Genomic DNA, 144,179 nt, shown 5'->3' on the forward strand with positions numbered 1-144,179 from the left:
TCCTGAATCCCATCCTGAAGGATGAGGAGGGGTTTCCAGGCAAGGATGGGAGTGGGGCTGGCATTGATCTTGGCAGAGGAAGTAGCAAGATCAAAGGCTTGGGGAGGACAGAGAGTGTGGTCCTTCTAGGAACAGCAGGTCATTCCAAGTGACCAGTGAACAGAATTTGAAGGGAAAGTGATGAAAGATGAGGCTGCCTAGGAGAGTAGGGCCACCTGTTCTGAAAGTTTTAAGTGCATGAGTGACATGGTCAGCTTTCTTTATCAGAAATGTCATTCTGAAGGGTGACCTTGGGACAAAGAGACTAGTCAGGAGACTGCTGCATTACTCCAAGAGATGCTGGGGGGTCTACAACAGTGGTAATAGTAGGAAGAGAGGAGTATGTAACACTTTCAGGGTTATTTAAAAGGTAGAATTGACAGATCTTATTAACCTATTGGATATAAGGAGTAAGGGAGAGGGCAGAGTCAAGGGGGAGCTCAGGTTTATGTCCTGGCTAGCTGGATGTACTCCTAAGTGTGAGCCAATGGGAGGTTCAAGCAAGTGCTTTAGGAGCTCAGAGGATAGAGAGACCACTGTGGGAAGGGATGTGGGAAGTGTGATCGGTGAGGGCCTCTGACTTCAGAGAAAAGATTACATGAGTAGATTAAGAGAGAAAGGTGGGCCAGTAGAAGAACATGGGGCTTTGGAACCAGAGATACCTGGGTTCAGATCCCTGCTCTGTCACTAACTTTGCTGTGTGAATTGGACCAAGTTGTTACTCTCTGAACCTCAGTATCATCACATGTAAAAATGAATCTAAGGCTAATTTCTACCTCTACTGGGAAAACTTAATTTGTAAGAGTGTAAGCATTTGCTCATCCTTACCAAAGCTCTATGACATAGATATTATCATCCCTATTTTACAGGTGAGGAAAATGAATTCAAAGAGAGATAAAGAGCTTCATCTAAGGTCACAGTGCTAGTAAATGGTAGGGCTAGGATGAGAATGTGGATCTGACAAGGCTATGGTACTAGGTGCTGTGGAGATGGGAAGGAGACTATAGATGGTTCCATCAACTCCCATCCTAAGTTGAGGACTCAAAGGCCAAGAAGTGACATCTACTTTTGCATGAGTTGTTGCTCTTAGACGGTCAAATCCCTGCTGTCAGGGAGGCAGGATTGGGTCTAGTGCGCTCTACGGGCAAGAGCACCAGAAGAGTGGGGCCCTCTAACAGGAATCCTTGTCTTACTGGGTCTCCTGAAGCCAAGGAACTATTGGGCGGGAGCAATCATTCCTGACAGATTAGGGTCTGGTAAATTGATACTCACAACTCAACTACAACTATAGAACATGAAGTATGAACTGCTTCTAGTACTCATGCTTTTGACTTCTGCAGGCTGAGGTTAACCCTAGGAACTTCTGGTCTTTGTTGGAGACCTCAACCTGCTTCCCAGTACTCTGGCAATAATTATATACAATTATAATAAATAGTCTTCATTTATTAAGTACTTGACACTTTATAAATGTCATCTCATTTAATCATATAACCATCCAGCAGATTGCATAATCCTATTCCCATTTTACAGATGAGGAAATTAGGGCTCTAGGAGATATGTGATTTGAGAAAGTTCATACAACTAGTAAGAGTTCATAACAATAGCTAACGTATACTTACCATCTGCCAGATTCCAAGTTGCAGCAGACCATGTTGGTTACTCACCTGCAATCATCCCATCTTTATGATCCCAGAATCCTAATTCTATTCAGATATCCATCCCTCAGGAAAAGGGACTCTATCTCCAATATGACTGCCCAGGCCAATCATTGTGATCTATTCCCTTTTTTCTGTGATTGGATTAAATCCCTTGAGGCCCAACTCCCCCTCCTCCAAAATACGGGAGGGCCATCAGTGAGGAAGTAGCATATATAAGAACTTGGAAGGGAGAGACAGGGAAATGTTTTCTCACTCTTCAAAAATACGAAAGAGGTACACCTGGGTGGCTCAGTCGGTTAAATGACCAACTCTTGATCTCAGCTCAGGATTGTGAGTTCAAGCTCTAGTGTGGAGCCCACTTAAATATACAACACACACACACACACACACACACACACACACACAAGGAAGAAATGACTCTTTTCTGTTGCATATTGTAGTGTTTGGATGTGATGCCTGGAGCTGTGGCAGTCATCTTATGACCACAAGGAAAGCCAGCCCAGGAGAGTATCATTCTGGCTGGAGTATTTGGTGTTCATAGTAGGAGATGGGCCTAGAAAAAGCATCTGGGGGTCTTCCCGGGAAAGGCCCAAAATACTGGGGCAGGTGACTTGTTTTGTTTGTTTTTTAAGATTTTATTTATTTATTTGACAGAGAGAGATCATAAGTAGGCAGAGAGGCAGGCAGAGAGAGTGAGAGGGAAGCAGGCTCCCTGCTGAGCAGAGAGCCCGATGTGGGACTCGATCCCAGGACCCTGAGATCATGACCTGAGCCGAAGGCAGCGGCTTAAACCACTGAGCCACCCAGGCGCCCAGGTGACTTGGTTTTTGAATTTGGTGGAAAATGAGGTGCCAAAAGCTTTTCATCAGAAGTGTAGCATATTTAGCATTATGCTTTAATGTATGTTAATTCAGCAGGTATAAGCAGAACTGGTGTGGGAAAAGATGGGGAGTGGGGAGTTCAACTTAAAAACTTTGGGTGTCCCTTCCCCCGACCACGTCATGAAGGCAATACTTGCCGAATAGGAGAGTCCGAATGTCTGGCATACCACAGAAAGGCAGATTCAGTGGCTTGCAAAGAAACTCACACCTCTCTTTGAGGGTTCCTGCCTGGCTCAAGTCTCACACATGTCATGGTGCATACAGCAGAGGTGCTGACAGACCCGGAGGACCCGGATCAGTTACGCAGGGGCAGGAGGGAAGACTGCCAGAACGGAGCTGCGGAGAATCATCACTGAAAACAAGAGGACCCAAAGGAGCCCAAGGCAGTCTCTTCTCACTCAGCTGGCTGCAAGGAGCTCAGAGCTCGGAGCAGGAGTTCCGGGCTCTGGAAAGGTTGGAGGCCTTAGCTGCATGGGAGTGCGGTGTGCCTACGTAGGATGGGAGGACCAAGGGGGTTTCTAAAGTCATCCTCTGACTAAGAGGCCGGGCCAGTTCTGCATGATTATTGGGAGCACCTTAGTCTTCTGGCTGTGGATCTGAAATGAGGGTTACACTGCATTGTGACAGTGACATTGTTGTCACTGGCTGCGGAGAACTCCTGCCATTAGCTGCTTTGGGGCCACGGACAAGCCCTTTCTGAGTCCCATCAGTTTCTTCCTACTTGATTCACCACCTATTTGAGGCTCTGAAAGCCAGCACTGGCGTCTCTTTGACAAGCTCTAGGCAGACACATACATGTCTCCTACACCTTTTTTAAGATTAACACTCTTGGTGCATTCTTTTTTGATGGTCTGTGAACACTGCAAAGCTTTCTGACAAGTGTACCGGCCCTGTGAAGTTACCACTCTGGGTAATAAACCTTGCAGGTAATATAAATGGGGGAAGGGGATAGAGTTGAAATGAAAGTTGCAGTCCTCCAGTGGATGTATTTGTTTCTTCACTTCCAGAAGACACATGCTGTTCCCAGTTTTTGGAATGCCTGGCTCTTGTGTCTAAACTCCACTTCCCTACTTTTCACCGAAACCCAGGTATTGGGACGCCTGGGTGGCTCTGTCGGTTAAGCCACTGCCTTCGGCTCGGGTCGTGATCCCAGAATTCTGGGATCCAGCCCCACAACAGGCTCTCTGCTCAGCAGGGCGCCTGCTTCTGCCTCTCTCTCTGCCTGCCTCTCTGTCTACTTGTGATCTCTCTCTCTCTGTCAAATAAATAAATAAAATCTAAAAGAAAGAAAGAAAGAAAGAAACCCAGGTATTAGGAAATATTTCTCTCCTTAAAGAAAAACAAGAGTGCAAGTATGATGACCAAATAGTGGGGCAGAGACAAGCGAGTTACCAAGCACATACAGTGGGGTGCGGGTTGGCTGAGTTGGTAACATGTGTGACTCTTGATCTCAGGGTTGTGAGTTCATGCCCCACATTGGGCCTAGAGCTTACTTTAAAAATAAATAAATAAAGACCAAAAAAATCCACTTTTTAAAAAAGATTTTTTTTTTTTTTTAAGCAATCTCTATACCCAACGTGGGGCTCGAAACCTACAACCCCAAGGTCAAAAGTCATACATTCCACCAACGGAGCCAACCAGGTGCCCCTAAAAGATCCACTCTTTAAAAACAGCAACAACAAAAAACAAAAGCACATATGGCATCTAGCAAGGATGCGTAACTCAGCCCACATGAGGGTGAAAGCCCAGTATGGCCAGATCTGATTTTTCGACAGAAACCGGAGATCCAGAATTTCATGTGAAATCTCCCAATTTTACAATGTTGGCTCATTTCCCTCCACTTCCCAACTGGGCTTGCAGGCTCTTGCCACCATACCAGTGCACCCGCAGCGTCGTCGCAGCTCTATATTGCTGGGCTCTATCTGCAACACACATCCTCCCTTTCTCTGCCCGGGAATCTCTTAAGCAATTTCTCAAGACTCAGATCAATGTTTACTTTCTTCTTGTAAGATTAGGAGCTCTTCATTCTTTCTATGCTCCCACCGTACCCTGAACGTACCTCAGCAGACTTCATTCCACACGGTCCTGGAATTGCTGGTTTTCTTGTCTGTTTTTCACCAACCTGAGAACTCCCTGAGGGAAGGGACTTTCATGGTCTCTGACCTGAAAACTTCCGGTAGGACAGTGGGAAATACGCCAAGAAAAGGAAAATAGTATACTCAAAGGGGAAAAAGAAAAACTCAAACAAGTTAGAGAGCCAGGGGCTTGAACATTTAAAGTAATAGGTCCAAGAGGTGTAGCAGGTGCTAAACAGAAGACAAGCCCAAGAGCCAGGAATCGGGATAATTAAAACAGGTTGGGCACATCAGGCTCTCTGCTCAGCAGGGAGCTTGCTTCTCCCTCTCTCTCTCTCTGCCTGACTCTCTGCCTACTGTGATCTCTGTCTGTCAAATAAATAAATAAAATTAAAAAAAAAAAACAACAGGTTGGGAAGTGGGATGGTTTAAGATAGAAGCTGAGGTAAAGGGTCTGGAGCCTGTTTTTACAGAGTACTGAATGTGATAGGGACAGAGGTGGGTCTCATTGCCTTAATGTCTTAGTTTGGGCCTCCACTGTTATTAGCGTAATAGTCTGGTGAGTTTCTCTTCTCCATTCCAAGGATTCATCCTCAGCCAGCATTTACTGAGCATTTTATCCTGTGTCAGGCTCTGCAGAATTGGATCTGATCCCCGTGCTCAAGCTTGTGGTCTGGTGCAGGAAATGGACACATAAATAGATAATGACAAGAAAATGAAGTAAATGCTACAGCTGAGAGCACAGGGGGCTACAGTAGCACAGAGGAAGGATTCCCAATCCACTAAGGTCTGGAAATGGTAATTTACCTGAGGTCATATGGCTGGTTGGTGGGGGGTAGGGGCGGTGCAGACCAGGATTAGGTAGAAATTGGGAGAAGACAGAAATGACTTTATGGCATTGGGGGAAATTTATGTGTGCCGGCTTGGTTAAGTGGCAAACCCCATGGTTCTAAGTTAATGTTGGTTTAAAAAGACAGTTGTTTGAGGGGAACCTGGGTGGCTTGGTTGGTTAAGCAGCTGCCTTTGGCTCAGGTCATGATCTCAGGGTCCTGGGATTGAGCCCTGTGTCAGGCTCCTTGCTTGGTGGGGAGTCTGCTTCTCCCTCTCCCTCTGCCTCTCCCCACTGCTTGTGCTCTCTCTCTCTCTCTCTCTCGCTCGCTCCCTCTCTCTCAAATAAATACATAAAATCTTTTTTTAAAAAAGATAGTTGTTTGAGACTCAGGAAACAGAAGTGAATCAGCAGCCATTGGTCACTAAAGTCATGGACAGATGTGAAGATTCCAGAAGGTTCCAGCTCTTCACTCTCCTCCATTCTACACCCAGCTCTTCCTAACTGCTGACTCTGTTGGTCAATAGAAGCTCCAAGCCCACCATTAGACCCCTGACTGTGGACCCGCAGCCTTCTCCTATAGACTTCGCTATCAGCTCCCCCTTCGCAGCCCCCGTCACCTGGATGTGCTTGACTTCTGGGACTGACTGGTTGGTGACTCCGATGATCGCCCTCCTTTCAGAGGTACACTGCCCCAGCCCCTCCCATGATTGTTTAAGTTCTAATGTCTATAATAAATCCCTTATCCCACAACAGAGTGGTTCTACTTCCTTAGCTGAATGCTGACTGAAATACTGTGCTTTCCATGAAGATGAAAATAATTGAGCAGAAAGATGAAGACGAAGTTTAGAAGCCTAGCTTCACCAATATCTCCATAACTTCAATGCCCCTGCACTTCATAGTTCAGTATTTGTCGAATTGAATTTTATGTTGCTTCTGGTTCTTCACTGGTACAAATGTCATGGTGCAGAATAGTTTCTGGGGAAGAGATTTTGTTGTTGTTGTTTTTTCTTTTTTTAATTCCCTAAGATCAATGTGAAGTTTTGGAGTCATTTATGGCCCAGGCTCTGAAATTCTGACCCAGGACAGTATCTGTTGTATCGACTACATGTGTTCTTCATCTCCTGGGGTGCAATAGATTTTCCTCTGGCTTCAATTTCCCTCTCTCCCTCACCTTCTGTCCCTTGCAAAAACAGAGAAAAGCCTCACTCTTGTGTATTTTCTCCAAAGAAAGTATTTCACACTCTAATCAAATCAGCCAAAAAAGATATATTGGGTTACCCTTATGGGAATGCTCTTCTGGCCTGGCTGAGTTGGAAGTGGGAGAAACAAAGACATCTGGAAGTGGAAGACAGACAGCAATCAACTTTGAACCACTTAATTGCATGGGAATTTCCTCCTTGCTACTTAGACCATTCAGCACTTGTGAGAAGACATGTTACACACGCACTTTGCCTCCTGGAAAGCTGGGTTAAATGTTGTTTCAATTAGACAACCATTTATGGAATGTCTGTCCTAAACTAGTCCCTACACTAGTTGTTGGAGATACTGCTCTTAAGGTGTTTTCAGCCAGAGTGGGAGGGAAACACGGCGAGTTACATAGTTCAAGTCAGCCTATAATAAGTGCTAGAAGAGAGGCATAAGCCAAACAGAGGAGAGAGCAATTACATCTGAGGATATAATTGGCAGTGGGGAAGGGGAAAGAAGTGTTGAAGAATCATAGGCAAAGGGAGGCAACATTTTTTTAAAAGATTTTATTTATTTTAGAGAGAAAAAGAGGGAGTGAGAGAGCATGGAGAGGGGCAGAGGGCGAGGGAGAAGGTTAAGCAAACTCCATGCTCAGCACTCCCCACGTGGGGCTGGATCCCACAATCCTGAGATCATGACCTGAGCCAAACCCAGTAATCAGCCACCCAACCAACTGAACCACCCAGGTGCTCTGGGAGGCAGTATTTTTTAAGCACGGACCTGGGTTTCACGGAGGATGCTAAACAAGGGGAGAAGGCTAACAGTCACTGATTATCTACCCCATGCTGCTCGCTGAGCTAAGACTGTACTTACGCTATCACATTAACCTTTCCCAAAACCCATCTGGAGGAAAACTGAGGCACAAAGAGCAGAGGTAACTTGCTCAAGAACTTGAAAGAGGTAGAACTGGGATTCAAACCTGTTTCTGTTGGACTTCCAAGAACATTCCCTGCTTCCATTTGTGCATGGAGAATTATTTTCAAAAGCATTTGCGATGGACTATAAAGAATGAGATTTTTTTTTTAATTTTTTTTTTTTTATTTGCCAGAAAGAGAGATCACAAGTAGACAGAGAGGCAGGCAGAGAGGCAGGCAGAGAGAGAGAGAGGGAAACAGGCTCACCGCTGAGCAGAGAGCCCGATGTGGGGCTCGATCCCAGGACCCTGAGATCATGACCTGGGCCGAAGGCAGCGGCTTAACCCACTGAGCCACCCAGGCGCCCCAAGAATGAGATTTTAATAGGCTTCAAAAGGCCAGAGGGTGTAAGAGGGATGGCGTAAAAGCATTCCAGAGGAAGGATGGGAGGAGATCAGCCCCAGGGCATGACATGAAGGTGCAAGGTTTGTGTGGAGAAGCTCAGGCAGTCTGGAGTGACTGTGGGAAGACACTGCCACATGCCCCTACCACTGTCTTCTCGGGTTCCACATGTCATTCAGTAATTTACTCAACAGTGCTGGGCATTCAGAACCCAACTTCAGTTCTTGAAAGTCTGTAATCAGGGACACCTGGGCAGCTCAGTGAATTAAGTGTCTGCCTTCGGCTCAGGTCATGATCCCAGGGTCCTGGGATCGAGTCCCACGTTGAGTCCCACATCCCCCTGCTGAGCAGGGAGTCTGCTTCTCCCTCTGTCTGCTGCTCCCCCTGCTTATGTGCTCTCTTGCACTTTCTCTCTCTGGCAAATAAATAAAATAAAATCTTTTTAAAAAGTCTCTAATCAGTCTGGTGAGATTAACTGCTATCTCCACAGATTGTCTTTTACCCTCCAGCTCAGGTTATGTGTTTGCAGGGGTGGGGGGTGGGGTGGGGGGGTGGGCACATACTCATACAACCATTATTTGGACCATTTCCTTCCCACAATCATTCCTCAACAAATACATTCCCCAGGCCCTCCATAAGCATGCATTCCTTTATTACCTTTGCCTTTAGCAAGGCTTGGATTGAACTGCTGGCTTTGACGTGGTAAGTTTAAAGCTCATAGCATCTCAGCAAATGCCCTTTCAATCCAAGAGAGACCTGGTCTGGTCTTCCATGAGCTCACCTAGAAAATAATGATCAGTCCTAGGGTTGCAAGGAAAAGATCTTCATTGGAACTGACAAGAAAGCAGATACCTTGTACAGTTTCTCTGCAGACTTCACAAGTGCTCAACACTTCTTGAAAGAGAATATGGTTCCCGAGCCTTTTGCTCAGCTGGCTGGAGCTGTTTAAGAAAATGGATTTCATCTCTCGCAAATCACAGCAAAACGTCATTAACAGCTGGAAACTCTCTGAGGTGAAGACAAGTTGGACATTATGTTTGGAATTATAGCCCCCTCCCCCAAGATAGCTGACTTCCATTTCCGACAGGCTTATTATTTCCATCTTTATGAAATATCTTGGATCTCACCTTGGATAATTGCTGATTATCATCAGCTCCTCACCTGAGGCGCTTTAGCATTTGGGTGAACCTGAAAAAAAATTTTTTTTCAGGAATATGTACTAGGGAAAACTCAATGTGTGAGATTATGTCTTTATTTCTATTTTCATTTGCAATTCCCTTTGGTTTTCTAATGATCAAGTCATTAATCAGTGTCAAATCACCATCCAGAGCACGGACGGTATTTTTGCTACTTGGGTTCCAATGTGGATTAAATGGCAATAACTTGTGTTCTTCAGTCTGGTGCTCTCATTCCTGTGGTAATCGCAGACTCAAAAAACCTTGAGGGTATTCACGAGATCTCGGCTGCCATCTAAGGTTTTTAGCCAAAGGTGTACATTACAATCTTCTGAAATTTGATGGAGCTCCCTAAGTTAGTCCAATGAATTTTCCCAGTTAGGGATCTCTAAGAGTCCAGCATCCTTCATTTCACTCTTTGACGTTGCTGTTCTACGTGTCCTTTTATACTTCCAGCCTTTGCTCATTTCCTCCGCTGTGTTACCCTTGATACCCCCTCCCCCACTTTTCTGCCTGATAAAATCCTGTTCACTCAAGAGGCCCAACCCAAATACTACATCTGCTATGAAGCCTTCTGTGATGAAAATCTTTTTCTTTCTGATCCTATAGCACTTCTTAAACACCTTTATGAACATTCTGTGTTATCGTGTTCTCCTAGGGTATATAGAGCTATCTATATGTGTCTAACCTCCCCCACTCAACCATGAGCTTCAGAATAACGGTGATAACTTACTCATCTTCTTATCTCCAAGGCCTGGCATGGGGCCTAACATTCACTCAATGAATGAACAAGGAGGTTGATACCCAAAAGTAGACCGTACATTGGTCCATTTAAGTTAGTCAGATCTGAGCTTACTCGGTATTCCTTGACTGAGTGGCTTACAAAAAAAAGATATGCAAGGATGTGAGATAAGGAACTTTTAAAGGGGCATGATATTAGTTTTTAATAACCTTTTAAAAACAATACTTTCCCAACAAAAGTGATACTAGCTCCTTTAATTTGAATTAGTAATGAAAGGCTGGATATCAACAGGAACTTGAGGATTGTTTTCAGGAAAACAGACAATCTCACAAAAATCCAAATCTTAATTGGTTGGTTCAATCGATGTAGAAAATGTTAGCCTGAAAATCACAAGACCTGCCCTTTGTTCCTGTGTGACTTTGTGCAAGTTACTTCTCTCTGGGTCTCAGATACTTCTGTAAAATGGGGCATTACACTGAATATCTCCGAGGTTTCTGCTAACTCTAAGGTTCTGTTACCTTAACCAGGATCATTAGTAAACCGAGGTAGCAGTTTATTTTGGTTCTACTCCATAGTACTCATGAGACTGGAGTACTTATTGAGATGCTAAGGAGTGGAGCACCTGGGTGGCTCAGTGGTTAGGCATCTGCCTTCAGCTCAGGTCATGATCCCAGCATCTTAGAACTGAGTCCCATATTGGGCTCCCAGCTCAGCGGGGAGCCTGCTTCTCCCTCTCCAGCTCCCCTGTATTTGTGTTTCCTCTCTCGCTATCTCTCTGTCATAAATAAATAAAATCTTAAAAAAAAAAAAAAAGATGCTAAGGAGTTTTACAAAATCCATTATTAAATCAGAACAATAACATAAATACCTAAGAGGAAACTTGAAAAATAAAGGGAAAATAATCATCCATAGTGCTACCACTCTGATAAGTTATTGTTTGGGCATGTTTTCTTTCATTTTTCTCATATTTACACGTGTCCTTTTATATATGTATATACACGTAAGTACATGCTTTTCCCCTTATCTTAAGCATATTCCTTGATGTTAACTATTTGTAATTTTCATTTTAAATGACTACATACTGAGTAGATATGTGGGATATGCAAATACTCTTCTACTGTAAGATAATTATGTTGTCAATTTTTTGATAGCATTGAAACTAGAATCTCTGTAAATATAACTTTTTGGATTATTTTGGATAATCATAATAATCCATATTTTGGATTATTCTCACAAATGGGAATCCTGTATCAAAGGGTATGAACATTTTTGACTCACACAGTGTCCTGCCTTATTTTAATAAGCATCTGTGATTTTGCTGGGTAGTACCCTAATTTTCCTAAGGGAAGCCAAGCCCACCCCCACCCTACACCATGTACTTTGGAATAACTGACTTTGCCACTCAGCTTCCTCCTTTCCAGAGAGTAACATGTGGATAAGGCCTGACAAATCAGGGTATTACATTCCCCTGGCCAGTTTAGGGATAGGCATGTGACCCAGATGGTGCCAACAACAACAAAGGAAGACTTTTGATAAGACTGTTGGAAGGGATGGCATGTGCTTTTCTGCTGAGGCTATAAGCAGGGAGGATGACAGAAGCCTGGAACTGTGGGGAGTCAACATGTGGAACCTGAAATGAAGCCAACACAGCAGGACAAGGTGGGGGATGGGGATACTCTACATTCAGTAGATGCCTGTAGCCAGAACTATTCTAGGACTTACTTTTAAGTAAAGTGAACCAAAATTTTCATTGTCCCTTAAATCATTTCCTCCCTCCCTCCATCCATCCTTTTTTTCATTTGACACACAGAAATACTCCTAACTGGTACGAATAGGGCTTTTTAAAAGAAATCTTTTTTACTTATTTTTTTTTAAGTAATAAACTTTAGTTTTAGAGCACTTATATGTTCACAGTATAAAAAGTTCCCACAGGGGCACCTGGGTGGCTCAGTGGGTTAAAGCCTCTGCCTTCAGCTCAGGTCATGATCTCAGGGTCCTGGGATCCAGCCCCGCGTCGGGCTCTCTGCTTGTCAGGGAGCCTGCTTCCTCCTCCTCTCTCTCTGCCTGTCTCTCTGCCTACTTGTGGTCTTTGTCTGTCAAATAAATAAATAAAATCTTAAAAAAAAAAAAAGTTCCCACATACCTCCAGTCCTACCCAGCCCTTCCACCTGCCCCCCCACCACATATAATCTCCCTATTAACATCCCATGCCAGAGTAGTATGTTTGTTACAATTGATGAACCTACACCGAGGTATCATTACCACCCAAAGTCCATAGGTTACCTAAGTGTTCACTCCTGGTGGTGCACATTCTATAGGTTTTGACAGACGTGTAATGACATGTATCTACCATTACAGTGATTTTACTTCTTATTTAAGTATAAACTACATAAAGGATATAATCTTACATGTAGAACTTGATTCATATAACCCCTACCCAGATCAAGATCTAGATCATGGTTCCCACGTGCTCCATCCAAGTAGTTGCTCCTCTAAAGTTATTTACTATTCAGGCTTCTTTCACAAAAATTATTTTTGCTGCTTCTGAACTTTATATAAATGGAATCTCACAGTGTGACTGCAACCTCTTAGCCTCTTAACAGCCAATCCTGCCTTCACAACGAGAAAAGACTTGGGGGCTGGGGATGGGAGCGGTGGGGGAAGGAATGAGTATGTTTTGCATATGAGGGTATATTGTGAACAGAAGGTTGACTACAGCAGATGATGTTTCTCAAAAATGGCCACAGCAGTATTTCTGGTTCTGTGTGTTCTTTCAGAACTCTACCGCTCTTCCATTAGGAAATGGAGTCTATTTCCCTTCCCCTTGAACCTGGGTGGGCCTGACTGTTCCAACCAAGAGTATGGCATAAATGATAACATGACTTCCATTGTTTGATCATAAAAACTTCCATAGTTTTGTTTCTCTCTCTCTAGTCACTTCCCCTTGGAATTTCACCACGTGTTGCAAGAGAGCCTAGGCCACATGGAGATGCTACATATGGATGTCTCTGCTGATAATCCCAACATAGATTCCAGGCAACATCAATTGCTGGTCATGTGAATTAATGAGACCTCAGATGACTCTAGATCTTAGGTGCCAAGCTTCCCCAGTGGACCCCAGAGGAGGAGAGATGAACTGTCTCTACTAAGCCCTACCAAAATGAAGATTTGGGAGCAAAATAAATTGTTCAAGCTACAGCAATGGTTTGTTATGCAACCACAGATAACCAGGATTCTGTAATATCTGTGTCTTCTTGGGAAGAGTCTTTTGGTGATACCTGACATCGCACAAATTACTTTCCTCTCTTGGTCCTGGTTTCCTCAGCTATGAAATGGACAATGATTACTGTCATGGGAATATTGTGAGGTTTAAATGAAGTGATGTACACATGGTGCTCTTTTTATAATTGGACTTCAATAAATGCTACTTAACTTCCATAAAGTTGTTCTAGATTTGCTGCTTTGTACAAATTCCTAAAACCAGATTTTGTCCACACACAAATGGACAGGTACATTGCAACATTGTAGCTTCCACACTGCTCTAACCCCTCACTTGCTGTAGGGGGAGCCAGCCACCATGTTGTGAGGATGCTCAAGCAGCCTTACAGGGAGGTCAGAGTGAGATACAGATCTCTTCCCTGGCTAAAGTGCCAATCACCTGAAGAAACTACCTGGGGCGCTGATCTTTTAGCCCCAGTCAGTCTTCAGATGACAGCTGCCCCAGCGGATATCATGACTGCAACCACTTAGCGATTCCAAGCCAGAATCAGTCCGCTAATTTAATTCCCATAGAAACTGCAAAACCCGTATGAAATGAAAATCAACAACAACAACAAAAAAATACCAACTGAAAACCAAAATCTTATTTTTGTTTTAAATCAAGGTTTGGGATTACTTAGTATGCCCCAATAGTTAACTAATAGCTACATCAACATGGGAAGGGATGTAAGGGAGGAACTGATTGAAGGAGGACTGCTTTAGGGTTTATATGGAAGGACAGAAATGGCTGAATGAACTTGAAAGTGCCAATGAGACCAAGTTTGAAACAAATGATCCCAGGTCCCAGCTTAGAAAGGGAAGAAAGTAAAGTTGGAGGAGGGGAACAAACTTGGACCGGGTAGACTGTAAACTACAGATTTCAGTGAAGTTGAAGAACAGGTTTGGTGAGGGTAAAGGCGTATAAAAAGTCTGGATAAAAGAAGGTCTTGTTTAGAAGGCAGAATCCCTTGGTTACTGATTTCAGAGGTGGAAGAGTTCTGGAGAACAAAGTACAGGATATGATCAAAGAAATGGTGGTTGAAAGGCAGTGCTGGGGGAAGGTTTTTTGGTTTTTTTTTAAATCTTTCTGGTGAGGACAAGGGCAGAGGGGACAATGGGGCAACATAAACTAATGATAGCAGGCTGTTAAAAAGTTTCTAAGATCCTATCATCCCTTGAGAGATGGAATGCAGATGGAATGGAGTTTGCATGGCTTGATAGAAAAAGCCTCAGTGCAGGAGTAGCTGATCTAAAAATGTGGTTACAAGGTGAGGAGAATGCAAGCCTTTACTTCTGGTTCAAGATACTAAAGATGGGGACAGAATTCCATTTGAAAGGGCTTTAAGAGAAGCAGTTAACTTTAGGACAATATCAGATTTTAGGCAAGATAAAGAAGTGATGGCAGTGCTCTAGGAAAATGTTAGATATGCAAGGAAATTTCTTTGCACCGACATGAGTTTGCTTGTAAAAAAGCTGCAACTTTATTCTGTTGGCAACGGGAAACCACCGGAAAGTTTTACACAGATGGCTGACATAGTGAGCTTTGAATTTTAGAAAGGTCACCCTGACAGCTGTGGTGGTATGGTGGATGTACTGGGGAAGGAGTGTAGAGAGGTTCTTTTAGAGGAAAAGGGTTGGGAAAAAGGTCTACCCACACAGGTGATGAGGCCTCATTATCAGCTCACTGAAACACTGGGGCCAGCTATCTGCAAAGTACAGACTATAGAATTTAGTGGGCAGTAAGGGAGAGGAGTTAAGGCAGTTGACAAGACAGGGTCCAGATCTTTCACCTCGTTTCTGAAGCTGTTCTAGATTGTTCAGAGCATTTCTGATCTTCCAAGAAAGCCAGATATAGAATTGCCATCTCCCCTTATTTACTTTTTCTTTTCTGTCTCCCAAATCTACTTATCTTGATCTACTATTTTATATGCTACTAATATAGTTTATTACCAAGTTATTTTTAAATATTACTAATTTATTTTTTTGCTTTTGCTCTTCTCAATTTAGTATGCAATGGAAAGACAAGCAGCCTTAAGTCAAAAGGGTTGGTTTCCAGTCCCAGTCCTGCCATAAAGTTCCTGTATAACTCTGGTTAACTCATTTGAGGTTTTGGACCTTTTTTTTCATTTTGAAAATGAATCTCTAAAGTCTTATCCATTTCGACTTGCCTACCTGTATAATATCACAGGGAACTTAACAGATATTTTCATAATAATTGTGAAATCCAACTTCTCCAATATGGCACTACAAAATTAGAGTAGTGGATGGCAGGCTTCTTGAAAAAGTCTATTTCAAGAAACCTGCTTAACCTGGTTGGTCAACAGAGGAATAAAGTTTGAGGCAAATACTGTACTCCAACACATTTCCCAGCCTAGAGTTAGTTATACTCATGTCTAGTGGGACAATAAGTCTCGGCTTTTCTTTTTTGGAAGTGGAGAACAGATCATGTCTCCTGGACTTAATATGCCTTAACTTGAAATCATTGCTCTGCTACTTACTGGCTTGTTACCCTAGGTAAACTACCTAATCTATCTGTGCCTCAGTTTCTTCATCCATAAAATGGAACAGTATATCTCATAAGGCTATTGTGGAGATTAAACATGTTAATGTATAAAGCACCATCTGAAACAGAGAAAGCCCTAGGTAAGTATTAGCTATTATTTATATATGCTAGACACTGGAGTGCAAAGACCTCTCCTTAAAGAGCTCATTGTCAGGAAGATTTCTGAACAGATGACCGCAACTTAAATGTTCTGGATTCTGTAATAAGGTGTGTAGAAGCAGAGGCAGAAATGCCTGTCTTATCCTATAAGGAAAGTCAGGGGCAGGATAAGACTTTTTTTTTTTTTTTTAGATTTTATTTATTTATTTGACAGACGGAGATCACAAGTAGGCAGAGAAGCAGACAGAGAGAGAGGAGGAAGCAGGCTCCCTGCCGAGCAGAGAGCCCAATGTGAGGCTCGATCCCAGGACCCCGGAATCATGACCTGAGCTGAAGGCAGAGGCTTTAACCCACTGAGCCACCCAGGGACCCCAGGATACGTTTCTTGAGTAAAGTTGTTTGACTCTGAACCTTAAGGAAGAGAAGTTAATATTGGGAATATTTGGGAACATGGAGCAATCAGAGGCAGAATGGGGAAGGCAGATTCTGGCCACAAAGTACAAATATATATAGTTCGGAGGAAAGGAAGGATATATGATAGATTGAGACTGTTAGAAATATAGAATCCGGGGCGCCTGGATGGCTCAGTGGGTTAAAGCCTCTGCCTTTGGCTCAGGTCATGCAGGCTCAGGTCATGATCCCAAGGCCCTGAGATCCAGTCAGGAGATGGGCTCTGCTCGGCAGGGGGCCTGCTTCCCTTCCTCTCTCTCTGCCTACTTGTTATCTCTGTCAAATAAATAAAATCTTTTAAAAAAAGAAATATAGAATCTTAGGATGCTTGGGTGGCTCAGTTAAGCAGCTGCCTTCGGCTCAGGACATGATCCTGGAGTCCTGGAATCGAGTCCAGTATCAGGCTCCTAGCTCCACGGGGAATCTGATTTTCCCTTTGACCTTCTCCCCTCTTACACTCTCTCTCACTCTGTCTCTCTCTCTCAAATAAATAAATTAAAAAAAATTTTTTTTTAAAAGAAGAAACAAACATAGAATCTTAGGCCTTACCTAGACATAACTCAGTCAAATGGGAATTTTTGACAGGATCCTCAGGTAGTTCCTACTGAACATGCAAGTTCGAGAACCACTGGTCTAGAGCAGACAGGGGAGTCAAGCTGCTTAAGTCCTGGCTTTACCATTTACTTACAAATGTATGACTCTAGGCAAAATTATTTAATCCCCTTTCTGCGCCTCAGTTTTCTCATTTGTAATTAGAAATAATAGTTTCTACCTCATAAAATTTTAAGGACTAAATGATTTATATGTGAGATGCTTATAATAATACTTGGCACCAGGTAAGCACAAGGGTAAGCTATAATTCTTAATACGTAAGCTATACGTATTATAGTCAGAGTCAGTTTTATAAGCAGCTTGTCTTTCCATTTCTACTCCATTACTGTCACCTTGACATCTGATGTAGGGGAAGACACTTCGAAGTCAGAAAACATGGGGTTATAAAATCCACTTCATTTTAATTCCTAGCTTTGTGAAATTGGGTGAGTTCTTCAATTTCTGTGTTCTCCTCATTCAAAAGTGTTTGTGGGGGTGGAAGGACTATCTAAATTATACCTACCTCACTGAGATGCTGTGAGGCTCCAAGAATGTATGTTAAACTACAAAACTGAAGTTTCTTTTTTTTTCTTTTTTAAAAGATGTTATTTATTTATTTGACAGAGAGATCACAAGTAGGCAGAGCAGCAGGCAGACAGAGAGGAGGAAGCAGGTTCCCTGCTGAGCAGAGAGCCTGATGGGGGGCTAGATCCCAGGACCCTGAGATCACCAGCGGGGCTGAAGGCAGAGGCTTAACCCACTGAGCCACCCAGGTGCCCCAAAACTGAAGTTTCTTTTACCATCTTTCCAAAAGTTAAGTAACTGACCTGAAAATAGGTGGGAAATAGATGGAACAGAATGCATTTTAAGATCAAGGAGGGAGAGAAGGACCTGGGTATTATCTGTCCCAATTCATGACTTTCTGGAGGGGCAGGTTTGGGTTTCAACGATAACAATTTTCTGGGACCTCAGAGATTATTTTTAGCTAATGGGTAAATAGAAATAAGAAACTTAGATGCTATTTATTTTCTCTTTTTAAGCTATAGCTCCATTCAGAATATCACCAGTCTCAGAGGTTTGCACAGAGGTCCACAATTTACAAATAACTTTTTTCTATACTGTGTATCACCAACATCCCCATAGGGTACGATTAACCCCATTTTACACGAAAACTGTTAATATCAGAAAGCGTATTAAGAACCCCATTTGACTTGGGCATTTTAACGAGATCCTACATTTCCAATAGTACAAAATTTAAGAGGAAGGACAATCACAAAACTTGGGATTGAATCTTCTACAATACCAAGCATTGGCTTTGATTTTATGGCCTCGAGTAATACACACTGGGTCCCTTTTCTCATACGTAAAATATGGGCAACAATACCTTCTTCGCACAATTGTTCTGTGATTAAATTAGAACAAAGGCTAGAAGGGTGAACCTACCACGTCGTAGGGCCTCTAATAAATACCTTCTCCTTCTTCCCCTTGACAGCTAAAGCACGAGATATCACTATCATTCCCACTTCACACGTGGAGAAACCCGAAGTGGAGAACGCTCGGGTTCTCCTTATCCACTGGCAACTCCGCAACCCCCAGATTGGGTTTGGGCAATTGCGACGTCCGCTATGTCGGTTCCTGTAGCGTGGATTCTCTCCTTGAGTTGCGTCTGGTGGGGGCTGGAGGCCGCTGGTAATTGCTCCCATGACTCTGAGGAATCCGATCCTAATCCTCAACGGCGGTTCAGGAACAAAGCTGCTTTCCTACGGTCCCTAACCTCGCCTAGAGTAAAGGTCGCGGTAAACCCTCGGCTCCAGCTACCGACGCCATTTTGGCCTCTACGTGTGACGCCACACGTAGCAATGAACGCAGCTGATTGGTTGGGAGACAGCAGCTGGAGGAGAGGCGCGCGAAGCCAGAGAGGAGGGTATGGAGGAGAAGCCAAGGAAACTACAATCCCGGCCTTCCTTGCGCCTACGACCCCATACCGAGAGCGAAAGAGAAGGGAGCTTGGTTTCGGACCACAATTCCCAGAACCTCCCGCGATGTCTCCTCTTTCCTTTCAAAACGCGGAGGAAAAGAGGGACTGGGAGAACGAAGGCCTTCTGGAGTCTGTTCTCCGAAAGGCGGGAAAGGCGAACTACACCTCCCGACTGGCAGCGCGCGGCTGCGCTTGCGCCCTGATGCCTGTCGCCATCTTGCCCCTTCTGAGGCACCGCAAACAAACCCAATTCCTGGTGTTCCCTAGTCTTGGCGGAGGAGCCTTTTAGATGAGCCCCGAAAGGCCGGGCAGGTGGGTGACTCTCAGATAGGGTGCTGAGAAGAGCTGGCAGGTTAGCCAGGCTGGAGGAGCGCCGGGCCAGCCATTTGGTCCCCGGCTTGGGGCGCCCAGCCCCATCCTCCGTTGTCTCCTAACGGGATCGTGGGGCTCCCCGAGGTGGGCTGAGGGGGACTTTGGCAGGCCTGGTGCTGGGATCCTCGGGGTCCAGCTCTGGGAGCCTCCCGGTGAGTCTCGGTCGTCCGTCTGGTTGCCCTCTCTGCTGAGGAGGGAGCGAGGTGCTGATGCCGGCCGGCGCCCCTGACACCGGCTACTGGTCCTGAAGGGTTTGGGTAGTGGGCTTGACATTGGGGTTGGCGCTGAGCGGCACGGGTGAGGAGGGTGGGCGGGCTGCTCTTGTTGTGGTGCTGCGAGAGAGTGCGTGTTTGAGGAGGGGGCGGGGCGGGCTCGCCTCCTTGACACTTGAGTGGGAGAAGGATTACTCGAGATCCCGGCTCCGGAGCGGGCTCCCGCTGCTGCTGCCCAGATTTCCAGTGCGCTGCGGCCCCGCGGTGGGGTGCGCTGGCGGGGACGCGTCGGGATGCCGTGACGTGGTGCTTGATTCGGGCGGTCGCCGGCCGCCTCCAAGATCCTGTCTGGGGGCGGGGACTGGCCCGTGGAGGGAGCGGATTCCTTTGGCTCTGCCCCTTCTTCCTCCTCCCCACCCCTTTTCTTTATGTCATCCTCCCGGCTGGGGCGCGCAGTCCAGTTCTCCTTGCTCTGGCTTGGTTTGTAGCTGAGAGGACTATGGGAAGTCGGAGGAGCGGGGATCAACTCCGGGCGCAGAGCTGGAGTTAGGAGCCTCAGTGCCTGGAACGGGATGTAGCAGTTATTACGGTTTGGTGCCTGACTCCTCGACTAGACATTGAGCTGGCTCATTCACTCACTCACTCACTTACTCATTCATTTTACCCACTCTTCTCTATCTTCATTCATCTACTTAACAAATATTTACACTGGGTCTACCGTGTGCTAAGCAGGTATTGTGCAAGCGCCCAGCGCTGTTGTCTTTTTATCCTCTAGACCAGGCAATTCCCAGTATGAAGTAAGTTCCTGACATCTAAACTTTTGGTAAATGATTGTTTAATGACTCTAGAGTGTAAATTCATCGTTCATTGTTAAGACAATGAAAGAGAAGAAAGTTTTTAGTTAAGTTCCATTAACCCATGTAACATGCTAGGAGGTATATGTGTTTTATCTCTTGTACTCGCAAGTGAGAAACCAGACACAAATCAGGTAACTTGGGCAAGGTTACACGGGTAGTGGCACCTATTTATTAAACAATGTGCCAGCCACTATCATAAGAACTTCACATATTGTTCTTTAATCCTTAAACAGATTGGATGATAGTACTTCTGTTTTACACATGTGCAAAACTTTTTGATCAGATAGTCCACTTTACCAGGATCACTCAGCCAGTGAGCTGAAAGCTGGAACTAGAAACTAGAGATGTCTGACCCTAAAGCTTGTGCTCTTTCCACTGCCCTGTGCTGGAATAATAAGCTGCAGAATGGTTGTTCAGTTCTTTATTTATCAGAAGTTGAAAAGTGTGGTGGTGAAATAGGATTGTGAGATGTTCTTACTGGTTTTACTTCTTAGTGTGTGGATCTCCAGGTAAGTGGCCTTTGAAAGTACTTTGGTAATTTGATTTTTGTTTCATTTGTTTCGGTAGGGAAGACAAGCTCTTTGGGGCTACCAAAAAGAAGCAGCAATGCCTGTTGTGTGGCCAACCCTTTTGGATCTCAGCAGGGATGAATGCAAAAGAATTCTTAGAAAATTGGGTACGATTTTCATTTTTGATGTTTATACCTTTCTATGATACTTTTCCCTTTCTGTTTTTGTCATGGCCGTTTGCGTGGATGTCATATCTCATGCTGCATTAGAAATTCTTTAGAGGTGTACTTTTCATCTTCTCATTGTTATTTTCCCACTGCCTAGCGTAGTGCTTTTTTTATTTAGTAGAGGCATGGACCATAATAATAAAAATAGTAGCTCAGAGTTCTTGAGAGGTACTGGGCTATTCGGAGTTCTTTACATTCAATATCTTACTTAATCCTCAACTCAAATGGGAAAGGTGGGTATTTGTGTGTGTGTGTGTTTCCATATTACAGATGACAAAACTGGTTTAGAATTCAACGTGTGTGAATTATAAACTGTTTCTGAATTCTAAGTAAATGTTAACTATGCTGACTTTCCTAAATTATGTTTACAGTCAGTAATAAAACACGCTTTATGTTTATAATTCATTATTTTGAGCTTCTTTTCCTTGAGAGGAGCCTTTCTCAACTAGCATTTAGGGAGAGAATTAAGCACTAATGCCAAGCCTAATCCATTGTATGTAATGAACTAACTTCTTTTTATGCATTTAGAATGGTAATAGTTTTGTACTATTCTTGAGAAAATTGAGAAAGTTACTCAAGTCATTTTTTGTATTCTGTGGCTCAAATGAAGATCCTTGTTTGAGAAGGAATGTTTTAGACTCTAAGGTCTAAGAATGACCTTGTGTCTTCTTTACCACTATAATCCTAGGCTAGCACATAGTGAGTGCTCAGTAAATGAAAAAATAATTTGAAAAAGAACATTAAATGTTTTGGAAGTGGATATGAATTATTTGTTTATAATTTTAAAGGGGAAAGTGTGGGCCTTGAATTCAGAGGGACCTGGGGTCTTGGTCTTGTCACTAATGACCCACAGGATCAAGGACAGTTTATTTAATCTCCTTAAATGTGTTGACACTTTTGTAAAAGAAGCATAATATCTGCCTCATAAGTTTGTTATATGGATTAATTGTATATAAAAGGGTCCTACCATAGTGCTTAACATCTGAGGGTATAGTGTTTTAGAGCAGTTGCTTTCAGACATTTGCAGGAGAATCTTCAGAGGAAATCTTTGTTGGGAACTCTTTTGTGTAAATCTGAATCATAGCTGCCCTGGTGCTGTCTGCTAGTAACATTACCTTTTTTATTTCCCATCAGGCCACTGGGAGGATTTCTCTTATTTTAAACTATTTCTTGGCATTGTATTTTAGCATGTTTAGAGAGCTTTTTTGGGCAATCATCCATTATCATTTTTTTCCTTTAACCTTATATCCAGACTTTTAGTACTAATTCGAGGATGATTTTCTACACACTTGCATGCAATTGCTATAGCTTGTTATCTACCATTCATAGAGTTGGGACTGCTGTTTACTCCATAGCTAAAATAATTGCAGATGAACAGATCCCAACTACAGCAGATTGGATTAGAGTTTCTGGGCTTTTGGGGCTTTGAGTCAAGGGATTATATTTAAATATAAAAATGGTAACCTTTAAGTCTAAATTTATCCTTAACTTTAGCCAGAGCTGTGTGGGTAATATTGCAGGAGAGCTGTTTCTATACAAAAGAAAACAGCCTTCCCACAGGGTAATGTCATCTTCAATGACTCTTCCCTTTGGGAGGTGAGTCTTGATAGTGATTTGCAGAAAGACTTCCTCCCCACCCGTTGGTTCATTATCATAACAATGAAACTTTTGAATTGCCTTCAAACACTAGCTCTCAGTCCAAAGTTTAGAGAAAGTACTGTATTTAAGAATTAACTTAAAATATTTTAACAATTAAGTTTGTTCCTTTAAAAATAGTTATAAATAATTTAACATAAAATGCTAAACGTTTAAATTTTACTTAGATAAAAAACACTGAGATGGAGAATTTTTTAAGATTTTATTTATTTATTTGACAGAGAGATACAGGGAGAGAGGGAACACAGCAGGGGAAGTGGGAGAGGGAGAAGCAGGCTCCCTGCTCGGGCTTGATCCCACAGGACCTGAGCCGAAGGCAGATGCTTAATAAACTGAGCTACCCAGGTGCCCTAATAATTTTTTTAATACTATACTGAACATGCCAGTGATAGATGAATGCTTCCCTCTTTTTATCCTGCCTTTCCTATGCCTTATTTTAAAAAAAAAAACATTCCTCAGTTACAACACCAACCTGGGGCTTCATGGATTGTAGTATAATTGAATGGCTGATTTGTTTAAATGGAACGTTGAGTACTTTATAGAGTGATTTGGCAAATCTCTTTGTTTTCCGTGGTGTTTGCGTGTATCTCATATTTATGTGCCATTTGAGTTAATACTACAATAGAATGGCACCAGAAGTACGAGAAATTCAATTAAGTTTGATATTTGTCAGGATCTGAGGATACCCATCAAAATGGAAATCATATGCCAAGGAAGTTGGGAAGTCAGTAAAGGTTCTTTACAATGAGTGAATTTCTGGAGAATGGAGGAAGTGCCTCAGATTGTGTGACTATAACTGTGGTCTGAGTTCCAGTTTAGTGTGAGGTTACCACCTCTTAACTTTTTGTCCATGACTTTTTAGTTAGACTTGGAATGAGACTTGAAATGTCAAAAACCTTTGCTGCATTTCTTTGATTAATTTCACTCTTTTTGCAGTAGTATCTTGATCACCATAAATTGCATAGGCCAAAAGTGAACTTCTTTTTCTTTATCTCATACCATTTCCTTTCTCTGACCTCTCCATTTCTTTTTATGATATTGCCCTTCACCTAAATATCTTGCAGACTACAAAATCTGTTTCCTTTCCTTCTCCTGTTCCTTCCACATTCAATCAACTACTGGGTCAAATAAGAGTTTTTTAGCCTGGAACTAGAGGCTTAGTCTGGCCCCAAACTACTTTTCCATTTTTGTCCTTCTTTATTCCTATATACAGGTCTCTTCTTTGATTTTAATTACCTTGAGGATAGGGACTTTGTTTTATTCATGTAGATATTCTCCATGGTACCTTGTAGTAGTAGTAAGGTGCAGTTAAGTTTGGTTTGAGTTAGTGACTGTCCAAGTAGAGGCGTATTTTTACTTATCCTAAAGTAAAACTCCAAAAATATTCACTGACTGTTCCTGGAAGTTTGATGTCTGTATGAGACATTATTTGCTCTTTTAATGTATTCCTTCTGCATGTTTGCATTTTTTTCCTAATTGCTTAGAGCACACTTCTCTTTCTGATTAAAGCTTATGCTTCTAGACTGGGTGATGTGTTTCTTCCCTTTGCTTTTACCACTGTATTATAAACTGTATCATCATTGTCTGATGACTTGTTTCACTGTAGCTTTATTCTAGAGTTAACTCCTTGAAGGCAGGATTTAGCATACTATCTGGTATACATAAAAAGACTCAGTACTGATCTGTTGAGTAAAATATTCCATAAATGAGGTGTAAACTTTTAGTATAGTGATTTCTTAGTTGGTTATCCCCAGTGTCTTTCTGAACTTTACTTTGGGTCCTGATAAAAGCTGAAATAAATGTTTCTTGGTACTAAGTATTTCCTTCACTATTCTAAGAGCAGGAACGCTTTGTCCTTCCAGAGATACCCCATGAAACATCTACATAGTATTCAGCATAGATTGAATATACAAAATGTTTACACATGGGATAATTCAGTTGGATCAGACATTTCTTTCCAGTGGGGAGGAGGAGCAGAGGGAGAGGGATAAGCAAGACTCCCTATTGCTCAGGGAACCTGATGTGGGGCCTCAATCCCCGGAACCTGGGATCATGACCTGAGCCGAAGGCAGACACCCAACTGACTGAGCCACCCAGACACCCCATGGATCGACATTTCTGTTTAATATAGTCAGCTCACTCTTTTTTGGCTCTCAGAACTGTGAATAACATGAACTAAACAAGGCTACTTGTTTATTATTGGTGCAGTACCTAGGATGTACATATGTATACCTTCATTATTTGTGTGTCAGGCCTTGGAAAATACCAAATACTAGTAGCAGCTTGAATTGACTAAGAAGATAACTGTAGTTTGGACACTTATTCCCATCATTCTAGTTTGCTTAGATTTGCCTGTCTCATAGTGTTAGTGGCTTAAAATGACTATTTTATTATTTCTTTTGATTCTGTGGTTGCTGGTTTTGCTCGAGCTCTCTCACGTGGCATATTCAGCTAGTGCGTTAGCTAGTTTGCTGGGCTCAGCTCAGATGGCTGGGCCTCTCTCCATGTGGCCTTTATCCTGGGCTTCTTCGCAGCTTGGTTATCTCAAGAGAGATGTAAAGAGAGAGAGCAAGGCCTGCAGGCAAATGTTAGTGAGCTTCATACATAATGCTTACATTATGTATGCTGATGTTCCACTGGCCAGGGCAAGTCACATGCCAAGTCCAGAGTCAGTGTGGGAAGGGAGTTTTCAAAAGCAGTACAGTTCTCGCAAGGAGTGTGCTGGGAGGAAGGCATGGTTTATTGGGAGCCAGTGAGGACTTTTTGCTTTTATATTTTAACCAGTATTGGAGACTGGCAGTTTCATTTCATAATGGTTGTTGCTGTGGAAAGAGTGAAATGAAACTATCTGGCATTAGGGTTCAGTATATTATACGCTGGTTGCTATAAGAGCAACTCATGTTTCCTAACCGGTCTTAGTCATTTGGATGGTAGATGCAGAGGATCTTAGATCTGGAAGATACCTTCGATGTCTCTTGTAGATAAAGCAGTTGAGGTTCAGGAGTGAGAAGGAACTTGCTCAAGGTCACACAACTAGTAAGTGGGAGTGCTGGAGCCAGAATCTGGTCATTTGACTCTTGTTCTAGGAGTTTTCTACTGTGTAGTACTCATGGTATTCTCAACCCCAGGGGGAAGGTAGAATGTAGTTTGAATTTCTAGGCAGGGCTAAGGAATTATTTCAAGGATTGGTCATTGTAGGTAACCTGTCAGTAAAGCTAAAAATTTCTCTTATCAGCCTTGTATCACTTGGAGCCTGTTCCCAGTTGTTGGTAGCATCAGAATTACATGTTCTTCAGTGATAATGTATGAGATAAAATACTTAACATTAGATTTTTCTACCTAAACATTTTGTACACATCTGTGAGAATAAAAAAAGATATATAATTATAAAAGCCACATTTTAATCAGTGCTCTTAGATAACATTTTTGAGAGGAACTTAAAAAATTTTGTGTGTTGATGTTTTTATTGATTTCTAGGTTTTTTTGCCCTGAAGTTCACTTTATGTAGCCACAGTATTAAAATATTGAAGGCCTATCTTGATAAAATAATTTTCTTCTTCTAGAATTGGAGGCATATGCTGGAGTTATCAGTGCACTTCGGGCACAGGGGGATCTCACCAAGGAAAAGAAAGATCTTCTTGGAGAACTCTCAAAAGTTCTTAGGTAAATTATCATAAAAGTTTGTGAGATGTGACTCTAGAAATTTCATTTTGAGGAGTTTTAAGACTTTTCATTCTCAAGTTGAAGACAGAGGTGTTCAGGTTATTGGTACTTAGTTCATCCTAGTTGTGTGCTTTTTACAGAAAGTTATGTAATTTATCATTTATTCTGTAACCAGAAAGGGTTTAAGGCAGGTTATTTTAGGTTTCGGTCACCTGGGAAGGGGAGGTATTTTTAACATGGGTGAAGGGAAATAGACCTCGTGGCAACAAGATCTGAAGACTTGGAGTGGCCCAGTGGCATTTGTTGGGAGGGAAGAAGGAGGTACTATAAAGTTATTAGCTTAGTTTATAGAAATGGGTGGTTTTGATATAGTCAAGCCCTGTAGATAGTTTATACCCCCGTTTTCCTGCTAGAGTGGCACTTGAATCCATTAAAAAATTCTAGTGAGTGGAATTCTTTGATACCTTGTCTTGATCCATTCTAACATCTTGAGCTTTCTCAGAAAATACTGTTTTAACTGAAGTTTCCTTTCTACATTTAAAACCATTTTGTCCTGTTCTTTTTTTTTAAATGAAAATAGAGAAGTCTTTTCCTGCCTATGGTTGACATTAATATAGGGCTATTACTAAGTCAAATCCTTAATCTTACTGTCTTCATATTTAATAGTTTATATATTTTTTGTTTGTTGTTTCTGGTTCCCCATAAATCTGCTTTCCAGCCCCTTTCCTATTTTATATTTTAGTCCATGATATAGATTTAGCTTAAGCAGTAAAGATTACAATTTGAAGAGTGGTTATTCATTTTACTGAATATTTACTAATGGAATGGGTGTAGCCTTTTTTCACTTGTTTAGTATTAACTTTACGTGTATTTAGTCAGGATCAATATCTGCACATTTTGACTGGAATGGTAACAGTGTAATGTAGAAGACATACAGCTTAAGTGTTGAGTAGTAGGGGAGTAATGTCCTGGTGTCAAATTTCATAGCATATAGCCACAGGAAACAGATTATCTTGCCACTTCTGTTTCTTTATTATTTTCACTGAACATAAAATTATAGATTCTTAAGCTTTAGAAAGAATTTTAGAAGACTTTCTTCTAAGTGCCAAAATCTCAGTAACCACAATTACAGGTCATTCAGTGGCTGTTTGCATATTTAGATAACAGGAACCTCTGCTAATCTTGAACAGGGTCTGACATTTCTGCTGCGTTTTGGAAGTAATGACTTGCTACCAAGCTGATTTGTCTTCCTGTGATTTCTAATTTGCAACTAATTCTTTCTGCAGTTACACAGAATCACTTTGAACCCTTTCCTATGATTTTAATTAAAGCATCTGAAGATATATATTAGGCCCCGTCTATATCTTTTCACAAATCAATCTTGTCTCCCCTCTTCCCCAAGCAAAATGTTGACTTAAACAGTAATAAAAATATAGAAAAGAGCTGCCTGCTTGGCAGAGTTCTATAATGGCTATTTTTTTTCATAGCATCTCAACAGAACGCCACCGTGCTGAAGTTCGGAGAGCAGTAAACGATGAACGGTTAACAACAATTGCACATAAGTAAGCCATTAGTCATACAACCCCTGATTTTTATGACGTAGTATAACATAGTTTTGAAACAGTCTTCCTGTTGTATAGCAGATTCCTGAGTCTTTTATCTTAATAGTAATACTTCTTTACTCAGGGATCCTGACCATAGAGGTGTTAACTGTTTATTCAGTTGGTTATGTTTTTGCATTTGTTAGGCAAGCTTTAAGTACTCAGGTCAAATCCAGTTACAATGTGATCTCTGGATAAAAGGCCACCACAGTTTAGCAGATGATTTGCTTACTTAAAGCAAAGTTCAGTAATAAAGTAGTGTGCTCCCCTCATTTGACAGCCCCTAGAGCTTCTTTGTAATGGTATGTGATATACATATTGTTTTATAAATAGGCATTATATATTTTCTTTATAACTAATATTTCATGTATTTTGAGAGTCAGAAAAAAGATTGTAAGAATATATGTTCTACTTTTAAGAAATATGAATATATCTTAATTTACTTTAAAAAAGCCAACAAAATAAAATTATAAAGAATTCTTACCAAATGATTTTCATATCATAACTATGTGACAGATGAGGGGGTAGGGGGGTGGAGGACTATGGGCAAGGATCAAACATTGTATGGAGATAGTGCCTCCTAAAGAGTAGAAAGAAACAGAAATTATCCTTAAATGTTAATGCAAGATGACAGGAACATTTCATTAAAAATAAGATATATTACAGTATAATTCATTTATTTTTTTTTATTTTTATGTTTTAATGTGAAATAAAACTAAAGGAAAAAATTCAGTGCATTTCCATAATGTGATAAATAGTGTGTTTAAACCAGTTGGCAGTATTTCAGTTGACACTGCAGATTCATTAGCTTCATGTTGTGCTTCATTGTTCCTCATTTTACTTAACTTATAAAATGGGGTGCTACCTTTTTAACTGTATAGTTTGAAAGCTTAAGTATCTGGATTTTGAGGTTTTTCAGTGGTGGGTATGTATGCACTGTAGAAGTTTGGAATTTTTCCACTAGAGACATTAAGTATTTAGTTGTCAGGCCAACATGGTCGAACCATTCAAATATTAATGTGTTCCTTCTTTAATTTGCTCTAAACTTTTGAATTGGGTTGCTCTAAAAATAATGACTGAACCTAGATTCTAATTTGAGATGGTAATAGGAAACTTATGTGCTAGATAATAAGTAGTAAACAATAGCTTATGTTCAGAGGCACTTAGAGACAAAGTTAGTACCTTAAAAGCATTGGAAAAGTATTGTGGGGCAATTAGTTGTAAGTTGATGCATCAGTTTCATACTTAAAGGATAACATTTATTTAGTCTCCTTTTCCTTTTTTCCCCTTTAAAGAATGAATTTATCCTTATATTTGGGTGAAAGACCAAGTTACAGGTATGCAAATAGGTTATTATTATTTCAGGCTTTTTCTTGTATTATTTCAAAATTGAAGCTCTCAATTATTCAGGGGCACATATTCCCATTTACGAATTAACCGTGCCCTCTGCTTTTCCTTCTCTTCCCCTCCTCCCCCTCCTAATACTGCCCACCCTTTAGCCATTTTGCTGCTTGGGAGTACCTCTAGTCAGAGGGTGGGAAGGGAGAGGAGGTGAAAATTTTAATTAGTCATTTTACTACTTGTTAGTTGACCTGGAAATGGCTTGGTGGAAGAATTTACAAGTATTTACCAAAGTATTTTTGGATAATATGTGGATTTCTTTAATCTGTTTGACCTCTCCCTTTCCCTCCTCTCTCTATTAGCATGGATAATTGAGAGTTGGCTTTTATCTGCCTGTGTTTCTTTTTTTCTCTCCTTTCTGATTTCTTTATACATGAATTTAATTTTCTGAAGAGTTTACTTCAGCGTATAATTTTAAAAGCTTCTTAGGTCTTTCTGTACTCCTGTTTTAATATTTTATGCTGTGGTTTTAGTTTGACTAGGTGTCGTATTTTACTTGTTGAGCCCAGGGGTCGGTGAGTGTGGAGTGGTGAGGAAAGCATAGATCCCTTATTCTCTACACCTCCTCTGCCCTCTTTCCTTCAGAAGTAGTAACAGAACCTAAATCCAAAGATTATCTATAGGTTGGCCTCATACTCTGAGCCGGAAAAAAGCAACTGGAGCCAAGGGGAATGCATCTGAGCTGACTACATTCCCTTCCTCTCTCCCTTCCCTCCCCCACTCAAAATCGCAGCTTAGGCCAGAAGGAATGTGGTTGAAAGGTGAAGAGAAAGCCAAGAAGATTGAGCACAAAGGAGGTGGAAACAAAAGGAGCTGGGTTTCTGGGATCAAAGAAAAGCCCTGCTTATGGCGGATAGCAAAACACGTTTTACTATTTGGCACCAGACCATTTTTTAAGTTTGATACTCGAATTCAGTTTGAAACGTCAGAATATTATAATATTAAAGCCTGGAATGTCAAGGGGTTTCAGAGTTTTTAATTGTGCCCCCGCCCCCGCCAGTATTGTCTCTAACGTTCAAAGAGAGTGGCTATCTGAAATTACTGTTTTTTTAAATTCCTTCCCCATAAGCCGGACATTCATAGGCTACTGTGTGTGAGTTTCTGTGTGAGGGTAAAGATTTTTTTTTTTGCTGGTGCCCTGCATACCAAAGGATGTGAGGGCCAAGGTAGTTTCATTAGTATCATGTTAGATTTCTCAGAAAAGGGTCTGGAGCAAGGTTTCTACCCTCCCTTGCTATTCTTAATCTAAATAGAGAAGTGATCCTTATATTGAAACTTAGGGGCTCCAGGGAAGCCCCGGAATAAGATGTAAAATTCAGTTTAGGTGATTTGTGCAACTAATGCATATTTACACCCTCATTACTAAGCAAATAGGAGTTTCTTAATCTAATTCTAACATAATTTTTCACTCACTTAAAAAAAGTTTGAGCATGTTTGCATGAGTAGAAATTTGGAAGATTTACAGATTTTTTAAAAAGTTGCAGTTCTGTCTTTTGCACTGCAAATTCTGTCTTTTCAATAGCAAATATTCATGTGTTTCAAATTACTAATCTTCCATAATTTCTGCTACCATTTAAACAATGCACCAGGTAAGTGCAGTAAAGTGTAGACATCACTTTATTTGTGTGTAAGCAATCACCTAGCAAATTTACTAGTGATGTTCTAATAAAATGATAGCAAAATAGGAGTCAGTCAGGAAAATGCTAAATAGCTTTTAGAATTTTTTCCTTTGATGGTTAGCTGTAGCCCGTTTCTGTTTCTCTTATTTATACCATTCTCTATTTCATAACTAGTGTCAAATTGGAGATTATGTGATAACAAATTTATGGAGTTAATTGGGGTTTAGGAACTCTTCTTTCCCTTGTTTTAGGTAGGACTGTTTAAATAGTTTGCAGATTTCTTATAGTAACCCAACTAGATTCATCAACTAGAAATTCCTTTCTGACCTGAAAGTAAATCTTAAGTTGTAAAGTAATTTATTTGTTCCATTCAGCAAAAGTGTATGAACTTAGGAAGTTATTTAACCTTCCAGTGACTCAGTTTTTCCATCCACAAAATGGAGATAATAATATTACCAATTTCATAGGATTATTGAGAGAATTATGAGTTAATATGTAGAAAATGTTTAAAATAGTGCCTGCCATAGAAAAAGTGCTTAGTTGATGTTAACCACCATCATCATCATCATCATCATTATCATTATTCCATTATCCACTAACAAGGGCTTTTGTGTATGCTCTCTAAATATGAAGAATCAGTGGACATTTCAGGTCTTAAGCCTTAGACTGGGTTGTAGAATCTTTGGTTTGGAAAAGGTACAGAAATATTTCTGATTTAGTAAAGAGATTGATTAACTGATTCTGGGTATATTTTAAACCTTGACACACTAGTCATTAGGAGAAGTGATGCAACTGCCTTTTGTGAAGCCAAATCAAGAGAAGTGACACAATTGTCTTTTCATATTTCAACCATATTTCAGTTGGATTCCCGGGATAAAATTCACTCAAGTTTTTATAGTAGAGAAACAGAATAGTGTCTACTTAGGGGGATAGTTCAGTGGCTTCAAATATTTCTTAGAGTCAAGAGTGGTATAAGTAAAATTAAAGTAGTGGCAGGTTTCTTCCAGTGACCTCAGATCTAGTTTATTTTTTAACAGGAAGGATACTAACACAACACACCATCAGTGACACATGCAGTGATATATACAACCCTCTTCTCTCCCTCCATACTTGGTCTCCCTCGTTTACTGCCTCAGTTTCCCATGTTTGAAAGCCTTAGAACCTCTGGCCATGCAGGCAGTTAAATCATTTTTGCAAAGATTCAGTGAATTCTATCCTCAGTTATTAAAATTTAATCTTAAAAATTATAAGTACTTTTTACCTTTTTAGTTGAATTATAAAATTAAGTCTAAAAGTAGTAGATGTACTAGTTTTCATTAGCAATGCCAGATTTAAAGTAATGAAAATAAGTTCAGTATTTAGAAGGCATAAAAAATTTTTTTGTAGTTTCAGTTGTGTTAAGATTTTGATTCTAGAATAAAATATGTAAGAACTTTGTGTGTGAAATCCTTTGAATTCTGATAATTATTCATAATTTTGATTTTGCTTGCTTAAAGTCAAGTCTCTCCTATTCACTCAGGATACTTTTTATAATTTAAAAAGTTATATTTGCTTGAGAAAATAGTTGATTCATTTTTTAGTGATTGAGAACCCTTGTAGCAGCATTTTCTTTTTTGTTTAGTATGTCTGGACCTAATAGCTCTTCAGAATGGTCCATTGAGGGTCGTCGCTTGGTTCCACTGATGCCCCGGTTGGTTCCTCAAACCGCCTTCACTGTAACAGCTAATGCTGTTGCCAATGCAGCTATCCAGCACAATGCATCTCTTCCAGTGCCTGCAGAAACCGGAAGCAAGGAAGGTGAGTAGAAAACTATACTTCTGTGTATAGAGATGACTTTTCTCAGATTCTTCAAGGAAAGGTATCCTGTTTTTCATCTGTTTTTAAATCCCAGTGTATGAAGGTTACAAAAACACAGTAAGCAGCTCTTACTCTGAAACTAGAAACTGCCAAGTTTTTAGTCTCAGCCAAAACGAAATCTCCCTTTTATTCAAAGTGTGAATTCTATTAATCAGAAAATTGCAAAAGCCTTCTTGGAGAGAATTTTTGATATCAGTGTATTTTGTGAGAAATGCACAAAAGGCCTTAATGGGTGACATAGAAAAAAAAGGATGGAAGTCATTTACCTGCTGGGGAAAGATGCCTAACTGATTACTTAGACAATAAAACTCTGTTTTATCTTCTGGAGTCAGTGGTATATGGTGTTTCTCTGTTCTAGTCAGTGTTCTGAATCTATTAGGGATTACCTGGCAGAGGAGAAGTCTTTTTTATTGTTATTTAATCTAAAAATTGATATGTGCTTTACTTGAATTCTCTTGAGGTCGCCAAGACTAATATTAAATTCAAGAGCTCATATTCGGATTGATTCTAGTAGCTTAGTTTGGTATTGCTTGAAAGTAACCTTGAAAATAATGAAGTTGTCAGATTACTTTAGGGAATTGTCGTTTCTTGACTAGCAGTGGATTGTGGAGCAAAATGAGACATTTCATGCATGCCAGGTTCTGTTTTCAACTACAGGAAGCTATATTTAGAGAGAGACAGGTACCAATATGCAAAATTCTGTTTTCTTTGTTGTAGGAGAGTTATCTTTCTCTCTTCCTACTTTTACCTTTTCTATCCACCAGCTGTCTGGTAAAGTGAAAAGAATATAGGATTTCCAGTAGTCACATCTGCCTTCGAGTCCTAGTTAGCGATTTCTTAGTTATATAACCTCCAGCAACTTAAGTTTCTGTGAACCCTAGGTTCCTCATCTTTAAAATAAGGATGTGGTGGTGTGAGAATTCGTGCTAATATATGGAGAAGGATTTAGTGTAATGTATGCTATCAGTAAATGGTGTCTTATGAACTATGAACTTATGAACTTCTTGTTGTTATTCAAGAAATTAACATATGATGCTGTCATTTAGTTGAGTTATTGTTGCACTGCTTGGATGGCAAGTGACTGTAAGTTGTTTTATAATAAAGTAACCTTGCTATGGTTCCCCCCAGTTGCCAAGTTGGAAATTGCCATGGTTAGGGAAAAATTATGCATCACTCCATCATTGGTGCTGCTGTCAGTATTGAAAAGGAAATACAAGTACATGCCTTTTAACTCTTGCCGTGAATGAAAAAAAATTTTTTTTTCCTCAGTATAGTTTTAAACTTGATTTCTTTATAATTGTGCTCTTTTCCATTGGCAATGTCACCTGTAGACCAGCTATTAAATACTTGAGTAAAACCCAGTGAAGTGATGATTTTCAGGAAGGGTTATTAATACCTTTTAACTTAGTGGACCTAATACCTCGTAATGGCCTCTAACTTCTGATCACATGAAAATGTTAAAATTGGCCTGCAGTAAAAAAAAAAAAATTACTTTTCTGTATATGCGTGGACAGTTTTGGTGAAAGTTAACAGCAAACTTTTTTATCGTTCCTTCAGTAGTGGTTTGCTATTCCTACACAAGTACCACGTCAACCCCAACCTCTACCCCTGTTCCAAGTGGCAGCATAGCAACGGTTAAGTCTCCAAGACCTGCCAGTCCTGCCTCCAATGTAGTTGTCTTGCCAAGTGGAAGTACTGTTTATGTCAAAAGTAAGTGATATTCTCAGTGTTATCAGGGCCATCTTGGCTAAATGCTGCAACATAGGCTCTGATTAGAATTGCCTTCCTGGATTAAATCATCGGTCCACTGGCTATTAGCAGTGGTTAGTTTTTGAAGGTTGTAAATTCCTTTCTTTACATGTGACTAGGTATATATTGCTTTTTAATCAGTTCTGGGGGTTGAGAAATGACTTTTTTTGTTCTCTGTGGGAAATCTGCCTTGAACAGTGCTATCTTCCAAGTATTCACTGATTTTCATTGTCATGGAATAGAAATGTGAATGGAAACTGAAGAAATGTGCTTATATGATTTATTCAGCATTTACTCCTATAATTGCAATCTCTGTATTGTTCTTTAAAAAATTATTTATATAGCATATCATGCAACTGTTACATTCAGTGCTACGTTCTAGAGAGTCCATCTTTTATATGTCTAGTTGACTGTAAGCTTTTGAAGTTTATTTACAGTTTTTAACTCCTTGATTCTCTCCTGTGAAACAGTTTAAAGACCAGGTCATGTTTTGATTTTAGTGTCTGTTATGTCAGTATTGTTTTACTTTTGTTATCAGCTGGAGATTACTAATATTTGAGTTTCATTTTTCTCAATATGGCGATAAACCTGATTTCTTTGTAACTTTTAGAGGTAGAGTTGCTGTTTTAGGAATGATTTTAGGTCATTGTCAGCCTTATTTAAATTAAAGTCTAAAAATGAAGGTATAAGTGTATAAGGAGTTATATTTTATTAACAATTCCGTAAGTCATGCTATATACTTATTTTTGTCTGCTCTGTAGAAGTTTCCTGTTTATGTTGCAAGGTTTTATGTTTCTCACTTGATTTTTTTTTTTTTTTTAAGTCTGCAAAAATAGTTGAGGCTTCAGTTCATAAAGAAGAAAACTAAGAATCTGGAACTGTTAAGTTTCTATCTGATTTCTGTAGATTTAGCCAAGGTGACTGTAAGAGATCTGGTTTTTTGTTTGTTTGTTTGTTTTTGGTAATCTCTATACCCAACATGGGGCTTGAACTCACAACCCTGAGATCATTGTATGCTCTTCTGACTGAGCCAGTCAGGCACCCCACAATCTACTTTTTTTTTTCTTTTTAATCATTTTTTAAAACATTGAGAGTGAATCCCAAACCCAAGGAAACCTTTTAAACATAAAATGTTGTTTAAAGTAATGGGAAGTTTATTGCTTTATTCTCAGAAGTCACACAGGCAACATTAGTTGGAGATATAATCATTCATTAATCTAGCTTCGTATGTACAAAAAACTTGCCAGGGAAACAAACCAATGAGTCTTAGTCATTGCCATCTGGGAGCCCCTTAATAATAGGAGATATGCAGACCAGCAGCTACAGTGCCATGGGGTAAGTGATACAGAAGAGAATATACAAAGTGCTTAAGCTCAGAGGAGATGTGGATTAGTTTTGCTTAGAGGAGTAAGGGAGAACGTCACTGAGGAGTTGATTTGCAGGATGATGAAGAGTTCATTGTTGGTAGGTAGTATTCCCCAAAGAACAATAGTGTTTGCAGAGTCTGGTTGGGTAGAATGTGGTAAGGTGGCTTACCTTGTGGTTAGGGAATCGTGAGCAGTTCAGTGTATCAGGATTATAGGGGTGCACAGGGTTGGGTAGAATAGGGTATAGTTGGCCCTAGAGCAATGTGGGACTAAGGGACGCTGACTCCCTGTACAGTCAAAAATCTGCATATAACTTGACTCCACAAAAACTTAACTACTAATAGTCAACAGTGGGCCAGAAGTCTTACTGGTAACATAAACAGTTAACTAGTATGTATTTCGTAAATGTGTTATATACTGTATTCTTACAGTAAAGTAAGCTAGAGAAAAGAAAATGTTACTAAGAAAATCATAAGAGGAAAGAGAAACATTTACAGTAATGTACTATATTTCTCAAAAAAAAAAAGCACATATTAGTGGACTTCTGCAGTTAAGACTTGTGTTTGTATTCTTGGAAAGCTGTAGAACCTTGAATGATGTAGTAATGATTTAAGTGCCTCTTCTTGTAGGCAGATAAAAAACTACTTAAGGATTTAAGGCAAAGCACTGACACCATTAGATATAAGATTCTGTAACTGACAGCAGGATGGAGGGTTGAATTGGAGTGGTTGGAAGCATGGACACCTTTTCGGAGGTTGCTAAAATACAGGCTGGGGATAAGAAGGCCTGACATAGCCAAAGTGTTAGAGAAGGAAGGAAAGGCATTCAGAGAAAACTTCTGAGGGAGGATTGATAGGACTTACTGTTTGATTGGGCTTGAGGCAAAGGGAGAGAGGTCAAGGACCCCTGATGACACAAAGACTTAAAATGAAGTATAAAATGCAGGGTTAGATTGTGATAAGTACAACAAAACTGTCATTGCCTTTCAGGTGTTAGCTGTTCAGATGAAGATGAAAAACCCAGAAAACGAAGGCGAACAAATTCTTCTAGCTCCTCCCCCGTTGTCCTAAAGGAAGTTCCAAAAGCTGTTGTTCCGGTCTCAAAGACGATCACTGTGCCTGTGAGTGGCAGTCCCAAGATGAGCAACATCATGCAGAGCATTGCCAACTCCTTACCACCCCACATGTCTCCTGTGAAAATAACCTTCACCAAACCATCAACACAGACGACAAACACAACAACACAGAAGGTATGTGAAGGAGGGAGTCTCTGTCTGCCAATTGCTGTTTCCATCTCTTTCAGTCAGTATGATTCAGATTTAACAAACATGCACTGAGTGCTTACTATGTGCTTGGCATTATGCTGGGAACGATCAGGTTTCTTTAATTCTCCACAGAAAGCTTTGGGATAGATATTACTAATTCACTTTTTGTAAACAAGGCTCAGAGATGACAAATGACTTGTCTAATGTCACACAGCCAGCAGATGTTATACTTCTAAGACTTGTTCTGTTTTATTACTGTAATGCCATTTGGGAAAAAAATGAAAATGTAGATTTTTTTAACCTGTATATGGATAACTTTACCTTTAGGAACTCAGTTTTTACTTTGCCAGAGTAACAAAGTTGTCAGAAGTGTGTTTTGTAGAAGAAAGGAAGGATATGATTAAGTGAATAATTATTGTTGCCTTTTTTTTTTTTAATTCTTTGTATGGTATCCTTAGTTCTTTTCCTAAACTCTTCTTAGTATGTTCAAATCGTCAGTATTCTGTCAGTTGTACGTTATTAGAACACTCTAACTTTCCACACTAATCTAGATGCTGATGGCACCCTAGGCTTGTTGCACACCTGTATTTCTTGAGTCTCCCTTCACTCGCATGCTGATACCCCTCTTTCGTTTATTTACTCATTTGCTAGAGCATCCTCTGGTAGCTTCTTGGTGTATGGGTGGATGGAAGGTAAAGTTTTGGAGACCTTGTATGGTGGACTGAAAATGTCTTTATTTTAGTCTCCCACTTTCTTGATGGTTTAGGTAGAGTATTTTTTAGGTTGGAGGTAATTTTCCCTGAGAACTTTGAAGATACTGCTCCATTGGCTGTTGCCTTCAGTATTGCTTTTGAGAAGCCCAATGCCATTTTAATTTCCTCTTTTTCTCTTCAGAACTCTAAAAGTTCTGAAATTTCAAGGTAATTTTTCTTGGTGTGGATCTTTATTTTATCCATTGGTGCATAAGTCAGTGGTCCCTTTCACTTTAGACACTTGTATCCTTCAGTTCGGGGAAATTTCTTGAATTATTTCCTAGGTCTTTCTCTGTTCTCTCTTTTTGGATCAGCTATTTAGGATGTTGAACTGCCTGGATTGATCCTTTTGCTTTTCTTTTCTCATTCCCATTTTCTATTTGTTTGCCTTTTCTTTCTACTATAATAGTGGTTAAAAGCCTGGATTTTTGGAACTAGAGTTCTGAATTTGAATCTGTTTTTGCCACTTAACTAGTTTTGTGACTGTGGGGAAACTAAATTCTGGATTAAGTTTTCTCATTTGAAAACAAGGAAAACAACCTGTAAGATTTTGGGGGTGTAAATAAATGAGATAATAAATATAAAACTGTTAGAATAGAGCCTAGCACATAGTAAATGCTCTTTAAGTATTATTTTCTTTATCCTTTAATGTTGTTCTTCACTACTTTTCTGGATTTGTCCTTTTAGCTATCATACTTTAAACTTCTGGTAACTCTTTCTTGATCTCTAAAAGTTCCTTTTTTAAAAAACAACATCCTGTTCTTTAGTAAAATCGCTGTATCCTGATGATATCCGTGATTTTTTTTTTTGATGTTTTATTCTTTTATGTTTTCTCTCTTACCTGTAAGTTCCTTGTATCTATTTGTTTTGATCTCTGTTTCATTTTAGAGTTTTCTTAAATGCTGGCTAGCTGTCCATTATATATGAATATGGGCACTAAAAGCTGACAGAAAGTTTTATGTATAGGGTGGCATGTTGGCTGGTGACTTTCATTGTAGACCTACCTAGGCTGTTCTGTTGAGAAAAACCTACTACCCCTGTACCTCTACCAGTCTCATTATGGCTTTATTATGGACTGGTCAGATTTTCCCAGAGAATTTTCCAGTCTCCTGCTTAGAATAGTTAGCCAGTCTGCTAGTATTTGGGGAGTAAATGGAGGGAATGGGCTGGGTAGTCTGACCATTCAGTATATAGACTTCACTTAACCTCTCTGTAGCACAGTACTCAGCTCTCTTGGCCCAGTGTTAGCAAATTCCCTTGGACTTGATCTCTCCCTCAAGAGACTAAATTCCTAATCTTCCTTTAGGGTGGGGGAGGATAGCTGTAGATATATATGCTGCTTAAATAGATTTTCAACTAATTTTCTTCTCTCTAGTGCCACTTTTACTCCCACTTAAGACATATCTCCTGCTCTCAAGTCCTGAGTTTTTCTGGGGTTCTTTGTTTCCACTTTGAGGTTATGCTTGATTGATTACTACTTATCTGTTGTCTACTTTACAAAACTTCACAGCTGTTATCTTCTTTCCATTTTGACCTTAGGGGTTTACATGCCTCTTCCCCTTTAAAAAAAAATCCCTTCATACCATTTTAGAGGGATTTGGGGGAAGGAAGGGAGAGGTACATTCTTATCTTCAGCAGATGATCTTTCTCACCTTTGAACCCTCAGACACACAATAACTTTCATTTAAAGACCTCCTTGAGTTTCCTGGAAAGATATCATTACATAATACATGAGAAATTATTTTCTTAGTAAACTGTAAGTGATAATGAGCTGATCTGTGGAATGTAATTCTGTTTTCAGTTTCAGGATGAGGCTTTATGGTAAAGTTAAAAGTGTTTAAACGTTTAAAGTGTTAAAATCAAGCAAGAATTTTTGTAGTCAAAGAGGCCCGAGTTGGAACCCCAGCTCTTCTAGTATGACCTGAGATAAATTAGGTCTTTCTGAATCTGTTTTCCCATTAGTGAGATGAGAATAATGCCAATCTTAAAAAGTTACTGCGAGGATTAAATGAGATTGGGTATTTTAAAGTACAACAATAGCTATACACCCCCAAAAATGTTAGCTCGCTTTCCTTGCCGGTATTTTTTGTAAGGCAGCGTTTTATTTATTTGCACTATTGAGAATGAGCTCTTCCAAAATGAATTCATCAATTAATTGAGGCTTACCCGTTAATATGTAGAAATTGACTATTTTTGATAACTTTTTAAATGTTAAACTGAACATGATTTTTGCATTTGTTTTTGATGACTCCAAGGTAATCCTTCTGAATATCACTTTTCATAATATAATACAGTTAATGCTTTCTGGACTAGCCCTATATTAACTTTTATCAGCCTCCTCTATGAGTTTTTAAGTCTGCTTACTGTAATTTTTTACTGCCCCCCCCCCCCCCCGCTTTTTTTTTTGCTGGGACTTACTTGTCTGTAATTCTTCTATCTTCCCCCTTCTTAGCTACTCTTTTAATTTGGTATTTAAGAAATAGTGTAGCAAAGTTTTGTTTGTTTTTTTTTAAGATTTTATTTATTTATTTCACAGACAGAGATCACAAGTAGGCAGAGAGGCAGGCAGAGAGAGCCGAGGAAACAGGCCCCCTGCTGAGCAGAGAGCCCAATGCGGGGCCTGAGCCGAAGACAGATGCATAACCAACTGAGCCACCCAGGCATCGCAGTGTAGCAAAGTTATATCTGAAAGAGCACCCATCTCCCATCATGTCTTTCTGTTTCCTTACTCATTTTATTTTTATTTATTATACTTACAACCGGTTAGTATCATATTATATTTTTATTCATTTCCTGTTTCTCCCATAGAGCATATGTTGCTGAGGGTAGAAACTTTATCTTATTCATCACTGTATTCCCTAGTATTTAGAATAGCTCGTGACACACAGAAGGTGTTTATTAATGTTTGTTGAATGAATGAATGAGAAAATGAATAAATAGATCTGATTCCTAGTTCTGATTCTGCCAGCTCTCTTGAACCTCAGTTTCTGTTTAAAACAAAGATCATAGTACTTACTTCCTAGAGTTACCAGGAAAATTACATGAGATGATTCATGGAGAGTACTTAACATAGCACATATGATGAATGCTTAGTAAATGTCACCTTAACATTATTAACTCTCGACTCTTCTTTGGAAGATAGACACAGATAAAAATACTTGTAAAAGATGGAAGATTCACCTGTAAGTGAAGTTGGTGTTTTTTGTTTTGTTTTGATTCAATGACTTTATCATATCTTTATTTTTTCTTTTTCTTCAGAATTGCCAATTGAGAATGGGTAGTCGAGGTTGTAGACATATGATGCTTATAAGCATATTTATCTCCGTTGGTCGTATGAACCATGCCAGGAGATTCCAAGCCCAGAACCTTAGATTTGTCCTACTGTACTTAAAAAATAAACATTTAAAACAAATTAAATTAAAAATAAGACTCATTCATCCACAAATATTTACTGAGAATCTAGTATGTTCCAGAGGCAAAACTATACTCTTTTTTTCATGTGTACCCAGTGCCATTGCTTTTGTTATGCTTGGACAGGCTGAATATGGTAGCACTAATAGATATTCTTTGGGATTTTTATTTATTTTTTGTTTTCCTTCTGCTGGGTAATTGGACGTTCTTGAAATCTCTGTAAGGCTGTTTTCATTATTGCATTCACCTTTGATTTCTCACAAATCCTATGTAAGTCAAGTTAGGAATTATTTTAGGTAAAGTGACTTTACATTAAGTATAATTATTTATGAATTGGTGGACTTGATTCAAATTCAAATAGGTCATATATTTTCAGGGTAGACAAATTTCCACCTATGTTAATATGGTGCCTTCATTTTAAGTATAACATTGGTACAGCACTTATATGAAAAAAGCAACAAAATATAGCTTTATGCTTTCATGTGCTTGATTGATATTTTTCATTTTATCCTTAGGGTGCAAGTCCCAGCACTCTTAAGGAGTTTTTGTGAGTGCTAGAAGGTCAGTAATTTGAATTATGGCCTGAATAAACACTGTTTGGTTCACTTGGTTTCAAAATCCCTTTATTTCCCCTGTTGTAATTCATAACTTTAAAGTACAAGTGCATTTTCTTTAAGGTGGATCTCTAATTTTGGATAACCCCTTTTCAGATCAGAAATCAACATGCAGACTGAAATCTTAAAATATATTTTATCACTTGTATCTATAGCCTAAAAAATGCTCTTAAGGACTTCTACATTTATTTTGCTGAAATTTTGTCTTAATGTTAGAAGCCTACATGGATACTCTAGTTTTAACATTGGAATTATTTGACACAAGTGTGAATGCTTCCCCTTCCTTGCCCATGACAGACATTGTTAATTGACTGTGGCATACTTTCCTGCCAAGCCTTGGTGAATCCTTACCTGTGTCACAGAGTCCTTATAAACGCTGCTCCAGGAAGCTACTACTATGAGTTCAGAGTTGGCAAATGTGAAGATGTGAAACCTAATTACCATTACCACTATAATTGGTTTGACTGTGGTAGTAGCTATGAGTTCTTTGGATTCTCAGGGGTATCAGAATTTGGGAAAAAGATATATAACATTTTTTAATGGAACAAAAAGAGAATACATACAATATATTTCCAGATTGAATTGATCCATAACACCTTTACTGAATAGTAGCAGTACTCTAATAACTACTGTTCGTTGACTGCCAAATATTGACCACCTGCTATGTGCCTAGCACTATGTTAGATGCTTCACATCATTATCTCATTCAGTCCTTGTAATGATTTGCAAGGTAGGTATTATTATCCCTATTTTATAGATGAAAATTGGAGTCCAGAGATTTTAACCTGTCTGGGGGCCTGCCATTTGTCAGTGGCCGAAGCAGAATTAAGCTCAGGTTCATTTGACTCTTAAACTTCTGGTCTTTTTACCATTTTGGTCTATTTCTTCTCAGTTTATAAGATAGCTTTTGATTGTTTTTGTGATAATGCTGTACAGATATTTGCTGACTGAGTCTATCTGGAAGTGTGCTGGTCAACTCTATATAGATGTTTGCTGGTCAAGACTTAGATATCCGTCTAGACTCATCAAATAGTTAACAAACTGCTTAAAGTAGTGGATATGTAGTTACGTCTTATAATTCTCCATGACACTGCAAATGTATAATAATGATGGTATAGTCAAAATAGTGATGATATAGTCATCTTTGAGATGTCAGTATTGAGTGCAGACGTACTCAGTAAATTTTGACCAACTGATGTAATATCAGGCCTTTTATAGGACTAATGTGAAAATGAAAGAGAATTTCTCCCTTAACTTCTTTGGATTTTTCAAAACAATTTTCTGCCCTAGATAGGTAGAGGGAATTTTGGTGAAAGAAGAAAAAGAAACTCTGCTCTGTTTTAGGTATCACCATACCACAATTATGCCCACCCAGAATAAAACTGTGATACTATAGGTTTGTAAATGATTTTTGTGTTCTCAGCTGTAAAATGGGGATAATAATAGTGTCTGTGTTACAGAATTTTGGGGAGATTGAAATTTAGGTAATGCACATTAGCTCTAGGAGTTCATCTTGATTATGTTATTTTCCTTAGGCCTACAATTTCTCTACATCAACAAGTCCTATTGACTCTACCTCTTAAAAGAATCTGCATGTGATCACTTCTCTTTATTTCCACTATTAGTACCCTAGTCCAAGCAGCCTCTATCATTTCCTGCCTGCTCTATTGCAACAGTTTATTTACTCGTCTCACTGCTTCCATTTTTGGCACTCACCACATAGCAGCTAGAATCATCTTTTAAAATATAAATCAAATTTTGCTGTTTCCTCACTTAAAAATTCCCCTATGGCGGGGCGCCTGGGTGGCTCAGTGGGTTAAAACCTCTGCCTTCGGCTCAGGTCATGATCCCAGGGTCCTGGGATCGAGCCCTGCATCGGGCTCTCTGCTCAGCAGGGAGCTTGCTTCCTCCTCTCTCTCTGCCTGCCTCTCTGCCTACTTGTAATCTCTGTCTGTCAAATAAATAAATAAAATCTTTAAAAAAAAAAAAAATTCCCCTATGGCTTCCTGTTGTACTTAGTATAAAATTTAAATCCTTTACTCCAGCTTATAAGTATAACCTGGCCTCTCCTTACTTTGCCAACCTCTCCTTGCTCTATATGGTTTTTGCCACACCGACTTTCTTTCTGTTTTTAAATACATCAAGCTGATTCCAACTGTAGGTCCTTTGCTCTGTTGTGTTTTTTTCATCTGAAATCTTTGCCTCCCTATGTCTTCTACACTTTTCGAGCCATACAGGCTAACTTTGCAGTCTCTTTGCTGCTGCTTTTTTCCCCTCCATTCCCTGTATCAAGCTGTGAGCAAATCCTGTTGGTTTTATCTTTAAGTATATTCAGAATCTGTTTACTTTTCATCACTTCTGCTATAAACACTTTGGTCACGATCATCTCTGCTTGCTTTATTCCAGGAGCATCCTAATTGTCTCCCTCTTTCTACTACCTCTGCCCTACTGTACTCATCATCTAGCAGACAGTAATGTTTTTTAAAAAATATTTTTTGGAATAGTTTTAGATTTACAGAAAAATTGAGGAGATAGTGCAGAGGGTTCTCATATGCCCTATACTCAGTTTCCACTGTTCTTAATATTTTATATTACTGTGGTACTTTGTTGTAATTAATGAACTAGTATTGATGCATTAAGATTAACCAAAGTCCATGGTTTATTCAGATTTCTCTCTTAAAGGATACCACATTACATTTACATGTCTTCTTAGGTTCCTCTTGGCTGTGAAAGTTTCTCAAGACTTCATTTGTCTGTGACAGCTTCTCAAGACTTCGTTTGACTAGTATTTTAAAGAATACTGGTCAGATATTTTGTAGGAGGCTCCACTATTGGAATTTGTCTGATGTTTTCTCATCATTAGACTAGGACTTGGGGTTTTTGGAAGGAAGACCACATTGATAAAGTGCCATTTTCATTTATCATATCAAGGGAATATAGCATCAACATGATTTTATATCATCTAGTCTCCCATTACATCCCTGATTCTGTCTCCTGCTACTCTCTGTGTCCTAAATTCTGGTCCCATTCATTAAGTCCTTGAAGTTTGTTGAAGATACCAAGCTTGCTTCTGCCTCAGGGCCTTTTTATTTACTGTTTTCTATGCCATTGGAGCACTTCTTCAAGGTGGCAACGTGGTTCACACCTCTGCTCTGCTTCTAGCCTCTGCTCAAATGTTACCTTATCAGAGAGATTTTCATGGACTCCTGTATAAACAATAATACAGTACTCCCAGTATTCTTTGTTTCCTACCCTACTTAGTGTCTGTTCCATTTATCTCTATATGACATATATGTGACATATATTTTCTAATTTGTTTATTGTTTTCCTCCCCACCTATAAGAATTTAGCTCCATGAAAGTATGAACTTTGTCTGCTTTGTTCATTCCACTATCCCCAGCATCTAGAACCATGCCTGGCACATAGTAGATGCTCAACAAATATTTATAAATGAATGATTATCCAAATTACTTTCTAGAAAGATTGTGCCATTATACTCCCTAAGCAGTATATTGAAATGCTTATTTCACGGTATCTTATACAGCATTGAACATTATTTTAAAAAATACTTGGTTGGTAAAAATTGTTTCTTTTAAACATATTTTGATGGTTTCCTAGTAAAGGAAAGCTTACACATATTTTTAGTTATGTATCTCTCTTTGGTGATTGTTTCTTCATGTTTCATAAGCTGTTTTTGGATTATATGTAACTATGAGTCTAGATACATTAGTAGTATAGTGGGTTCATAAAAATAACTTATTTTTCCTTCCTTAGGTTATTATAGTGACCACATCACCAAGTTCAACCTTCGTGCCCAACATTCTCTCCAAATCCCATAACTATGCAGCAGTCACTAAGCTTGTACCAACATCAGTCATTGCTTCCACAACCCAGAAGCCACCAGTGGTTATAACTGCTTCACAGTCCTCCCTGGTCAGTAGTAGCAGCAGTGGCAGCAGCAGTTCTACACCATCACCTATTCCTAACACAGTTGCAGTGACAGCTGTGGTATCTTCCACACCATCCGTGGTCATGTCAACAGTAGCACAAGGTGAGTGGTGACCTGCCGTGTAATTCTGTACCTGTGGTGTATGGGGGTTTTGAAGACAACGAGCTGGGTATATTTTTCTGCTTTGGGTATGAGGATCCCTGCTTTTTATATCAGCAATTCTTAAATGAGGAACTTGAAATTACAATTGACTTTTGAGCAACACAGGGGTTAGAGCACTGACCCCTGGCACAGTTGAAAATCCACATATAACTTTGACTCCCCCAGAATTTAACTACTAATAGCCTACTTTGACCAGAACCCTTACTGATTAACAATCGATATATTTCATATGTTGTAGCCATCAAATACTGTATTCTTACAGTCAAGTAAGCTAGAGAAAGGAAAATGTTACTAAAATCATAAGGAAGAGAAAATGCATTTCTAATACTGTACTGTATTTATTGAATAAATCTGAGTATGAGTGGACCCATACAGTTCAAACCTGTGTTCTTCGAGTGAGTCTTACTCAAGATTCTCAGGCGGGGGTGCCTGGCTCAGTGGGTTAAAACCTCTGCCTTCTGCCCAGGTCATGATATCAGGGTGCTGGGATCGAGCCCTGCATCGGACTCTCTGCTCAGCAGAGAGCCTGCTTCCCGCTCCCCCTCTCTCTGCCCGCCTTTCTGCCTACTTGTGATCTCTGTCTGCCAAATTAAAAAAAAAAAAAAAAAAAAAAAGATTCTTAGGGGAAACAGTAAGTATCCAACCTCTTCAGAAGAAGTAACCCAATGATAAGAAGCAGGAGGAAGAGGATGAGTTCAAGGACATGTCATTCACCTTTTCTTCAGTCTTCCTAAGTTTTTCTGTATGGTGGATGATGGGAGATAGTAAGAGGAGCTAAGGCTGAACTGAACAACAATTGCTTCTTAGTAATTCCAGAGGAAAGGAAATGTAGAAATCTTAGTTCCATATTAGCCTAAATAAGTTTAGCTCTCTTCCATATCCTTGTCTTCCTCCCTGTGAAAGCCAGATAGCACACTTTCTTTTTTTTTTTTTTTTTTAAAGATTTATTTATTTGACAGATAGAGATCACAAGTAGGCAGAGAGGCAGGCAGAGAGAGAGAGAGGAGGAAGCAGGCTCCCAGCCAAGCAGAGAGCCCGATGCGGGGCTCGATCCCAACACCCTGGGATCATGACCCGAGCCGAAGGCAGAGGCTTTAACCCGCTGAGCCACCCAGGCGCCCCAAGATAGCACACTTTCAGAAATCTTTTTCTTAGTGCTGGTCTTAAGATGGGGATGGGGAGAGAAGCATGTACTGTACAGAAATCACACTCATGGTTGTGGTCTATCAAAGGGACCATAGAGGCAATATAGAATACAACTTAGTTTTAGTTTTCATTGAATTTTACTTGAACAGTACATAGCTAAAGATAGAGTGGGACTTGAAAGTGCCCTAGTTTATGAACTAGTAGTGAATGCAAGCACTAGCATGGGAAAACAGAAGTATTTTTCATCATTGTTTTAGAAATGTTTAGTGTGTTCTCTGAAGCTGCGTAGGCAAGGAAGAAGCTATATAGATGCGACGCCATCAGTATTCCTTTACTTTATAGTTCTAGTGCTAGGATGTGAAAGCAGCTGTCATTATTTCCTGGCTCTTATACCTATTTAATGTCCCAATCAAGGACGGGAAAATAGCAGTCTTGAAGTTTTCTTTTATTTGTTACTTTAAGTAATTAAAAAAAAAATCCAACTTTTCTATTTGCATAGCAGTAAACTATAATAATTTTTATACAGAAAGTTTGTTGGAAATGTTGATTACAAACATGATCCAAATTCATCATTTTAAAATTCGAAGGTGAGAGAAGGGAAGGCCATCTCTGTCCTTACTGATAATTATTTTCTCCTTCTAATACTCATCACACAGTTTGTTGAAGTTTTATTGAACTATTAGAAGAATTACTGTTCTTCCAAAGGAAGATGTTATTACTTGAGATAAAGGGGGTTTCTCTTGGCCACTAATGAAATATCTTTTTTTTTTTTTAAAGATTTTATTTATTTATTAGAGAGAGAGAACGCCCTAGCAGAGGGAGGGGCAAATGGAGAAGCAGACCACCCCCCTGCCCCAGGACCCTGGGATCATGACCTGAGCCAAAGGCAGACACTTATAGACTGAGTCACCCAGGAGCCCCACTACTAATGAAGTATCATTAGGCAAAATGAATATTCCATTCTTCTGTTTCTCACACTGTTTTTTCTAGGTATCCTCTGAAGCTCTTGGGAATTTAGGACTTCCCTGTTTTCTCCTTTGCTTCTTATAGTATCCTATATCTTTTTGAGCTTCAGGTAGTTATTGGGGAATTGAACAGAGTATCTCAGAGATTTCTTGGAAATTCACTGAAAGGTAGTTATTGGGGGAATTGAACAGAGTATCTCAGAGATTTCTTGGAAATTGACTGAAATTCAGTAGAACATGAGAGCTATAAAAATAAACTCATGAATGCAGATACTCAGGGAAACTATGATTCTTTTGAGTCTTTGAGATATTTAATTTAGCTATTATTAGTGCCAAAAAAATTAAAGCAGTTCCTTTTAAAAAAGGTAAACGTTAGTGAAAGTGGTAATATATAGACCAGAGCTGTCATTCTGACTGTAGGGCTTCTGTAGCAGCTTCTGTGTGGCTAACTGAGGGACAAGGGCATTCAGTATCTACTTTTGTGGGGGATTGGAGACAGGCTGTTTCAGGGTTGATGTATCTGTCTCTGGTTATTCTTGTAAGGGCAGCTGGTGGTAAAGGGGGGAAGAGTCTTAATGGCAGCAACTTGGTAGGTGATTCCATGTTTAAAAGTGTAGAGATGGTTCTAAAGGTAGGGGGTGTGTTCTTATGGTTGGTTTATGCCAAGGGGAAGGAAAGGAACCCCCTTAATATTTCAAATATGGGGATTCTTAAAATTTTGCCAATCAGAGTGGTTATTTGGGATTGGTCATCTGAAAGTTTAAAGGATGATTTAGGAGCGCCTGGGTGGCTCAGTCAGTTAAACGGCTGCCTCTGGCTCAAGTTGTGATCTCAGGGTCCTGGGATCAAGCCCCATATCAGGCTCCCTGCTCAGCGGGGAGTTTCCTTCTCCCTCTCCTCTGCTGCTTCCCCTGCTTGTGCTCTCTTGGTTGTGCTCTCTCTCTCTTTCTCAAATAAATGAATAAAATCTTTAAAAAAAAATAAAACTTTGAAGGATGACTTAAAAACATTTTTTATTATGGAAAATTCCAATCACATGTAAGTAGAGAGACCAGTAGAATGAACCCCCCATGAGCCCATTGCCCAGCTTCGGAGATGGGCAGTATATGGTCAGTCTTATTTCATCTATACCTGCTATTTCCCTTCACACACAATTGACCTGAGATGTTTGGAAGCAGATCCCAGATATTATATAATTTCAACTATAAATACTTCAGTATGTATCCCTGAAAAAAAGATCACAACTCACAATGTCACTATCACCTAGGATTTTTAACAATAATTTCTTGATATAATAAAATATTCAGTTCCTATCCAAGTTTTCTTGATCATGCATAAAAAAAATTTTTTTTAATTGGGATCCAAAGTCCACACATTGATTGATATGGTTTTGTCTTTTTAAACTTTTTAAGTCTCTCTTCCTTTTTTTTTCCCCCTTTGCAGTTTATTTGTTGAAGAAATCTGTCATTTTTCATAAGAGTTTCCTATAGTCTAGATTTTATTGATTTTTATCCCCATGGTGTGGTTTAACAAGTGCTCCTGTTCCATGTATTTCCTTCCATAAAACTGGTAGTTAAATCAAGAAGCTTGATCAGATTTAAATCTGATTGTTTTGGAGAGATGTGGGATTGAACATTTTTTTTTAAAAGATTTATTTGGGAGAGAGAGAGAACACGAGTGGGGGAAAGGGGCAGAGAAAGGGAGAGGGACAAACAGACTGTCCCCTAAGTGGGGACAGCTCAGGACCCTGAGATCATGACCTGAGCTGAAGTCCAACACTTAACTGATTGAGCCACCCAGGGCTCAAATGAGATTGAACATTTTTAATAACCTCTTTTTCCCTTTAATTAGTTTTTTATTTGTTTTTATGTTTTTTAAATATGTAAGCACATATGTATATAATTATATTTTCTCTTTCTGTTTAATGGAAAGTAACATACACATATACACTGTGCACTTTGGTGTTGAAAGAGATAATTTTTAATTTGGTGGTTTTAAGTCTGGTGCTGGTAATACAAAATGATGGTGATAAGTTGAAATGTGCTTTATGTGCATAGAAGGAAGTTTATTAGATGACTGCTTCATATTTGATTCCTCCCCTTTTTTCCCCTGTAGATTGCATAGACTTTTCTGTTATATCTTGAATCTGTGTGACTCTTCTTGTTCCTCATAAGCCACACAGGTTGATTACCGTGACCTTTCTACTTTTTATTCTACCTGTTTGTCAGGATTTATCTGTTGCCATTGTCTTTTCTCATATTTTGGTGAGAGAAATTTTCTTTCATGTCATTCTTCAACTTGTATTCTTTTGTGGACTTCATGAATTATTTACCCAATACTGAATCTGTCTTCCACTGACCTTTTATTTTATGTCCTTGACCCCACTTCAACCTGAGTAACATTGCTTTTAATTGTTTCCACTAAAAACTCCTGTTTTCTTCACTATATTGATTTTCCTTAGGGTCTCCCTGAATGGAGTTCCTGTTTCTGTTTCATGAAATCCTTTCCTTACGAAATCCCCCAACCCTGTCAATTCAAAATGACCCTCATTTAGCACCTAAATTTTTTAAAACCTTAAAGTATTAATGGATTAAATAATTTCAGAGAACAAAAGCCCATAAGTAATCCTACCACTGTATCACAATAGAACTTTCCATTTTATGTATTAGTGCTTTTATACCTATGTGAATAAATTATTTATTTAGAATAAAAAACTCATATTCCCTTTGGTATCATACTTTCTTCAAAACATTCTTCTACTTTTCTAAATTACCCTAATTATTTCAGTGCTATTTAATATTTCTATTGTAGTTTATTAAATCTCTCAATGTTGGGTATTTAGAGTATTTCTAGATTTTGATATAGATTTACCTATAGCAAATACCTCTGTGAATTTAATTGAGCCCTCTCTTAGAACCAGTTTTCAGGAGCAGGATTACCAAATCAGAGGGTTGGACTGTTTTTTTTATAACTACTGTATGAGTTTTTCTTTTTTTATAAGATTTTATTTATTTATTTGACAGAGAGAGCGCAAAGGGAGAATGAGAGGGAGAAGCAGACTCCCCACTGGGCAGGGAACGCCACTCGGGGTTTGATCCCAGACCTGTGGGATCGTGACCTGAGCCAGAGTCAGACACTTAACCAGCTGAGCCACCCAAGCTCCCTGAGGGATGGAATTTTTTGGGAGAGGTTGCTAAATATTTTAGTTCCCTGAACTATATCATCTTAGAATATTTTGCTAGTAACGTTTCCACTATTAAGTCTTTGTTTCTCCTATTCACAAAAGTTGGGGGGAAGGAGTATAATTTCTAGGATTAAAAAAAATTTTGAATGGCATACTGTTCAGTCAGTCAGTTGTTTAATACTAGGTTTTTTCCTTTAAAACACAGGTAGTATTTTTAAAGCTATATACCTTCTTTCCCCTTCACTTAAATGACTTTTTTTTTTTTTTTTTTAGTGTGTTTTTGGCTTCATTCTTCCCTTGGGGCTCATGTTAAAACTCCACAAGCAGTTCGTGTTTATTCAGATACCTCTGTAGCCTGAACTGTATTTAATGTCTCCAAATAATGGCCTATCATGTTTACTTCAGTGCTGTTCACTGTTGTCTGTATTCTTTTGGCATTCAGATGTTTGTTTGTTTTGGAGCCCTGGGTTACTAATACATAACCTGAATTGCAAAATTTGATAAGTAATTGAATGACTTCATATAAATCTGACTGAGCAATTTTTTTTTTTTTTTAAAGATTTTGTTTATTTATTTGACAGAGAAATAGAGAGCATGAGTAGGCAGAGCGGCAGGCAGAGGGAGAGAGAGAAGCAGGCTCCCCACTGAGCAGGGAGCCCAATGCGGGACTCGATCCCAGGAGCTTGGGATCATGACCTGAGCCAAAGGCAGCTGCTTGACTGACTAAGCCACCCAGGCACCCCAGCAATTGGTTTTTAATAAGAAAATTTATTATCTCATAAAACCAAAAGTCCAGAAGCAGAAAAGTTCCAATTAAGTTATTTTTTTTTTAAAAGATTTTATTTATTTATTTGAGAGAGAGAGAGAGAGTGAGCATGAGAGGGGAGAGGATCAGAGGGAGAAGCAGACTCCCCATGGAGCTGAGAGCCGGATACAGGAGTCAGTGCTGGGACTCCAGGATCATGACCTGAGCCGAAGGTAGTTGCCACCCAGGTGCCCCCAGTTAAGTTAAATAGTAGCTCACTGAAGCCATTAAGAAGTTTTTTCTAGGTTTTCCTTGTATGTCAGCTTTTTTGTCAGGTAGCTCACATCATGGTTGCAGAATGAGTGCAGCAATTTCATGTATCGCATCCAGATATGACAGCAGGCACAGGAAGAAGAGACAATCAGTCAGTCCCCTTTTGTGAATCTGTCTTAGGAAAGAGAATACCTTTCCCAGAAGTTCCCAGGAGAAGGAACTTAAATCTTGTTGGCCACAACTGTGTCATACACCCTAACCTAAATTAGTTCCTGGCAAGAGTAATGGAGTCATCATGACTGGCTTAGATCAGTTAGAAATTGCCCTCTAGGGCTGGTTTGGGGTCCTCCATAAAATAAGTGCCAGGGGCACCTGGGTGGCTCAGTGGGTTAAGCCTCTGCCTTTGGCTGAGGTCATGGTCTCAGGGTCCTGGGATCAAGCCCTGCATCGGGCTCTCTGCTCAGCAGGGAGCCTGTTTCCCCCTCTCTCTGCTTGCCTCTCTGCCTACTTGTGATCTCTCGCTCTCTGTCAAATAAATAAAATATTTAAAAATAAATAAATAAATGCCAGTACTCAGGAAGGTGGATCCTTTTGAGGAGAGAAAATGGGTTTTTGTTAGAAAGGACAAAAGGCAGAAGAGAAAGAAAATTAACCGGGCAACTGGAGGTATATACTGCATTAGATTATTTAGTAAATGGTTTTAGACGAATTGACGTTTTATTTGGTCTTTTACATGTCAATGAGGTTAAATTGGTTAATAGAATTGTTCATATATGCTTTTTTTAATCTTTTTTTTTGTCTACTTGTAATATCAGTTACTAAGAGAGAAGTGTAAATAACTTCAGCTTTAACTGTGGCCTTGTGCATTTCTCTTTACAGCACTATCAGTTTCATCTCATGTATTTTGATCTCTTTTATTAGGTGCATGTACATTTAGGATTGCTCCCTTTTTATTAGTGAAGTGTATTTGACTTGTTTCTTGATGAAATTACCTCCTTTTTATAAAGCATTGCTTTTTTCCTCTGATAATATTTCTTGTTTTAATGTCTACCTTTCTTGATATTATTGTAGCCATGCAACTTTCTTATAAGTAGTGTTTGCATGACATATTTTTTTTCACCCTTTTACTTTGAACCCATCTGTCCTTTGTGTTTAAGATGCATCTCTTGGGGTGCCTGGCTGGCTCAGTCAGAGCATGCGACTCTTGATCTTGGAGTTATAAGTTTGAGCCCTACCCTGGGTATAGAGGTTACTTAAAAGTAAAATCTTTTTAAAAATTAAGTAAATAAATAAAATGTATCTCTTATGAACATTATATAGCTAAGGCTTAGTTTTTTAAATCCATGACCACCTCTGCCTTTTAATTGAATTACTGAGTCTATTTATATTTAATGTAATTTTCAGTATGATTGAGTTCAAGTTCTGCTGTTTTGATAATTGTTTTTTATTCATCCTTTCTGTTCTTTGTTTCCTTTTCCTGCTTTTCTCATCTTTTGGATTTATTGATTTTTTTTTTTTAAAGATTTCATTTTATCTCTTCCATTGGTTTCTTAGCTCTGTGTGTGTGTGTGTGTGTGTGTGTGTGTGTGTGTACTTTTTTTATACATACTTTTTAAATAGTAGTAGAGTTGGGTCTCAGCTGTGATATATGGACATTTTGGGCTGGATAATTCCTTACTATGAGGGGCTAACCTGTGTATTATGGGATGTTTTATAGCATTTCTGACCTCTGCCTACTAAATACCAGTAGTCGTAGCCCGTCATGACAATGAAAAAAGTCTCCAGTGATTGCCACCTGTGGAAGTAGGAGGAGGCAAGCTGCCCTTAGTTGAGAACTCAGCTCTAGAGCTTACATTATGCATTTTTAATTTGTAACAGTCTGTCTTGAAGTAATAGGTCACCTCCCACATTGTGTTAAAATCTTAGTACACTTCTGTTTTCTCGCTCTCATCCTGTGCTATGGTTGTCCTGCATTTTAATTCTCTACATTACAAACCCCACATTGCAGTGTTATTATTTTTGTTTTAGACAGTTTTCTGTTAAAGATATAACAAAAGAGGAGTAAAAAGTCTTATATTTACCAAGCTCATTTTGTACTTTTCCTCCTCTAGCCCTAGGTCAGCCGTTTTTTCCAAGGAACCCTGATTCCATTAGTGGAAAGTAATAATTAACTAGAATCTGAGTACTAGATATGCTACTGCTATATTATGTGTGTGCATTTATATGTACACATATTTATATCTATGTTTATTTCTATATATTGAAAACTGTGGGTTCATACTGATAAATCTAATTTCAATCAAACAGCTCTGGTTTTTTCCTTTCCCTTCTTTGATAGTGAAAAACCTGACTTCCATTATCTTTCATATATTGACTTATTTTGTCAGTTCCCAGTATGCAACCAGTCTGTTGTTGCTGTTGCCCCCACCACCATGCAGTACCTGTCACTCCACCCAGGCTCTGACATCCTGTAGACTCCTGCACCTGTTTCTGTGTAGACTCCTGCACCTGTAGACTCCACCTGTTTCTGACACTCTCCCCACATCACCCTTTTGCATGGATGCCAGTCTCATTCTTCTCAACTCTAGTACCTATGACAGGCTGCCCTCCCACCCAGAAGGCCTTTTCATTTCGTTTGGATTCTGATACTACCTTAGCCACCCCTTCCAGTGGACATTCTGCTAAAGCTTTGAGTCTCTTTGTTAGGTGGCTCACACTCACTTGCTTGGGCTCTAGCTCTACATGTGTGCTGCCTCCTGAGCTTCCCCAGCATGGACACCCTCCTCATTCTCTCCTGATTCCCATGCTAGCCCTGTTTCTGCAGTGAGCTCTGACATTTCATGCTAAGCTACTCTTCTCTTTAGTTGCCTAGTTGTTCATCTTGCTTTGCACCAGCCGATAGCTTTAGTGCTGAATTGTTTGGGAAACAAAGGGCAAAAGGAAGAGGACCTTTCACTTATTTAAAACAAAAATGGTCTTCATTACAGTTTATGGTAATTGATTTGTGTAGTCATTTGATTATCTTCTCTTGTAACCTTTCTGAAGGTAAGGACTGTTTCATGAATACAATATAGTCCCAAGGAACTAGCAGGAAGTATGTGCTTAGTAAATTTTTACTGAATGAACATTCTCAGATTAAGTACTTCAGTCAGGTCATACAGCTGTTAATGTGTTTATGTGTTGAAGGCACGATTTGGACATAGTTCTCTGATTCTAAAGTTATCCTGACTGCTTTTACATCACATACTTACACTATACAAAAACTATTTGGAGAACAGAGGGAGTTTCCCATGTACACAATTTATCTCAAAATAAGAGTTCATTATAGATTCAATATAAAGGTTAGAGCTTTTAAATAGTTTAGAAATAATATCATTCACTAATATAAAACTTTATATTCATTGAGTCATAAAATGTTGGTGCTGAATGGGGCTCCAGAGATAATCTTGTTCAGCACAACTAAGCAATATAACACAAACTTGTCAAATACAAGTATTTGGGGAGGGATGGGTTTGGGTGAGGTGGGAGAATGTGTCGGTAATGTGGATAAGCCCTCCAGGTGATTCTGATTACACTCTTAATCTCTTAAAATAGTCCTTAGTCTGTGATTTCACCTGATCCACACAGCAACCCTTAGAGACTTGTAAGGCAAGGAAAATTTAACAGATGCAGGAGCTGAGGCCCCAGGAATCAGAATGACTTTCCAAGGTTTCTTTTCCATCTTTATCATTCTCCAGAAACATTTTATATAGGAATGTGATAGTATTTAACATTTTTTCTATAATGCAATGTAATTGTCATAATGGGAGGTATGGGAGAAGGTGTGAAATAGCTCAAGAATTTGGCAATTGGGCTAATTAATTTATGAGTTTCATTTCATTTCAACAGTGCTCAAAAAGTTGATGAGTTATATTCCAGGTTGTTAAGAAGATTAAATCATTTACAGATAATCATCCCGTTGTGTAGTTGAAGAATTTTAAGAAAATTACTGAAGAAGTATCAGGGAGAGGGAAGAATTTCTCTCAGATTCGTACATCTTTAGTGGACATTACTGGTACTTCTTATCGATGCATGCTACTAATATTAGCATTGCACTGAGAAGCAATGTCTTAATACCTTACATCATCAGAATTATTTTGCTATGGATGTATTGAGTATGCCCGCTTGTAATTTTTTACAGATTACTTAATGACCCAGTTAGAGTTCTCAGGCAATGACTTTAATTTATAGATCATCAGAAATGAGAGATAGGAAAACTCCTTTGCCATGCTGAGTAGTTCAAAAGATGAATGTTTCAGTGTGAAATATTTTCTCTGGCCTTGTTTAAATTGACTTACTGGAACCTGAAAAGTAGTATTTTAAAAATGTATCACAAATAAGATTCAGAACTTAGTTTGCTGTGTTCTTAAATTATTCACACGAAGAACCTGTGTTTTTCAAAGGAAAATTTATTGAGAGACATGTGAGTATTCTTCCTGTTATTTTCTCTCTTTTACTCTAACTGTTCACCAAGGGAACATCAGTTTTTTCGAGTGTGAGAGCAATGACACCTTCCTTGCCAAGTTTGAGGACTGTGTATCAAATATGTAAAACGCCACATTTATGTTTGACACTTAACAGGTGCTTGATCATTGTCTTTTTTTTTTTTTTAAAGATTTTATTTATTTATTTGACAGAGAGAGATCACAAGTAGATAGAGAGGCAGGCAGAGAGAGAGAGAGGGAAGCAGGCTCCCCGCTGAGCAGAGAGCCCGATGTGGGACTCGATCCCAGGACCCTGAGATCATGACCTGAGCCGAAGGCAGCGGCTTAACCCACTGAGCCACCCAGGCGCCCTGATCATTGTCTTTATTGATTTACCTAGTCTTTATCATCTACTACAAGAAGTAGCTTTAAGTATGCTTTGCTATTAAATACATTCTTTGCCCCCTACTCTTCTGCAGGTGTATCTACATCAGCGATCAAAATGGCATCAACCAGGCTTCCTTCCCCCAAAAGTTTAGTGGGCGCCCCAACTCAGATTCTCGCACAGTTTCCTAAACAGCATCAACAGTCTCCTAAGCAGCAGTTACATCAAGTGCAGCAGCAGACCCAGCAACATGTGGCCCAGCCTGCGCCAATATCTCATCAGCAGCAACCTCAGCAGTCTCCTTTGCCACCTGGTATCAAGCCAACCATTCAAATCAAACAGGAGTCAGGTAACTGGAAAATGTTTGTAAGATATAATTCTTCCCCAGTCACTGCTTCTCTGAAGACTGTGAGTATATATGGATATACAGTTTCCTCAAGCACCAGAATTTTAATTCCAAAATATGTTTTGAGAGCCTCCTGTTGGAAATATTTATATAAAGAACTAGAGTTTGGGCATAGAAATGAGAAAAAAAGCAATTTGCTCAGCAGGAACAGTTATTTTCTTTTTTTTTTTTAAAGATTTATTTATTTGACAAGTAGGCAGAGAGACAGGCAGAGAGAGAGAGAGAGGAGGAAGCAGGCTCCCAGCCAAGCAGAGAGCCCGATGCGGGGCTCGATCCCAGGACCCTGGGATCATGACCTGAGCTGAAGGCAGAGGCTTTAACCCGCCGAGCCACCCAGGCGCCCCAGGAACAGTTATTTTCAATGAACTCTCCAGGGAGGTAAGGAAGCTGAGGAAGCAAACCCAGATTTTAGAATTATATTCTGGATGCATTGGGGTTATAGAAAGTAGGCAGTTGAAAAATTAATCTGGAGTTTTGTGTTAGAATTCTGTATTATGAATTTAGCATAAAATGGTATGAGCAGAAGTGCTAAGATTATAAGACACGGTGTATGATAAAGTTTGTGAAATAATAATTTGGGAGTTTATTGAAAGCATCTCTAGGCCAGTGGGAACTCAGGAGTAAGAGTCAGTTTAAGTTATTGGATCATAAAGTATTGAATAGAGATGAACTGGGTGGCTCAGTTGTTAAGTGTTTTGCCTTCAGCTCAGGTCATGATCTCAAGGTCTTGGGATCGAGCCGTGTCAGGCTCTTTGCTCAGCAGGAAGCCTGCTTCACCCTCTCCCACTCCCCGTTTGTGTTCCCTCTCTCGCTGTGTCTTTCTCTCTCTGTCAAATAAATAAATAAAAATCTTTTAAAAAATTGAATAGAAAAGCAGGTAGGATGGGGGTTCAAACACAGGGAAATTAGAAAGACTCTTAATATACTTTATATCTTTAAGAAATAAAAATGGCTTTTTTTCTTCTTCCAATGAATCTGGACTTTATTTGGTAGTAAAAGAAGTGTTTGAAGATGCTAACATTTTCAGTTTTGTTTGTTTTATTTTTTGATAGGAACATTTTTTTTTTTAAGATTTTTATTTATTTGACAGACAGAGATCACAAGTAGGCGGAGAGGCAGGCAGAGAGAGAGAGAAGGAAACAGGCTCCCTGGCGAGCAGAGAGCCTGATATGGGACTCAATCCCAGGACCCTGGGACCACGACCTGAAGCCGAAGGCAGAGGCTTTAACCCATTGAGCCACCCAGGCTCACCCAGGCGCCCATGATAGGAACATTTTGTTACTAGTTTTTGAGATATGACTGACATATCTCAAACATTGTATTATAGGTATACAACGTAGTGATCTATGTATATATTTCAAAATGATTACAGCAGGTTTAGTCAACATCCATTATTATACATAATCACATTTTTTTTTCTTGTGATGAGAACTTTTAAGATTTATTCTCTAAGCAACTTTCCAATATAGTACAGTATTGTTAACTATAGCCACCATACTATAAGTTACATGCTTAGGATTTATTTATCTTATAACTGGAAGTTTGTACCTTCTGACCACCTTTACCTATTTTAGCCAGCCCTCCATCCCCTGCCCCTGGCAACCACCAATATTCTTTGTATCTGTGAGTCTTTTTCTGTTTGTTTTTTTAAGATTCTACATGTAAGTGAGATCGTTCAGTATGTGTCTTTCTCTGTCTGTCTTATTTCACTTAACATAATGCCCTCAAGCCCATCCACTTTGTTACAAATGGCAGGATTTCTTTCTTTCTTTCTTAGTTTTTATTTTAACTCTTTAGTTAACATACAGTGTATTAGTTTCAAGTGTACAATATAGTGGTTTTACAATTCTGTATATCACCCGGTGCTCATCACAAGTGCACTCCTTAATCCCCATCACCTATTTCACTCATTCCCCCACTCACCTCCCCTCTGGCAACCATCAGTTCTCTGTAGTTAAGAGTCTGTTTCTTGGGGCGCCTGGGTGGCTCAGTGGGTTAAAGCCTCTGCCTTCAGCTCAGGTCATGATCCCAGGGTCCTGGGATCGAGCCCCACATCAGGCTCTCTGCCCCGCAGGGAGCCTGCTTCCTCCTCTCTCTCTGCCTGCTTTTCTGCCTAGTTGTGATTTCTCTCTGTCAAATAAATTAAATATTAAAAAAAAAAAAGAGTCTGTTTCTTAGTTTCTTTCTCTCCCTCTGCTTCTCTCTCTTTCCTTTTGCTCATTTGCTTTGTTTCTTAAATTCCACATTTCAGAGAAATCCTGCAGTATTTGTCTTTGTCCAACTGATTGACTTTGTTTAGCATTATGTTCTGTAGCTCCATTCATGTTGTTGTAAATGGCCAGATTTCATTCTTCTTCTTTATGGCTGAATAATATTCCGTCGCACACAAACACACGTATACACACACACACATAATGTCTTCCTTCTCCATTCATCTATCAGTGGATACTTTGGCTGCTTCCCTAGTTTAGCTATTGAAAATAATGCTGCTGTAAACACAGGGGTATATGTATCCCTTCAAATCAGTGTTTTTGTATTCTTTGGGTAAATACCCAATAGTGCGATTGTTACATCATAAGGTAGTTCTATTTTTAACTTTTTTTTTTTTTTTTTTTTTAACTTTTTGAGAAACCTCCATACTGTTTTCCACAGTGGTTGCATCAGTTTGCATTCCCAACAAGAGTGCACAAGGGTTTCTTTTTCTTCACATCCTTGCCAACATTTGTTGTTTCTTGTATTTGTGATGTTAGCCATTTTGGTGGGTGTGAGGTGTTATCCCATTGTAGTTTGGATTTGCATTTCCCTGAGGATAAGTGATGATGAGCATCTTTTCATGTGTCTTTTGGCCATCTGGTTGTCTTTTTTGGAGAAATGTCTGTTTGTGTCTTCTGTCCATTTTTTAATGGAATTATTTGTTTTTTAGTTGTTGAGTTTTATAAGCTCTTTATATATTTTGGCTATTAACCCTTTATCAGATGTCATTATATCTTCTCCAGTTCCATAGGTTTTAGTTTTGTTGATGTTTCCTTCACTGTCACTATACAGAAGCTTGCTATTTTGATGAAGTCCCCAAGTTATTTTTGCTTTTGTTTCCCTTGCCTTAGGAGACATATCTAGAAAAAAATTGCTACAGCCAATATCAGAGAAGTTACTACCTATGTTCCCTTCTAGGATTTTTATGGTTTCAGGTCTCACATTTAGGTTTGTAATCCATTTTAATTTATTTTTGTGTATGGTGTAAGAATGTGGTCCAGTTTCTTTTTCTTTCTTTCTTATTTTTTTAAAAAGATTTTATTTATTTATTTGAGATAGAGAGCAGGAGAGAGAGAAAGAGAAAGCAAGCACCAGTGGGGGAACAGAGGGAGAAGCAGGCTCCCACTGAGCAGGGAGCCTGATGTAGGGATCAATCCCAGGACCCAGAATCATGACCTGAGCCCAAGGCAAACACTTAACCAACTGAGCCACCCAGGTGCCCCAAAAGTGGTCCAGTTTCATTCTTTTGTGTGTTGCTGCCCAGTTTTCCCGATACCATTTGTTCAAGATACTGTCTTTTTCTCATTGGATGTTCTTTGCTGCTTTGTCAAAGATTGATAGACCATATGTTTATGGGTTTATTTCTGGGTTTTCTGTTCTGTTCCAGTGATCTTTGTGTCTGTTTTTTGTTTGTTTGTTTTTTTAATATTTTATTTATTTATTTGACAGACAGATATCACAAGTAGGCAGAGAGGCAGGCAGAGAGAAAGGGGAACAGGCTCTCTGCTGTTCCCGATGCGGGGCTTGATCCTAGGACCCTGGGACCATGACCCGAGCCGAAGGCAGAGGCCACCCAGGCGCCCCTATGTGTCTGTTTTTGTGCCAGTACCACACTGCTTTGATGACTACAGCTTTGTAATATAACTTGAAATCTGGAATTGTGATGCCTCCAGCTTTGCTTTTCTTTTTCAAGATTGCTCTGGCTATTTGGGGATTTTGTGGTTCCATACAAATTTTAGGATTGTTATAGCTCTATGAAAAATGCTGGTGGTATTTTGGTAGGATTGCATTAAAGGTGTTGCTTTGTGTAGTATAGACATTTTAACAATATTTGGGCTCTCAGTCCATGAACATAGAAATATCTTTCCATTTCTTTGTGTCATCTTCAATTTCTTTCATCAGTGTTTTACATTTTTAGAGTATAACTCTTTTGCCTCTTTTGGTTATTTTAATTCGTAGGTATTTGATTGTTTTTGGTGCATTTACAAATGGGATTGTTTCTTACTTTCTTTTTTGCAGCTTCATTATTGCCATATAGGAATGCAGCAGATTTCCGTACATTGATTTTGTATCCTGTGAATTTTCTAACTTCATGTATTAGTTCTAGCAGGGGTTTTTTTTTTTGGAGTCTTTTAGGTTTTCTATGCAGAGTATCATGTCATCTGCAAATAAATAGTGAAAGTTTGACTTTTTCCTTACCGAATTAGATGCCTTTTCTTTTTGTTGTCTGATTGCTGTGGCTAGGATTTCCAGTTCTATGTTGAATAAAAGTGGTGAGAGTAGACAACATTGTCTTGTTCCTGACCTTAGGGGGAAAGCTTTCAGTTTTTCCCCATTGAGTGTGATTTTTGCTGTGGGTTTTTCATAGATGGTCTTTATAATGTTGAACTTCCCTCTAAACCTACTTTGTTGAAGACTTTTACCATGAATGGATGTTATACTTTGTCAAGTGCTCTTTCTTTGTCTACTGAAATGATTATATGGTTCTTATCCTTTCTTTTATTGATGTGATGTATCATGTTGATTGATTTGCGAATATTGAATCGCCCTTGCAAACCAAGGATAAATCCCACTTGATGGTGGCGAATGATTTTTTTTAATGTATTGTTGGATTTAGTTTGCTAGTATTTTGTTGATGATTTTTGTGTCTTTGTTCATCAGACATATTGGCCTATAGTTCTTTTTTTTTTTTTTCCTGTTGTCTTTTTCTGGTTTTGGTGTCAAGGTGATGCTTGTCTTATTCCAAAAATTAATTTTTAATTATCTCTTTTGAATAGCAGGGGTAGGAGATGCTAAAAAATTTCTAGTGAGCAAGATGTAGTTAATCACACAAAAGTCTAGTATAGCTAATAAAAGCCATATGATATTATATACTTATTATGTTGTCTGGATTTACTTTTACTCTGTGTGAAAATGCTTATAAAAGCTTTTCTAGACCGACCCAAAAATCTGTCTGCTAACCCTATTTTCCCCATATGCTTTAAGCCTCAATTGTGGAGTCTTATACCATGACTTCTTTAAGAAGTCTAACCATCATAGGTATACAAGGAATATGTTATTAGCTCTGAGTTGTTCACTCATACTAGATTTTGATTCAGTCTGGTTTGTCAGTTTTTCCTTTTTCTTTCTTTCTTTACTTATTTATTTATTTGACAGAGAGAGAGATCACAAGAGAGGCAGGCAGAGAAAGAGGAGGAAGCAGGCTCCCCGCGGAGCAGAGAGCCTGATGCAGGGCTCGATCCCAGGACCCTGAGATCATGACCCGAGCCGAAGGCAGCGGCTTAATCCACTGAGCTACCCAGGCGCCCCGGGTTCAGTTTTTCCTTTTATGGATCATGTCTTGGGTATCAACTCAAAATACTTTGCATAGCTCTAGGTTTTAGCATTTTTCTCTTAAAGTTTTATAAATTTTTTAATTAATTATTTTTATTAACATAATATATTATTTGCCCCAGGGGTACAGGTCTGTGAATCATCAGGCTTACACATTTCACAGCACTAACCATAGCACATACCCTCCCCAGTGTCCATAACCCATCAACCTTATCCCTACCCCTACCCCCCGGAAACCCTCAGTTTGTTTTGTGAGATTGAGAGTCTCTTATGGTTTGTTATAGTTTTTTTTTTTTTTTAGTATCTAAGCCATAATTAATTTGAGTTAATTTTCTTTTTTTTTTTTAAGATTTTATTCATTCATTTGACAGAGAGGCAGGGAAGCAGGCTCCCTGCCGAGCAGAGAACCCGATGCGGGGCTTGATCCCAGGACCCTGGGATCACGACCTGAGCCGAAGGCTGAGGCTTTAACCCACTGAGCCACCCAGGCGCCCCTTAAGTTAATTTTCATATAAAGTATGTGAGGTTTAAGTCAGGGTTAGTTTTTTTGCCTGTGGATATAGTTGCTTCTGTGCCCGTTGTTGAAAAGGCTATCATACTCTATTGAATTGCTTTGGCACCTTTGTCAGAAATCAGTTGGGCATATTTGTGTGGGTTTATTTCTAGGTACTCCATTTGTTTCATTGATCTTTGTATCTCTCTCTTTGTTAGGATCATACTGTCTTGATTACTATAGCTATATAGTAAGCTTTAATGTAGATATAGTGATTCCTTCCACTTTATTTTTCTATTTCAAAATTATTTTAGCTATTCTAGTTTTGTTGCCTTTCTAATTTAAGCTTAAATGTATCTGCGTGTAGTAAAACTTTACTGGGATTTCCTAGGAATTGCATTAAACTTCTGGATGAGTTTAGGAAGAATTGACATCGTGTTGAGTTATCCAGTTCAGGAACAGAGCGCGGCATTCCATTTCTTTAGGTCTTCTTTCACTTCATTCATCAGTGTTTCACAGTATGCAAATCCTGTACAAGTTTTGTTACATTTATATTTAACATATTTCATTTTCTCTGTGTTGTTTTATTTTCATTTCTCATATTGAGAGTGAGTTTGAACAACTCTTTATGTTTGAGAGCCCTTTGTATTTCATTTTTTTGTGTACAGTTTGTATTCATTGTCCATACTTCTGCTGTGGTATTTTTCTTATCAATTTCTGGGAATTTTATTATATCAGGATAATTGTGTGTGTTTCATGATTTGCAGAGATTTTCCTCCCAGTTTGCTTATCTGTTGTTAACTTTATTTATGAGGACTTCTGCTGTATAGATCTTTTTTTGTTTTTATATAGTTGAATTTATCAGTGTAGTCTTTAATGCTTCTAGAATTTTAGTTATAATTCACATTTTCTACATTTAAATATTTTTCCAATTTATCCCAGTATTAGGAATTGATTATGTATTGCAGTCTTGGGAAGTTGGTCTGTAGTTTTCTTTTGGTGTACAGTCTTTGTTAGGCTTTAGTTTAATATTATGTGCTTTTGAGAAAGAATTGCAATGTTTGCTTTCTTAAAAATGCTTGGAATTAAAAAAAAGCTTACTGAGTTTTAATTTATATACCATTCAAATAACCGTTCAAATGTACAGTTTAGTAGTAGTTAGTATATTCATAGATATGTGTGACCATCACCACAGTTAATTTTAGAACATTTTCATCACTTCAGAAAGAAACCCTGTAACCTTTAGTTATCATTTTCTGCTCCCTATGACAGCCTCTCCAGCCCTAAGCAGCCACTAATCTACTTTCTGTCTCTGGATTTTTATATGAATGGTCTCATGTAATATGTGGTCTTTTGTGACCAGTTTCTTTCACTTACCAATGTTTTCAAGGTTCATACATGTATTGGTATTTCATTTGTTTTTGTGGCCAAATAATATTTCACATTTTGGATTAAGCCGCTGCCTTCGGCTCAGGTCGTGATCTCAGGGTCCTGGGATCGAGCCCCGCATCGGGCTCTCTGCTCCGCGGGGAGCCTGCTTCCTCCTCTCTCTCTGCCTGCCTCTCTGCCTACTTGTGATCTCTCTCTCTGTCAAATAAATAAATAAAATCTTTAAAAAAAAAAAAAAAAAAAAATATCCATTTGTCCATTGATAATACATTTGGATTTTTTCCACCTGTTGGCTGTTATGAGTATATTCTTTGGAAAGTATTCATGTATAAGTTTTGGGTATTCAGTTCTCTTGTGTATATATTTTGGAGTGGATGTGCTTAGTTTATGGTAACTCTATAATTGTTTGAGAAACTACTAGACTGTTTTCCATAATGACTGTATCATTTTACATCTGCATTTGTGTATGAGGGTTCCAGTTTCTCTGCCTCCTTTCCAACACTTGCTATTCTCTGACTTTTTGATTCTAGCCCTCCTAGTTTGTGTGAAGTGGTATTTCATTGTAGTTTTGATTTATATTTCTCTGATGACTAATGATATCAAACATCTTTTCCTCTGCTTATTGGCCCTTTTTATATCCTCCTTGGAGAAATATTTATTTATATCCTTTGTCCACTTTTAAATTGGGTTGTCTTTTTATCAGTGAGTTGTAAGGGTTTGTTTGTTGTTGTTTTTCAGTTTATATATTTTTTATATTAAACCCTTGTTATTAGATACATGATTTACAAATATTTCCTGCCATTCTGTTGGTTTTCTTTTCACTTTCTTGGTGATGTCCTATTACAGAAGTTTTTAATTTTGGTGATGTCCAGTTTATTTTTTCTAATGTTGCTTATGCTTTTGGTATCATGTTTAAGAATCTTTTACCAAATTCCTGATCATAAAGATTTATTCTGTCTTTTTCTAAGTGTTTGGTTGTTTTACCTCTTAAATTTAGGTCTCTGATCCATTTTGAGTTAATTTTGTTATGATGTGAAGTAAGCCTCCCATTTCATTTTTTTGCATATAGCTATCCATTTGTTCTAGTACCATTTATTATTTTATTTTATTAAGATTTTATTTATTTATTTGACAGAGATCACAAGTAGGCAGAGAGGCAGGCAGAGAGAGAGAGAGAGGAGGAAGCAGGCTCCCTGCTAAGTAGCGAGCCCGATGTGGGGCTCAATCCCAGGACCCTGGGATCATGACCTGAGCCGAAGGCAGAGGCTTTAACTCACTGAGCCACCCAGGCACCCCTCTAGTACCATTTATAAAAAGACTATCCCACCCCACCCCGCTGCCTGCACCGTTGAATGGTCTTGGCATCTTGTTGAAAAATCAGTCGGTTTGTTTCTGTGCTCTGAATTCTATTCCATTAATTTGTATGTGTATCCATATGCCAGTGCCACATTTTTTTTGGTTACCATTGATTTGTAATATGTTTTGAAACCAGGAAATGTAATTACTATTATCTTACTCTATTTTTAAAGATTGTTTTGACTGTTTGGGTCCCTTGAAATTCCATATGAATTTTGGAATCAGCTTATTAGTTTCTGTAAAGAAGTTAACTGAGATTCTGATAGGGATTGCATTGCATCTGTAGGTCAGTTTAGGATATTATCTTAATAATGTTAAATTTTTTGACCCATGAACATGAGATGTTTTCCCATTTATTTAGATCTTCTTTAATTTATTTCAAAAATGTTGTGTAGTGTCTAGAGTATAAGTTTTACACTTATTTTGTCACATTTATTCCTAAGTATTTTTTGAAGCTATCATGAATGAAATTGTTAATTTCATATTTTGGATTGTTCATTGCTGATTTATACAAATACAACTGATTTTTGTGTTGTTTGATACCCTGTACCTTTGCTGAAGTCATTTTTAGTTCTAATAGTTTTAGGTGAATTTCTTAGGATTTCCTATGTCAAAGATCACGTGATCTACAAATAGAGATGATTTCTGCTGTTATAGTCTGGGTGCCTTGTTTTTTGTTTTTTTTTGGTTTTTTGGGGGGAGGGGTTGTTGTTGTTGTTATTTTGCTTAATTTCCCTGACAAGAATCTCTAGTAAAATGTTGAGTATAACTTTCAAGAGTGTGCATCATTGTTTTGTTCCTTGTTCCTTCTTTTCATAGAACTTCTTTTAACGTCTTTTGTAAGGCAGCACATTGTTACTAGCAACAAACACCATTTTTGTTTACCTGGTAAAGCCTTCATCTTCCCTGTATTTCTGAAAGATAGCTTTGCTGGATATTGGATTCTGGGTTGGCAGTTTCTTTCTTTGAATACTTGGAATAGTTATCTCTTAACAACTGCTGAGAGGTCAGTTATTAACCTTAATGCAGTTCCTTTATAAGTGATGTTGGTTTTTTTCTTGTTATTTTCAAGATTGTCTGTTGCTTTTGACTTTTACCATTTTTAGTATGATGTGTCTTTTTGTAGATCTCTTTGTGTTTATTCTGTTTGGCGTTTGAAGAGCTTCCTCAATGTGTAAGTTACTGCTTTTCAATAAATTTAGGGCATTTCCTGCAATTTCTTTGAATATTTCTTCTCTTTTCTTGCTGTTTTTTTCTTTTGGTTGTTCTCTTACTGTATGTTTGAGCACTTGTTGGTGTTCTACATTTCTCTGAGGTTCTGTTCATTTTTCTTCATTCTTTTTTCTTTGACATTTTTCAGCTTTCATCATCTCAGTTGCTCTTTTCACATTTGCTTTTTTTTTTCTTTAAGATTTTTTTATTTGTTAGAGAGAATGAGAGAGAGAGAGAGCATGAGAAGGGGGAGGGTCAGAGGGAGAAGCAGACTCCCTGCCAAGCAGGGATCCAGGGAGTCCAGGATCATGACCTGAACTGAAGGCAGTTGCTAAACCAACTGAGTCACCCAGGCGCCCCACATTTGCTCTTTTATTTTTTTCCTGGCAGTTCAGATTTACTCTTGAGCCCCTCTAGTGAATTTTTTATTTCCATTATTATACTTTTTAACCCCAAATTTTCCCTTTGGTTCTTTTTGTAATTTCTTTTGCTTTATTAATACTCTCTGTTTGATGCAACTTTGTTGTCATACCATCTTTTACTGTTCTATAATCATGCTTTCCTATACTTCTGTGAACATGTTTATAACGGCTACTTTCAAGTCTTGTTGTTGTTAAATCTGACATATGTTTGCTCTCATAGCGAATATCTGTTGTCTGCTTTTTTCCCCAGTGTATGGGTCATATTTTCCTGTTTCTTTGTACGTCTCCTTGTAGTTTGTTGGAACTGGACATTTTAGGTATTTATTGATAATTTAATTTATTTTACTTACTTAATTATTTTTTTAAAAAGTAGATTCCTTGCCCAACATGGGGCTTGAACTTAGCCTGAGATTGACAGTCACATGTTCTACCAAACTAAGCCAGCCAACCACCCCTTGATATTTTAGATATTAGACATTATATTTTGTAGATATAGACTTTATATATTGTAGCTAGATACTGGTCTTGTACCTTCTCAATCTGTAATTTTGTTGTTGTTGTTATTTACTTCATTAAATGTTGTTTAGTAACTAGGTCAATTATTTTGGTGAAGTAAGCTTCTGATGCTGTTGCTCAGGGAATCACAGCTCTCGGTATGCCCACAGTTGTTCTGAGATGACAGTGATTCTCTCCTGCTCTTTCTCTGACCACACCCAACTGTCAAACTACATTAACTGCTCTATTGTTTTCAAAAGTGTCTTGGAGTCTTAAGTTGCTTTACGAACTAGTCTAAACTGTGGCTTTGAAGGAATAGTTTCAGAGGTGTATTTGTTCCGACCACAGGAAGGTTCCTCCCAGCATCATTATACCTCAGTTCTCTCCTGCAAGCTATTTGGCCTATTGTCTTAAATGTTGGTTGTTTTATTTTTTATTTTTTTAAGACTTTATTTATTTGAGAGAGAGAGCAGAATGAGAGAGGACACGAGCAGGGGTGAAGGGCAGAGGGAGAGGGACAAGTAGACTCCCCTCTCAGCAGGGAGCCCTACTCGGGGATCAATTCCAGGGCCCTGAGATCATGATCTGAGTGAAAGGCAGATGCTTTTCTTGAGAGCTTGAACTTCTCCATGTGGTATTACAAATGAAGTCAGTTCCTTTGGGAAGAGATTACAGACTACCCGTTTTATTATCTATTTCTACTCTCAGGCAGCTCTGAAACTCTCTCTGAATGACAACTGCTGCTCTAGAAGCTTGAGCATTCAGTGAAGGCAAGGGTGGGAGTGTGGGCAGCAACCTAATATCCTCTTGGCTTGCTTCTCTAGAGGCACCACCTCACAAGCCAGGGCAGTGGTGATTAGGATTCCAGTTTCTCAGTAGAGTTGTGCCCAAAGTATAGCCTTTGTTCCATAAGTTGGTGGCTTGGCCAAAGAAGGGAATGCTCACTTCTTGACATCACTTGCCGGGGGCTTAGCAGTACCTACCTGGGGGCAGGATAAGGTAAACTGAAGTCTTGGGGCTCCTCAGAAGAAAACCTTCCAACAGGGAGCTCAATAAGAGGAAACCTTGTGTTCTTGACTACAGCAGTCTGGAGAGGAGTCTGCCTCAATGCGTAGTGGGTAGGGAGGGACAGGTCTTAGTTTAAATACCACAGATCTCTCCTTTCTTTTTTTTTCTTTTTTTAAAAGATTTTATTTATTTGACAGTCAGAGATCACAAGTAGGCAGAGAGGAAGACAGAGAGAGACAGGGGGAAGCAGGCTCCCTGCTGAGCAGAGAGCTTGATGAGGGACTCCATCCCAGGACCTTGGGATCATGACCTGAGCCAAAGGCAGAGGCTTAACCCACTGAGCCACCCAGGTGCCCAGATCTCTCCTTTCTTACTGAATTTTTTACATATTCTTGAATAAATTTTTCCTCATTTGTCCTTGGGACTATTTCCTGAGCTTCCCATTGGTATCATTTTACTAGTTCCATTGGGTTAGCAGATTAGCAGAGTTCCTCATGCTCTCTTGTCAGAAACTGATCTCTGAATGGTTTTTGTTTTTAATTGAGATATAATTGGCATATAACACTGTATTAGTTTTCGGTGATAACATAATGATTTGATTGATACATATATGTATTATTAAATAATCACCCCAATAAATTTTTAACATTTATCACTGCACAGTTAGAAATTTTCTTTTTTTGATGATGGGAACTTTAAAGAGGAATGGTTTTAAATACATTGTAATTATCTTTTTTTTACAGGGCTGTGAAATTGTTCTGTGAAACTATCTGGGCCTGCTATTTATTGGTGAAGGGGGAGGAGTTCCTTAAAATTTATTTTAAAGAAATTTGTCTATTTAGATCCCTGTCTTTTCTGAAGTCCATTTTGATAACTAATATTTTTCTAGATAATTATCCATTTGATCTAAATTTTCAACCTATTTGCATAGGACAGAGCAAAGTAATCTCTTATGATTCCATTAAGTTTTTTCTGACTGTGGTTATTGGGGGGGTGGATGTACTTCTTTTTATATGTCTTAAGCATTATTATAATTCACTAATGAGGTAATACTGGAAAAAAAATTTTCCCTACAACTTGACTGGTTATGATTTATTATAATCAGGGTTTCTTTATTTCTGCAATAATAGTGCTTTATTGCATTCTTGCTGTGTATTAGGCACTTTACAGTTTTGATTAAATAAATCTTTATAACAACCCAAGAATGTATATACTGATAGTATCTTTATTTTATGGATGAGAAAGATGAGCTATAGAGAAAATAATTTGTCCAGTTATGCCTAGGTGATGATCATAGTTTTAACTTCTTAGTTGGCCTACAGAAATTTAAAATTATTTAAGGTTGTTAAATAAATAGATGTATTTACTTCCTAATGTCTCAACCTAAATCACTATCCAAAAAGTAATATAATTTTTAGTTGTCTGTGACAATATACTCCATCCCATTGATTTTTTTCAATGAATTTAGTGGGGTGAAAGGGTTACCAAATTTTCCTTCCTCAGTTAACAATTAGTACTTAAATTTGTAGTTAGCATGAGGGATTTGTTTTATTTTTTATTTTACTTTTTTTGAGAGCTTTCTTTTAAATGGATATTTTACATTTGGAGAGTCAGTGTAACAATTAAAACATTTAAATAAAAATTTTGAAAAATGTAAAAAAAATCCACATCGTTACACTAATTTGGTTTGAAAGCTCTTATTTGACATGATCATATACAAAAAAAATTTTTTTAAATAATTGTTAATAGTTTCTGTAATATCTTAATTATATTCTTGAATGAGAGAAGTTAGGAAAGATAGGAATTTAAGGAATAAAAATTGAAAGTGAGAGTGTCATCATTTTGAAAAAAAAAAAAACTTCCTGTTTAGGCAAGACTGAGTAAATATGTGTAACTACTGCCCCCTTGGGTTGGTATAAGGAACATGTTTTTCAAAATAATCTGTATTGAGATTTCTCTTTTTTCTTTTAAAGGTGTTAAAATCATCACACAGCAAGTTCAACCAAGTAAAATCTTACCCAAACCAGTGACAGCAACTCTGCCCACCAGTAGCAATTCCCCTATTATGGTGGTTAGCAGTAATGGTGCAATTATGACAACTAAACTGGTAACCACTCCTACTGGTAAGTTTTCTTGAGCGTCATTCCATTCATTCATCATTTATTCATTGAGTAGTTTCTTCGTATCAACATAGTTCTTGACACTGGGAATGTAGGGATTAATGAGACAATTCTTTAAGAGGCTTTCCCTCCAACTAAAATTAGCTTTCTTCTATTATTGTCATGGTCTTCTGTTTTTTTACTTTATAGCACGTACTACAGTTTCTCATTTCTTTGATTATTTGTTGATTTACTGTAGTTCACCTTGTTAGACCATAAGCTCCGTGATAACAGACCGTCTTTGTTTTATTCACCATATATATGTTGAGCTGGTCTGAAAGTAGGTGTTTAGTCAGGATTTGCTGAGGGACCGAAAACGTACTCTCTCAGCCCAGAAGGATTGTACTCTTAGGAGGTTGAAAGTCTATATTACATTGTGGTGTAGTAAGCATTACTCTGACTGAGAGAAGCACAGGATGACTTTTTGCCCAGGTAGGAGAGCACCCAGGCTATGTCCAAGGAAGTGACAGTGTAGAACATTTTAAATAGTACCACCCTTTGTATCCTTGAGCAGTTTACTAATCCCTCTAAGTCTTTTCTCTTGTCTATTTAAATGAGATAACAATACCTGTACCATAAGGTTATTGTAACTATTAGAGGAAATCAGATATGTAAAGTCCTCAGCAGAGTAATAGCTGTTATTATTAATTAATGTAAGAATTAGCTATTACTATTATTTTAAATTTGTATAACTTACCAGATTTTTTGAGAAGGGCCAATACGTAGATGATAGAATCTAAATAATGTAAAATGATACCCATCTCAAGTTTATAAAGCTATCATTTATTGGCCAGGATATAAAGGTCTATGCAAACATTACACTTAATCTCTCTTAGGCTGATATCTCCACTTTTAGTGGCAAAACAGAGACTGATATAAAGCAACTTGTCCAGAGTCATGCAGCCAATAAAAGGAAGATCTGGGATTTGAACCCCAATCTGTTTGACTCCCTTTTTTTCTTTTAAATTGTGACAAAAATAGAACATGAAATTTACCATTTTAAGGGTATAGTTCATTGACATTCAGTGTCATTCATATTATTTTATACCTATCAATCACCATCAGGCTTCAGAACCTTTTCATCTTCCCAAACTGAAACTCTACACATTGAACAGTAACTCTCCATTACCACCTTCCCCTAGTCCCTGCCAGCCAGCATTCTAGTTGCTGTCTCTGCAAAGCCTGTGCTTTAAAAACATGGTATTCTTGCATTAAATTTATCATACTCCACCCTCCTCGCCCCCCGCCCCAAACTTTTTTCCATTTGGTACAAAGATAATAGTGTTATCTATATATGATTCTTTATCTTAGGGAAAGGTAGTAAAAATAATAATGTGCCTGTGCCTTTGTATCTATGTTAGAAATGGTGTTTCTATTTTTAAAACAAAAGCTTAAGTGGAAAATGTTTTGTTAAAATTCAGCTGATTCACATTATGTTTGTAGCATGTTTACTTTGCACTAGATTTTTTTGAGGGGGATTCAGATGTATGTTTGTAACCAGTTTAAATTAATTCTACCTAATGTTCTTCTTTGTTTGGGTTGTGATTGTATTAAAAAATTTTTAAATATCTTGCTAAAAGCATTTTTGCAGGATAACCATTGAAAACGGTTATCACGATGACCATGAGAAAGCATGAAAAAATGCTTTCCTGTCAAAGAAGGTATTATCTTAATCATCTTCATTCTTCCCCAGACTAATAGTTCTTAGTGCAAGAATAGTATTTCTGAGTTACTGGACTTGTAGGAAACTATGACAGGCTCATCTGATTAGTTTTTAATTCCTGTTTGGGAAAAGAAAAAAGTCCTTAGGATAGTGGGCAGGAGTGCAAAATCCTTTGAGAGACATGAAGAAAAATATTCTAACAGGTCAGTTAAAGTTGAGGAAATATGTAAATAGTGAACTTTTTTGGCTAGAAGAAATATTTCTGGCAACTCTTGGCAGTTTCAACTTTAATCTCTAGTAAAATGATGGAATAATTCTTTAAAAGATGGAAATATATTTAGAGAGTAGCAGAGTACAAAATAGTAAAAGTTTATAAAATTTTAAGCAAACAATACTGCCTTATTTGCTGAGTGCTGACATTGGGTTTGGCACTGAGACAGCATAAAACAGATGCAGAGACCTTAAAATCTATAACAGAAATATCTAAAATGTTCTGGCAGGGAAGATGATTAAATTTGAGTTTCTTTTGGCATAGAACTAGTGGACGAAGGGTAGTGGAAGAAAGGAACATAGTTACTTGTACTTTTTCTTGAGGTTAGTAATTTGATGCAACACATCACAAAATTTTATGTGTAAAATTAATTCAAATTGACTTGGCCTTAGTTCTTGCTATGTGCATTGAAAACTGGCTATAAATTGTTACTTAATGTCTTGACATGATACCTTGAAATTCCATTTTCAAGTTAAAGCAATGTAGATTACATTGAATTAAAGCTGAACTGTATAAATTGTCATTCTTCTATAAGTAATGACAAGTTTTTCTTTTGGCTTTTCCCTTTTTATAGGCACACAGGCAACCTATACCCGGCCAACAGTGAGCCCGTCCATAGGTCGGATGGCTGCAACCCCTGGAGCTGCAACTTACGTAAAAACTACCAGTGGTAGCATCATTACAGTTGTACCCAAGTCATTAGCCACCTTGGGGGGCAAGATAATTAGCAGTAATATAGTTTCTGGTAGGTATATCTGAAGCATGTTAAAGCTATAGGTAACTTGTAAGAGGAAAAAGCTTTTCACTGTTGAAGGATTCTTTTTGATATGTTTTCTGCTTACAATTCTGGAGCTTTATTTTTAGTCCTGATGTCTAGTGGTTTTAAGTCTAGTTTTTTATTTCTAGTATTGTTTTCACACATTAAGGTTTTGATTTTAAAATAGAACATTTAGTTGTTTTTCATCAGAATGGAAATACTGTGATTTACATTTATATGGAGATTTTTCATTTACTAAGTATTCTCCCATTTGTCAGTCCTTTCAGAACTGATAAATCCAAATAGTTGGCATCACCCCCAGTTGACAGGTACAGACAGATTTAAGTTTAGAGATTTAAGTTTAGAGAGATGAGATTGACCTGTCCAAGACCACACAAGCTAGATAGAGGAAGACCCTTTTTTTCATAGAATAATCTTATTTTCCTATTCTTTTAAATGTATCTTGAGAACTCCTCTGCCCCCACTTAATGGCTATTCTTCTAAATAGTTTGAAGGACTATATCTTATAATTTCATTTACTAATGTCACTTTAGCTTATTAAAATAAAAATATTTGAATATCTTTTTATTTTCTTTTCATCATTATATTGATTGTTTACTTTTAAGAAATATTTTACTCAGGTAGTGAAAGCTAATACTTATTGGTATTTTGGGACTTTACCTGGTTTTTATCAGATCATTAATTCCTGCAGTATTGGACTATGGACTCTGAAGTGGAATGTTAACATAGCATCTATTTTCTTTATTAGTTTTTAATTAAAATTATGTAAATAATCTCTCATCAAGCAAGCCCTTTGGACTTTAACTGTCTACCATTTTTGTGGACTAGCCATATTTTTTATGCCCCTGGTGAGTTGTTCTGTGAAGGGATTGAAGTACCTGGTAATATATGATGTTGCTGATAACTCAAGGACTGAAAGAAAAAAAAACCAACAAAGCAGGGCATGATATTGGCATAAAGCACAGTATTTAAAACTAATATTGGCTCTATTTTTAAGTGTGAGAAAATCTGATGTTTGCCAAACTGAGGAGGGTGAAACCAGTAGGGAAAGAATCATCATACTCCAGCTTTAAGAGGATTTTTTTAAATAACACAATGAAAACTCAAATTATGATTTATTACCTGACAGTATCTTAATGGTATAGAGCACATTCTAAAACATTTTTCAAAAAGTGATCATTCTTCATTGGTATGTAGCTTTTTATCACTATAATGGTTTTTCTTTACTTACATATGAATTCATAATAACCTTACAGCTTGAAGGAATGTCTAGATGTCATGAGGCCATTGTTGTCAGACCTTCTTATGATTTAGCTGCTTTGTACCAGGTTAGAGTGGTACAGTAAGCAAGCATATTTTCCTGGAAGCCAGAGATCTGTATCCTATACATGTAAACATTTTATCCACCTTTGTATGTAAATATAAAACAACTCATGCTATTTCAAGTACATTTGGTATACATGAGAAGAGTTCTTAAACTTTTCTAGCAATAGGATGTACTTGGCAAAAAGTTGAAACAATGCTGTTCGTTGTGTGGAGCTCGTTTTCTGTCTACTTCCACCTCACTGACACTTTTATTTTAAGGAATCTCTCATTTCTGACTGCTCTAAACTGATCCTTGTTGCATATCAATATTCTTTATAAAGACAGTTCTCTTATTTTGTAATGTTTTTGTTACTTCGTGATAGTGGGATTACAGTTTAGTTTATTAGCAGTTTTCAGACTGTGGTTATCTATTCACATAGAACTGATAAGCCTAGTTGGATGAATTTGGGTAATCCATAATTAGATGCTGGATTCTAGAGTTTTTGCCTACCCTACTCCCTTATCCCCAAACAAAAATGAAACGCTTTTCTTAAAGGACACCCAGACATCTGGGGTGCCTGGGTGGCTCAATCGGTTAAGCAGCTGCCTTTGGCTCAGGTCATAATCTCAGGGTCCTGGGATCAAGCCCAACATTGGGCTCCCAGCTCAGTGGGGACTCCGCTTCTCCCTCTCCCTCTCCCTCTCTTCCTTCTGCTCATGCTTTCTCTCTTACTGTCTCGTTCAAATAAATAAATAAAATCTTCAAAAAAAAAGATACCCAGACAGCTAGCTGTAAGAATAGAAGGCTTTAAAAAAGGAAAATGATACTTTCCCCCTTATCATGGGTAATTTGGAAAATACAGAAAGATACAACAAAAATTAAAAACATATGATTTTTACCATCCAGAGAACTATGTTAAAATTCAAGTGTATAACCCAGCGATCACACTACTGGGTATTTACCCTAAAGATACAAATGTAGTGATCTGAAGGGGCGGATGCACCCAAATGTTTATAACAGCAATGTCCTAATAGCCAAACTATGAAAAGAAACTAGATGCCCATCAACAGATGACAGGATAAAGAAGATGTGGTTTATATATACAATGGAATTCTATGCAGCTATCAAAAGAAATTAAATCTTCCCATTTGCAATGACGTGGATGGAACTAGAGGGTATTATGCTGAGTGAAATTAGTTAATCAGAGAAAGTTAATTATCATATGATCTCTCTGATATGAAGAATTTGAAAGGCAGGGCAGGGGGTTTGGAGGGTATAGAAGGAATAAATGAAACAAGATGGGATTGGGAAAGAGACAAACTATAAGAGACTCTTAATCTCATAAAACAAACTGAGGGTTGCTGGGGGGTAGGGGAATAGGGATAGGGTGGTTAGATTATGGACATTGGGGAGGGTCTGTGCCATGGTGAGTGCTGTGAAATGTGTAAGCCTGATGATCACAAACCTGTACTCCTGGGGCAAATAATACATTATATGTTAATAAAAATAATTAAAAAGAAAGGAAAAAAAATTCAAGTGTATATATTTCTGTTGATTCCTTCTTCTGTTCTTTTTTTTTTTTTTGGTTATAAGTGAATGTATGTGTATTTTTAAAATTACATTGAAATCTATTATAATCAGCTTTTATCCTTTTTTCATAGAATAATCTTATTTTCCTGTTCTTTTAAATGTATCTTTTTTTAAGATTTTATTTATTTATTTGACAGACAGAGATCACAAGCAGAGAGAGAGGGGTAAGCAGGCTCCCCTGCTGAGCAGAGAGCCAGATGCTGGGCTCGATCCCAGGACCCTGGGATCATAACCTGAGCTGAAGGCAGAGGCTCTTTTAAATGTATCTTGAGAACTCCTCTGCCCCCACTTGATGGCTACACAATGTTTCCTTATATGATGCACCGTAGTTTAGCCATTTTCTCATTATTGAATGTTTTAGGTTGCTTCCAGTTTTTTTGATCATTATAAATAATCCTGTGATAAACATACATAAATTATGTGATGTTCTTACTTCCTTTTCTCTAGAAAGCAAGGTCATGCTTCCAAAGTGCTTTCTAGAAAGGTCAGGTTTTTCTTTTCATTAGAATAAACAACTAAATGGAAGGCATGACTATTTTTATAGTTATTTAACTCCTCAGAATCAGATATTTACTTCTATGTGTATATGTAGAGAGGCCTATCAGATATGTAAGTTTTTTGGTGAACTTTGTTGAGGGTTGGTTAAGAAACCATAGCTATTTTATGCAGAAGATTGTTGTATCCTTCAGAGATGAACTCATCTTCACTTGAAGGACATTATGAGAACCTGTGACACTGGCAAGACTTGATTTTGATTTTCATGATCCTTAGTACAATGTTCAGGCAAGGGCCTAGTGTTTATCTGTCTTTCCATTTGTTCGTTCATTTGCTCATTCTTTGAGCAAAGCAACATAAAATATTACCCAAGAGACCAGATTGTTAGAGTGATGTAAAAAATCTCTGAATAGTAAAATCTGGGCCAATAAATTAGTTTCTTTAAACCGTCCTACCATAATGCTCACATTTTTACAGGAATCTTAACTTTTAAATAGAAATCCCTGGAATGCATCCAATATCATAGGCCATGATCCAAATGTGAGTTATAGTTAATTTGCACAGTAGGTGCAATTTATAACTAAAGACCATATATATAGTGGGTCCTCTGATTCTACTATATGAGCCAGATCTTTGGCTGGGTGCTGTGATACATAGGGATGTACATGGATGCCTTCTCTGCCCTAAAGAATGCTAAACAAATGAACTTTTATAAGCTCTGTTGTTGCATGAGAACTGTAGACTGATTACAGTGAAAGTGTAGAGGAAGACCTTTATTTTAATTTTTTTAAATTCATTTATTTTAGAGAGAGTGGTTGCGTGTACAAGTGGGCGGAGGAGCAGAAGCAGAGGGAGGGAGAGAGAATCTCCAGCAGACACCCCATAGAATGCAGAGCTCAATGAGGTGGGGCTCAAAAGGAGGCTTGATCTCACCACTCTGAGATCATGATCTAACCAAAACCAATAGTCTGATGCTCTGAAACCAAGTAGTAGTCTGATGCTCAAACGACTGAGCCACCTAGGCACCTCTAGAGGAAGATCTTTTTAAAAAAAAAAGAATAACCCTTGTGTCATCAATACAACATAGTTATCAACTGAAAGATAGAAACATGCTCTGGAATTTTGCACTTTAATAACTTGATAATTCTAGTCATAAACTATTCTGTTTTAATATGACACTGTACTTTTCCTTATGTTATGCCTTTTTATTCTGTTTTCTACCTTCTCCCCCCTACCCTTCATTTTGTCAAGCTGGTGAACTTAATTTGCAACTGTTCAATAAATTGACAAATCCCTGTAATGGAAAGTTTTAGACAGTGACTTAGATACAAATATAAGGCACTTTTTAAGCAAGCTTTCAAAAAAATGGTCCTTTTACTTTGGTGAAAGCTTAGTTTACATTTCCTTGAGATAATTTTTAATGCTTACTTTCTAAAAAAAATTTTTATTAACCAAATATTTAGTGAGGCTGTATTATTGAAGAAGTCATAGTAATCAGTCATGTATGAGGGATTGATGTTTATTAAGAGTTGAAGTTGATACATATGAATAATGGGCAGTGTGGTCTTTGTGACTCTTAACAACTTACTATTCAAAAACTAAAGATAGAGGGAAAATCATTTGTGAAGCTGGTGTTTGGATAAAAGTGTGTTTTTATGTAACCTGACAGTGTTATCTTGGACAGACAAGACATTAGATGATGGCAAGTATATTATAAAGATATATAAAGTAATAAGATTGCCAAGAACTGACTAGAATATTCTTATTTTTAGTGTAACCTTATTTCTAAAACTCTTGTCAGGAATGCTATTTTTCTTGTAGAAAAGAATAAAATTTTGTTTAATTTTTCTTCTTGGGAACGTATTAATCCATCATGTTTTTAAATGGTACCTGTTCTGTGCTTAGTCATTTGATAAATGATATGCAAGCCTTGAAAAGAAAAGTATGACTTGTCTGTTTTCATGGGTAGAGGAAATCATAGGCATAGAAGTAGCATTATAACATATGCTCGAGGACCAATGTGGAAAACAACACACTGAAGGAGATATATCTATCTATCTATCTATATCTTTCTAGATATATACCTATATCTATCTCTATCTAAATATATATCTAGATCTAGAGATATTATCTATCTAGATCTAGATATATAGAGATCTATCTATATATAGATATATATATATATCTAGATATATAGAGATATATCTAGATAGAGATAGATATAGGTATATATGATAATCTGAAATTTAAAGTCTGGCAAAACCTGGAAACCTAAGAGGAATTTGGGCTCTATGTGACAGGTAATAGGAAACCATAGTGAAGAAGTTACTTATTAGACTAGAGTTTGTGGTGTATATTATGAAATAGGAAAAAATAAGATCAAATAGTTAGATTAAGTATCGGGTCATATATAGGATTGTGAAATCTAAGAGGGATAGTTAGAACTAGATAAAATAGGGATTAGGAAAGTTTGTTTTGTTTTGTTTTAAAGTAAGCTCTATCCAGAATAGGGCTCAAATTTACAACCCCAAGAGTCATATGCTATACTGACTGAGTCAACCAGTTGCCCTGGGCAGGTGTTTGACCAGTTTCACATTGGGTTCTTGACATGACCAAACTGGTTTTTTAAAAAGAATGATATAGCAGGAGCATGAGAGCTATTTGTATGATAAAGAAACTTGAAATAGGGAGAAAATATGGGAAGCCAAAAGAGAATAGGGTCTGTCTGTTGACATTGATAACATGTTGAAAGAAGACATAAGTTGATGATAAATCGAGTTTGTTCACATATTCACGGAACAACTGTTACTGAGTAATTGCCATACAGTGTGTGATAAGCCCTGAGGAATTAGGAATGCAAAAAGATAGAGTTTGGAGCTCCAGGGGCTTTCAAAAAGCAAGATTTGCACCAGGATTTCTAACTGTGACAATCAGAAGAATATAGGGTACAAATTTGATAGGTATAAGAGAAGTAGGTTGTGGAAGGATGTAAGGAAGAGAGCACAGTAATATGTTTGGATCAGTAGATGTAGATCTTCTGAATAGATCTTAATTGTTGAAAATACAAATCCATTTATATAAATACATAAATTGGAGTTTCATCCTCATACTCTTCAGAGTGCTACAGATTACAAGAGCATGTGTTTGATCTGTGCCTTGGTCTATGAGTGTTTGGTTTTTTTTAATCACATAAGCATAAATGGCTTATTTTCATAAATTTTTGTACAGTCTAGAGTTTTGTGGATTTTGTTAAGTATTTACCTTTTTTTAATGTTCTTTTTTGAAGAGTTTTCTCATCACACCAGTCAAATAAATATAATACTGGGTTTGGGGAAACCTTTGACGTGGAAGGCAGATTTTTATTTGTTTCAATTAACTAGTCAGGGGAGGAATATTAATGGGGAAACTGATACTGATGTTTTAGATTTTGAATTTGGTGTACAGGTTTTCAAATTCCAAAAAGATGACTGCTGTAAAAGTTAATTCTTAATATTCTCTCATTCTAGGATAACTTCTATTTACTGTACCAAGCCTTCATTTTCATCCTCATGACAACTTTTGTGTCATCTGAGAATGACATTAACTACATGTATTAATTATATACAGCATAAACAGAAATAACCAAATATCTCTAGTCATTAACTCGGGCCTCCTTTTCTCCCTCCTTCTCTAAGGAACGACTACCAAAATTACTACAATCCCAATGACTTCCAAGCCTAATGTGATTGTTGTGCAAAAGACTACAGGGAAAGGAACGACTATTCAAGGCCTCCCGGGCAAAAACGTTGTCACAACCTTGCTAAATGCTGGAGTAAGTAAGAGCTTGTACTGCAGACTCAGCGAATCTACTGAGGATTTTAAAGACCAGCTATATAAATATTTGCCTAAGGACTTCAGAACCCCACAATGGCCTGTATGGTTTGATTTACCACTACTGTGATGTAATAACTGTTAAAACACCACCAACTGATGCCATTTTTCACAGTAATTTCTAAAACATGTTGCTCATAGCTGCATTGCTTATGACCATGATTTAGATGCTTAGCTTAGTCCACATGGAGGATTCCACTGGCTTAACTATAGGGAGACCTCTGTTAGAGGACAGTTTTATTCCTGCCTCTGGCCAGTAGACACAAGCCTAATATTTGGCCCAGGCTGGGCAAAGTGAAATATTTGGAATGAAGAAAATTAATTGATAGGAATTTACTTTCATAATTAACTGCTTCATTTGTAGTTGTGAAGGCAGTTTTGTGCAGAGGTTTCAAGTTAGACAAACCTGGGCTTTATCTCTTAGTATCGTAGTTGTTTTGACCTTGGCAAATTTACTCGACTTCTGTCATCCTTAATTTCCTCATTTATAAGTTGGGGATGATGATCTTTACCACTTAGTTTGTTCAGTAACTGGTAGCTGTTTTGAAAATGCTTAGAACAGTGCCTCCTGTGTAGGAAGTCCTGAATAAGTAGTTTTTTTCTTACTATCGTTACTCTTGGTACTTAACTATTTAGGCTTGGTAATGTCCTGACTTTGCTAGGAAAAAAAAAATGCTGTACTTCATTTTAGTAGATCTTGAGTAGCTTCCTAGGCATCACTATCTTCATAATGTTGGCATTAGATCTTTTCATCATGTGGGAAAACATAGCCTGAGTTTACATGGTAAGCCAAAATAAAGCCTGGATTCGAATTCCTATTTTCAGAACCCTTTTATAGTCTGGTTTACAGTTTTATAGAATTTGATATGTAAGAGGGGATGCCATGTACCCAAAGTCCTGTGGTCACATACATCGAAGAGTCGTGTGTGAATCCTAGCTGCTAGGTATATCTAACAGCAGGAGTTTGACTCAGGAAATACTAGTAAAATAGAGCAGAGCATAAGACTACACATATGTATATGCATCTGTACTCAACAGCTTCCTTACCTGGGCATGTCTACACACATCAGAAGAGCTTCTTCAAAAGGTTGCCTGCTAGTTGGTTTTGATAGGCTTTGAATGAGTCATTATACTTGGACAGGGCCCATTAAGCTATTTAATAGGTAGGCATGCCCACTTGCAAACCAGCGGCTCTTGGCAAATGAACTAGAGCTCCTTCCAAAGCTGCTGCTGTGAAGGGTGTGTTTGTATTAAAATAAGTAATAACAGGAGTGATAGACACTTCATATCTCCCTGAGATAACTTTCTCCCTTACAGCAAATAGTTAAACTTGTGATTTTTATAATCCTATTTAGCTCTAAATTCAGAGAGATTACCTTCTGCCAGCTCACCTGGGTACTTTGTTCTTACTGGCTGCTAAGTTTAGATGGCCACACATTTAGATGATGATGACTAAAAGTTAAAAACCAATAAGGTAAAAATTTTTCTTTTCAGTTTTATGGATTTTTAACCTTTAAGAATGAATTATTTAGTAAAATCATCGTTTTTGAATTAAAACTCAAGTGTTGACTCTATAAATGACAGAAGGTACTTAAGAATAGAGCAGACAAAAGTGAAAAAATGGTGAAAAGTTAATGGGCTTAAGCTATCTAGTTAATAGACTAAAGTGATATTAGTAACATAATAAAACGTGGGAAATGCCCTAAGTTTGTTTTTTGTATTTTCCCATATAACCTCAGAACATTTGTTAATATCTGCTGATTTCATCTCTTGCCCATGCTTTTTTGCATAGAGATTGCTGTGTGTCCTTATAATTTCGTATTTGGGGAGCTTATTTTATTTGTAGGTACACATTTAGCTATTGGTATAATGCACAGTAATTTCTTATTACATTAATGTCTATTTTGGTTAAATTCAAAAATAAAGGTAATGTTTATTTTACCCAAAATAAAATTTGGTAAATAGAAAATAAAGGGGGAGACTTACAATCCCAACTCTTAGAGGTAGCTATTGTTAACATTTTAGTATATATTCTTATATAATTTCCTGACTCTTTTAATGTACGAATTTTATGAATGTGACATGGTAGTAAATATTCTTATGTGAGATTATTTTTTAAATTCACTTGTCAAGAAATAAGTAATGCTTTCTTTAGACCAAAAGTTGGGCAGATGACTTTTAGGACTGTCTCAACTATGTCTAGGATTTTGGGTCACCTGAAAACATGGTACTTTGCTATTTAATTTACAGTCCTTTCCCCATCATCCTGGTAAACCCTTGCTGTGTGATTTTCCAATAAAAGGATTTTTTAGTTTTTGGCATTTAAATACATAGAAATCTCATATATTCACTGACTTTAATTTAGGGAGAAAAGACTATTCAGACGGTGCCAACAGGAGCAAAGCCAGCTATTATCACTGCTACAAGACCCATCACCAAAATGATTGTAACTCAACCAAAAGGAATAGGTTCCACAGTTCAACCAGCAGCTAAAATCATCCCGACAAAAATTGTTTATGGGCAGCAAGGGAAAACACAGGTATGCTATAATATACGGTGGCTTTTGGGGCCCCTGGGTGGCTCAGTAGGTTAAAGCTTCTGCCTTTGGCTTAGGTCATGATCCCAGGGTCCTGGAATCGAGCCCCACATCGGGCTCTCTGCTCATAGGGAGCCTGCTTCCCATCCCCCCACCCCTCCCCCCACTCTCTGCCCACTTGTGATCTCTGTCTGTCAAATAAATAAATAAAATCTTAAAAAAAAAAAAAAAAGATATGGTGGTTTTTCTTGGCTCTGGCATATTTCAAATTCCTAAAATTCCACGCTAGAAATTTGAATGAGATGATCAATAATCTTTTAAAAGATCCGATTGTTAAATTATGACCAAACGTGCATAATCATCTGTTTTCAAAACCTGTGTTTCTCTCTTCAGTACTTTTTGGCCGGGGGGGGGGGGGCGCGGGGGGGTTATCTAAATATTTGTGCCATGTCATGAGCAAAGTTTGGGGAAATGAACACCCTTGGAATAAAATTTGCTGAAGGGATATATTGTTATTTAAGAAGTAGATGCTTGAGGGAGAGTGGTAGTTATTTGGAATCTCTCAGAAACAAGTATTTTTTATAAGCTGGTATGGCCTTTGAAAGCACTTTAAATACTTACAAAATTTGTTTTGCTTGAAACCTAAGTGATAGAGTAGCTAGAGATCTGTTCATTTTTCAAGCAATAGAAGATAAGGGAATTTTTCTGGAAATTTGCCTAGAAAATTGAGGCTAAGGATTTAATCTTATGTTGCTAGACTACTATTTATTTTATAAAGTTCCTACTTTAAATGCCTTATGAGAACAGCAAAGGAAGTAATGTCAGCTTTGGTTGAGAAATGTTATCCTAGAATTCTTGTAAAAGGTTTTATTTTACCTTTAGTAATTTGCCTTTAGGATCAATTCCCTTAGAATCATAGTGATACACATCTAAACAAACAAGTTTTGTGATTAGAGATAAGTCCAAATTGCCTTTAAGTTTTAACTGGTAACAATTTTCGTTTGCTCCATCATTTGCATCATAGTATAACCCGTGTTTTCATTCTTGAATTCTTGGAAATGGGTGAAATAGTGGAGTCTGAAAAGATTTCGAATCTTACATATTGGAGAAATAAAAACTAAATGTTCTCAGTTAACATTTTTATTCTAGGCACCCAATTGAAGTCAGCTCCTAGAGTTCAGATTTTGAAGTGGAATGGTTCAGTTTGAAATCTTCTCCCATTTCACTTATTTTAATGTCTGTGGTTTTGACCTTTGCCAGGAATTGATCTACCACGTGTTTCATATTGCTTCTAATAACAGTTGTCTAAGTCAGTGTTGTTCTGGGAATCTTTTTGAAGATGACTTGGGTCCCACCATTTTGTGCAGGTGTCTCAATTAGGAATTTCATTTGGCTGTTAATGAAAAATCTGAAGAACAGTGGCTTATACAAATAAGGGTTTAATTTTATTATGTTAATAATAATGTGTTAATTATTTTATGATGTTAATAAATGTTCAGAGGGAGGAAATTCTAGACCATTCTGGTGGCATTGGGAATCCAGGCTCTTTGTGTCTTTCTCTTCTGCTGTCCATAGTATGTGGCTGTCTTTCTACTATATAGCCCACAGATTGTAAAATGACTTCTGAAGTCATCATAGGCAAGAAAAAGCAGGGGAGAGCCTCTTGCCAAAATTGTAGCTGTTGCAGTCTGGCATATACCACTTAAAGTTTTGTATGTGGCTTGACTCTAATTTGGTCATAGATTGAATTAGTCTTTGATGAACAATGTTGTGCCCAAAGCATAATAAATATATAGAATGTAGCTTCCCATGTCAGGAAAATATTAATTCATGACTTGAAGTTTAGCATTTTAAATAGTGCTCTAAAATTTAAGCTGGGTGTATTTCTGATTTTCTTCTAGGTTCTAATTAAACCCAAACCAGTGACATTTCAAGCCACAGTTGTTAGTGAACAGACAAGGCAGCTGGTCACAGAAACATTACAGCAAGCATCTAGGGTGGCAGAAGCTGGTAATTCATCTATTCAAGAGGGAAAAGAAGACCCACAGAGTTATACAGATAGTAGTTCCTCTTCTACAGAGTCCTCCCAAAGTTCCCAAGGTAAGATCCATTTTACTTCTGATTTATGTAATTGCTTCTGACATAGTGCCCTAGTTCCAAAATAGTTGAATCTAGGGGTTTCAAACAAACATGTATGGTTTGCTTTGTTGATTCTTTTGATTTTATTTTCCTTTATTTGATATGTAATCAGTGAGCTGAAGTTTTGTTTTTGGTAAGATTTTACCATTCTTTCCTGCATAGCTTATGTTCATCAAATAATTGGTAAACTTTTTAGATGGTGATTTTGGCAGGTAGGTGTTAACCAAACTTGAATAGTGCTGTGGTTCTTCTTGTTTCCTTTTGGGTAGTAGAAGTAAGTGGGCAAGAAAGCAAATGTATCTTTCGAATGGTTACTGTTGAACCTTGAAAAAGAATCAGGATGGCCAGAGGTGGGCCATAACTGAGCTATAAGTAGAGTGACCATACATTGCAGTTTGCAGAGGACAAGTTCTGGTTTATATCTGTTCCAGCATAACTATTAATAGCATTCCTTTTCACTCTCAAAGGTATCCCAATTTAGATGATACTGTATGGTTGTCCTAATTATAAGGAAGGAACTATGAAGCCAGACTCTATAGTAGGGAAGCTCTTTATCCTCAGTGTTGTTTTAATTATGTAGTTTGTCTAGGACATCTCTTGAAATAAATTCTTGATCATAAGCTCTGAGACCTACAAATCTAGTACTATTGTCTGTCAGTTACCTTGACCGCCCTTATTGTCAGATGGTAGGTATATTTATGCCTATGCTTGCTTATATGCTCCAATGCATCTACTAAGCAAAGCTGTTTATCTTCCCTTGATCATTCCTCACTCACTCCATTCCCTCTCCTCACCCCCCTATTATTTTTTCTGGAGTACTTTCTGAACATCTTCACTTTTCTAATGCAGATTCTTCATCTAATGCACTTCTATTATTCTAATTGTTTAGCAGAGTCTTTCCAGATTAATGGGAAGTTCAGATTGCTTACAGGGTTCAAATTCCTGATTAGTCCATTAATTGAATTTGACATTTATATATATTTTTTATACTATATATTAAGTATTGTGCTAGGCCCTATAAATGTTGAGTAAAATATAATTCTTGTTAAAATCTAGAATAGGAGAATAAAAAAATACACGTACAACTTCAGTATGAGTATAATAAGTTTATTAGTAACAAACAAAAATGCCAAAGGGTAAAAATTCACTCTCCAATGAGGAGAGAATAAGAAAGCTTCATGAAGGAGATAGCATTTGAAGTGGTCTTTGAAAACTCCTCAATTAAAAATAAATAAAACTGTTGATTTTAACAATATGACACTCATTTTAGAGAGTGGATAGTTTTCTTCAGCATATTATCCATGTTAGTAATATTTTGTGGATCTGTTTACTGAGAAGAGTCAATTTACATTTTATATTGATGATGAATCAGTCTTTTTACAAGTTACAATGGAGTGATGCCTGTTCTCTATTTCATTTGATCTTTATTTCATAATGATTTTCTTTCTTTTTTTTTTTTTTTAAAGATTTTATTTATTTATTTGGAAGACAGAGATCAGAAGTAGGCAGAGAGGCAGGCAGAGAGAGAGAAGGAAGCAGCCTCCCAGCTGAGCAGAGAGCCCGATGTGGGGCTCTATCCCAGGACCCTGGGATCATGACCTGAGCCGAAGGCAGAGGCTTTAACCCACTGAGCCACCCAGGTGCCCCCATAATGATTTTCTATTTAAAGTTTCCATTCTTACTTCCACACATCGGCTATATTTTCCTCTTTTACTGTGAAGTCTCTGGTTCCTTGAATAATACATGTCATTTTTTTCCTTGAGAAATATTTTTATAGAGGAGAGGTAAAATGTTTAGCTTATGAGTTGGTCCTAAAAGGGGGGCATGAACACTAGATGTTTTTATATCCATAATCTCGGGTTATCTTGTGATATTTCAAGTCTTTTCCTAAGGGAGCTGTAAGCCAGTCATTACTTCCCAAACATGCTATTTCATTAGGCAGTCTTAAGTGTTCATTCTAAGAATGGGACAGAAGTTTGACTATTTTTGGAAGTGATTGAGTGGAAGGTTTTCTGCTTTTTAATCTCTTACTATACATGGCTTCATCTATTTTTATTTATTTGTCCTGTATCATTACATATTATTTATTTTTAAAATACTCTGTAATGCAGAAAAAGTTAACAATTCAGAATACATATATCTAGATTATAAAGCCAGTTTTTATCATCCTTATCCCACTCATAACTTTGTATAGCTCCTTAGTGCATTCTCACAATGACTGGTGATCTCTATGCTGTGATTTAAAGAGAAAGGGATAGAGATTTTGGTCAGTCTGAGATCATGCTGGCATTCAAAGTATATGAGGGTCATACCTGTTGGGAATATAAGCACTACATAGCAGTTCACTTTTTTCTTTATATTTTTTGTAGTTTTTGCCACTCCCCCACCTTTGGTAACTTTTTCTTCTAATGTAATTTCGAACTTTCAAGAAACTTGCATGAAGAGTTAAATCAAAAAGAGAGAAATATTAAAGATTTCTTTTTTTTTTTAAGATTTTATTTATTTATTTGACAGAGATCACAGGTAGACAGAGAGGCAGGTAGAGAGAGAGAGAGGAAGGGAAGTAGGCTCCCCGCTGAGCAGAGAGCCCAATGCGGAGCTCGATCCCAGGACCCTGGGATCATGACCTGAACCAAAGGCAGAGGCTTTAACCCACTGAGCCACTCAGACAACCCTTAAAGATTTCTTTATTTCAATTTTGTTTATTTCCAGTAGGTTTAAGGTGGATTAGGTAGAATATAAGATTATGTGAAGTGAAATGAAAGGGAGTAAGGAGAGAAAACCAAGGGTAGGGATTTAAGATGGAACAAGGTATGAGGCAGATACAAAAATGCATCCTGTAAAGACATTGCTTTAAGGAGGCCACAAATTGGTTTCTAGGATGATTTTTCCAGAAGCTTTATGATCTTGGTAGATCATGGTGAGGGTGGGGAATAAATCCAGGTTAAGCAAACCATACTTATTGTAAAACTTTCCAGAGCTATTATGTGTTAATATATATTGTGAAAGATGAAGAGAAGAGTATATAATGTAAACTGCACCCCAACTTTTTTGACCCCAACTTTTTAGAACCCTTCTTTTGCAGAACATCTTTAGGAACTAATGTTCTCTGAAACATTTTGAGTGATGCTGTCTAGGCAGTTTAATACCATGAAGGGCTAGGGCTTTATGACAGTACTTCAGTGGAAAAATACATATTACATCATAGAAGGGATATAGACATCTTGGGTTTAGTGTTGTGTTTTTGTTTGTTTGTTTGTTTGTTCATTTGTTTTTTGTCAGAGAGAGCACAAGCAGGCAGAGTGGCAGGCAGAGGCAGAGAGAGAAGCAGGCTCCCGCTGAGCAAGGAACCCAATGTGGGACTCGATCCCAGGACCCTGGGATCCTGACCTGAGCTAAAGGCAACCGCTTAACCAACTGTGCCACCCAGGTGTCCCTTGGGTTTAGTTTAGAAGGGGTTTAGATGAATAAGGCATCTGGGAATCATTTTATGTGAGAAAGTGTTGTTGGAAACAGGACATTTATTATGGAGAAGAGAAGATGAGGATTGGTTTGGGCACATTGGGAGCTGTCAGTTTTCTTGACTGTGACATGCAAGAGGGAAAAGAGTTGGTCTTTGTGGCTACATGGATGGAAACTAGAACCACTGGGTAGAAGTCACAGGAAACCCTGCCCATTTAAGAAAATTTTCTAATTGTCAAAACAGCAGAAATGGGAGGAAACTATCTTAGAAAGTAGTGAGTTCTCTGGTGTTGCAGTTCCTGGATTAGGATACTGTGAAGATTTTAGTGTAGGATTGCTGATAGCATGAAATGAACTTTTAGATCCCTGCTAGCTGAGAGGTCTGAACTTATCCATGAAAATGTGATATGGGACTTTTATGGTAAAGTTACAGGAGACATTCTTTCATAGAGATGCCTGATCTGCCCTTGCATATAACAGTACACTGTGTATTTCTGGTACCTAACATGTAATAGACATCCAGTAAATATTTGTTAAGTGACCTGTGGGGAAAGATATCTGAGGGTTAGCAGACCACCATCCTCAAGACAAGGGAAGTCTACGATGCTGCTGTGAGATCATGTTCTTGATGTCTCTGTCATTGCATATCTGACCTCTTTCTCAGACTTAATAGGCAGTAGATTTATCTAGTCTAAGAATAAAAGCCAAAGTAAAGAGGAAAATCACTTAAGGATTGGTTTCTACATTGAGAAACGTAGAAACTTTGTCACAGCTCTTGGGGTTGCCGCAGTGATACTGTGCGATGATAAGCTCCTCTGAGTATGGGCAGAAAGAGTGAAGAATCTCTAGCTCCTACAGGATAATGTTATTTGGGGTGATAGGTGCTCCCGTGCAGAGATTTGTTTTCTTTTTTTAGTCTCTTTCTACTTTATCTCTCTGCAAATGCAATCCTTGCTTTCTTCTGGATATTTAATGAATATACAGAATTGGGTTGCAAACATTCTTTGCCATGGGTCCTCTCACCTACCCAAAGGGGTGCTTACATCATTGTGAGAATTTCTTAAAGTGTGAGAACTTGGGTTTTATAAAAAGTATTATTTCCTAATAAAATTACTTTTCTTAAGTGTAAGTTCTATTTGTGTACTTAAAACGAGTAAAGGAAAACTGTAGTATGTATCACATGACATTTGGTATTGAAGGATAGTGTCCCACAGCCTTCTAGAATTTGGGGAGAAGTTTAATGGAAATTATACACCCCTGGTGTGTCGTATATTCTGCCTGGTGTTTGGGTAACTGGGGATGCAGTTTGTTAATGGTAATTAAAAATTCCATGTCTATTATATATTGATTTTTCTTTGGGAAGGCTGTTTGTTTTGTTTGTTTGTTTGTTTTGTTTTTTAAGAGTCATTTCACCTCCCCAACCTTTTCCGACAACTTTGCGGTGTTCAAAAATAAAAGGTTCAAAGAAGGTGAACTTACATTGAATTTATTCTTGTGGTTTCTTTTTGTTTTTTTTTTTAGGAGGGGGGCTACATGAATTCTTCTCATTCTTCTACAGTGCTTTCACTGACTAATCCAAATCAAAGCAGTCTTTTTCTTCCCTTGTATTTGTCTTGTTTGCCCTAGTCATTTGATTTTACCCAAGAATACAAAGCTATATGTGTGTTTATTTTATTCTCCTCCATTGTAATTTAAACTTGGGAGTGGCGATCCAACATAATTTTTGTACTCTGTGGAATCCTGACAAAGGAGCAATAGTCTAGTCCAACCTGCTTATTCTGTAGATGGAAAACTCAGTAATTTGTTGCTTGTTTTAATGCGCATTTAGTATTCACATGTCTACTTTCATAGTATAAATATAATAAACCCTGGAGTTAGGGCTCTAATTCATTTTGAAACTAAGAGTCTCAGAATCAAGAACTTTTAGGACACAACAACAATAACATTTCTACTGTCCTTCATAGTTTATGGAGCTCTTTTACATGCATTATTTCATTATATCCTCAGAAATCCTGTGAGGCAGAGAGGTAATTTTATCATTGTCATTTTAGAAATAATGACACTAAAACCCAAAGACTCAACCTGTGAATAATTGCTAGAGCTGGGGCTGTAACCGAAGACATTGAACTCCAGATGTTATATGTGTCCTATTAGATCATCCTGTTTCTAGATCATTTATCCATTCTTGTTGTTGGTGGACAGGATTTCTTTCCAGCAATTCAGCCATCCAGTAAGTGTTGACTGGATGCTCAGGTTGTAATACAGAACACATTTTCAGGTGCACTGGGGAAAATAAGACTCCTACAGTATTTTGCTCTTATTATACACAAACATGCATCTACTTACACAAATGCACACCTATTTATTATAGCAATTATCACATTGAATTGTAATTTGTCTTTTTACATGTCTGTCTCTCCAGCAAGATTATGTGCTTCTTGAGCATCCTGTGATTATTCCGTAAGCTCCTTTATATCCTCAGTGCCAATATAGACTCCTGCTTATAGGTGCCTAGTTTGTTGAATCAGTGTATAGGAGTGAATGAGTGAGTGAATACAGACACGAAAGATATTATGCCCTCTGGGGGCTTATAGTCTTCTTGGGGAGATAAAGCATGAAGTTTACAGTAAATACAAAGAAAAAAAACAATTTGTTTTTTTTTTTTTTTAAGAGAAACTTTGTTTATAGGGTTTTTTTTTTTTAACTAATATAAAACAGATTCCCAGCCTGTAGTTCATGTAATTGCTTCCCGGCGTCAGGATTGGTCAGAACATGAGATTGCAATGGAGACTAGCCCCACCATAATTTATCAGGATGTATCCAGTGAATCACAATCAGCTACTTCAACAATCAAAGCTCTGTTAGAACTCCAACAGACAACAGGTATGAATTCACATGCTCAATTGAATGAAGCATGTTTTCTCTAGAGATGGGTTGTGCTAAAATACTACCACTGTTATATTTTCTTTGTTATTATTTGAGCACATTTCCCCCCTCTGGACTGGTCTATAGTCATTGCTGCAGTCTGTTTGCTTGTCAGTTCAGTAAGATGTGCCCAGGAATACTGAAGGATAGGCTAGTCAGGGAGAAAAAAAGGGCAGAACTCTTTCTTTTCTGTCGCCTGCTTAAAAGGGCAATCCTTGTAGCCTCTTGTCACCAGAAGGCAGTAGTTTCTATCATTTCTTAGCACAAGGGTAGATCCAGTATAGCTGCTAGTTCTATGTAAGAATAATAGTAGGAAGCAGATTGAAGAGCCCCTGCCATCCTCCTCGATACTGGTTGGGCAGTTTTGTGGACATAAAACACCATTAGTAGCCGTTGCTAGCATTCTAATTGGTTTTATCTTTGTAGTTCATTGTATAATTTAACCACTTGAGCTTCCATGCAAAGCCATTCTTATTTAACAAGATCCTATCAGTATTTCTGGTTATTTAAATATCTTCAATAAACTCTAGGCAAAACCTGTGTCAGTTATACTGACTTACCTGTTATAGTAAGTCAGATTATTAGGTTACTAAAGGGACCTTAGCAATGATCTCATCCAACCTTCATTTTATGTATAAATAAACTGAGATCCAAACATGTTACCTAGTAGGCTAGTGGCAGAGTGAGACTCCATGTCTTTTGATTCCTAATTCAGTGTCTGCTCTACTTTTGGGGTGACTGTGATATTATTTTTGTTTTGTTTTGCTTTCTTTGTTTAAATGATGAGCTTGATTTTGTCACATTATACTTCGTGGGAATGATTTGAATGATCATTCATGGACTTAGTTACTGGTAACTATTTGCCATAACACCCACTTTACCCTAGCCAAAGAATACTAGCATTTAATATCTTTGGTTAATCTTTCTATTGGTGTTATTTTTGGCCTTAGGCACTTCTTCAGCTTCTTGTCTTTGACATATTCGGCCATTTCCTTTAATGTCTTATAAGGGTAGAAACTGAATGAGTAGATTTTATAGAAAAAACGTTAAGATAGAAAATAAATTTATTCATGGAACCCATTCTTGTTTCCAGGCCATTCCATAAAACATTTTTTGTAGGAATAGAGAAACACTGAAAATTTTTATTCTTTAAGAGTCGTTGAAGACTTGGTAAATTTCTTTGGAGATTATCTTGAATTTTTAATAGATCAAATTAAACTGGTCATTGTATTGTGCTATTCTGGGTAGGTCTACCCTAGAGCAAATCATGGTGTATACTGCTTATTCACCCTTTGTTTTCAGGTTGGTGAACTCAAGAAAACCAGGGACTAACATGAAGAAGGGTAAAGGAAATGTTCTAAGAGGACTATGTACAAGAGAAACAGATTGTTTGGCCTAGTTATAGTAGGGGGGAATTTTAGTCTGAATGCATATGAGTTCTTCTTGCTAGGCTGCTGGGTATGGCTGTACAAGTTGTGCATTCTACAACCATACATAGCAGTCTGCTTTTTTTCTTTTCAATTCACTGTTTCCTTAGTCACTGCCAGTGTAGCACCCCAGAGGTCTGGTTCATTATTCCCATGGACAACTCTGGTTTTGATACTTGTTTGTAATAAAACTTAACTTTTCCCCTGACTTTTTTATGCAGTAAAGGAAAAATTGGAATCTAAACCAAGACAACCCACTATTGACTTGAGTCAGATGGCAGTGCCTATTCAGATGACCCAGGAAAAGAGACATTCTCCTGAGAGTCCATCCATTGCTGTGGTAGAGTCAGAACTAGTTGCTGAATACATCACTACTGGTAGGTGTCCTTGTAAAAGTTAGTATTAAGGTAGGAGAGCTACCTTTCTGGATTTATGGGATGGTTGTTTGGGGGAAAATATAGTTTTTATATTTCTAGATCTTTTCCAATTTGGTCTGAGAGCACATTCACATTGTCCTTGGGACTTACCCTATCATTAATGACAAGGGGGAAAAAAGCAATTGGTTGTTGCAAATTGCAAATAATAAAGAATTGAAGGTGGCCGTAAATGAAATCTGTGATTATAAGGTGACAGCTGTAAAGAGGATAAAATACCTTTTATATAAGGATAGATATTCTGATGCATCTGAATTTTCTAGTTTGGGGGGAGGGGATGTGGGTCAAGGGAGAAAGAAGGTATAAAACCCAGTGCTCTTTTAGCATAAAGAAAAAAATGGAGACCTTGAAATCCATGTAAATACTTGGGAATTCTGGTGGAAAGCAAATTAGGTATTTGTTTAAAATGTGATCTGGCCATGAAACACTAATGAGATTTTTAGATGGCATAGATAGAAAAGTGGAGCAGGAAGGATCATAGATTCTTTCTCTCATATTCTGGTGAGACCATTCCTGGAATACTGCTTTCTGGTTTGGACACTTCATTACCTAGAGATTTGAAATAGTTCAGAGGATAGTAATGTGAATAATTAGGGGTTGGGAGAAATGACTTATGAGGCAGTATGTCAAGAATACCTGTCTTAAGTTTTCTTAAGCAGTGATTAAAGGAGAATATAAAGTTAAAAATATTTAAAGGATGTAAAAAATACTAAAGTGGAAAAGGAATTCTTTGGTATCATTTTTAAGAGATATTTTTAAAGATTAATGGTTATGGTGAGTGCTCTGAATTGTGATGAATCACAGACCTGTACCCCTGAAACAAATAATACATTATATGATAATTAAAAAAAAAAAAAAGATTAATGGGTTAAAATTGCCAGAAGGGAGAATCCAGTTAGAGACTATGGAAAGCCATCTAGCATCTTTCTTTAGAGATATTTAGCAGAAAGCTAAATAAAGCAGAGGGTAATATGTTGGGGATATGAGTATTAACCTCTGGGGATAGACTAGATTATCGGATGTTAAATGGAGGAAAAGACCTATGATATCTTCCCTTACTTATCCTTTTCAGAACGCACTGATGAGGGGACAGAGGTTGCTTTTCCCCTTCTAGGTAAGTGGTGTGCATCCATTTGTAGTATAACTGAAGGTAAAAGATTATTGTTTTGGGGGGAGCTACTTAAATGGATGCGCTCTACTCTGATCTGGTAGAGGAAAGGTAAGCTCCACTCAGTGAAAAGGAGACTTTCTTTTTGCAGGATAGTGGGATTCTTTCTCAGAAATGAGCAGTTTGACGTTGAAAAAAATAAGAGCTGTTTAAAGAAATAAGTGACTGTTTTATGCTGTTGATATGGCCCAGTTAAGGTCACTTTCAGCTGTTTTCCCTATGTTCACTCTCTAACTTCCTTCCATAATTTCCTCCCCATCATATCCTCAGCCACAGTAAGCATTTTCTTTGACTTCAGATCCAGGTTCCTGGCCCCGATGTCTTGTATTATCCTACAATAGGTGTTAGTTTTCTCTAACTTTCCTGCACACTGGGGAATTACTATGAAGGAGTTTATAGATCTTGAATGAGGATTATTCTTAAATGATTTTAGTTGATCTTCTATTAAATCCATTTCCTTTCTTAATAAAAAAAATTTAATGTTATAATCATGAAGATTAGTATGGGCAGCAAAAATGTTCCTTATACTCCGATAATTTCATAAAAGATTTATTATTTTTCTTTTTTTTTTTTTTAAGATTTTATTTATTTATTTGACAGAGACAGATCAGAAGTAGGCAGAGAGGAAGGCAGAGAGAGGAGGAAGCAGGCTCCCTGCTGAGCAGAGAGCCGATGCGGGGCTCGATCCCAGGACCCTGAGATCATGACCTGAGCTGAAGGCAGAGGCTTTAACCCACTGAGCCACCCAGGCGCCCAGATTTATTATTTTTCAAATGTCACTCATTTCTGATGATGCTTCTATCAGTTAAAAAAACTTCATTAATTTGTTTGTTTAATTTTAATATTAGTATGATTTATTTTTTTCTCTTTAGTCACATTGTAAATGATTTCAGTAGTTGTTCTAATATCAACACCTTTTTTCAGTTTGGTTGAGCACATGTGGAAGATTTTATTAACTTACATAATCTAAAATGTGCATGTAAAGCATACTGTGAAATGCAGTAAGATACTGCAGTACATTTATACCAGTGATGCTGCCTGTAATCTCTTAGAGCACGTGCAGGCATATGTATAAGCAGCAATAGAAAAACCGTTGGTGAATATAGACAGAATGAGTTACAAAAATAAGTAAAGCTTGTTTATATTACATTGGATAGTTTTAGTTCTGTACTTATAATACCCAGGTGGTACTTTGACTTTGATTTCTATAGTGAGCATCTTCTTGGACATTCCACTATCACTTTTCTAAACATGGAACCACTTAATATGGAACTGCTTGAAATTGCAGTTTGAGATATTTGAGCATTAGAATCGTGGATTATTCAGAGAATTTTGATATTCTCAAAATCCTTACCTAATCTTACAGATTTGTTTTACTCTGTTCTTAATTCAAAAAGTTCATTTCCCAATAACCATAAGCATTTTTAAGGCTCTGTAGAATAAGAAGTGGTGAATGTTTTACTGTTTAAAAAGTTGAAGTTGACACTGGTAAGAGATAGTTTGGCATCAGTGTAAGCATTGTTTTACATCTGTTACATGGATATAAATGCCTAGCTTATTCCTTTGGACTTTTGTAGTGAGAGAATAAGAAATGGGGTTGTTTTCCTGTTACACTGTATTCTCACCCATTTATGTCAGATGAACAAAATTTATGATTTTTCTATTCCTATGTTTACTTTTAAGACTTAACAATTTAAGGACCATTTTCAATCTGTTACTTCATTTGATCCTTTTCTAGGTAGAAAAAATTTTTTTATTTTCCTATTTAAAAAAAAAACAAAAAACCTCTAAATTTAGAGACTAATAGAATTTAAATGACCTGTTCAAATTCACATAGCTGGGGTTGGTGGCAAAGTAGGACAGAATCCCGGTGTGACTCTTGGTCCAGTTCTTTTTGCAGTATCATCTTGACCTCTTACATCCTTAGGAACTATAAGGCTGCAAGACAATGTCACTTCATGTAAAAGAATGAAGGCTTCTGGGTTTTATATTGCATTAGGAACTGGGACCAATAAATTGAAGTGTTATCTTAGTAAATTAAGTATTATCTTCATATCCTTAAAGACATTAGCCTGGGATTTGATTGCAGAAATTTATTGTTGTTTTGTTACCTTAAATGGGTGAAGGTTGTTGGAGAAATTAACTACAGCTCACAGTAGGCTGTAACTTTACGGGGTTTGTTCCTCCTTTGTGATAATAGTTTTCACGGTGCTTCCGCATTTCTCATCTCATCCTTATAATGGCTCTGTTATTCCCATTTTACAGATGAGAACACAGAGTCTCAGAGAAGATAAGTGACTTTCTCAGAGTCACACATCTCATAGATGGGCAGACTCTGGTCTTCTGCCTCCTAGTTCACAGTACCACACATTCTCTCTGTGATGCAATCTCACAGACATTTGTTTAAAATGACTACTGGTTACAGATGCTGTGGTGATTTCTGGAGAAATATCATCACCTCCTCTATTTTCAGTCAGCCATCGCTCCCAGCCCCAACAGCCCTCCCAGCCTCAGCGGACCCTGCTCCAGCATGTGGCTCAGTCACAGACTGCAACACAGACTTCAGTGGTGGTGAAGTCCATCCCGGCATCTTCCCCTGGAGCAATCACCCACATTATGCAGCAGGTTGTATCTCTTCTTTCTCTTCTTACCTTCTGTTACTGCCTCCTTCCTAAATAAGTAAAATAAGGTTTAGTTTCATTGATTATAGGAGAAGAAATAACTGAATTGAAGAGCAGTTCTGTCCTCTGTGAGGACTGAGTAGAGAAAATGAATTGAGAGTCTTAAAACACTGGAAAGTAATTAAGAAACAGTATTCATAAATCTTCTGTAAAATTGGAACATTTGAAAAGGATGGGATTATCTAGATGAATCTATGACTTCAGAATTGGTCACTCTGTATACGTTGTTACGGAAGCATTTATCACTGAGGTGAGATTTTTAAATGAAATTGAAGTTAGCTTGTTTAGCTGTTTGTTGCTAGGTGTTTTGGTTTTAAAATGAATTCTCATAGGAAACATTATTTATAAGTACGTATAAATATCTCACTTCTTTTACTATATGTGACCAATTGAGGAAGAGACTTAATGGGGGAGGAGAATGAGTTAATACAAAACAGGAAATCTGGTATCAAGGGTAATAGGGAAAAAAGAATATGTTGATAAGCTGATTTTGTGTCAGATACTGTGCTTTGAGCTTTAAAATACATTAATTTGTTTAATTCCCACTATGATCCTGCAAGGTAGGTATATTATCCCTCTTACAAATGAGGAAACTCATGCTTACAGAAGTTAAGTAACTTATTCCCGGTGGCAGAGCCAGGGTTTAAACCCAAAACATCCTGCCTCTATACAAAGTGATATCATAGATGCCAGATTTAAGTGTGACTTCTGATTAGTTGTCACATAAATCACCATCATTTGACTGGTAGCAGTTGATCCTAATTGTAAGCAAACTAACCTGAATGACAATAAATTGTTGCATTAAAAACCTGTATGTGTAAGGTCATTATGAGATTGAGGAGGGTTTCAATTGAATCTCAAAGTTTTTAAAGTTTAGAATAAAGGAATAGCATGACAAAGAAGCGTGAAGAACAGGGTTGGGGTGGATGTTGTGTCACTGAGGAAAGCCAGGTGGCCAGAGGTTTAGCTGAGTATCAGATCTCAGCCTGGTTGCTGGCAGGTCCTGACATTGAGCTTTCTCAAGACCCCCAGAGAGGTCAAACAGGCTGGCCCTAACTATGTCCCTCAAGATTGATGCTTCCTCCCATCACTGTTACAACTGACACAGAACAATCTCCCTTTCCACGGACAGGAGTGCTCTCCATCCCCTCCCTGGTCTTCTCCCCTCCTGGCAGCCCGGTCTCTGGGAGACTGTTGCCCGATGGGCCCAGAAGATGACCAAAGTGGGGAGGACGACTAGTGCAGAGGGTTGTTCACACAGGCCTTGGTGAAGCCTGATGACCCATTTCCACTCTGAGCAGAGAAGGCCCTCTTTGGGGACTCGGATGGGCATGTCCCTCAGACAGTGACTCTTCCCTTCTGGACAGCGTTGGACATACACACGGCCAACGTGGGCTTCTCTGAACTTGGCTTTTCTCCAGACACCTCATTCTTGGGTTGCTGCGTTCTTTCTTTGCTTGGGTCAGTATCTCTGATGACCAGGCAAGAGAGCTGTGTCCTGAGCCAGAGAACCTCTCCCTTTTCTGTGTTGGGCTGTGCTTGCAGGGCAACCGTACTCCTCCTACCTATACATTCTGGGTTCTCAAGGACTTTTCATAAAGAAGTGAGTAGATCAGTTTTGCAGTCCTTAATGTCTAAGAGTTGAAATTACAAGCGTCTCAATCTAAAGACTCCCCTTTAGATTTAGAAAACTTGAGTTTCTTGGTCTTTTTAGGCTCTTCCTTCTGAAAATTTTTGAATGAATCTCATAACAAGTCTCTTCCAGTTTGAGGAAAATGTAGCAATGTAGGTGTTTTTCTTATTTCATTCTTACTTTGTGCCTTTTTTACTTAGGCATTAAGCAGTCATACTGCTTTTACCAAACACAGCGAGGAACTTGGAACTGAGGAGGGCGAGGTTGAAGAGATGGACACTTTAGACCCTCAGACAGGTCTGTTTTACCGATCTGCCCTGACTCAGTCGCAGTCAGCTAAGCAGCAGAAACTTAGCCAGCCCCAGCTGGAACAGACTCAGCTGCAAGTGAAAACTCTGCAGTGCTTCCAGACTAAACAGAAGCAGACCATCCACCTGCAGGCAGACCAGCTCCAGCACAAACTCCCGCAAATGCCCCAGCTTTCCATCAGGCACCAAAAGCTCACCCCTCTCCAGCAAGAACAAGCACAGCCCAAGCCAGATGTACAGCACACACAGCATCCCATGGTGGCCAAAGACAGGCAGCTTCCTACCTTAATGGCACAGCCCCCGCAGACTGTAGTACAGGTGCTCGCAGTGAAAACCACGCAGCAGCTCCCCAAACTGCAGCAGGCTCCGAACCAACCAAAAATCTACGTGCAACCCCAAACCCCCCAGAGCCAAATGCCGCTCCCAGCTGCATCAGAGAAACAGCCGGCAAGCCAGGTAACGGAATATTGGTAGCATGCAAAGCTAAACTTCTCTGTTCACGGAAAAAATAAGAACATCATGACCCTGTCGTGATTAGCAGTGCTTTCTCCTGGCAAGAGGAAACTCAAAAGCCTCATTTATGCTGGTATTACTTTACCCCATCAGAAGGTTGATATTAGGGAAGAAATGTACGCATTAATAATAGGAAGAAAAAAAGCGTAGCATGCAGAACTTGATTTTCCAGGCAGTTTTTAATGAAATCACTTCAGCATTGGTCAGCAGTGCATGGAAGCGAGATCCCTAAATTATTTGTATTTTTTAGGTATAAAATATTTTTTTTTCCGTGCCTGTAAACTCTTATATCTGTGGCAGTAATGCTAAGTAAACTACCGTCTTTTAAGAAGCTTCATTGAACATCTTCCTTTGTAGTTTACATCATTATCATCTAGTTAATAAATTTACCTTCTAGATTTATCTTCTAGATTATAGAGGAATTATCTGGATAATCAAAAGAAAAATTATATTAAGGAAAACCAGTGGCTTTAGAGTGATGTATATGTGTGTATGTGTGTATTATAAATACATATATAGAGAATATATTTATATAGTTGTATTTTGAAGCAAAAAATAGAAAATCCTACTTTTTATTTTTAAAAACTGAAGAAGATGAAAATAATCTGAGAACGGGTTGAAGGTATACTGTGTAGGGATATAAATCCCAAAGGAAAACAAGGCTGCTGTGACTTTTTTTTTTCCTTTATTGCTGTGAACCTTGGCTGGCTAGACGAAGGTTCTTTTTACCCCTCCTCATTCCCTAGGTTTCTTAAAAATAACCACATACTTTCCCATTCAGCCCTCTTTTAAAACACCAAGCTTCATTCAGAATGTCTTCCTAGTATACCGCACGAATGTTTCTTTTGCCATATTATCTGGGGTGTTGGATAGGTTTTCTCAAAGAGATGTAGCTGTAACACACACAACCCCAATTTATTTTCAGGTGGAGCAGCCAATTATAACCCAAGGATCCTCTGTTACAAAGATAACTTTTGAGGGGCGCCAGCCTCCCACAGTTACAAAGATAACTGGTGGCAGTTCTGTGCCTAAGCTGACATCACCAGTTACAAGCATATCTCCCATTCAGGCCTCTGAGAAGACAGCAGTGTCAGACATTTTGAAAATGTCTTTGATGGAAGCTCAGATTGATACAAATGTAGAGCATATGGTAGTGGATCCCCCAAAGAAGGTCCTTGCCACTGGTATGCTCACTGGTGAAGCAGGATCATTACCCTCTACCCATGTGGTGGTGGCAGGGATGGCGAATTCCACTCCCCAGCAACAGAAATGTAGAGAGTCCTGTTCAAGTCCATCTGCTGTTGGCCCTCCCTTAACGACAAGGAAAATCGATGCACCAGGAGTGCCTACGACAGGCCAATTCATGCGTATTCAGAATGTAGGCCAAAAGAAAGCTGAAGAGAGCCCAGCAGAAATTATCATCCAGGTAAGAATTGGAAGGAACATGAGAAGTATTGGGCATCTTGGGGGTTGTGGGTTTGCTGTGATTGGGGCTGTCACAGGAAGTCGTGCCAAGATGGCAAAAGACAGAGTGATTATTTTTGAGATGACATTTAAAAATTGGGATTTAATACCTATTATAAATATACAAATTTTTATTTTCTGGAAGAGAATTCTAGAAAGTTGGTGGATGTTATCATACCCCTTCTTAGAGGTAGTCAAGGGCCCTGAGTCAATATGGCAGCGTGATTTGTAGATATAAGACATGCTTGCCAGTGTTAACTCAGTAAGTCAACCCAGAAAATCAGCAACTTAATGGGGTCAGATTCCCCGGTCTTTGCTCAAAAACTCCTGGGATATAACTGGGTTGTACTTTTATTTCAAGTCAATTTCAGGGACCCTTTCCTTGCAAATACACAGCTCTTTATCTTGATCTAAGTTTATGGTTTTCAGGACAGTTAAACCTTAATTAACTGCAGTGTCTGGAGAAATATGTTGTAAGAAAATGTTTCTACATAATTTAATTTTATATTTAATTTAGGATTAACCATAAAGCTTTGCTTTTTATTTCAATCATTGTTGAAAAATCTTGTTATGGTTACTGTCCTGCCTTGGTAAGTACAGGCTAGTGAACATAATGAATTATTCATTGGCAGTAGATCTTCCGTGCTTCACATTCCCTTCATTTTGAAACTCATATGTCATCATGCATAATAGATCAAGACCAAAGAATTACTGAGTCCAGACTAGCCTTTAGAAGTTGTATTTTACTTTCCTTTCTCCTTGCAGGGTTTCAGATTGTTTTCTTGTCACTTGTCATTTTTTTGGCTACACTCATAAGGTGGCTTGGAAGGTTATCAGAACAGCACATTTTAGTTAACGGAGAATTTGGATTCATTGAAATGTGGATAATCTAGGATTTACCGTAGATTCATTGTTGTGTGACTTGGAAGTTTCTATGGTAAACTTTACCTTTTCCATGATGCCAGGCTATAAGAGAATGCAAATTGACCAATATTATATTTCTTAATATAAATAAATATGGGAAAAATGCTTAAAGGCAAATAGAACTGGCCATTGAATTATTAAATGATTTCTTCCTCTGTAAAAACAGTTGTTAGCAAATTAAGTCATTCTTGACAGGGGGAGTCATTGGTGTGTCACTCCCCCCACCCCACCCCCCGAAAATGTGGAAAAAGACTGAGTTCCTAGCTTTGCCACTCATTGTGTGACTTTAGGCAGGGCTCTTTTACCCCACTCTATGTTAGTTTCCTCATCAGTAAAAATAGGAATAAGGAATGCCTATTTTACATGATTAATGGGAGGATTGTACAAAATTGAGATGAAGCACCTAGCACAGTACCTGGCTCTTGGTGATTGCCCAATAAATGGTGGCTGTTAACTATTTTACTAAAATTCACTGTGGCTCCTAAGAGTTTAAATTGGTTTGCCAACTATATTGGAAATAATTTGGGATAGCTTATTTGGAAATTATTTTCTGTATTTTATGAACAGGGCTGAAAATTGCTTTGTGTGTCAAGGATAGTATCTAATGAGTTGGCTCTCTCCAGAACACACAACTAACTTTCAGTGTATATATACCATGTGCTAGGTGGCCACATCAGAGGGAAGGACCAAGCTTTTGGAGTCAGAAACCTGGGTTTGAGTCTCACCTGTACTCCTTCTTCCCAGCACTGTGGTTTGGAGCAACAGAGTTCACCTCTGTACCTCCATTTCATTCCCTGTGAAATGAAGACCATAACAGTTTCTCACAAGGTTGTTTTGAGGATTTCATGGGAAACTGTATGGAATATAGCTAGTTAAGTGTCCGATACAAAGGAACGCTCAATAACTATAGCTCCTCTTACTATAATCATCAGGAATATATTGTTGGGATATTTTCAGATCTTCCTGGTTACACTTAACTTTGACTGCAAGTACTGATTTTATGGATTCAGTAAAATAGTGTGGGGATGAATGAAAGAAGTCTACAGAAGTGCTTTGATTCCTTGAAAAATGTTTTATAAGAATTCAATATGTTTAATAATAAATACTTTGAATGAAAAGCATTGTTCTTTGTAGACACTGTATTTCATTCATTTGTTCGTTCATTCATTCATTCATACCACATGTATTATTTATTATTTAACCTCTGTGTTCTCGGTGCTGTGCTCGGTGCAGGCTAGAGGGTAAACAAAACAAATATATCTTCTATTCTGAAGGAGTCTGTATATGTGGAACTCATAGAATTTTAGAACGTTGAGATCTTTAGAGTGTATCTTACTACCACGAGATTAAAGCTCAGTGAGGTGAAGTGACTTGTTCAGAGGTCCATAGCACGTCTGAGTCAGAATTGAACTAGAATCCAGGTCTCCTGACCCCACCTCAGGTTTCTTCACAGTGACCAGCTATATGGAACAGAGTGGGGGGAAATAAGTAACAGAAGACTCCATTAATATAGATTGAGTGCCTTGGCATCTTGCAATATTTTCTTTATAGTGTTAAAATTATATTTATATCCCTCTCCCCATCAGTTCCTAACCCCCACTCCCCAACCCCAGCAGTAGAAGACTGTTTTGGTCAGGTATCTTTCCTGATACTCAGTTTTGCCCTGGGACTTTGAATATTAAAGATAGGTTAATTCATTTGGCAGGTGTTTATTGAGCAACTAATGCATGACAGGCCCTGTTCAGAGCTCTGGGCATCTAGCAATGAAAAAAAGTAGTCAAGGTCTGTGCTCTGATAAATACTCTCATGGAGCTTACATTCTAAGGGTGAGAAAAAAATTTAACAGAAAGAAAAAAACAATGTAATAGAGGTGGGAGTGGGACCTACCCAGTGATCTGGTTTCATGGTCATAGAAGGAAAGCTTCTCAAAATGTTTTACTCTAAGCATTTGAGCTAAGATGCAGATGACAGGATGGAACCAGCCATGCAGAGATTCAGAGAAAAAGTATTCCAGAAAGAGGGGAGGAACTAGTGCAAAGGTCCAAGGTATGAGTGTGTTTGGCATAAGCCTAGAGTCATGACAAAAAGTTTGATTTTATAGCAATTACGATAGGAAACCGTTGTAGAACTTTAAAAAAGCAGGGGTATGATGTGAACTGATAGACCTGATAAGGATGAGAAAGAAGAACCTGACAAGGCAATATGGCCGTAGTATGTGTTTGTCTACTCATATTTTAAAAGACAGTTTTGTCCTCTTAGGAAAGAGGATTAGTATGTCACCGAAATAACTAACTTCCCCTTTGAACTACCAAAGGGTTACTAAAGGTTACTGAAAAGTTTAAAATATATTGTGGTGTCAGCAAATTAATAATATACCTTGCAGATAATAGTGAAATCTGACTACATTTACATTTAAAATTTGCTTAATGATCAAATGAAAATATCCTTTAAAGTCTCTCTCTTGAATTAGGCACAGACTTCAGCCTCCTTTACTGGAAGAGGTGCCATCAGGAAGTGAAAAGATCACTTTAAGTTGTTAGAAGACTTGAGCTTGAATCCTGGCACTTTAACCTTGACCAACTGTGTGACCTTGATTAAGTCACTTACCCTCTTAGTTTCCTCATTTGTAAAATGGGAGTAACATTTTTCTTACAGTGTTGTTATGGGGATTTAGTAGAGTATCATGTGTGAAAGCACCTAGCACAGTGCCTGGCATGTAGTAGTTGTCCAATGAATGTCAGTTTCCTTGTTTCCTTCCTTAGTGTTGGGGAAATCCTCCTGTTTCTTCTTCTTACCATAAAGCCTCTCTCCTGTGTCTTCTCTTCCAGGCCATTCCCCAGTATGCTATTCCTTGTCACTCCAGTTCCAACGTGGTTGTAGAGCCCAGTGGGCTTCTTGAGCTAAACAACTTCACTAGCCAGCAGTTGGATGACGATGAGACGGCAATGGAGCAAGACATAGACAGTAGCACAGAGGATGGAACTGAGCCCAGCCCCTCTCAGAGTTCTGCTGAACGGTCCTAAGTTTTTGGAAACAGGCGTGCACTTTAAAACCTACTTGGTTACCAAGTGTCCAGGGAAGCCCTTGATTTTTGATGTGTAAAGAGAGCACTTTGCCCATGCTTAGGCTGTGGACCCCAAAATTACAGTGTTTCAACAAGAGTTGCTGCAGGAGCAGCATTTTAAAACAAGATAAAACTCACAGGGGAATGTACTTTTTTAAAAAAAAAAAAAAAAAAAAAAGGAAGAAAGAAAAAAAAGGAAAACTTAGAAAAAGATGCACATCTGCAGTGACAAAAGACCTGATATTCTTTCTCCGTTGGAGCACGGCTGATGGAAAAGTGTGTCATGCAGTGGAGAGAGACTTCCTGTGAATGTTCTCAACTGGTTTCTGCTGAGCAAAACACCATCAGAAAAGGAGAATGTGAATAGTTTGTATTTTGAAACGGTGTGTCGGGAACAGTTTTTTAAAAACCTTGTATTGTTTTTGAAAATCTCTGGAAGTGTTGAATTGGTTAAAATTTTACATTTGCTCAGTTTATAGTTTATAAAATAACTAGAAAAATACTGGCATTAAAGAATCCTTGTTAGATGGTGGAAATCAGATCCCTAACCAGTGGGAAGTGCTTTTTGGGTGGCTTGTACATTCTCATCAATTGTATGCTAATTTATTGTGTTGTTGTTCCTTTGTGCTCTTAAGCAGCACACTTGCCTTCTATTTATTTAAATGTAAACATTTCAAAGCAGGCCATATTCTTTCTGACAGATTTCCTGTAAACCAGGATTGCCTGCCTTTTCCACCTCCCACCCCTCCCGCTCCTTTAAGAAAAGAGAAAATGTTTCATTGTGAAGGAGAGGGAAAGAAACATTTTCTAGCCCAAAGGAAATGTTCTGCTATGTTCAGGAAAAATTACCCATATGATTCTATCTTAACATTGAAATTGCACATTCATGTTGGACTGAGACTTTGAAGATAACTTTTACATACTTCTGTTTAAGCCCCTTTGAAATGTATAAAAATTAATTTGCAGTTCTAAATGTAATGTTTTTAAGCATTCTGCCTTTTTAGGAAACAGTTTGTTTAAGCAATATGTTTGGGTCTTGTGATCACTGTCTGTCACAAGTAGACTGAGGGGTAAGAGGGTGGGAGGGTAACGGTCAGTTTTGACAAATTGTGGCAAAGGAAGCAATTCTTTTCATTTTTAAAAAAATGTAAATAGAAAAGTTTTTAACGGTTTTATATAGATTTCACTATAAATAAGCATTTTAAGACTGACAAATGTTGAACTGTACATACATATCTCAGCATAACTGCCCAATTTTTTGGTGCTGAAGTACTGTAAGTAGATTTCATCAACAGTCTCCTAATTTTTGCATCTATATCTAGGAAAAAAAAAACTGTGATACTGTAGTTAATAAATTCCCACTAGAGTGACACTGAAGATTTAAACACAAGCATTTATAAGATGCACTGACCTCTGGTAGTCGCCATCATTTCTCCTGAGTGGTTAACGACTTACCCATAGATGGGGCTGTTGGATTTTATTTTATTGTACAAATTCATGTTTAAAAGACTTTGTGATTGTTTCTAGTTAAGTAACTTTTTAACCTCTCCAGTCATAGGCTTCTTTGAAAATTTGATCACACTATGAACTGTCCCCAAAAAGACACACATGCCAATATACATGTTAGATTTTACATACAATCTTAGGGGTTTGTGGGCTCCTAAGCCTAACCATGTATTCAAGGTTAAGCCCTCTGTTATGGTTGGTCCATTACTTACAGATGTAAGTTTTTATAAAATAAAATATCTTTTAAATATTCATGGGTCAGGTAACAAGAGCAAACTTGAATAAAGTTATTATGTCTACTTCTAAATATTCTGGCAGCATAGCATACCTGTGTCCCTTTGAGAATTTAACCTTAATATGTTTTCAGCAACTAGAATGGCAGATGAAACTTCCATAAGCTACACTTTTAAAAATTAGTGTGTATATATTAACAAATTATCAAGTGAGGGATTTAACATTTTTTTTCCTTCAAAGATATTACTTTCAAGGAGACCATGAATTCTTTTGTTTATTCAACAAATATTATTTAAACATATTCTGCGTGTCGGGTACTGTTCTAAGCACCAGGGATTCCACAGTAAATAAACAGAAAATCCTACCCTTACGGAGTTTACAAACAGAGCTTCCTGCTGAAGAGTGGATGCCAGGGCCAAAGGAAGGAGGAAACTCAAGTGACCCTTAGGTTTCTTGCTTAAGTGAATGGATGGTGGTGCTGTATATGGGTATCCAGGTATCCTTTTACTGAAAGTCTTAGCATTATTAAATGTAATTTTAAATCAGTCCTTGTGAAAGATATTCAGAGATTATGCTGCAAATATTACAGAATTATTAGAGTCCTAACAACTGTTACAGGCAGTGGTAAGAAAAATTCATTTGATTTGAAGTAAACTTTGTAAATGCTTTGTATTGCAGAATGCAGTTTATGCTGAACTTAGGGAACTTAAAAAAATGTTTTATTGAAATTAATTCACAGGCCATACAATTCACCCATTTAAAGTATATAGTTCAGTGGTTTTCACTGTATTTACTGAGTTGGGCAGCCATCACTACAGCCAGTTTTAGAACATTTGCATAATCCTAAAGAGAAACCCTGTACCCCTTAGCTGTTACCCCTGAAACTCACCCTACCACTCCAGCTCTAGGCAACCACTAAACTACTTTCTGTCTCTATGGACTTGCCTATTCTGGACATTTCATATAAATGGAATCATAAAATATGTGGTCTTCCGTGACTGGCTTCTTTCATTTGGCATAGTATTTTCAAGATTGTAACAGGTTTCAGTCCTTTTTATGGCTCAGTAATATTCCACCGCATGGATATACCACATGTTATTTATCCGTTCATTGGTTGATGGACGTTGGGGTTTCTACTTTTGGCTTTTATGAATAATGCTGCTGTGAACATTTGTGTACAGTTTTTACATATGTTTTCCGTTCTCTTTGGTACATTTCTAGGAGTGTAATTGCTAGGTCCTACAGTAACTGTGTTTAATGATTTGAGAAACTATCAAAATCTTGTCTACAGTGACTGCACGGTTTACAGCAGTATAGGACAGTTTGACCTTTTCTACATCTTCACCAATGCTTGCTATATTTGTTTTTTGTTTAAAGTCCAATGCTCTATCCATTGCACTACAGAGCCTGTTTTTTGTTTAAATTATTTTTCAAAATTATATCCATCTTAGAGTGTGAAGTGGTACCTCATTATGGTTCTGATTGACATTTCCCTGATGGCTAATGATAAGAATCTTTTCATCTGCTTGTTGGCCATTCACAGATCTTTGGAGAAATGTCCTTTGCCCATTTTCAAATTGAATGATTTTGTATTTTATTATTTAAATTGAGAACTTTCGAAGTACAGGCAATAATACCACTCTTAAAAGAAAAGTAACCTGTTCTCTGGTCATTAATTCATCACCCTTAAAACCTTAATCACGTTTTACTTCAAGTCTAATGTAACAAATTGCTTAACATTCTTAAAACTGTGTAGAGCTAATTGAAAAAGTTTTTAAATGCATTTCTTTGTGAGGTTCTCTCAATGACCTGCTTGGATGGGAGACATAGTACAAAGGAAATAGTGGCCAAGTGGTCTGGATTTGAGTCCCAGGCTCCTGTGTTAATGGATCATGAACTTGAGCAGGTCCCATTCCCTGTAATACAGAGAATGTGAGTTTCTGACCCACTTGGGACTATCGTGAAGAATGGATGAAATAGTGCATGTAAAAATGCCAGGCACAGAGGTGCTCTATTTTTTAAGTCTAATAGTTATTAACACTCCCACTTTATAAATAGAAAATGAGGGCTCAGAGACAAATGAAGTACCAAAACACACAGATTATATGCTAATAGGCATCATGCTGATCCCCAAGTTGATACTGTCTATATAGGAGTGTATGTGTGCCACCAAACACAGAATTGGCCTTTGGAAAGACAGGGGAACTTGATGTTGGCCTGTAACATAATCTCTGTCGGTCTTGGGTGCCTTCACACAGAGGTGCTCACACGCGTTTGTTTTCTGAGTTCAATTACATGTCACAAATCCCAGATAAGAGGAAGTAGAGTGAAAAAGCACCATATAAGCAAGGCCTTTCCAGGAAGAGTGAGAAAACAGTCTGCTGCCCCTGCTTACAGGTTTATAAGCCTTTAAGTGAGGCCTATGACCTATATATTGAAAAAAGGATTGAAACACCATAGGATCAGATTTGTACTTGTGAGAAGTTTTGCTCTGCTTTCTTACCTCTTCCTTGCTTACACAGACTAACTGAAAACAGGGCACTTAAAAAAAAAAAAAAAAGAAGAAGCAAGCTTAGGTTTGAATCCTGACAAGCCATGTGGCGGGACAAGCTCTGAGAGGCTTCACTTAGCACAAGATGGAATGAATGGTTTATACTATGTCACCTAATACCCATTTTTAAATGTCCTGACTTTTTCTTTTCCTTCCAACAAATAGTTACTAGGCACTTCTTATGTGCAGATGTTGGGGATATAATAGCCAGGGAAAGACCCCCCCTACCCTCTTGGAACTTGAGCCTCTATCTCCTTTAGGAGATACATGAATCAAAGATTACAGCTAAATATATTAATTGCTAAGTGCTATGATGGAAAATAAGTAGTGCTAGGATAGTGCATAAATACGGAGGTTGGGGAGTTTTGCTCAGAAAGGGATTCTTAAAGTGATTTGAAGGAAGGGATTTAACTAGGCAAAAAGGATGGGGGCAGAAGGATAGCAGCTATGAAAGGCCTGTGGTAGGACTGACTTGGGGAGAGGGGAACTTTGAATAGGCTAATGTGGCAGCAACGCAGCAAGTGAAGGCAGCAAGCGTGGGAACAAAGTAGAGACAGACCTATATGTGGATCTTGCAGGTTATGATAAAGTTTTGAGGTTTTATTCTTAGAACAAGAAGTCACTGAAAAGTTTTAAGCCGTTGGCCCTGGCAAAATAAATTAATATATGTACAAAATATTTGGCGTTATGTTGATTCATTAGTACAGAAAAATATACTTAACTTTTTTTTTAATGCCAGTCTCATCTCCTTATGTCTGGCATTCAAGGGTCTTAGCCAGAGCTGCAATCTACATCTGTAGATTCATAACCCATTTCACTACCCCGACCTACTGCCTGTCTCCCCCATCACACATACAGTTTATGCTCTGTATTTGAAAGACTCACTCATTTCCCAAAGCCCTGCTTAAAAACCACATCCTTCACCAACACTGCCCAGATGTGTTGAAGGGGGACTTAATCCCACCCCACTGCTGAGCTCCTCTAGCATTTGACGAGAAATACACGTTTACTTAGCACTTACCATTGGTTCTTTACTGTGAATTAGTTGCAATTTCTCACAGTATGCCTCTGGGAGAGTCCTTGAAATGCAGTATTCTAAGGAGTCATTCTAAATTCTTTGAGCTTTAGTAAGAGGTGCTGAGCTTTCCGGATTTTTTTTTGTCTCTGATGCCCTTGAATATCAAGGCTTACTATTCAAGTTTGTTAGAAAGAGTTTAGTGACATCGTTGGTAATCTTAAGATTCACTCATTCAATTCAGTAGCATCCTGAGGATCAACTGCTATTTCCTTGCATGGCAGCGTTCACCGGGGTCTATCATGTATGCTCTCACTTTGACCTCTATCATATATGGATTAATTAATTAAATCACTGAATAAATATTGAGCAGTTATTGTGACCCAGACACTATTCTAGCCACTAGGGATATAGCAGTGAACAAAATAGTGGAAAAATAAAACAATCTGTGTTATGTAGCTTACATTCTAAATGGGCTGTAAGTATAAATTAAAAATAAATGGTATCTTATGATAATTAGAACAAGCAAACTGGTAAAGGAGAATATGATCTTAGATGGAATAGACAGGGAAGTTCTCACTGAGAAGGTAAATTGGAAAAAAACCTGCAGGACATGAAGTCAGCTGGACTGATGTCTGCAGAAAGAGTGTTCAACGTGGAGGGTACAGCAAGTACAAAGGCCCTGAGATTAAAAAAAAGACTAGATAGGGTCAGAGTGAATGGGGATGGAGGGAGTTTTGTCTTCTCTCTTTTTTCTTTGTCATTGCCTAAAGGATTGTCAGTTTGATGATCTTTCCCAAGAACTGACTTTTGGCTTCTTTGATTCTTTTGTTTTTCTATTCCCTATTTCATTTATCTCCATTCTATTCTTTTATTATTTTCTTGCTTTTGCTAGCTTTGGGCTTAGTTTGTTTTGTTTTGTTTTTTTCCCCTTTTTCTAGTTCCTCAAGGTGTGAAGTTATTGATTTGAGATCTTTTCTTTTTTGATGTAGACATGCACAACTGTAGATTTCTCTCTGAGCACTGCTTTTGCTGCATTCTATAAATTTTGGTATGTTGTGGGGTTTTTTTTCACTCATCTCAAGATATTTTCTAGTTCCTCTTATGATTTCTTCAGTCACTGGTTGTTTAAGAGTTTGTTTAATTTCCACGTATTTGTGAAATGTGCGGTTTTCCTTCTGTTCTGATTTCTACCTCTATTCCATTATGGATGTTCTATCCATGATTGAAAGTGGTGTACTGGAGTCTCCAGAAGTCTCCGTTATTGTGAGCTGTCTACTTCTCCCTTCAGTTCTGTTAATATTGGGCTCATGTATTTTGGAGCTCTGTTTGGTACATGTATGTTTATAATTGTTATTTCTTGGTGAATCAACCCCTTTATCAGTATATAATACTGATATCTGATATCTACTGATATCTGATATCTACTGATATCAGAAGAACTGATATAGTTCTTCTTTGTGTCTTGCAACAGTTTTTACTTAAAGTCTATTCTGTCTGATATTGGTATAGTCACCTCAGCTCTCTTTTGGTTACCATTTGCATGGAATATATTTTTCTATCCTTTAACTTACAGCCTATTTATGTCTGCATTGAAAGCCAGTCTCTTATGGACAGCATATTGGATCATTTTTAATCTAATCTGCCAATCTTGGCTGTTGATGGGGGAGTTTGATCCATTTATTTTTAATGTAATTAGGAATAAAGAAGGATTTACTTCTGCCATTTCATATTTGTTTGCCATGTCTAATACTTTTTAAAATTCTCTATTTCCCATGGCCTTCTTTTATGTTTAATTGATTTTTTTTATTGAGATGTTTTTATTTCCTTCTCATTCATTTCCTTTGTGTAAATTTTTAGATATTTAGATATTTCCATTGTGGTTATGAAGGGGATTACATTTAATATCCTTAATTTATACCTAGTTTGAATTGATACCAATTTAACTTTAGTAGCATACAAAACTTTGCCCCTCTATAGCTTCATTCCCCCCTTTATGATGTTATCATCACAAATTACATTTTCATACATTGTGTGTCCAATAACATAATTATTTTTATGCATTTGTCTTTTCAATTATGTAGGAAATAAAAAGTGGAATTACAAAACAAAACTGCAATAATATTGGCTCTTGTATTTTCCTGTGTAGGTACCTTTACTGGAGGACTTTATTTCTTCATATGGCTTCAACTTATTGTCAAGTGGCCTTTTGTTTCAATCTGAAGGACTCCTTTTATTTTATTTATTTATTAAACATGGGACTTGAACTCAGGATCCTGAGATCAAGACCTGAGCTGAGATCAAAAGTCAGATGCTCAACCGACAGCCACCCAGAAGCCCTTGAAGGACTCCTTTTAGTATTTCTTTATGGGAAGATCTAGTGGTAATGAGCTCCCTGAGCTTTTGTTTATCTGAGAATGTCTTAATTTTTCCCTCATTTTTGAATGACAGTTTTACTGCATATTGAATTCTTGATTAACAGGTTTTATTTTTTTTCTTTCAGCACTTTGTGTCATCTCACTGCCTTCCTAGGCTTTACGGTTTCTGGTGAGAAATCAACTGTTTACCTTACTGAGGAGAACTTCTACCTGACAAGTTGCTGCCCTCTTGTTTCTTTCCAGATATTCTTTTTGTCTTTTGACAGTTTTACTCTGATGTGTCTTAGTGTAGCTCTGTAAATTTATCCTACTTGGAGTTCATTCAACTTATTGGATGTGTAGATTCATGTCTTTCATCAAACTTGGTAAATTTTCAATTGTTTCTTCAAATATTCTTTCTGCCCCTTTCTCTCTCTCCCCCATAATACATATATTGAACCTTTTGATAATATCCCACAGGTCTCATAGCTCCTTTTAATTTTTCTTCCTCCCCCACCCCTTTCTGTTCCTGGATAATTCTGTAACTGGATAATTTCAGTTGTTCCTATCTTCAAGTTCACTCATTCTGTCTTCTGCATGCTCAAATTTTCTAGACGTTGAACCCCCTCTAGTAAAGTTTTTTTTTTAATTCATTTACCAACATCTCCCCATTTCTCCAGCCCTTGGCAGCCACCATTCTACACTGTTCTGTGAGTTTGACTTTTTAAGATTTCACATATAAGTGAGATCATGCAGTATTTGTCTTCTGTTTCTAACTTATTTCACTTAGCAAAATGTCCTCCATGTTCACCCATGTTGTTGCAAATGATAGGATTTTCTTTTTTAAGGTTGAACAATATTCCATTTTGTGTGTGTATATATATGTGTATACACACACATACATATATATGTATACATATACATATATGTGTGTATGTATATATACATGTGTGTGTATATATATATACATATGTATATGTATATACATATGATACATATGTATCATTCAATCACTGATGGACACTTAGGTTGTCGCCATTGTGAATAATGCTGCAGTGAACATGGGAGTACAGATAGCTCTTTGAGATACTGATTTCATTTCCTGTGAATATATATCCAGAAGTAGTGTTTTTGGACCACATGGTAGCTCTTAATTTTTTTGAGGAACCACTGTAGTGTTCTCCATGGATTTTTCATTTCAATAATTGTACATTTATGTCCAGAATTTCCATTTGGTTCCTTTGATAATTTCTCTTTATTGAAATTCTTATTTTGTTCTCAAATCACTTTCTGTATTTCCTTTAGTTCTTCATCTTTGGCTCTTTGAACACATTTAAGACAGTTATTTTAAAGTCTTTGTGTAATAAGTCCAGTGTCTGGGTTTTCTTGAGAACTGTGTCAGTCAAGTAATTTTGTTCCTTTTATAGATCGTATTTTTCTGTTTATGGGTATACTTTGTGATTTTTTGTTATTGTTGAAAAATGAACATTTGAATATTGTGGTGTGGTAACTAGAAATCAGAGAGTTTCCCTTTCCCCCCAGGATTTGCTTGTTTCATTGTTAAAGGCTATAGTGGTTAAAATTTTTGATTGTTAAAGGCTATAGTGGTTCATTTGTCTACTGACATCTAGTGTTTGACAGATTTCCTTGAACCCCAGGAGCTAAGCAAACACACACATACACACTCACACCTCTTGGTCTTTGCAGATTGGCCTTGTGCTGTGGTCCTTCTTCAGCACTTACCCAGACTTCCACTGAGTCTAGGGACCAACCTGAAGTGAAAGCTTGAGGTCTTCTCAGTTCTTTTCTAAGCGTGTATGTGGCTTTGTAAATTTCTCTTTTATATAAAGTGCTTTTGAATGTCCTAATTTCTCAAAGAAACTGTCCTGGTCTTTTCCTCCCAGGCCTTAGGTGTTCTTTCATGCCTCAACCATAATCTTTTGCCTTAGCTGTCTGCAGATTGTTTGTCAGCCTTACCATGTTTTCAAACAGTGTATTCTGCATTTCCAGCACGACTGAGTTCTGAGTTAGGTGAAACAGAGATGATTACCTTTCTTCAGTCCTTCAAATAGCCCTGAGGCAGGTTAGAATAAATGTACACAGTAATTTGCAAATAAAGTGTCCTGTGTTCCTTTCAAAATCAAGGACCGGAGCCTCACCCTGGCAACATGGGCATCCTTAAGGTCATTGCTGAGCCAGGGAGAGGCTAGGGTAAAGGCCAGTAGAAATGCCACAGAGTTTTCCTATAGTTTTTTTTCTGTCTCATTTTTTTAGATGGTAAGATATATATGAGATAAAACTTAACCATTTGTAAGCATACAGTTCAGTGGCATTGTGTACATTCATATTGTTCAACCATCACCACTATTCTTTTCCAGAACTTTTTCATCATCCCAAACTGAAACTCTGTAGCCATTATATGATAATTCTCCTTCCCACCTCCCCCAGCCCTTATTAAGCACCCTACACTCAAAGTTGCCTTTTTCTTGATTGAGCATTTGGTGTTGCTAAATAAAACGTTGACTATTTTCCAGCGTTCTGACAAAACTGGTTCTGGTAGTTTCTGCTTGTGTTTCAGTTTCTGTGGGTAGTGTAGGAGCTTGGCGCTATCTACTGTGCCATTTTGCTGACATCACTCTCAACACTACAGTTTTGTCCTGAGCAATTTGGTAGAGTAGACCAGCCATTTACTGATAGGAAAGACTGTGGGAGGATCTAATTTTGGAGAATATCAAAGACTCGGTTGGGGATAAATTGAATTTAAGACACCTATTAGACATTAAGTGGAGAAGTCAAGTAGGTAGGTAGAAAAGAAAAGAGCTCCCAAGGGCTGATCCCTGGGTGGTCCAGCACATAACGGTCAGGAAAATTAAGCAGAACCAGAAAAGAGACTGAGAAGGACTGGCCAGAAGGATGGGAAGTAAAGCTGGAAATTGAGATTCTAGAGTCTTGGAAACATAAGATGTTTATCTTGGGAACAGATAAAGCTGCTAAATCAAAAAAGGTGAGGACTCTGGGAGTGAGCCATGTGAAGTCATAAGTGACCTTGGAAAGTGCAGTTTTGGTGGAGTTGGGGATAAAAGCTAGAAGAGGTTGTGAAGAGGGAATTACAGACTGAGAATACAGATAATTCAATGAGTTGCTGTAAAGAGCAGTGATATGGAGTAATTGCTGGAAAGGCAAATGGGGTCAAGGGTTCTGCTGTTTTTTAATTTAAGGAAATGGGATTCCTGATGAGATTGATCCAATGGAGAGAAGAAAGTGTTTGTAATGCAGAAGGCCGTCAAATCGCTGGTGTACTCTTAGAATAGTGGTAGGAGCTGGAATTTGTGGAGGTTCTGGGTTCATCCATTATAACAGAAGAGAAGATATGCAGGAGCAGAAGTGGGTAGGCAGATAGCTACATCTGTCTCCATTTTCTAATGAGTCCCATATTCCTGTCTACAATTGTTATCTCTTCCCTGGGCCAAAGCCTACTGCCTTGAGACATCCCTGACTGGATTTCCTACAAATACTTCAGCTTTACGTTGTATCAAATGAACTACCTTCTGACTCATGCTCCCTGCTGTGTTACTCCCTGTCCATGGCATCCCGATCCATGCTGAAAAGAAGAAAGGTCAGCTTTTGGGCTGGGGTGGAGGCCTCAATAAAAAGGCAGCCCCAGAGCTGAGGCTGGAATAAGGGTGGATTTCCTCCATGGGCGAGGGAGTAAAGTGAAGTAAAATGAAGTAGGCAGAGCACTCTAAGATGGGGTGTCTGGTGACCCAGATGGCAGTGAACTCAGAGCAGTCACCTGGAGGCAGTCACAGATTTAAAGAGCTATTTATTTTGAGTTTTTCTTCCTTAGCATTAGATTGTTGTCCTGCTGAAGAAGAACCCTGGCAAGTCCTTTCGCACTCTGTGTCTTGCACGGGCTGTTCCCTCCTCACACACAACACACTGACCTTTGATTATTGACCAGTCTCCTCTTTGCATCTCCAAGGTCACCTGGCAAGCTTCCCCTGACTCTCCTTCTTTATACCTCCTCATCTCTATCTCCTTTATGGCTGTTTTACATCCCCTTTATGGCTCCTAATTCTTGTTCCACAGAAGTTTTGCTCTGAGTGTTGGATCGTCTTCATGGCGTTAGGAAAAAGTACCTGGTGTGTAGGAGGCACCGTCAGGTCCGTTGACTGGCCGTGTAGAAAATTCCCTGACTGGCCCTGGGGCCCTGCCCACAGGTGCGCAAATGCTTATTAACTAAAATGCACAAGCAAATCCAGAAATAACATCCCTATTGCAGGTTGTTTTGGGATGAGGATGTTATTGTTGTGAAATGTTTGTGTATCAATCACTCTGGACCCAGAGGACAGTGCCCATCTCTGTTTTCATTTGTTCTGTCACTTCAAAGTACAGGAAAACCATGGGTGGTGATTTTAGAATCTTACTCAGAACCCTCAGGGAATGAGTCATTTTGTACTGACGACTTTTCCGGATTGCCACAGTTCAAATAAATGAAGCAACAGGACATTGTTGTTGTTGTTGTTAATTTTAACCATTTTAGATGGTAAACTTAAGAAATGCATTATCCTACTTTTCTGAACATGATTCTACACACTCTTTGTTTCTTCAGAATCGTTATCATGAACATCGTTATAATTTTCCATCTCAACTATAAGAATACAGAGCCTCGCTAAAGGAATAAGAGGAGGAGTAACTCGGGCTCGGTCTCTCCCTGGAGCAGACCCATACTAGCGTCCAAAATCTGAGGTGGAGGCCGCTGAGCTGCCCCAGAAACCTGAGGGCTGAGTGAGGGGAAGAAGCAGAGCTTGACCCCAATGACAGGGCTGGTGACTCTGCCTTAGCGTGCAGTTGAGCCCCCTGAGGAACTTGTTAAAATGCAGTTCCTAGTTCAGTAGATTTGGATTCAGTTCTAGCCTGGAATCTGAAGTCAGCATTTGAAACAAGATTTCAGGCAAGTCAACGCTGCTGACCACAGACCACACTTTCAATATCAAGTCTTTATTTGACCTCCCAGAGCTTTTCTTGTGACCTTTAGTGGGTTTTATTGGGAAGCTTATCTAGCGACTCTTTGTCTGGGGCATCTTAGAAGTACCAGGTGGCCTGTGGTGCTAATAATTCCTCCATGTGCACAGTGCTCTAAGGTTTATAGAGGGGTCTCATGTTCCCTGTTTCTCTTCACCTTCTCACAATAGTCCTGAGAGGTAAGTCAGCACCATTTCACCAGCTGGGAAAACAACTTGACGTTGCACAGCTGAGTATTCGGCAGAACCGGGGTTCGTGGCTTCAGGTTTAGTGCTCTTTTCACTACTTCTTGCTGTCGCCACCACATGTGTGCTGTGTGCTGTACTCAGCCTTGTGGACTCAGACTGTGGGAATGCTGTGGGGAAAACGGTGCGCGTACATGCCGCCGTGTGCCGGTATTAAAAGGCTGATCAACAGCTGTAGCACATGGGACCCATGCGGTCTCAGGACACCCAGACCGAGAGTCACATTTCCTCTCCCCTCAAATCTCCATCTTTGCATGATGACCTTGACTCTTGTGGACTAAATGCTGGAATCCCAGGACCATCTCAGCACGTGCCGAAGTGCTGTCAGTGACCCACTCTTTGCCCCTTTGAGCCTTTCCATTTCAGGACAGACGGGCCAGCTCCCTCTGCCAGCAATGGGCCTCTCTGCCTGAGGGCTTTCTCTGGCCATGCAGGCACTGAAGCGCTGGGAAATTCATGCTCCTCAGTCAGCCAACGATTGGTAGGAGTGGATGTAAAAATAAGCCAACTCTCTCTCCTCTTAATTCAGGGCAATTCTGGGGCACTTTTCCCCCACTAAGCCCCAGTTACCCGTAGTGGTAACTTGCTCAATAATGTTGCCTTTATCAGCTGCCTTTCTCTCCTTGCCTTGCTACTCTACTCCTGCAATAGTGTTTCCTAGGATCCTCTTCTAAGTGACTTAGGGTCTATTGGGGGAACCCCATTAAGACACTTCTTTTGGGATGCCTGGGTGGCTCAGTCTGTTAAGCATCTACCTTCAGCTCCGGTCATGATCCCAGGGTCCTGGGATTGTGCCCCACGTTGGGCTCCCTGCTCAGGATTTCCTGCTTCTCCCTCTCCCTCTACCACTCCCCCTGCTTGTTCTCTCTCTCTCTCTCTCTCTCTCTCTTTCTCGCAAATAAATAATATATATTATTTTTTAAAGGACACTTCTTTCAACCACTCTTTCTACTGATCCACTTAGATCTGGACCCACATACCTGATTTTCCTATAGTGGTAATGGAGAAAGTATTCCAGTTCCTTAATAAGGTCACATATCCTCTACCAGGGACCTAGACTACCTCCCTCCTGCTTCTTAAGGTTTTCTCTCCTGCAATTATCCCTTTTCTCTGTGGCATCATCCCTTCATGTTTCTCTCTCCTAGATCATTCCAACCTGCAAACATGCCTCAGTATGTCCCCTGAGACCACATTCTTCTGATTTCTGGAAATATGGAGTAACAGAAACCAAGATTTTTCTCTTTTGCCCGAAACAACAACAATCAAAATATATGAAACAATGGTTTTCAAGACACCGAACATCAAGCCTCAAAGGACAGTGATTCTTGAGAGGTAGGAAACAAACGCACGAGAGAGTTTCCAGGCCCCAGCACTGGTAGGAGGACCCAGGCAGAACCTGACGGACTCCCTGAGTCGAGGAAGACTGAACTAAGAGCTCAGAGAGACTACGGTAGATCAAATGTGCAGGACTACGTACTGGAAAAGGGAGAGCATCACAGAGAGAGCCCTCCTGAGATCTGCAGAGGACCCGAGCATTCACCAGAGTACTGATGTGTACCTGCATGTGAAGAAACCATTCAGGAGTAGGGACCGAACCACCTGGACAGATCAAAGGAAACACTAGCTGACACTCACACAGGGCCAGGAGTAATATTGACCAGTAATATTGACCAGTAATATGACCAGGAGTAATATTTCCCAAGGCTTCAGGTAGAGCACTCGGAAAAGTCTCACCTCAGTAGGGAGGAGTAACAGGTCCTAGAAAATCCTGCCCCACACATCTTAAAAGAAATACCCCAAAGGATCAAACTATTTCCAATGACCATAACTGCATCTCGGGACAAAATTCATGAAATATTTATAGAAATACAAAACTATCCAGCACTCCACAAGGTAATGTTCACTATTACTAGCATCAATAAAAATGATCAGAAATGCAAAGAAGCAGGAAAATACAACCTACAATGAGAAAAACCAAGCAATCAAAACAGACCCGGGACCACCACAGATGTAGAAATTAGCAGACAAACACATTAAAAAGTTCTAACAGCATATATGTGTTCAAATGTTAATGGAGACACAGAAGACATGAAAAAATCCAAATCAAACTTCTAGAGATGAAAAATGTCAATATCTGTATATGTATCATATACATACATGTGTAGAGTAAAAGGGGTTAACAGCAGATTGGGCATTTCAGAAGTGTACTTGATGACAGTACTAGAAATAATCCAAAATGAAACAGAGAAAGAAGAAACATTTTATTTTATTTTTTTTTTGAAGATTTTATTTATTTATTTGACAGAGATCACAAGTAGGCAGAGAGGCAGGCAGAGAGAGAGAGGGGGAAAGCAGGTTCCTTGCTGAGCAGAGAGCCAGATGTGGGGCTCGATCCCAGGATCCTGAGATCATGACCTGAGCTGAAGGCAGAGGCTTTAACCCACTGAGCCACCCAGGCGCCCCAAGAAGAAACATTTTAAAAATGAGCAGAGCATCTGTTAACTGTGAGATGACTTCAGGTGGTCTAACATGAATAATTTGGTATCCTGGGGAAATAAAAGGCAGGGGGAGCCAAAAAAAAAAAAAAAAATCATGAAAATAATGGCCAGCATTTTCCCAAATTTGCAAAAAGCTATAAACTCACATATGCAAGAAGCTCAAAGAACTCCCAAGTACAGGAAGTGTGACAGAGTACACCAAGACACCTCACAGGCAGTTGCTCAAAACCAGTGGAAAGAGAGAAAAGCGAAAACCCTAAAAGAACCAGAGACGAAAAGACACATTACAATACAAAGGAACAAAAATAAAGATCGTAATCGTTTCTTTTGCAAGAACTACTTTTTAGGCAAGAGAAAGGAACAGCATCTTTAATATACTGAAAATAACTATCAGCCTAGAATTCAGAACCCACTGAAAATAAGTTATAAAAATGAAGGTGATGGTTTTGACAATACACTGTGGTTATGTAGGATGTTGTCATTAAGGGAAGCTGGGTGAGTGTACATGGGAACAAGAAGTGATAGAGCAAATAGCAAGATGATAGATTTACACCTAACCAGATAAATAATCACATTAAATGTAAAAGGCATAGATCATTAGATTAAATATAAAATCAAGGCCCATCTATACGTTGCCTCCAAGAAACACACTTTAAAATTAAAGTAAAAAATAGGTTAAAAGTAAATGGATTGAAAAATATAGCCCAGAAAGAAAGAATACCAAAAAAGTTGGATTGATTATATTAATAGATAAAGTAGATTTCGGAGCAAAGAATATTGTCAGAGATAAAGGACACCAGTTCCTAATGAGAAAGGGGTCAATTCATCAAGAGGACATAATCCTAAAACCATATGCACCTAATAATAGAATTTCTAACTGTATTAGAGAAAACTGATAGAATTGCAAGGAGAAATAGACAAATTCACATTTACACCCAGGGTCTTCAACATTCCTTTCCTATTAATAGAACAAACAGAAAATAAGTAAAGGGGAAAAAAAAGAAAAGAAAAGAAATAAGGAAAAAACTTTCACACTGAGAGAGCCAAAAAACCCAATCTGCCCCCCCAAAAAACAAAACAAAAAACATTATACTAAATGAAAGAAACCAGTCACAAAAGATGCATAATTTCATTTGTATGAAATGTCCAGAATAGGCAAATCCATAAAGAAGGTAGATTGGTGGTTGCCTAGGGCTTGGGGATAGAAGTGGGAAGGAGTGACTACTAGTGGGTACGGGGTATTCTCTCTTTACCTCTCTCTCCCTCTCTCTTTTCCTGTCTTTTGGTGTGATGCAAATCTTGTAAAATTGACTGTGGAGGTGACTGCCTAACTGTAAATATATATTATATTGTGAAAATAATTTAGTCTTGCACTTCACCTAGATGAATTTTGTGGTTTGTGAATTATAGCTCAATTCAGCTGCTACGAAAAAGTAGTTCTAAACTTTGTAAATATCTCCTGGGTTAAGTATCAAACAAACACGTGCTGGCTTCTCATTGCCCTGATCATAACACTCCAGTCCCATCCCTGGTGTGACTGATCCTTGCCTGCCTCTCCAACCTCATCGTCCTCCGTTTTCTTCATTCACCGTGTTTCAGCCACAGCATCCTTCTCTCTGATCCTGGACATGGCAAGCTGATTCCTGTCTCAGGACCTTTACACTTACTGGCTTTTCTCCCAACTCTTAGAAGGCTAAAGACCTAGCCTAGAAGGCTTTTCTCCCAACTCTTCAAACAAAACTGCTTCCTTTTCATCAGTTGTGTTTCATCTTAAGTATCACCTCAGAGAGGTCTTCCCCGATTATCCTGGAAAAAGCCCCCTTCTTATTTCACATTACCCTATTTTACCTGTTTCACTGAACTTGGTTCCTGAAACCACCTTTTGTTTACTGACGTATGTGCTTCCTGTACGAGAATGTAGTGTGAGCTCATTGAGGAAAAGATTTCTTGTCTTACTACTTGCTGTATCCAGCGTTCATGGAGTAGTGGATGGGACACAGTTGTTGACTGGATAAGAGCTATCCAGGCCAGAGAGAATTGCCAGAAGTCTGCGCTGGTGGTAAAAATAGTGGCACTAGGAAGCAAGGCATGAAAGTTTGCAAGAGTGGGTGGAGGTTGTGCCTAAATGACGCCAACATTGCCTCTAGCACTGGTGTGGCTGGAGGGAGACAGATCGACGGCTTCCTGGAGGTTAGCAGGCTAAAGTGCCTGGAAAGAGGCTAGTGCTGTAGGAATAGATATTTCTGTACTCTGCAATAATTTTTCAGTTTAGAAACACGTGCAGAGGAGTGTACAAAACGTATACACACAGTTTAAAGAATAACTATAAAATCAAATATTCATGTAACCACTCTCCTGCAGCCGCACAAGTCTGTGTGACCTTTCTTGCTCCCATTCCTCCTCTCTTCTCAGAAGAAAACCACTCTTCTGATTTTTGTAACAGTCATATTTTGTTATAGTCCTGGAGGCGGCTCTCCACAGTCTCTCAGGCCTCCTGAAGTATTTCTTGTAAGTATCTGGTAGAGGTCCATGAGAGGGAGCCTCGAAACATGTTAAAATCCTCCTTGAGTCTGGGGCTCGATGCTGTCATGCTAGCTAACACTCGGCCATTAGCAGTTACGAAACTTGTAGCTGTTGTCTGCTTATCTGCCTGTATCGGGGCCGTATAATGTCTCGCTCTGTCTCAGGTGAGCGGGTCCCTGGTTTCATCTCTCCTTGGAGGGGCCTGTCCCTCCGGACGAGTCCCAGTACTTTGTTGTCCTCTGACCTCAGATCTGTGATGAGTTCAAGAAAAGTTCTGATTTGTAGTTTATCGTGTGTGTGTGTGTGTGTGTGTGCGCGTGCGCGCGCGCACGTGTGTGTATGTGTGTGTGTGAGAGAGAGAGAGCGCAAGAGGGGATGAGAGCCAGTCTCCAGCTCACCACATCTTGGACAGTAGTGAAACCTCCCTCCTGTATTCTTAGTAAACAGGCTTCATTTCTTTCGCGGAGTCCTTCGCCCTCCCTGCGGCCCTCTTCGCTGGCTCTTCGCTGGCTGCCCTCCAGCTCCATTTCCATTCCCAAAGTAAAAGACCCCATCTGGTGCTGCAAGACCCCCCTGCCGGGGCAAGGATGGGAAGGAACTGAAGGGAAAAGGCAGAGACTTGGCAGTGGGCAGCGTTTAGGGGCAGCCCTTGATATTCCTGTGTCAGTCTTGTTTGTCCTGCTGCAGCTTTAAATAATACTAATAACAAATACATAGTAATTGGGATGGGCCTCGGGTCCCTGTGCAGGGTCCCCATCCTGCCAACGGGAGCCCGGGCAGGGACCCTGCCGTTTCCCACTTTATTTTCCGTATTGCTGGATAAGAGGCCAAGTTGATCCACATAATAAAGGACTGAGGGCGAGGGAGGAGGAAAGGTGGAAAGAGCTGGATAGTTTGGGGTTGAAGTGTTCACAGCGTTTGAGGAGAGATGAGCCGAACCCGGCAGAGGATAGACATGAGCAGGAGAAGAGTGGATCCTGAGAGCCTCGCACAGACTGTCTTTAGATTCATTTTCTCTTTGCGGGAATCAAGGAAACAAGTGACTTATTTTATTTTATTATATGTTATTTTCTTAAAAGATTTTAGTTCTTTATTTGACAGAGAGAGACAGCGGGAGAGGGAACAGAAACAGGGAGTAGGAGAGGGAGAAGCAGGCTTCCCGCTGAGCATGGAGCCGGACATGGGGCTCGATCCCAGGATCCTGGGATCATGGCCTGAGCCGAAGGCAGATGCTTAATGACTGAGCCACCCAGGCGCCCAAGAATGACTTATTTTAGATTATTTATTATTACTTAATAATATAATTATTTAGGTTATTCTAAAGGCTTTATCTGTTTAGGAGGGCCCTTTTTTTTTTTTTTTTTAAACAGAGAAAGTGAGCTCGAGAGAGAGGGAAGAGGGGAGTGGGGCAAAGGGAGAGAGAGAAAGAGAGACTCTAAGCACCCTCCATGCCTAACAGAGAGCCCGATGTAGCTCTCTTTATCTCTTGACCCTGAGATCAGGAACTGAGCGGAAATCAAGAGTTCGTGGCTTAGTTAACCGGCTTAGTTAACGGAGCCACCCAGGCGCCCCAGGAGCCGTTTTTAAAATGCGATGCCCCCAGAGGCTGAGCGGTGAGTATCTCTAGGCTCGTAAGGCTCACACTGCAGACTTAGCATGTAGCACCAGGCTGTGTCCAGGACTTTACCGGTGAGGAAACTGAGGGTCGGAGATGACGGGCGCTGTGCTGCCAGGCACACAGCTAGAAGATGTCGAAGCCTGAACCGAACTCCAGCCAGGTTTGGCCTTCTAGCCTGAGGTCTTTCCATCTTGCTGCTCAAACATTTCTCCCCGGTCAGCTACTGACTGTGCTCACACTGCTGCCCTGCATTTGCAGGGGTAGGCCTTGCCTTGGGGCCAGGCTGGGCCTGCCCCCTACCCGGCTCCTGCCATGTCGACTTCTAGAGACATCCCCGGCCACCCTGTCAGTGAGAAGGAGAGAAACTTTTTGCGTCCTGACACTCCCCAGACAGCCAGGCCTCAGGGCTTGCAGCCAAGTGGAACCCCTCCGGGTGCCCCTCGCCTGGGCTCTGGGTGTGCTCCCCGTCACAGCCCAGGAATGTGGGCATCCAAGCAGCAGCAGCAGACACGCTGGCTGTCAGCCGAGCCAGGGGCCCTGGTAACTGACAGGAGCTGAAAGAACAATTGCAGAGGACAGCCTGGTCGTGGGGCACACTTCAGAGTCACCTGGGCTGGGCGTGTAAGGCAGCCAGAGCTGGCAGCCTTGGGGAAGCCACTACCTGGCAGGCCTCAGTTTCCCCATCTGTAGAATAGGGATGAGATTTCTTGGCCGGCCTGCCTCACCAGGCACCTATGAGAAAATAAACGTACTACCTGACTGTATTGCCTCCAGCTCAACTAAGAGAACCACGGAGGCCCCAGCAGCGCAGATCATACCATGAACTGGCTGCAGAGCTGGGACCAGACTCCAGGCCCCCTGCCTCCTCAACCAGGGCTCTTCCACTGCAGTTTCAGTCCTTTCCCTTTTGAAAGCACCCAGGACAAGAAGACAGCCTCCTGCATGGGGGACCAAGAGGAGGGGGCCTTAGTCCTGGGACGCCGGCTGGGGCTGGGAGGGTTCAGCTGCAGTCTTGCCCACTTGCTAGGGGCATCTGGACACAGAGCTTCTCCTCGTGGAACCTCCATTTCTTTCTTTATTATTTCTTTATTTATCAGACGTGTGCAGGCTTATGAATCACTGGGATCTTGGTAAGAGTCAGATTCTGATTCCGCAGCTCTGGGGCAGGGCCCGAGAGTCTGAATTTCGAACCAGCTTCCATCATCTGTTGATGCCGCCGGCCCTAGATCACATTTTAAGCGCAAGAGTCTGGAAGAGACCTAAGGGCTTCCAGGTCTAGTCTTCTAAAAGCTAATGCCCCCCCTTTCCCTCCTCCCAGCACTCCAGTCCTCGAGCTCTTCAAGGGTTCCTGTAGCTCCTCCTTGGGAGTATGTCCTTCCTTCTGGGCCATTCTCCCCTCTCTCTGCTCCCGCTTCACCTTCAGGATCAAGAAGTCTCAAGTTTCTTCTCCCTCCTGCTGGGATGGCCTCCCGAAGACCCTCTTCCAGCCTTTTGTAGGAGACAGAGCCCCGTCTGCACTGGGGAGCTTGTTAGACAGCTTCCCAGCTCCCCGTGAGGCTGGGATGCATCCGAGGGAAGGCTCCTAGGAGCGTCCCATCCCAGAGGCCTGGCCCCTGCCGCCGCCCTTTCCTGCCCCCATTCCACACCCACCGGCCGACAGCAGCCGCTGGAGTGAGATTTATGTGGAGGCCGTGGAGGGGTTTGTAAAGAAAAGAGGGTGTGTGTTCACAAGGAAGGAAGAAACCCAACACTTATTAAGGTCCTATTGTGTGGCGGGCACATTCACAAACATCACTTCCGCCGACCCCTTGGCCCTGGAAGGTCCATTTGCCTTGAAGGTCATTGAGAGGATGAAATAGGACGAAGCATGGGAACGTCCTGAGTGACTGGTCAGCAGCTGGAAGAGGGCACAGAGGCCAGCCTGGCTTTAGAGCGCGGGAGGAGGAGGCTGCAGTGGGCGGCGGAGGGCGACCGGCGCGGATGGGGCCCGCAGCCCTCAGTGGAGTGGGACTTCCGTCTGGGAGCCATGGGAGCTGGGAGAGGATTGGGCAAGTTTGGGGCCAAATCAGGTCGGCTCTCCTGACATACAGCGCGGCCCCTGAGTGGAGATGGACAGGAAGGGGGCCCCGCCAAAAGTGTGGAGGCTGGCGGGGGTCTGGTGAGCCCCCAGTGAGGTCCTTCCACTTCTGGGATCTTGAGCAGGACCAGCTGTATGGCGGTCCTGTCCCGCCTTCCTCATCCCTACAGCACATTCATAGCCGTGAGCTGGGTGTCCCTGTCAAAATCCCCAGAAGGGGGCAGCACAGGCCTCAGTCTCCCCTTCCCCAGACAATGTCCAGGAGCACTAAGGGTATCCCCAGGCCTAACCTGGGATGAGTCACGAGGCTGGGGTTGGAACCTAGACTCCCAGAAGCTGTGCTGCTGCCAGGGCTCTGGTGGGCCTGGGAGGGAGAGAAGCCGGAAGCCTGGGGCCCAGCCCAGGTCAGCCAGCGTCCATCACCAGGAACATCCCCCGGCTGGCCCGGCTCAAAATAGCTCTCCAGAGGCAAGGAAATATTTTATCCTAGTCTGTTTTCCCACCATAAATAAATAAATAAAATAAAATAAACATTCCCAAATCTCAATGGGGCCAGACTCCAAAGAGAGGGAAAGGGAACAAGAACGTGCCCTGCTGCCTACTGAGAAGTCCAGCGTCTGTCCTTTTAGTTCTTTTCTTGAGGGTCAAGACTTTGCTTTATGACATGAGTGTGGAGACTCCCACGGCTTTCCCAGTGGTGACTGGCTTTTCTCTTGGTGTCAGGCTGTCCTTTCCCAGGGGTCACTCATTTCAGACTTGGTGACGCATGAAAGAGCTAAGAAATCTATGACACAACTCTGTCCTCAAGGGGCTTACAAGCCGCAGGGTGGCAGGGCTGGGCTTCCTCTCTCCCTGAAGCACTCGTGGAAACTGGGGGAGGGAGCACTAATACTTAGGAAGAGCCAACCCTGTGCCTGGTTATACCAGACGCTTCTACCTAACATCATTCCTTTCGACCCTCCCAGTAAGCCTTTGTATATTATTACTACCCATTTTACAGATGAAGAAACTGAGGCTCAGAATGGCCGTGATCCGTTCAAGGTTTCACAACCAGTGTATGGGAGACCCAGGACTGGATTTCATATTACTTGGCTCTAAGACTGTGTTTTGCATCATACTGGTTCTCATAGAGCCCACATGGGGGCTGGTGGGTGGGCAGAATGAGACTTGGACTGACTTGTGTGTAGAGTTCCCCTTCCCCACGGGCTGCAGTAGCCCAAGGTCCTGCGACACCAAGACCCAGTTCGGGGGCAGAGGGAGGCTGGTGTTGTGGATTGAATTGTGTCCCCGCAAAAGTCATGTTGAAGGCCTTAGTCCTCCACCTGTGATTGTGACCTTATTTGGAAATAAGGTCTTGACAGTTGTAATGAAGTTAAGATGAGGCCGTTAAGGTGGGCACTAATCCAAGATGGCCGATGCTCTCCAAAGATGAGGGAAGACAGCAGTGTGAGGACAAAGGCAGAGATGGGGTCCATGTTGTCATGAACCAAGGAATGCCTGGAGCACCAAAGTCTGGAAGAGGCAAGGAAGGATAGCCTCCCCTGGAGTCTTCGGAGAGAGCATGCCCACCAACACCTAGATTTGTACTTCCAGCCTCCAGAACCGTGAGAGAACACATTTCTGTTGTTCTAAGCCATCCAGGTGTAGTCCTCTGTTATGGCGCCCCTGGGAAACTCAAACAGCTGAGGTTGTTCTCCTGGCCTCCTCAGGACACAAATAGGCTGGGACCTGGGGTAGAACAGAACCCGATTCTCAGCTTCATGTGGGGAAGAACTTTCTCCCAGTCTGAGTGAGTCCTCGGAGGAGGTGTCTGCTCCTGGGGAGGGAGCGCCCCATCACTGGGCATATAGATGAGGGAGCGGGTGGCCATTAGGTGGAGATATGAAGTGTGTCTTACTGAGTTTGGGAATTCATAAATGTATCTATAGATTGAAAAATAGATTGGCCTGCTGGATAATAAATTTGTTATGTATTTTGTTCTATTTATTCTATTTTGACTATGTTCCCTAGTCTGGGACTTGTATTTTCCTATTCTATGTGAAGCTTTGTAATGAACAGAGGGTCTTCATTTTAACATTGTCAAAGTTACCCATCTTTTCTCTTTATGCTCTGTGCTTTTGTTGTCTGCTTTAACAAACACTTTTTTTTATAAAACACTTTTTTTTATAAAAACCCTTTTTTAAAAAGAGATTTTATTTATTTATTTGACAGAGATCACAAGTAGGCAGAAAGAGAGAGAGGAAGAAGCAGGCTCCCCACTGAGCAGAGAGCCCAATCCCAGGACCCTGGGATCATGATCTGAGCCAAAGGCAGAGGCTTTAACCCACTGAGCCGCCCAGGCACCCTCTCCTTCTGTCTGCCTGCTTATACTCTCTCTGTCAAATAAACAAATAAAATTGTTTTTTTTAAAACACTTTTATTTCAATGTTATAAGAGAGGCTCCTATATTTTTCCAAAACTTAAAATACTTCCTTTCACATACCTCTTTAATTCATCTGAAATTGATTTGTGTGTAGGGCATGAAGTAGGGTGCTAGTTTCATTTTTAAAATATAGATAAGCACCTGTTCACCATCAATCTATATTGCTTGTCGCCTCTCTCTTCTGTCTCTGTAACAACCTCTCACAATATTCGTTGTTAGAATTTTGTACTAAGTCTTAATATCTGGTAGAACAAAGCTCCCCCATCCTTGTCTTGTTCTTCTGTAATGTCTTTGCTCTGTGTTTGGTGTCCTTTAAAGGTCATTAAAAAATTCTTAGCACTGTCCATTTATATAAAATTTCTCTTAACATAATACTAAGATGAACGATCTACTTTAAAATGTGCAGACCAAAGAAAGTGAGAGTTTGACAGTTTTTTATATATTTTTATAAAATGTTTTCAGTGCAGGTAGGAACACACACAATATATACATTTTATATACATTTATGTATACATTATGGTAAAATTATTCTTCACATACTGTTCTGCCATTTGGCTTTTCAACTAAGAAATATGTGAACTATGTTTTCATGTCAGAAAAATAGAACTGTCCCATTAAAAAAAAAAACAACAAACCTACGGCAGTGCCGGAATGGCTCAGTTGGTTAAGCATCTGCCTTGGGCTCAGGTCATGATCCTGGGGTCCTGGGATGGAGCCCCACATCAGGCTCCTTCCTAATCGGGAGCCGCTTCTCCCTCTCGCTCTGCCTGCCGCTCCACCTGCTTATGCTCTCTCTCTCTCTTTCTGTGTCAAATGAAAATAAATAAAATAAAAATTTAAATGTACTTACAGAGTATCCTACGTTAGAAAATATAGGGTTTCTGATATAGTCAACCAATTCCTTATTGAGGTATGTTGGTATCTCCAAAAAAATCATTTTTCAAAATCCTCATTCTACTTCAATAAGCAAATTACTCTCCAAGAAGACTGTAGTGGTTTATACTCCCACCAGCACCACATCCCACTGTGGGTGCCTGTCACCAACACTGTTTTTAAGGAAATAATTACACAGATACCATTAAAGTAGAACAAAGAACATACTAGGCGCTGTGTATCCACCACTCATATTTGCCACATTTTTTTAATAAAGATTTATTTATCCTAGAGTGTGTGTGTGTGTGAGCTGGGGGAGGAGCAGAGGGAGAGGAACAAGCAGACTGAGCACAGAGCCTGACACAGGATTTGATCCCACGACCCTGAGATCATGACCTGAGCAGAAACCAAGAGTCAGATGCTTAACCGACTGAGCCACCCAGGCACCCCATTGCCACATATTTATTACATTAGCTTTTTCTTTCCTTTTTTTTTTTTTAAGATTTTTATTTATTTGACACAGAGAGACACAGCAAGAGAGGGAACACAAGTACGGGAGTAGGAGAGGGGGAAGCAGGCTCTCCGCTGAGCAGAGAGCCTGAGGTGGGGCTCGATACCAGGACACTGGGATCATGACCTGAGCTGAAGGCAGACACTTAACGACTGAGCCACCCAGGCGCACCTCTTGCATTTTCTTGGGAAATAAAAAAAAAAAAAAATAAGGAAATTCCACACATACACAAAAGAAGAGTGAATGGTGTAATGAACCACCTCACCCAGCTTCAACAATAATCAATTCATTGCTAACTGTGCTCCATTTAGACACCCAACTCCAAATTATTTTGAAGATGTCATGTAGTTTCACCTGTTAATACTTCAGCAATTTGCTCCAAAAAGTAAAGACTTTCACACCTTAAAAATTAATGATTTTCTCATATAATCGAGCATTCAATGTATCAAATTTTCCTGGTTATCTTTTTACATATATGAATATGTGTGTGTATGTATGTGCAGGTGTGTAAAGTGTCTGATTGACTAAGGATCCAAACTAAGTTTCAGATGTTGCTCATTGCTTCTGATTGCTTTTCAAAATTTTTTTTAAAATTCTGAAACAGTCACAAACACAGAAAAGTTGCAAGAATGTTACAAAGAACTTTTGTTCCTGTGAGCCTTTTGAGAGTGAGTTGTGGACCTGGTTTCCCATCAGCCCCCCTAATCTGTATGCAGTTTTCTACAATCAAGGACGGTCTTCTCTCTAACTACAGTACAACCATCAGTCAAAGCCAAGGGCTTACCGTGGAATCATCGCTCTCATCTATTCCTCAGACCCCATCCAAACTGCCAATGGCCCCAATAAGGTTTTTTATAGTCAAGGATCCAGTTCAGACACATGTGCTGTATTTGGTTTCCTCCAGTCTGGAGAAGTTCTTTTCCTTAACTTTTAAGACCTTGACATTTTGAGGGTGCCTGGGTGGTTCAGCCGGTTAAGTGTCCGACTCAAGAGTCTGCTCAGGTCCTGATCTCAGGGTCTTGAGATCAAGCCCCAGGTCGGGCTCCACGCTAGGCATGGAGCCTGCTTTAGATCCTCTCTCTCCCTCTCCCTCTGCCCCTCCCCAGCTCTCTCCCTTCTCTAAAAAAAAAAAAAAGTAGACCTTGACATTTGGGAAGTTGTTTTGTAGATCTTCCTCAGTGTGAGTTTGATGTTTCTCATGATTATTCATCTTTCACAAAATAATCTGGGATGTGACCCTGTGTTTTCCACACTGCATCTTCAGGTGGCATGGGATTTTGATCTGTCCCATTATTGACAGCGGTTATGATGATGTCCACTAGTCTTCTCCACAGTGAGGTTATTCCTTTCTCCTTTGTGATTTTATAGAGATACTTTGAAACTATGTAATTATCTCATTCCTCATCAAACTATTCACTCATTTATATCAGGGTGGACTTATAATTTTTGTTTTATTCAATGGGTTATAATCTGTTACTATTATTATTTATTTTGATGCTCAAATTGTCCCCAGTTTGACTGGTGGGAGTCCCTCCAAGAGGGCTTCTGTATCCTTTTGAAAAATGCCCATCATTCTTTGAATAGTTCCTTGCTTTCTGGCATAACAAGATGTTCTAGGTATGTCTTGTTCTTTTCCTGTTCTATCCTGCAGTCAGGCATTCTCTAAGGAAATGCAAAATGGTGCTATTCTATTTTTCTCTTTGTTTATTAGCTAGAACCTTTTTAAATCACAAAAACAAAAACTTCCTTTCATCAATTACACTGGTTCATTTCCTTGAGATAGTCAGGATAAATGTTGGAGTACTTCCTTTTACACTAATTTTCATTAACTATGAATTAGCTTTCTAACATCTTCCAAAGGTGATTAATAAGGGTTTTTTTTTTTTAAGAATTGTTATGAACTTACTAGTTTTTATGCATTTTGATCTATTTGTCATTATTGGTATTGATGTTCATATGATCCCATCTTTGATCAGTGGTAGCCTGTCTTGGACATTTACTCCTCCAGATAAAACTAATCATGAGGAAACAGGAGACAAATGCAAGGCAGATTTTCTTCCATTGAAATTCTGGGAATTTTGCTTGGGATTGCATTTAATCTATAGGTCAATTTGGGGAGAATTGACAGCTTCAAGATAATGAGCCTTCCTGTTCATGAATGTGGGGTGCAACTGTTTAGAACCCTTCAATATCTTTTAATAAAATTTTATTAACAATCTTGCACATCCTTTGTTAGATTTATTCCAAGATAGTGTATATTTTTATAGCTAGTACAAATTGTATTTTTGAAGTGCATTTCTAACTGAAAAAAAAAAACGGAAAAATGGTAACTTGTTTTTGTATATTGATTTTACATCAGACATTTGCTAAACTCTCTTATTAAGTCTTAATCATTTGACCATTGTTTGCTTTTTTGTTTGGAAACTCCTACTGAATCATAACACAAATCACAATCTAGTTCTGTTTCTTCCTTTTCAGTCCTTGTAATTTGTTTCTTTTTTATCTTATTGTGTTTTTGGAAGCTTCTAGTTCAATGTAGAATAGAAATAGCAATAGTAGGCAACCTTATCTTAGTCCTGTTTTTAAAGGAAGAGTTTTGAGGGGCGCCTGGGTGGCTCAGTGGGTTGAGCCGCTGCCTTCGGCTCGGGTCATGATCTCGGGGTCCTGAGATCGAGTCCTGCGTCGGGCTCTCTGCTCAGCAGAGAGCCTGCTTCCCTTCCCCTCTCTCTGCCTGCCTCTCTTGTGATTTCTCTCTGTCGGATAAATAAATAAAATCTTAAAAAAAAAAAGGAAGAGTTTTGAATGCTTCAGAATTTGTAATGTGTTTTGGTTTGGTAGATGTCAGGTTTAATAAGTTTATATTACTGATTTGCCGAGTACTAATTTTTTTTCACCATGGATGGATATTGGATGGATGATCTATAATTATTGAAATACTTTGAATTTCTGTCCTTTAATCTGTTAAGAAAAGGCTATTTATTTATAGATTTTTCTAATGTTGAAGCTTGTGGTCAGAGAACATGGTTTGTATGAAACTGATTCTTTAGAATTTGCTGGTGTTTGCTTTATAGCCTAGTCTATTATCAGGATGCAGAGGTGGTCCTCCAGGCTTTAATATCAGATTTGTTCTGCAGTCATTGGATGTGCGGTTCTGTATGCATGTACTCAGTTGCTAAAGTCTTCCTAATGATTTCTTTTTTCCTTTTTTTAAAATGAGCTATCAAATCCTGATAGAGCTCCCACGATTTGTCATATGTGTGTGTGCATATTACTTGAAAGTAATAGAGACTGTGTTTTATATATAATAGATACAGACTATATACGTTTTGAAGTGATGTTATTAGGTGTAAATGAATTCCACAGTTTTACATCTTCCTGGTTAACTGAATCTTCGATCATTTTGTGATGGCCCACTCTATCACCAATGATGTTTCTGTCTTCAAGTCTCTTTTATCTGATATTAATATGGCTACACCAGATTTCTTTTGGTAATATTTGTTTCATCCTTGACTTTCAACTTTTCTGTGTTCTTAGAGCTAATTTTTTTTTCTAACTTTTACAATCTTCGTCTTATTGTTGTGATTATTGATGTGTTCACTTTGTTTCGACCATATAGCACATAGTAGGTCATTGTCGAATCAGTCATTGTCAACCCAGGTCTCTTAGAGGGCTGTTGGGGTAGGGACTGGGAAGGGAAGTGGGGCCTCTTTTCACTCTACCTCTTAGTCTGGGGAGCCTACAGGACATGGTTTTCCTGAGAAAAGCATGGCGTTTCCAGAAAGACTTGGCTGAGAAAACCCCAGCCGAGTCTGAGGCCACATAACTGTTTCCTAGAAACAAGATGTGAGTGAAACTCGGCCGGTGCCCGAGTCACAGCATACATTTCCTGTTTTTCATCCACGAGCTAATAAAGTTATTTCCTTCGTAGGCTCTGCTGCTGAGCAGGAAGGCCCCACCGCCTCAAGGCTTGAGGCCAGCAGTTATCCCCTACCAGGCTCCAAAGGGAGGAAGCCGCCTGAGCTGGCCTGGGGGAGGGGCTTCCTCAGCTCTTCTCCCCACACGAGCTCCTTGTCAGAACCAGAACCGTCTCTACCCCAATTGTATCCAAGACTCAGTCCCTCAGCCTTCTGTGGATCACCTGACCCATCTATGTGCTTCCCCTTTCTTTGGGAAGTCTCCCTGGGTGTCTGACCAGTACCTCAGATCCTACACGTCCCACACGGGTCTTCTCTGGCATCACCTATGTTCTTCATGTTCCCCACCTCTGGTACTATCACGGTCGACCCAGCTGCTAATCAGAACGAAGGGCACCACTGCACACCCTGCCCAATCCCTCTGGCCCGTCAGCCAGACATCTTGGTCTGGGCTCCCCAGCTCTGTCCCAGACTCCATCCATGACAGGGTGGGAAGGGCTCTTGTCTGGCTGAGCTGTCCCCTACTCTCTGCGCGTTCTCCAGGGACAGGTTGGGTTCACCTCTGTGCCCCAGTGCCCGGCAGAGTGGGACATGGGAATCCCAACTCAGGAAAGTTTATTGAACAAATGAATGAATGAGTGTACGAACAAGCCAGCCCTTCTGGAATTTCTCCAGGATAACACACTGCCATCTCCCTTCCCCCAACCATCTCCTCTGGTTGTGGTTTCCAGAACCCCCTACCTTCTCCCCTTCCTGAACCTGCTCCAAGCCTTTACTTTCTTCCCCACATGTGCAAACATTGTTCTGGTTACCCCTTTGGAACAGGGTTCTGGCTCTGTCTCTGGGGTGGCATGGTCCCACACAGGCAGTGTTGGCTTAGGTGCCAGAGATATTTCACTGGGTCCCTTATTCTTTATTTACTCAAGCTGTCATAGAGCCCAGAGTATGTGTCATGACAAAGGTAGATAATGTCCCTTCCCCCTTGAGACTTACTCACTAGAGCAGGGAGCAGAGGACCCAGCAGCATCCAGTCGCCAATGGTGTCCAAGTGAGCTGGGGCGACTGCAGGGGCGTGATGGGTAGAACCCACCATAATGGGACAGGAGGGCCATGGGGAGCGTGTGCAGGCCACAGCCCAGAGAGCAGGCTGAGCTGCAGGTCTGAGTCTAGCTCCCAGAATGAACTGTGCTGGAAGGATGGAGGGCAATGGGCCTCAGCAGCCGGGACCCACCACAGATGCCCCAGACAGATGGTGAAGTGGGCAGGTCATGATCTGGGAGTCAAGCAGCCCTGACACTCCAAGGAGGTCCCTCTCTGGGCCCAATTTCCTTTTCCGTGGAATGGATTTAATAATCCCTACCTCACTAAAGGAGGGAATAAACACCCACCAGGGGAGGACCCTGGCACATTCGAGGGGCTCGCGCTGGGGCCAGGGGAGGTGGTGAGCCCTGAAGCAAGGATTGGGGCCAGAGCTGCTCAAAGTCCTCCTGTCTTCCTCTCCTCAGGGAGGTGTCGAAGCTAAGACAGGGCCAAGACAGAAAGGTGGAAGGGCCAGAGCTCAAGAGGATTAAGTGCCCTGGTCGGGGATAAGGGGAGATTCAGTTCTGAGTTGGGCAATTCATTTGTATGAATAAAATCCTCACAAGCCTAAGGTGGGGCATGTGTCACCCCGAGGAAACTGAGGCTCAGAGAGGAAGTGACCCGCCACGGGTGAGTGCAGGGCTGGGCTCACATTCAGATCTGCAAGAACCCTGTGCTTCTGCCCCCATCTTGCACAGAGGTCAGGGGATCCCAGCCTTCACCTCCTTTCTCACAATCATGCAGTGGGTCCTGAGTGGGTCCGCCCTGCTGTGGCCTTGAACATCTTCTTTTTCCTTGATCAATTCATTGTTTGCACCCCAGCCTGGAGTCCTGCAGCTGCCTGCTGGCACCTGGTCTGCCCTCACCGTGGGCCGTCCTCATCTTGCAGTGTCCTCTGTGCTGAGCCCCTGGAGGGCTGCGGCCACCCCTCCTCATCCAGAACTCGGCATGGAACAGGAACCGGAAAATGTCTGCTGAAGAAGGAAGGTGCAGAGGGTGGCCTGGGATACCAGAATGCCCCGCGTGGGGGAACTTCCCCACAGTGCGGAAGAAGAGAATGAACATCGACTATCAGGCATGGTGACTCCCAGTCCCAGGCGCGAATCCCATCCTCGGCCATCTTTTTTAAAATTGTGGTAAAAGAGGGGCACCTGGGTGGCTCAGTGGGTTAAAGCCTCTGCCTTCGGCTCAGGTCATGATCCCGGGGTGCTGGGATCGAGCCAGTGCCAGGCTCTCTGCTCAGCAGGGAGCCCGCTTCCTCCTCTCTCTCTGCCTACCTCTCTGCCTACTTGTGATCTCTGTCTGTCAAATAAATAAATAAATAAATCTTTAAAAAAATAATAAAATTTTGGTAAAAGAGATGATATAAAATTTACCATTTTTATCCTTTGTGAGTGTACAATTCAGTGTTGGGCAACCATCACCACCATCCATCTCTGGAACACTGTCAGCACGCCAGACTCAGAGCCATGTCTCTGGCCCACGTGACCTTCTTTGCACCCCAAAGAGCACACCCATGCCCATGGCTTATTGCGGGACTCAAGCAGATGGATGTGGCTGTGCTTCCCGGGCCAAGTGGGGTGCACCTCGAAGTGGATAGTGTTGTGCCCATGTTGGCGCAAGTCAGCCCCTCAAGGATGTGCCCCAGCAGGAGAGACTGCACGTAATGATAATGGTAATGGTGGTCCACACCAGTCGACAAGGCACTGAGGGGAAGACCTCGGCCGGTGGGCAGCTGGGAGACCTGGACCCCAAACCCGCCTTGCTGCCCAGTGGCTGTGTGGCTTTGGCCAAGTCATCCTCCCCTGGGCCTCAGCTTCCTCCTTGTACAAAGAGCAGGTGCACCACTCTCTTTGCGCCAGGTGCCCAACCCATTCTGTTCCCTTAGTCCTCAACCTCAGTCCTCACCTGACCCCTCCAGGGCCAGGAGGCCAGGGGAGCAGCTTCCTGCATGTGTGGAAGGGGAGCCACGTTTTTTGTGCTCGCCCACCAGGCCACAAGCTCCTTGGGGACAGGGGTCCTGGTTTTGTCTCCTTTGCACATTCACTCATTCATTCATTCACTTGTACAGGCTCCGTGCGGGGTTGGCTCTAAGGGACCCGGTGCCTGCCCTCCAGGTGCTTGCCTCCCAGTCTGGCGGGAGGTCAGAACCAGGCACGGAGGGTAGCTGGGCCCGTGGGGACAAGATGATATTCCCGGAGTCCTCTGCCCTGAGGGGGGGTGAGGCGGGGCGGGGCCGGTGGTTTGGACAGGCTGCAGCAAGTTCTCTTTCAGGCTCTCTCTCCTCATCTGCAAAGCCTGCGTTCAAAGCCACCTGCCAGGTCTGTGTGAGGAGTGAACGAGGGGGTGCATGTCAAGAACTGAGCACAGCCACTCAGGAAACACTCGGGCTCATGTGAACACCCCACAGGTCAGGTGAACCCCCAGGGAAATGCTGCATATATGTGTGTGTGTCTGTCTGTCTGTCTGTCTGTCCATCCCTCAGTCAAACCCTTCCTGGCACCTGTTGCAACACAGCGTTTGTCAGGTACTGGGTCGCAGTTACCACACGAGCGGGCTGCTGGGTTCTGCGTGGTGCTTCTTGAGAACCTGCGGAGATGCTTATCTGCACCGAGCTGTGGTTCTCAGAAGGGATCTGCTGTTGGCTGAGCGCAAACCGTGGGTCTAGGGACCCAGGAAAGCAAGGCCCAAGCCCCTCCCTCCAGATCCTTGGCCTTGTGGGGAGAAAACAGGTGTGAAACTTCAAGTGGCCTGCCCTTTGTGGGGCGGAAGTGTGACCCCGGGCTCTGCTCCCCTGCCCTCCATGCGGGAGGGGGTGGGGTGCCTCGTGGAGGGAGTGATTCGACTCCTGGATAGAAGACAGGACCAAAACTGAAGTGAAGGACTGTTTTGGCGAATTTTGATATTACTTCTCCTAATACTACCACCACCACAGGCACCCACACAGGCATACTGTTTAGGTATTAAGTCTAGGATTCCCATTTCACAGACATGGATGCTGAGGCTCAGACACCTCATCTACTTGCTGAGGATCACACTGCCGACAGGTGCCATGGTCGGGAGTTGAGTGCTCACAGGTGTGACACCCGAGGCCACTACACCGCACTCTGTTGCGTCAAAGAAACTTCTCTCCCCCTGTGGTTACCTGCTCCCCTCTCCTTCCCTTTCCACCATCCTCTCCTCTAAAGTCCTCCAGATTTCACCTTAAAACCGCACGGCCAGAAGGCTTCCCCCTCCCCTGTCACAGACTGCCCTGCTGGGACTTCTTGGCTGTGTTCCTTAGGAAAGCAGTGGCTTCACAATCCCCGCTTGCCCACAGCCCGGCCTCCGGCTCAGACTGAGCCCAGGTACCCAGGCTCCACCCGGGGTGTGGGATCTGAGGACAAACCCTCTTTGTTCTCTCACTTGCCTCCACAAGGCCCCGCCCCAAGCCGCTCGGATGTGGGGAGCGTTCTGGGCAGCGGTGAAAACCAAGCGTGGGTTTGCCGATGAGACAGCTGAGTCCATGCATCCACAGATTTAGTCCGTGGGCTCTTGTCCCCACCTGCACAGCAGAATCACCTAGGCGTTTACAAACAAAATCCCCATGCCAGGGCCCCACCCCAGACCAATGAAACCAGACTCTCTGGGTGGGACCTGGGCCTCTGCATATTAGGAACCCTCCTTACAGATGCCATGTGCAGCCAGGTCCGTCCGGGTTGGCCATAATGTGGTCCTAATGGTCATGGCGGGGAGCCCAGCTGGGACAATAATTTGCATTGATCCTCAAAGCTCCCCTACAACAGGTTTTATATGATTTCATGTTATGGGTTGAATGTTGTCCCCCTGGATTCTTACAAAGTCCTAATTCCTGGTGCCCCAGAATGTCAACTTATTGGAAGACGGGGTCTTTGCAGAGGTAGTCAAGGCAGATTGGGTCATCGGGTTGAGGGTGGGTCTTAACCCAGGTGATAGGAATCTCCATATAAAGGTGAACTTTGGAAATAGACCTGTATGGGGCAAATGTCTTGTGAAAATGAGGGCAGAGGCTGGAGCAATGTGTCTAGAAGCCAAGGGATGCTGAAGAGGCCGGCCGATCACCACAAGCCAAGGGAGAGGCCAGAAGAGATTCTCCCCCCACCCCCGGCCCCCAGAAGGAACAGTCCTGCTGACACCTTGATCCTGAACTTCAGCCTTCGAAACTTCGCAACAATACATGTCTTCCCTTTAAGCCGCTCACTCTGTGCGGCTGTGTTACAGCAGCCCTACCTAGCAAACCAGTCATCTCCTTTTGACAAATGAGCAAGAGCAGGATTATTTGTGACTCTCCCAAGGTCACCTGGGCACAGTGACTGTCTTTGGCACTTGTTTCTCTGACACGTCTTAAATGCAGATCTCTGCTCCTGCCCGCACCCCCTCCCTGCCCCGTGCCCCCAACCCTGTGCCCTCTGCTCTCCAGGTGTTCATCCATCCATACACCTTCGAGGCAGATGACGTTCTGAGTGCAGGGGCCCAGCAGAAAAACAAAAAACAGATGCAGTCCCCCCCCACACCCCACAAGGGGGAGTGGACCATAAGCAAAGTAAGTAAAAGCCAGATTAGCAGCGGGTTCCATGTTCTCTGTGTTGTGGGAGCACATGGGGCAGGGCAGGGGCAGAGAAAGTGTGGAGGGGTTGGGGTTTTGAACAGGATAGTTGTAAAGGTTAACCCAGAGGTGACGCTCCCCCGGGACTCACCCCAACCTGAACTCAGGCTTCCCCTCCGTGGGCTCCCCACACGGTGCACATTCCAGCAAACGGCACCACCATCCACACTCAGCTGCTCAAGACAGAAACCTGGAAGCCCACTAGATATGGCCCCCTCTTGCCCTTCACCCCATCCGACCCTGGGAGCTGGAGGTGTTCCCTCCACAGCTGCTGGAGTTGCTGGCTCAGCTCCCACTCAGCTTGGGCAGAGGACTCCAACTTGGGAGGGAGGGGCATTTCTCATAATAGTGGATCCAGTGCTGTGCTGATCACCGGTACAGACCTTCCTGCCACCGTTGGTGGCTCCAACTTCAGAGGTCATAGTGGGGCCCTGATATCTGTAAATCTGCCTCCTCTTCTGTACTGACCAAATGCTGTATCCCTTCGACAGGGTCTTCCACGACCTGTCCAATACAAGCCAGCAGAAGAACCAAGTTCCTACCCTTACTGGGCCTCGGTCTTCCCATCTGCATAATGGGCACAAATCCCTGCATGGTTAGCCTCTCAGGTTATCCTGGCTGAGCCCCTGGATGTGAATGACATTGCTCTGAACAGTGGGTACAGGTGGATGGGCTGGGTGAGGGGAGGATGGGTCGGGATGCCATATGTGTCGATTTGGACCAGCCAGAAAAGGCAGAGTGATCCAGACTAACGTGTCCTCACAACGTGCTCACTCCCACCCTTGGTTTCTCTACAGGCCTCTTTCCTTCTGCCGCCATCGGCAGAAGGGCTCTGGCCCAGACACCTGCCTCTGGAGGCCACACTGTGCAGAGAGCATCTCAGCTGAATAATAAGATGGGGTGGGATGGACTGAACTCTGGGGTCTTAGGGTTTTCATGGATTTCCCAGGGGTGCTGGAGGTTTTTATGGGGGAAGAAAGAGAGACCCAGACCTGTTCCTCAGATGGCAACATTGCACATTCTTTTGCCTCCGAGAAGCCCCAGGCCAGAGCAGCTCAGGTCCCGGGGTAGGGGAGAGAAGTGGCAGGCTCTGACCAGATTACCACATTTGGTATCTCTGAGGCCTTGACCCAGAGTGGATGCTCAAGACAGAGATGCTACCTATCTGAAGGCGGGAAGTCAGGGGACTTTTGATCTTATGGGATGCTCTTAGCAGGTGACTTAGTTTCCCCGTCTGCTGAAAGGAGCTGCCTACTAGTCCCTGTCCAAGTTGAATGGCATCCCTTGCTCTGCTCTGTGTGTGTGCATACATGCACGCACACACACACACACACACACACACACACACACATGCCTGTGTAGAAAAATGGGAAAGGAAGGAGAAAAGCCACATCCTAGCTGGGCCCTTGGGCACCATCCATACCAGCCTCTGATAGGGCAAAATGAGGAAGAAAAAAGCTGTTGCTGCCTATCCCCCTCCCGGTTCCCTACTTTCATACAAGGAGAGGGTGACTGAAAGAGGCTTCCTGGGTATTGCCTGTCCCTCACTTGCCGGCCTGGAGATCAGTGAGTTCAGCGATCCTCCTTTGTGCATCTGTGAGCCTGGGGTGGGGTGGGCTGCAGCAGCCCGTCTTTGCTGGGGGAACAACTAGCAATCCCATCCTGCTGTGTGACCGTGTGTGAGCCACTTGACTTCTCTGGGTTGGCTTCTTCAACTAGCTAGCAAGGTAATAATACTTATCTCATGGGGTTGTTGAGGGGATTAAATGATACATGACCAGTACCTAAATCCCTGCCGTCACCTCTGGGCCCGTTGCCTGGCCTTCACCTGGCACTGTGGCTCACCCTCTTCACTCCCACTTAGAAAGCCAGTGCCCTCAGATCACCCCTGGGCCTTTGTAATTGTGTTCTCCCAGTGAGTAGCCGCTAGCCTCATGTGCCCATTCAGCATCTCACATGGCGCCTTGTCTGAATGCAGGTGTGTTGTCAATATAAAATACACACCAAATTTCAAAGACTTAATACGAAAAGGGAATAAAATATGTAATTAATGGGGGTGCCTTGGTGGCTCAGTCAGTTAAGTGTCTGCCTTCGGCTCAGGTCATGATCCCAGGATCCTAGGATCGAATCCCACATCAGGATACCTGCTCAGTGGGGAGTCTGCTTCTCCCACTGCCCCTCCCCCTGCTCGTGCTCGCTCTCTCTCAAATATATAAATAAAATATTTTAAAAATGTGATTAATGATTTTAATATTAATATTAATTACATGATGAAGTGATTAGTATTTTTTACATACTGCGTTAGATAAAAGATATTAAAATTAAGTTCCCGCATTTCTTTTTATTTTCACAATGTGGCTACTAGAGAAATTTAATTAAATATATGGCTTGCATTATATTTTATGGGATAACACTTGCTCTAGAACAGGAAAGGCCATTTTCAGGGCATCTTCCTAGTGGCTCCCAGAAGAAGCGGCCTTTGGAACTCTCACTGAATTCCACTCAGCCTCAGCCACTGAGGAATGTCTGCTTTCCAAACAGCCTGTGGCTTCTGGAGCCCACTCTGGGTGGCCTCACTCACTTCTTCCCAATCCCCATGGCCTCCCAGGAGGCTGAGACCCAAGCGAAGAACCTGTGCCGCCTGGGGACAAATGTGGCCAGCAGAGCCTGCAGCCCCCTCCTGC

At 39.8% G+C, this 144,179-nt stretch overlaps 1 protein-coding gene across 14 annotated transcripts; it reads left to right on the top strand.

Moving 5' to 3' along the window:
• Positions 1 to 19,025: 19,025 nt before the first annotated feature.
• On the top strand, positions 19,026 to 114,748 carry EMSY (EMSY transcriptional repressor, BRCA2 interacting). Of its 14 annotated transcripts, none has more exons than XM_046015248.1 (22): positions 19,026 to 19,154; positions 20,851 to 20,959; positions 26,239 to 26,338; positions 27,826 to 27,900; positions 29,235 to 29,276; positions 32,581 to 32,756; positions 34,374 to 34,526; positions 36,922 to 37,181; positions 45,748 to 46,024; positions 57,340 to 57,594; positions 71,586 to 71,735; positions 74,280 to 74,450; positions 81,549 to 81,685; positions 84,110 to 84,283; positions 86,182 to 86,380; positions 92,600 to 92,764; positions 94,455 to 94,610; positions 95,740 to 95,781; positions 98,261 to 98,460; positions 100,350 to 100,913; positions 101,896 to 102,396; positions 106,187 to 114,748. In XM_046015248.1, the coding sequence occupies exons 2-22, from the start codon at positions 20,890 to 20,892 to the stop codon at positions 106,379 to 106,381; spliced, it is 4,062 nt and encodes a 1,353-aa protein (XP_045871204.1). In that variant the 5' UTR covers positions 19,026 to 19,154; positions 20,851 to 20,889; the 3' UTR covers positions 106,382 to 114,748. The 14 variants fall into 14 exon arrangements, with proteins under 14 accessions (XP_045871204.1, XP_045871209.1, XP_045871205.1 ...); XM_046015253.1 differs by having other exon boundaries at positions 98,309 to 98,460; XM_046015249.1 differs by having other exon boundaries at positions 34,377 to 34,526.
• The last annotated feature ends 29,431 nt before the right edge of the window (positions 114,749 to 144,179 follow it).

This window comes from Meles meles, chromosome 8, assembly GCF_922984935.1.
Source record: "Meles meles chromosome 8, mMelMel3.1 paternal haplotype, whole genome shotgun sequence".
NCBI classification, from domain to species: Eukaryota; Metazoa; Chordata; class Mammalia; order Carnivora; family Mustelidae; genus Meles; species Meles meles.

Coding starts and splice junctions, on each gene's coding strand:
- EMSY (XM_046015248.1), top strand. CDS start 20,890: ATGCCTGTTGTGTGGCCAACCCTTTTGGATCTCAGCAGGGATGAATGC. Junction 29,277..32,580: donor GGTGAAAGACCAAGTTACAG/GTATGCAAATAG, acceptor TTTTTTGTTTAG/TATGTCTGGACCTAATAGCT. Junction 46,025..57,339: donor CATGTCAACAGTAGCACAAG/GTGAGTGGTGAC, acceptor ACTCTTCTGCAG/GTGTATCTACATCAGCGATC.